This window comes from Ovis canadensis, chromosome 18 (genome assembly GCF_042477335.2).
Source record: "Ovis canadensis isolate MfBH-ARS-UI-01 breed Bighorn chromosome 18, ARS-UI_OviCan_v2, whole genome shotgun sequence".
Taxonomy (NCBI): Eukaryota; Metazoa; Chordata; class Mammalia; order Artiodactyla; family Bovidae; genus Ovis; species Ovis canadensis.
The window spans coordinates 70,187,210-70,309,976 of record NC_091262.1 but is presented as its reverse complement, the minus strand read 5'-3'; the positions used below and the strand labels follow the sequence as shown (position 1 = coordinate 70,309,976).

The following is a 122,767-nucleotide window of genomic DNA, read 5'->3' as shown; positions in this document are numbered from 1 at the left end:
TCTATTTCTTTGCATTGTTCATTTAAAAAGGGTTTCTTATTCCCCCTCGCTATTCTTTGGAAGTTGGCATTCAGTTTGGTATCTTTCCCTTTCTTCCTTGCCCTTCACCTCTCTTCTTTTCTTAGCTATTTGTAAGGCCTCCTTAGACAACCACTTTGCCTTCTGGCATTTCTTTTTCTTTGGGATGGTGAGGTCACTGCCTCCTGTAAAGTGCTATGAATCTCTGTCTAGTTCTTCAGGCACTCTGTCTACCAGATCTAATCCCTTGAATCTATTCGTCACTTCTACTGTATAATCATAAGGGATTTGATTTAGGTCATACCTGAATGGCCTAGTGGTTTTCCCTACTTTCAATTTAAGTCTGAATTTTGCAATAAGGAGCTCATGATCTGAGCCACAATCAACGCCAGGTCTTGTTTTGCTGACTCTATAGAACTTCTTTACCTTTGGCTGCAAAGAATACAATCAGTCTAATTTCGGTATTGGCCATCTGGGGATGTGTATGTGTGGAGTTGTGTTGTTGGAAGAGGGTGTGTGCTGTGACCGGTGTGTTCTCTTGTCAAAACTCTGTTAGCCTTTGCCCTGGTTCATTTGATATTCCCAAGGCCAATCTTGCCTGTTACTCCAGGTATCTTGATTTCCCACTTTTGTATTCCAATCCCCTGTGATGAAAAGGACATCTTTTTTTGGTATTAGTTCTGGAAGGTCTTATAGGTCTTCATAGAACTTGTCAGCTTAAGCTTCTTCAGCATCAGTGGTTGGGGCACAGACTTGGATTACTGTGATGTTGAGTGGTTTGCCTTGGAAACAAACTGAGATGCTATATTTCACAAAATTACAGTACTTTAACAGCTTCATCTTTTAAGATTTTAAATAGCTCAACAGGAATTCCGTGACCTCCACTAGCTTTGTTCATAGTAATGCTTCTTAAGGCCCACTTGACTTCACAATCCAGCATGTTCATTCATAATATTTATTAAATGAATAAATGTACCACTAGTGGAAATGCCTACTAAAGTCTGTAGTTCTACACAGATGTTAGAAGTTGTGATAATCACTGCCCAAAAGTGGATAAGAATGTCAGGGATGGGGGTGTTACTGAATCCAAGTGTTGTTTCTAGAAGGTAAGGAGAGGTAAAAAGCGTGAAGTGCTTGTTGCTCTGATGGGATACGTTGTAAGAAGAAGCTCTCAGATTTAGGAACTGGCTCAGGAAGCTGTTGGTTTTGACTTGGAGAAGTGATGGTGGAACGGAGGGAACAAAAGCCATGTTAAGCAGGTTGAGTATGTGCTGAGCAAGTGATGATGGTGTTTATAGGCAACTCTTCTGAGAAATCAGGTTAGGAAAGGGGATCATGGGAGAGGAAAGTAGGGTGGAGGCAGTTGTTAGCTGGGAGATTTGAACATCTGTCAGTGCTTTTGGGAAGGACACATAGATAAAAAACAGTTCTTGCCCAAACCCATTCTATTGGAATACCAATTATTACTAACTTGAACCTTGTTTTCCTATCCTTGGGATTTAGGTCATGTGAACATATATCATATATTTGAGAGTTTTATGGCACGTTGTTATTATAATTTAATACATCCAGTAAATTATTAGTCCATTATAATTACAACGATATTTGTTTTGGAGATAGAGAAAAACTCAAGAATGTTCATAAATGCATCCCCCTTAAGGCAAATATTTGAACCCTTAGATGGTTTTCTGCCTTGGCTATTGCTGTGTATCTGCCTTTTAGCCCTTCTTGGGTTGAGAAATTAATACTTTGCACTATAATGATATTTTGACTGTGATCATTTTCAGCTGTGACTTTTTTTTTTTACAAACGTACTCTCCTTTTCACCTCTGATATTCTTGGACTTCAGTGAACTGTTTTTGACCCTCAAGAATTAAATCTCAGTGATTGAAAATACTTGTGAACTTAATGTAACTTAAGAGTTTGGTAACGCTGTTTTCTAGATATACTTGAACTGTTAAAAATGTGAGACACATTATATTATTTTGTAAATTATGAGGCATTTTTGATGTTGAAGGACATTATATTGTGAGAAAGTTCCCTCTAACAATGGTGAATCAGTCTCAAGCCCTCTAGACCCGTGGGTAAATGGATATATTTAAAGGGCATTCATGTCCCAGAGCAAGGAGCATCCCAGGTGTTGCAGGGAAATATGATTTTATTTAAAGAAAAGAGTTGAGGGACTTCCTAGGGGGTCCACTGGCTAAGACTCCACACTCCCAACGCAGGGGGCCCGGGTTTGATCCCTGGTCAGGGAACTAGATCCCACATGCCACAACCAGGAGTTTGTATGCCCCAACTAAAAAAGATCCCATATGTCAAACTAAAGGATCTCACTGGCACAGCCAAATACATAAAGTAAATATTAAAAAAGAAAGAAAAAAGTTGGAAAGACAGTAAAAGATTTGCTTGGGTTTCCTATGCAGCTCCTTCCGTTTAGCTGTATTTAAAGAACCACCATGTCATCTAGGAGTTAACACATTAATCCCTTTATAAAAGGATTTTCAGGCACTCTGTGAATAAAATGGGGATAGTGGTGATAAAGTTACAAGTTGCAGACTAATGAGGTAATTTTTTATTTTTGAAAACTCATATGGAATGTATAGTCTTTGAAAAATGTTGGAAGCATTTCAAAGTCATTTCTCTAAGGCATTTGCAGGGCCTCATGCAAATCTACTACTAGAATAGTCTGGATACAGGCATTCAAACTGTAGTTCCCTTTAGGACCGCACTTGCCAACTGTAGCTCCTGTGTTGAAAAATATTGATAATGGTAAACATCAATTCTCCACAGAAATGCTACTTGAAGAAATTAATACTTCCATTTTTAGAAGTCTTTTCACTTTTGTTTTTTTCTCTTCAGACACTAGTTTTACATGGTGAAAAGTAATTTTACCCCAGCTGTCATCCTTTAATTTGTATCTGTGTACGTGTGAAATATTCTAAACATTTAAGAAGAGACAACAAGGATATTAGGAGGGACGTCTGGGCAGGGCAGTGTGAAGATGTCAGCCAATCCTCCCTACAAAAAACAAGTATAAAACTGAAATGGTCAGAAACAACCATCTGGGGGCTCTGGTAATCGACCAACGGCAGACAAGAGATTGAAAAATATTGATATTTGAGAAACCTCTAGAGCTACAGGTTAAGAACACTGACATCTGTAGCTTTCCTGCCTGCAGCTTCCCCACTCACCAGACCTCCCAGTGTCTCTAGTACCAATCAGCTATGGAAACCAGTGACCCAAGGAGGGGAACTCAATGACGGGGGCCAGGGGTGTGGGTGGAGGCTGCAAAAGCACATGGCTGTCACTCACCGGTGGTGAACAGGGAAGGAAACATGGCGAAAAGCCGGTGTTGCTAGCCTGAGGCTTCCCTTTACACAGGGCAAAGTGGCCCACCAGTATGAATTTAATGGGAGTCCCGGAACTGAGGAAGCCATGGGAAGGCCCTGGCTGATGGGAACCAAGACAGCCTGGTGGGAAGAAGCCTGAAGGCATCGTGAGACTGGCCTTTGTGAATGTCTCAATCCACACGCAGATCCACTGCCATGGATGGAAAGAATTTGGGCTCGAGGAGTTTAACGAGCACAGCCTCTACTGACCACTAAGCCATGCGGGGCACCCTCTGGGAAGCCAGAGTGAAAAAAGATGAAAACAGCAGTGCTTTTTCGGGCGCCATGCTCTGTGGCACGTGGGATCTTAGTTCCTCAATCAGGGATTGAACCCTTGCCCCGTACATTGGGAGCACAGAGTCTTAACCACTGTATCACCAGGGAAGCTCCCCCAAAAGATAAAAATAATATAAAAGCAGCAGAGCCATCGGCAGTTGCAGTCTCTCCTGAGGGACACAGATTTCTCAGCTTAAATCCAATCAAGTTTTTAAAAATCAGAAAAATAGCAGAATCATTAGTGCTGCAAGTATAATCTAAATTGTCCAGATTTCAGCCCAAAATTAGGAGTGAAGCAAAGAAGAAAGTGTGACCCATACATAGGAAAAAGGCAGTTAGGAGAAACTGCACGGGTCTAGGTTTTGAATTTAGCCCACAAAAACTTCAAAGCAGTGATTGTAAATGCAAAAATTAAAGGAAAGCGTTTAAAGGATACAGAGTAAATACTTGTATACTCATTACCCAGCTTTATCAAATCTTAACATTATGCCATATTTTCTAAAGAATTTTTAAAACTTTTTATTAACATTTTGGATGTAGACACAAAAGTAGAGAGAGAAGCAGAATGAACCTGTGTACCCTTTACCAGCTTCAATGATTATCAACGCAAGATTGACTTTCAACTCTCATTTCACTTACTTCCCTTTTTCAGTTTAAAAGCATTTTCACATACCATGTCTTAAAACTGTAATAACTACAGAGCCAGTCTTGCTTCTTTTAGTAGAACAATAGAGATGGTCAAATAATGTATGCCTCTCCTGTTCCAGAATTCTCTGGGAGTCTTGTTAAAATTTGACGTCCCATCTGCATCCATAGAGAAGTTTCCACAGTCTCTCCTACTTTTGGTGTTAAAAGTCCATTCTTTTGTGTAACATGGTGACATGACATATGATAGTTGTATACATTTTTAATTTTATTTAGCAATTAAAAGCTGACAGCATAATAATATTCTAATTTGGGAAGGGGTTGATTTTACTGGTCTGGTAAATTCAAGAATCTGAGAGGCACTTGTTTTGTGTAGACCGTAAATAGGAAATGAGATAATTTGGACATCATTCTATTATAAAGTTATATTTAAAATATTAAGTTTGCCCCAAACCTCAATCCATTATGTGTCGGGAAGCAAACAGGCCAAAAGGAAACAGAGATAACAACTTAAAAGAATGCTATTAGCTATATTTTTTGTGTGTTGCTCTGGTGGGGCCCCATGGCAAAGAGTGTGCTTACCTAAAATCTTTTTGTAAAGATCTCATATTTTATACTTGGTTATATGTTAAAACCACAATCAGTTAAAACAATTCATGAGAAAAGTCCAAGTATTTTCACGATTTGCTGAATTTCCTGAGAATTCCAAGTATGTGCAAAAAATCCTGACATCCTCGAAAAGTTGGTTACATTAAAGTACACATAAGACCACACGTATCAGGAGAAGAAATCTTGGAGCAAAAGTTCAGAAACCTGTGTTCCAGTCCCTATTCTGCTTCTAATGATATGAACTTGGGTAAAATTGGATCAATTCGTCTCTCTGGGCCTTAGTTTTCACATTTTTAAAATTAGGGGGTTACAGTTCAGTTCAGTTCAGTTCAGTTGCTCAGTCGTGTCCAACTCTTTGCGACCCCATGAACTGCAGCACGCCAGGCCTCCCTGTCCATCACCATCTCCCGGAGTTCATTCAGACTCACGTCCATCGAGTCCATGATGCCATCCAGCCATCTCATCCTGGGTCGTCCCCTTCTCCTCCTGCCCCCTAATCCCTCCCAGCATCAGAGTCTTTTCCAATGAGTCAACTCTTCGCATGAGGTGGCCAAAGTACTGGAGCTTCAGCTTTAGCATCATTCCTTCCAAAGAAATCCCAGGGTTGATCTCCTTCAGAATGGACTGGTTGGATCTTCTTGCAGTCCAAGGGACCCTCAAGAGTCTTGTCCAACACTACAGTTCAAACGCATCATTCTTTGGCGCTCAGCCTTCTTCACAGTCCAACTTTCACATCCATACATGACCACAGGAAAAACCATAGCCTTGACTAGAGTAAACGAGTTATAAGGTTCAGGACTTGGTCGCCTCCTCAAGGCAATGTTCTTTTTTAACATTCTCAAGACTGGTGGGGGTCAGTACTTGCACTGTTGACCAATCAGTGCCTCATGGGAAAGAGAAAGAGGGAGAGAGAAGGAGAGAGAGAAAGAACTAACCTTTTCCAAGGGCCTACTGTGCCTCGGCATCTGCTAGGTGCTTTATGAACACTATCTCCTTTACAATACCGTGATACGCTTTTGTTCCCCGCCCCTTTTTTTTCACTGCCCTATGAGGCATGTGGGATCTGAGTTCACAACCAGGGAATCGCCCATGCACCCTGCTTTGGAAGTGTTGGATCTTAACCACTGGACCCATTTACAGCTGAGAACCTGAAGCTCAGCAAGGTTAAAAACTTTAGCTTAGAGTCCTGTATTTGTCCAGCCTCTCCAGAGAAACAGAACCAATACTTTTAAAGGTCACTATACGTTTAACATAAGCATGACAAGGAGGGCAGAAACCATGAAGGATGGGATGAAGTCATCTAAATACTTAAAAATGCAAACCGTGTTTGCAAAAATGTCATAAAGAAGATTAAAAGGCAAAAGACAAACTGAGGAAAATATTTGCACTACAAACTATAGAGCATAATATGAGAGCATGTGTCATTTTACCAGCAAACATAATATTGAGCTATTTCTATTAAGAAAAAAAAAAAGAAAACACAAACCACCACCCTTCAAAGTGAAGTGAAAGTTGTTTAGTCATGTCCGAATCTTTGTGACCCCATGGAATTTTCCAGGCCAGAATGCTGGAGTGGGTAGCCATTCCCCTCAAACCAAAAACCACCAGTAGGGTGGAATCATTTTGATTTTTTTATTAGTTCATGGGAGTAAACTAATACGTGTCTGATAAGACAGGAGACGTGTCCACTAAGTCAGGAGTAGAAATGGATTGGAGGAAATACTCCACAAATAGTTGAACATTTGGGTCTGCAGAGCAAGAGACAAGTCAGGGATGCGAGAAGTATTTATTTAGAGTTGTGTGTGAAATGCTGGCAGTTTATGAGACCTAGGTCCTATAATGGCTATGGGAACTGTGATCCCAGGACAAGAGGGTAATACCAAAGAGTAGAGAGGCTGGATCTAACTTTTTGGGACTCTTTGCTTATTACGGAGGAGGAGATAAAAGGGGCTGTGTCTGGAGAAAGTGTAGTCAGGGTCACATGAGGAAAACCAGGGTAACTTAGAGAGAAAATGGGTCATCAACCGTCAAACACTTCAAAGTGAGACAGGAAAGGGGCACATCCTTTAAAAGAATGGCATAGCCCAAGGACATGACATAAACTGATTAAAGCCAACTAGGTCCAAGATGGCAGGCGAGTTGTCTTTCACTAGACCTTGAGCCTCATTATTTGCTCACTGTAACACATCAGCGTGCTTAATGACACACCCACAGGCACTCAGACTGTAGAGGTCAAAAAGTTCACTCCCGTGAACTAATAAAATTCCTGGAAGTCCCCATCCCATCCCCCGAAACAGCTGGAATACTCATCCCACTCATTAGCCTGTGTAATTACCCATCCCTATAAAACCTGACAACCCCATACCCTGGTGCTACCCTTACCCTCTGAGATGCCCCACACTCTGTTTACGGAGTGTGTTTCCTCCCTGAGTAGACCTGCTACACTGTGGCTCTTTCTTGAACTCTTTCCTTCAAGAAGCCAAGAACCCACACTTGGTGGCAGTCCCAGGGACTCAGACGTAACCTGGGAAGCAGCCATTCTCTCACGCCCCATTCTCTTTCCTGCAACAAAAGAGACAAAGGAATATTAGAATGGAGTAAAGGTCACTGTTTTGGCCGTGAGATCGCTAGGAGACTTAGGGAGCACCACTTGGGAGAACTGGTGGGACATGGTGAGGTTTCAGAGGGTTAAGTCGGGACTAGCTGGTGAGGAGGTGACTGGCTGAGAAGTCTGCTGGAGGGAGGAGGAGAGCGGAAGCCACGGGGGCATCAGGGCAACACCTTCCCGCCGCCCAGGGTAGCAGGACCCGTGGAGTGGGCTGCCGCCCGATGCCATTCTGCAACACTGGCTATCATTTTAGTTTTCGTGTTGTTTGGGACCAAGTTTGGACAACATGAAAAGCAAAAGACTATATTGGTGCTAAGAAAATAGAAACAGATGGTAATGATAGAAGAGCCCAGGGAATTCCGGGGTGTTCCTGAGGAGCTAGGGCGAAGGGTAGGAGCCAGCCATGTGAGAGCAAAGTCAGGGGAAGCAAGGCTTGGTCAGCCGGAGGCAATGTTGGTTCTAGAACCACCTGGCTCGATTTTGGCTTGAATCTGGACTCTTTGTTATCTGTGTGGCTCTGATCTCTCTGGGTTTGTTTTTCTTTCTGCAAAAAGAAGAGTTTTCCTATTTGACAGAGTTATTGTGGGGGTCAAAGGAGAGGGTGTATGGAGAGCCCAGCACAACTGTGGACATTTAATATTACTCCCTTCCCCACTTTGCATTTGTTCCTAGAAAGACATGGCAATGTAGTTATTTTTTGACAGTGAAACAATAAACAATTTAGTATTAATCATCAAAATCTATCATTGAATGTCTAATTTTGTGAATCCCGCACCACCAATTTGAAGCATTACCTTTTTTTTAAAAAACAACAAAGCTTCTTTTGGTGTGGGCTGTTTTTAAAGTCTATACTGAATTTTTTACAATATGTTGTTTCTGTTTTATATTTTGTGGCCATGAGGCATGTGGGATCTTCTCTCCCTGACCAGGGATCGAACCTGCACCCTCTGCATTGGAAGGTGAAGCCTTAACCACTGGACTGCCAGGAAAGTCCTAAAGTATTATCTTAAAAAAAAAAAAAAAATCCATCTGTCTTCCAACCCATGGCCTTGTGAACAAATTGAGCTCCATTGGAGCCAGGAAAGTTCCATTCAGCAGGTGATAACCATTTACATTTATACTACAGTTTACATGTTGTATGTTGTTCTGCAGTTGTGATGTATTTGATTCTGATGATGGGAGGTGGGGCAGAGGTTCGGATCCTTATTTTGTAACGAAAAACCAAAAACAAACATAGAACTCTCAGGAAAGGAAGTTCTGAGAAACCAACCACAATCACTTGGCAGTTCATGCTCAACAAATCTCATTTTCTTTTTTAAAATAAAATAGCTAAATCAGGAAATGTGATTTAAAAAAAAAGTGAATTTTGATCTTAGCAGGACATCTGGCAAAGTCTCTCACCCAGTGTCTGTGGACAGGTTGCAGAAATGTAAGCTGAGTAAGAGGAGTTGGTGGCACCCCAAATTAGACAATCAGCAGTGGCCCCAAAATGTTGACAAAATAAGTGGACCTGTGCCAACCTGGACTGAGGGCTTCACTCCAGCACCTGTCCCAGTAAATTTTTTATTGATAATGCTGATAAAGTCACGACAGTCAAGATCAACGTATCTATAGTTGTTAAAGCTGAGAGTGATACTTAATACTTTAGACAGAAGTCATCTTGAAAAAAGATCCTGAACAATGGATGAAAACTTAATAGAGATGCGTGCAGAGCTTGCCTTCCTTAAAAAAATTAGCAAGTGTGGGATGGAGGAGACAGTGTTGAACAGTCTGTGGACCGCAGGTTGTTTCACTGGTGCAAGTTCAGCGCAAACCAAGGGGCGATGCAGCCCAGGGAGGAGACAGACTCAGCTGCTGCAGGGTTATGACACAGGGCAGGGGTTGGTGGGGAGGGTGTCGTTCAGCCTGGGGAAGAGGATACCAGTAGGGGCAAGGGGGGGAATTGTTTTCACGAAAAGGAAGTGGGTTACATAGAAGAGGGAATAGCCCATGGCTGCAGAGGGGAGAATTATTAATAGAATCCATGGAAAATAGCAACCCATTGCTGTTGTTCAGTCTCTTGACTCTTTGCAATCCTGAACTGCAGCACACCAGGCTTCCCTGTCCTTCACTGTCTCCTGGAGTTTGTTCAGACTCATGTCCATTGAGTTGGTGATGCCATCCAACCATCTTGCCCTCTGTCACCCCCTTTTCTCCTTGCTCTTTCTCAGCATCAGGGTCTTTTCCAGACTTGGATTCAATGCAAGATAGAACTTTCTACCAATTTGACCTGGTCAGTAGTGAGTGGGGCTGTTTCACCCATGGAAGTAGATAACTTACTAGTTATTAAAGATAACTGGAGAGCAGTGTGTATGGGTGGGAATTTAGATACAGTGAACATCATGAGGGTAAAGGGCTTCCCTTCTCACTTAGTCCGTAAAGAATCTGCCTGCAGTGAAGGAGACCCAGGTTCGACCCCTGGGTTGGGAGGATCCCCTGGAGAAGGAGATGGCAACCCACTCCAGTATTCTTGCCTGAAGAATCCCATGGACAGAGGAGCCTTGTGGGCTACAGTCCATGGGATCACAAAGAGTCGGGCACGATTGAATGACTAACACTTTCTTTCATTCCCACAGCCACCCTGAGACATAAATAGTATCTCCGTTTTACAGATGAGGAAACCGAGATGTTAAGTGACTTGTCCAAGGTCACCCATCAGATAATCGGCAAGAATCAAGACTCAGACTTTTATTGGAATGCTTATTCTCGCCCTTCTTCCAATCCTACAGTTTTAAGGCGGGAACGATCTCTGGTCCAAGATGGATCTCTGAGCGGTTTTGCCTTCAAGACTCCTTTTGCTCATGTAGAAAGCAGTCATACTGATTTCCTCTCTCTCCTTATCCTTCAGAAGTATTGACAGTATAACTGAGGTAATGGACTAAGTCATTTAAACCTCTTTCTACCCCACCAAAGAGCTCTACACAAATACCATATACTATTAAATTAGCCTATTTTAAATAGGTACAAAATATGGTACATGGTACACAATTCAAATTATAGCAAAAGGTGAGCAGGAAAGGGCTAATTCTTCTATCTCCTTCCCAGCTGCCTACACAATTTCCTTCCTAGGAGACAAAAAACGCTAACAGTTCTTCCTATATCCTTTTAGAGTAGTCTTTTCTATACATATACAAGCGAGAACTTGTGTATATACATTTTTATCAAATGGTGACATGCGTTACACACAGTTTTACAATGTATTGATATACTTATTAATATATTAGTTTGATCTACGTGAAATTACTGATATTCTTCCATTTTGATCTACGAAATTTATTGGAAACCTTTCATTATTAGTCCTTAATGACTAATGACTAACAGTTCCATAAGGAACGGTTTCAGTCTTTTTCTTTTTTAAAATAAAGTGCAACATACATAAGACTTCACAAACCTTTTTTTCGTTTCTTTTTTAATATTAATGAACTTCACAAATCAAAGATTTCACAGATCTTAAGTGTACCCACTCCCGTGGAGCCAGCATCTAGACGACTAATTAAAATATTACCAGCGTGGAGTAGTTCCCTTGTGCCCGCTCCCAGTTACTACCTCATTTTGAATTCCATGTTAAAGTTGTCATCCAGTATGTACTCTTATATGTCCACTTTTTTCTATTGGTTTCTATTTTTTTCTATTGGTTGCACATTATTTAACCCTATTGATACCTAATTGATTGATGATATGTTTCTTTATACTTTTTGCTATTCCAAGCAATGGGAGCAATGAATAACCTTGTAAATATATTTAAAAAAATACTTTACTATGGGAAATGTCCAACACATATAAAGTAAATAGAATAGTATAATGGACACTCAGCTTCAACAACCATCAAAATTTTGCCTTTCTTGTCAAATGTATTTTCATGAGGAGGACTCCATTTACTAACAACAACAAAAAAAAAGCCCTTTAAAAAGGTTAAAAATGCAGTCTTTGGAGTCTCAGTGGTATCTATAGCTGTGTTATAGGGAAGTAAACTAACCTCTCTTCAGTTCAGTTCAGTTCAGTCGCTCAGTCATATCCGACTCTTTGCGACCCCATGAATCGCAGCACACCAGGCCTCCCTGTCCATCACCAACTCCCGGAGTTCACTGACTCACGTCCATCGAGTCCATGATGCCATCCAGCCATCTCATCCTCTGTTGTCCCCTTCTCCTCCTGCCCCCAATCCCTCCCAGCATCAAAGTCTTTTCCAATGAGTCAACTCTTCGCATGAGGCGGCCAAAGTACTGGAGTTTCAGCTTTAGCATCATTCCTTCCAAAGAACACCCAGGACTGATCTCCTTCAGAATGGACTTGTTGGATCTCCTTGCAGTCCAAGGGACTCTCAAGAGTCTTCTCCAACACCACAGTTCAAAAGCATCAATTCTTCGGCACTCAGCCAATACAGTGGAGATAATAGTGCCTATGCACAGACTTATAAAGAGAAAAAAGTACCTCATCAGTGCTTTCTCAGCTGGAGGTAGGGCTGTGTTGAGGGGCCCAAGGGAAGAGGCAGGTGGGGAGGGAGGGCTTGGACTACTACCAATCCATTTTCATCTTGTAAAGAATAGAGACTGAGACTTCCCTGGTGGTCCCGTGGTTGAGACTCCATGCTACCAAGGCAGGGGATTCAAATTCTATCCCTGATTGGGGAACTAAGATCCCACATGCCATGTGGTGCAGCCAAAAGACAGGAAAGAAAAGAATAGGGTCTTGAGTAAAATTTCATTTGATAAAAAAGAATCTAATGCTTCAAAAGGAATTCCCAGGTGGCACAGTTGGTAAAGAACCCGCCTGCCAGTGCAGGAGATGTAGGACATGCAGTTCGATCCCTGGGTCGTGAAGATGCCCTGGAGGAAGAAATGGCAACCCACTCCAGCATCCTTGCCTGGGAGATCTCATGGACAGAGGAGCCTGGCAGGCCACCGTGTACGGGGTCGAAAAAGAGTCTGACATGACTGAGGGCACAGATCCACAGACAATGCATAAGAAAACAAAGGAAAAGAAAGAAAAAGAAATAGTATGAAACCACCAATGTAATCAATGCAAAGGACTCGGAGCAGTGCTTTTATTATTATTATTAGCCATCATTCTGCTTTACCCTGACTTTCTCTTCAAATCACCTGGTTACTTGTTAAAATCACTTTCAAGCCAAGGGACACCTTCTTTCAATTAAAAATGGTTTCCCAGATTTACTGAGATGTAATTGACATACAACACTGTGTACCTTTAAGGTGTACAAATCATTGATTTGGTACAGGGACAAATTTTGATTCAAGCAAGAACATGGCCCTGAGAATCCCAGGATGAGGCCGGGCCTGAGCGTGTCCTCCCCGAGGTCTGCATTGCACAAGCTGACGTCTGGAGTTAGTGTCAGCCAGTTTCCGTCCTCCTCCTCTCTCCCACTCCCTCAAGCTCCCCACCCCTTCTTCTGGAAAATCGTTGAGTCTCCGGCCGCTTACCCCAAGCCTGTGCTTCCTTGGGTCTGGTTTCCCAATAAATCGAAAGACTCTAGTCCCTGTCGCTGTTTGTCACGAGTTCGAGTTAGTCCTCTCCCAGGGAGGGAGTCACTTTCCCGGGTGTCCCAAAGGCTCGGCGAAGTGCTGATGCTCTGGATCCCGCCCCCGCCTCGGCCCACGACTGCCCAGCCCCGGGGACCTCCTCCCCGGTGGGAAGTAAAGGGTCAACGGGCCCTCCCCGCCCCCCCCCCCCCCCCCCCCCCCCCCCCCCCCCCCCCCCCGGCACCCCACCCTCCTGCACTTGCCCGCCAATCGCCTCCACAGAGATGCTGGGAGCCCAAGCGAGGGCGACTGCTCCGCCGGGAAAGGGCTCTCCTCCCAGCGCTGAGCACTTGGTCCTGGCAGACGCCCCAAGATTGTTGTGAGGAGTCTAGCCAGTTGGTGAGCGCTGTAATCTGAACCAGCTGTGTCCAGACTGAGGCCCCATTTGCATTGTTTAACATACTTAGAAAATGAAGTGTTCATTTTTAACATTCCTCCTCCAATTGGTTTAATGCTGAATTACTGAAGAGGGCTAAGCAAAACCAGGTGCTTTCTCTGTAGGCTCTCCAGTGGCTCGGAGGACCCAGGCTCTCCCCTTGTTCCTCTCCACGCCTCGGCTCGGCCCCCCTGGAATAAAATTCTCGGCGAGCCCCACAGGCCCAGAGGAGGCCGAAGTTCAGGAACTGCTCCTCCGGGGGTCCCGCGGGCTCTGAGAGCTCTTCCTCTTTTTCCCCACCAGCTGCTTCTCCTGCCCACGCATCTTGGACATGCCAGGATTCAAAAGGTACGTTCTCTGGTCCGGACTTTTTTTTTCCTCCAGGGTCTGGAAACTTTACTCAAAACCCGATGGGTGGAAAATGGCTATGGCCGTGATTCAGGCTGTGTCAGGATATTGGAAAAGGCATTAGCTAGTGATGCAATGATATTGTTAATTATAAAAAGCTGCGCCTCTGTAATTTCCATCTTGAAGTCTTCTTTTGGGAGTGGGTATTTTATAAGACAGTTTCAGAAGCCAGCATCAGACAGAGGACAGCAAAAATCTCAGAGCTTGATTTTCCTCTTTCTTTTCCGAAAGGGCCGCAGATTTGCGTGCTTTTTTTTTTTCTTTTTTTAATTTAAAAAAGAAAAAAAATTTTTTTTCTTAATTTGAGAGATCAGTTACTAGTTCACTAGCGATTATTTTGCTGCATTGGCTGTTGGACCAGCGAACAAGCTAGCTGCACCTCCCAGGGCTGGATTTGCTCTATGTCGGTGTGGGATTCACAAAGGGCATGCGACCCAGAAGTCTCGAGCCAATGAAAAGTGGGGACTGCAGACAGAAACGCATGTAAGCAAACATTTTTATATTCTTTAAGGAAATTGCTGTTCTAGTCAAGTGATCCTTCAACCTTGAAGAACTTTATCTGGATTACATCTGCAGTTTTTATCCAGGGAACTCTTGAGAACATAACTGCTTTAGACAGAGTGTGTGTGTGTGTGTGTGTGTGTGTGTGTCTGTGTCTGTGTGTGTGCATGCTGAAAACGGAACTGTAATCCTGTCATCCTGGATCGGGGACCAGAACTTCTCTGACAGACAGTCCTGAGATTTGAGATTCGGTTGGTCCCTCTTGGCTTTCCTCCCAGTTGAGGATGGAACACAAAATAGGTGGACCCACCTGTTTTTGAAAGTCCCAGGACCCGTTATGAGCATCAGAGGATCCCCAGGGTTCCTGTAGTTAATTTATCTTGGAGTTTTCTGGAGTTTTTTCATGACAAACATAACTGTTTGTGACACTGTCAGAGCAGGGATGCTTGGATGTTATTTCATTTTTGGAGAACTGTCTCAATTAGCCTGGAGCTTACTTGGCCCCCAGGCCCCAGCTGGGGCTCTTCCAGGAGGCTGGGCTTGGGGCGGGATCTCTCAGGGGAGACCTGTCCTGGGACTGCCCTCTGGCCAAAGGGAACAGGGAAGTCAGGGGTAGGGGAGACATGGGGTTAGCATGCCTTTTCTACTAGGTCTTGAAGTCCACTATGTGAAGTCAGCCTGTTCAGTCTCCAACAAAAATGAGACAGGGTTTTATAGCCAACCGAAAGGAAACTTCATGTGAAGAAACAGGAAAACATTGAAATTCATAATATACAGCCTGGAAAATAAATTTGTTATTGTTCTTTCATTCCTTCCAGATATAAATCTGGCCTTTGCAAATATCAAAAAGCCCTGGGATTTGGCTCTGCGCTTTATAAGGTCAGAGCTGTCTCCAGCGTTCTAGAACCTGTCTCGTGCAGGCGCTCAGATGAAACGAAAGCTTGTGGACTCTTAGGGTCATTATTCTTCAGACTGAGGATTAGATGAAGGGAGTGGGCTTGCCTCTCTTAGCACCACACCAGGGTCCTGTTTCCTCTGAACCTCACCTTAATTCTGGGGCTCTCCAAGTAGCCCAGCGTTGCTGGTTCCTATGAACCTTGTGTCATGGATTGAGTGAGCTTTGTAGTCTTTTGAACTCTCTTTTTCTAAAGGGAGGGATTGTAAAGTGAAGGTGTATATTGATAGTAACAGGTCCCTAAATTCAAGCAGGTCCCAGGTCCACTGCTTTACTGAAGAAGCCTTTGAGGTCCCCTCTTCCAGGAAGTCTTCCCTGACCTTCTCTAGCCCCAGCCTGGCTCTCCTGGTGCTCATTGGGTGTTTCTATCCATGCCCTAACCAAAGTGTCTAGACGTTATTGTTTCAGGTGGCCCCTCAACCCGCTTTCCAGAGCAGCGTCTGTGTCATAGTTTTGTGGTTTTTCTGCCTGCAAGTAGTAGTTGCTCAGATAAACCCTCTATTGAACTCAGTAATAATAGCACCAAATAAAGCTCTGTATTTGCATAGATTATTTTTAAAACCATTTTAACAATTTTTAAGTGTCCAGTTCAATAGTATTAAGTACATTCACACTGTTGTTCAATCAATCTCCAGAACTCTTTCCATCTTGCAAAACTGAAATTCTGTACCCACAAACAACAAACAACTCCCTAATCCTTCCTCCCTCCAGCCCCTGACGCCCACCATTCTGCTTTCTGTCTATGATTTTGATTGCTCTCGGTCCCTCATATAAATGGAATCAAACAGTATTTGTCTTTCTGTGATTGGCTTGCTTCACCTAGCACAAGATCCTTGAGATTCATCTCTATTGTCGCACTTGTCAGAATTCCTTTCCTTTTTAAGGCTGATAGTATTCCATTTATGTGTGTAACACATTGTTTATTCATCTGGTGATGGACACTTGGGTTGCTTCCACCTTTTGGCTATTGTGAATAACGCTGCTGTGAACAGGGGTGTACAGAAGTCTCTTTGAGATTCTGTTTTCAGTTCTTTTGTATGTATACCCAGACGTGGGATTCCTGGATCATATAGTGTTCCATTTTTGATTTTTTGAGGAACCTCTAGACTGCTTTCCTAGTGGTTGCATCAGCATACCTTCCCAGCAACAGTGCCCAAGTGCTCTAGTTTTTCCATAGCCTTACTAGCTTTGAGCTTTTTTGGTTATCCACCTGATGGGTATAAAGTGGATACACAGTTTCTTGGCACCTCCTTCTAAGTGTCCACTGTGTTCCTTTTTCTTGGGGCTGCCTGGGTCTCCATGTCCTGTCCTCCATCTGGGTCTGTGTGAGGTGCACTCTGGGAGCATGTGTGTTCCCTGTGATACCTCCATTCCGTGGAACTCACATGCTTCACGTTGTACTTTCATCATCCGGGGGCACAACGGCTCCTTCACGCTGCAGTCACTTCAGAGTGAAGATGTTCAAAACTCAGGCAAGTCCCCTTGGGTCAGGAGTGAAGGTCAAGCAGTGGTGAATACATTATTAATATCACAGTGGTGGGTTTTAGATTTGTTCTTTGAAGCAGTCAAACTGTTTATTTTTAAAGTGAAGTGAGAGTTGCTCAGTCGTGTCTGACTCTTTGCAACCCCATGGACTATAGTCCATGGAATTCTCCAGGCCAGAATACTGGAGTGGGTAGCCTTTCCCTTCTCCAGGGGGTCTTCCCAACCCAGGGATCGAACCCAGGTCTTCCACATTGCAGGTGGATTCTTTACCAGCTGAGCCACAAGGGAAGCCCAAGAATACTGGAGTGGGTAGCCTATTCCTTCTCCAGCAGATCTTCCTGACCCATGTATCAAACCGGGGTCTCCTGCATTGCACGCGAATTCTTTACCAACTGAACTATCAGAGAAGCCCTGATTTTTTTTTTTTAATGCCACGTGAAGTCATACACCATGGCAAACAAACAAAAAAACCCAATATAGCACAGGGAGCTATATTCAATATCTGGTGATAAACTATAATCGAAAAGAATATGAAAAAGAACACATATATGTATAACTGAATCACTTTGCTATACTGCAGAAATTAACACCATGTTTTAAATCAATCATGTCATTAAAATTGTTTTCAATTGTTTAAAAAATGCCACCTAACACATTATATTGTGTTGATATGTTGATATGAAACCAGTGGAAGGGGCGCAGTTCTCTTCGGGATGGTTGGGACCTCTGGCATGTCCCTGGCTACTCTGAAGCATGCCCCTCACCCTCCAAATACAAGCACAAGGTGAAGTCACCATTGTAAACACACAGGCAGCACAAGATGCATATATAACCCCAGACCCGGATGCTGAAAGTGTCTCGGGCATTTACGTCAGCTTCTTACTTCCCACAGGATACTCACCGTGACCATTCTGGCTCTCTGTCTTCCAAGTCCTGGGAATGCACAGGTAAGATTTTTATTATGTTACTTGTCATGAAGTATGTTAAAAAGCAGGCTGAGGGTGTCCAGCCATGCATTTTAGAATCCTCGGATCGTGTCGTTTACCTGAACCAAGCTCTTCATTGTACAGAGGTTAAGGCTGGGGCTCAGGGAAGCTGAGACTTGCCCCAGCTGGTGCAGTTTATAAGTGGCAGGGCTGGGACCTTGGTGTCCTGATTTTCCATCCAAGACTCTTATAATCAGATCATGCTGCCTCATTTGTGTTCACTGGGGGGTCTTGAGTTATTGCAAGTGCTAAAAACTCAAGCATGTTCTAGTGTTTCTGGGCAGTGGTGCTTCTCTATTCTCCCCGTGTTGCCCGTGTGTGTGTGTGTATCCTTCCTGGAGGAGGTGGGCAGAGGAAGGGTGACTCAGCTCCCAACCAGTGAAGACCTGGCTCTGGCCCAGACCCCTGGGAAGAGTGTGAAGGGAATCTTAAGCTCCTGGGGGGCTATGTGGAGAAGTCTGCTCCATCCCTGACTTTACAAAGTGATGTTTGTGTCAGCCCTTGAGAAATGTGGGCAGATCACAGGAGATCAGGGCAGCCTTTCTGCATCTCCAGCTCAGAAATGAGAGAAGCCCTACCTCTGAACAGGCCTGAGGGGCCACGTAGTCAAGTGGAAATGCACGCGCATGTGCACGAACATATAGAAGACGGGACAAAATCACCAACACAGCTCCTCTAACTGTTGGTTACAGCTGTGTACACCAGAGTCCTGAAATGGGACCAACCAAACTCTCACTGAGCAGACGGATGCTCTCCCAGACTTTCAGGGTCTAGGAAGGAGATCTTAGGATTTCAATTCATGTTTGTTTTGATCACATCCTTTAAATGTTTTTTCAAAATTAAGAATTTTGAAATAGATTTCATTGGTGGTGGAAAGAATCTTGAGAAAAGTAGCAAAGATTTAATTTTTTGATGTGGGCCATTTTTTAAAAGTCTTTATTGGATTTGTTACAGTATTGTTTCTGTTTTATGTTTCATTTTTTTCGGCCACAAGGCATATGGGAACTTGGCTCCCTGACCAGGAAATAAACCCACACGGCCTGTCTTGGAAGGCAAGGCCCCAACCACTGGACCACCAGGGAAGTCCCACCAAAGACTTTCAGGCCTTGGAAAGGCCTTGGCAATCTCCAGTATAGCTCTGTGGTGACAGTTGACATGTAGATCCAGAGAGGGCCATGTTTATAATATAATGTTTGTTGAATTATAGGCATGTTAGGCACATTAACAATTTAGTCTTTACAACCACTCAGATGTAAGTACTATCATCCCCATTTTACAGATGAGAAAACTGAGGCATAGAAAAGTTATGCAGTGAGTAGGGGCTGGAGTGAAACTTGGAAGCCAGTCAGTAGACTCGAATCCATACCTGCACTTAGCAAACAAGGGTTGAGACTTAACTTTATGGCACAGCCTCCTGGCTCATTCATTGCATTTCTTTTGCCCCAAGGCCCTAAGACACCTGAACCCACTCCCAGGAATGCAGCTGAATCTATCATCTTCACACATCAACCCATAGCTCAGGGAAGTTTAACTCCCCCCCAAACCACAGGGAAGGCCAGGGAAGAAGCCCTCATAGGCAAAACCACACCTCCTTGACTTATTCCTGTAACATGTCAGCTCTAGAGGCTGATTGTTGAGCCCATGAGATTTTTCTAAATGGATGAAGTTGTAACTCAAGTTGTATGCGAAGCCTGCAACCCTCGGGGGCTGTTGAGACCTGGCTATCTCTGGAAGCATCTTTGTGTAATTGTCTTCCTGAGGTTAAAATGGAAGAATTTCCCCAATTCTGTTTCTCTTAGAAAACTGACTACATCACTGTATAGATTTATTTTATACACAGACCCTGTAATCAGGTATAAGATTCCAGAGGGGCCAAAAAACTCGTGCTGGGCACTGGAAAGGAGTTAAATAGCCCCCAAAGAAAGAGAGTAGTTGCCCTTAAAGCAATAATATTCTGTCCCAGGAAGGGGTGAGTACAGGGCAAGCCTCGCTGGGCACATCAGATGTGATTAGTATTGCTCTTCATTAACTAGAGCAGGAAAAAGCCCCAATAACCATTTGCTAAAAATGAGCATTTTGACACAATGATGCAGGAGCTTAAAAAGTGATGCTAGGTATAAAATGATTATTAAAAAAGAATACCTAAAAAGGGACAAAAAGCGGTTATAACACAGATGTTGGTATTACAAATGCCTTGTTTCTTTACCCATTTCCTGTACTTTCTGTGATACAGTTAGAATACTTCTATAGTTAAAAAAAAAAGTAAGTGAAATGACCTGTCCTTTTTCTCTTCCTTCCCGCAGCAACAATGCACGAATGGCTTTGACCTGGACCGCTCGTCAGGACAGTGTTTAGGTATGAGGCCCTGCAGGTCCTTCGCCGGGTGGGGGTGCAGCCGCAGCTCCAGCGCAGGGCCGTTTCTCTCTCAGCTGTTGTTCAGTATTGGCAAGTCTGTATCAGCCTTGCCCACAGAAATGGGCAGAAACAGTGCCACGGGATGGTTGAAATCAATGACCGTCTTCCGCTGGTCACCTTCTTTGTGCCCAGCACTGGTAAGCCCTGTGCAACAGGGCGAAGATGAGGAAGACTTGACTGCTGTCCTCAGGGAGCTCTCGATCTGCGTCAGTTTCCCCGGACTGCCTTTACAAATTGCCACAAACTTAGGGGCTTACACAGTACAACTATATGATCTTACAGATGTGCAGGTCAAAAGCCTGATGGGGGCTTCTACCAGGCTAACACTGAAGTGTTGGCAGGGCCTTGTTCCTTTCTGGAGACTTGAGGGAAGAATCCATTTTCCTGCTCATGCATGGTGCTGGCAGAATTCAGTTTCTTTTTTCTTTTATTTTGATTACGATATAATTGACATACGATAGCGTCCAAGTTTAAGGTGTACGGTGTGTTGATTCGATCCACTTATGTATTCCAGTGTGATGACCATCATAGCTTAGAGCTCACACCTCCCTCCTGTCACATAATTACCTCTTTTTTTTTGTGGTGAGAACATTCAGGATTTATTTTCAGCATTTTTCAAGTATACAATATGGTATTGTTCATAATACAATACTGTGCATTAGTTCCTTAGAACTTATCTTCTAGCTGGAAGTTTGTACCATTTACATCTCATCTCTCCCACCCCCAAGCCCCTGATGACAACCATTCTACTCTCTGTTTCTGTAAGTTTGGCTTTTCTGGATTCCACATATAAGTGATATCTTGTAGCATTTGTCTTTCTCTGTTTGCATAATGCCCTCAAGGTCCACCCATGTTGTGGCAAATGGCAGCTTTTCCTTCTTCCTCATGACTGAATAATATTCATATGATTATTATTAATATTATATTATTCATATGATGATAATATTAATTGATAATAATAATAACACATCTGTCTGTTATGAACTTTATCCATTGATGTGCGTTTTGGGTGTTTCCATAATTTGGCTATCCTGAATAAATGCTTCAGTCAACATAGCAGTACAGATATCTCTTTAAGATTCTATTTTCATTTCCTTTGGATATATACCCAAAGTTGGAATTGCTGGATTGTATGGTATTTCTAGTTCTAAGTTTTGGAGGGACCTCCACACTGTATTCCACAGTGGCTGCACTGATTTACATTCCGCAGAATTCCATTTCTTGCGGCTGTAGGACTGATGGTCCTGTTTCCTTGCTGGCTGTCAGCTGAAGGCCTCTTTCAGTTTCTAGAGGCCACCTTCTTCCTTGGCCTCTTCGCCAACAAGTTAAGTCCCTCACATGTTTGTAATCACATCTCTTTCTGTTGCCTCATCTCACTGACCAATCCTTCTTCCTCTTCTTCCACTTTTAAGGATTTGTATGATTTCCCTGGGCCCACCCAGATAATCCCAGATAATCCTCTCATCTCAAGGTCTTCTGATTAGCTTTAAATCCGTTCTGTGAGTGCATGCATGCTCAGTCACTCAGTTGTGTCTGACTCCTTGGAATTGCAGCTCTGTGGACTATAGCCCTCCAGGCTCCTCTATCCATGGAATTTTCCAGCCAAGAGTACTGGAGTGGATTGCCATTTCCTCCTCCAGGGGATCCTTACGACCCAGGGATTGAACCCACATCTTCTAAGTCTCCTGCATTAACAGGCAGATTCTTTTACCATTGAGCCACCTGGAAACCCTTAAATTCACTCCATCCATGCCTAATTCCTCTTTGTCCTGTAACCTAATGTAGTCACAGGTTCCAAGTGAGTGAGTGAAAGTCGCTCAGTTGTGTCTGACTCTTTGCAACCCCATGGACTATACAGTCCATGGAATTCTCTAGACCAGAATACTGGAGTGGGTAGCCTTTCCCTTCTCCAGGGGATCTTCCCAACCCAGGGATCAAACCCAGGTCTCCTGCATTGTGGGAGGATTCTTTACCAGCTGAGCCAACAGCAGGGACACAGGTTCCAAGGAGGACAATTTAGGGCTCTTCTCCTTGCACGCCATCTAGTGGGGGTGGTCGACCTAGGCAGAAAGAACTGTACAGAGTGGAATAAAGTCATTACCAAGATGAGGTGATCTCTGCAGAAGTAGGGGAGAGAGTGATGCCTTCTGTCTGCGGCCAATAAAGAAAGCCTTCATGGAGGTCACATTTGAGTCGGGTGTTGAAGGATGAACAAGATCCCGAGAAATAGCATCCCAAGTGGTAGGAACAGCATCAGCAAAGACCAGGGAGACAGAGCATAGAACAGCATGCTGTGGACGAAGCATAGCGTATAGAAAAAGAACACGGCTCCCACCTTGGGGGGATATTTACCTTTTAAATTATATTTGCTTTAGGCCAAATCATTTGTAATCTCTGAGCTTAGGGTTGAAAAGAATGATGGGTGGTGAGGAACAAAACCATAACTTGGAAGCTCCAGGCTCCCACTTTGACTTAAGGTGAAGGGGCGTGAGGATGCACCAATGGATGCAGAGCAGGATGACAGCTGTCTTCCCTGGCCCCCCGGTTTTAATGGTGACTTCACGCTTACAGCTAGAAAATGGAGCTTCATGTTTCCCTTTCCTGAGGGGGTAGTTGGCATGAGTCTCTCAGAGGAGGTGGCAGGGGTGAGCTGTCAGGATTCAGGGCCCTCCCCCACAGCCTCCGGTCCCACGGAGAACAGACTCCCCAAGGTTGGTGAGAAGCCCCAGTGTGTGGGGTCAGGTCAGCTGCTCCTGCTGGGAACCCAGTCCAGGCCTCCTCTGTCCCCGGCCCAGCAAGGCTGATTTTCTAGAGAACCTACCCCCGCCCCAAACCCCACCCCCAAATCCAGACACAACAAACACAGCACCAGCCTGGCTGGAAACGGGCCCTGTTTGCTGGCACTGCGTGAGCTGACTCTCAAGTAAGTCTCCACTTTCCTAACAAGTAACTCACTCTTGGCCAAGCCTTGTCTTTCTGGACGCAAGGGCCTCATTCTCCCTGTCTAGCTGTTATTTGGAGGAGAATTGAGTACAATGATGAGGCCCATCCTAGTGTTTCCTGAGTGTCGTATGGACACACCAGAGTACCTGAGATGCTTTTGGGTGATACATCCACAGAAAAACACTCTTTATTTTAATAGTTATATTTAATTTTTATTCTTACCTTCTATTTTTCATAATTGATAGTGTTTTTTTTCCATTTGCTGTCATCATGTAAAGATGAAAAAAATATGCTCCCTTGGGTTTACAATGTGGATTCATTTAGAGAAAAGTGTTAAGCATGTGGGGCTTCCCTGATGACTCAATAAGAATCTGCCTGCAGTGCAGAAGACGCAGGAGATGTGGGTTTGATCCCTGAGTCAGGAAGATCCCCTGGAGGAGGAAATGGTAACCCACTCTGTGTTCTTGCCTGGGACATCCCACGGATGGAAGAGCCTGGCGGTTTACAGTCCATGGGGTTGCAAAGAGTTGGACAGGACCGAACACGTGATGGATTGGTTAACTGGATTGAGTATGTGACAAGTCCAGGCTGGTAGCTATAGCCCAGACATCGTGAAGCGGGTATTTGATGACTTGTCAATTTGATTCAATTCAGCTAATATTTGGGTAGTACCTGATGGTGATGAGCCAGGCACTGCCCTACGTATTTGGGAGCAGATGCTGGTATTTCATGGTTGGGGTTCTTCCTGGTGCTGTCAGTACAGAGCTCTGCTTCAGTTTGTACCATGTGGCTGAGGGGCTGCTAACACCTGTCCTTTCTGTGGCCTTGCAGATGTTGACGAGTGCCGGACCATCCCTGAGGCCTGCCGAGGAGACATGATGTGTGTCAACCAAAACGGCGGGTATTTGTGCATCCCCAGAACGAACCCCGTGTACCGAGGGCCCTACTCCAACCCCTACTCCAACCCCTACTCAGCTTCTTACCCAGCAGCTGCACCCCCGCTGTCAGCTCCAAACTACCCCACCATCTCCAGGCCTCTTATATGCCGCTTTGGATACCAGATGGATGAAAGCAACCAGTGTGTGGGTGAGTAGCCCAGCGTCCTAGGCTTCCTCTGTGCTGGCAAAGCCACGTTCCTGTCCAGCAAGTCCAGCCCAAGGTCGTCTCCAGAAAGCCACCTTGTCTCTGCTTTATGTTCATCTGTGTATTCACCTATCTATCCTATCTATCATCTACGTATTTGTTATCTATCTGTCTTTCAATTGTATCTAACATCCATCTATTTGAAGACCAAGCTCATGTTTTTTCTCTGTTCAATAACAAATATATTCGGTCAAACATACTAAGTGAATCCCAGAGAGAGGATCTAAAGATCTAAAAAGGACCAGCTTTCTAGAGCCTTCGGCATCACACACCCTTGAATGGAATGTTTGCTCCTGAAAGAAAAGAAGCCTTGAGGGACAAGGCCAATTGTTCTGGAAAGAAAGTGGGTTCCTTGGGTGGGGACCAGTCTTTTGACCAACCGGAACCTTGTAGATGGGAGCTCATAGTGTGAGTGGATCCTGGGGAAGAAGATGCTATATGCCATGGGTTCCCCAGGCTGTTGGCAAGTGTTGTGATGGTGCCTGGGGGAGTGCTGGAGCTCTGTGGGCCAGTGTGGCTTTCGTGGAGGGTTACCCAGTATCCCCACGCATCGTTTAAGCTTTGGTTGGACCAAAACTTTGCAACTGTTTCCAGCATTGGAAGGTGGGTCTAGAGTGATGATTGCTTCCAAGTTTTTTAATCATATGCTCCATCTGCAAAATCTTTTTGAATCTGGACCCTTATTACATGCATGTTTATAAATTACACACACATCCTGTTAGTGTCATATGGTTTGAGGAGTGTAAAGCTTATGTGAAACGTAGAAAATTTTAAAGAATGTGATCAAAATAAAATATGAATTGAAATTCTAATATTTCCTTCCTGTGCCCTGAAAGTTTGCGAGACCATCAGGATACTTAATGAGATTGTTGGTCCCATTCCAGGGCTCTGAAGGTGGTGTTGTAACCTACTGCTGGGGAGGTTGTGTTGGTGATTTTGTCGTGTCTTCTATATGACCATGCAAATGAGTGTGCATTTTCATTTGACTACATGGAAATAATATGCAAACAAAGTGTCTTTCAGAGCAAAAGGGAAAATTGGATACGCCTTGTCCAGACTTCTCTATTCTTACTGATCTCAAGATGTGTATGTGTGTGTGAGAGAGAGAGAGAGAGAGGGACAAGGAGCTGACTGATGGTCACGCTGAATATAGATGAGTGTTCAAGGAAAAAGAACACAGGACCCAATCAAGTCACAGACTGAAGTGCTGGTGGGGAAGATAGTAATGTACTTCCTTATGACTACTAGGACAATAGACGATTGTAACTGAAAGGGACTTTAACAATCTTTACCCATAGCCTCTTCATTCTATAAAAATGAGGATGTGGACTCCACCAAGAGAGGTAATTACAAAGGTAGCATGGAGGTCCTGCTCTGCTGACCGGCCAGCCTACATTTTCCTCACTCGCCTACGTGACTGCTCTCATTTGGTAGAAGAGGAATGATCTGGAAGAAAAGGCAGAGAGAGAGAGTTGGGGGGTAGGAGCTGCTCTTCAGGATGTCCTGTGGGGCTGGAGAAGCCGCGTGACCACGTGCACATCTTGAAGTGAGGAAGGGGTTGTCAGGACCCGTGAGTCACTCCAGGATTTCAGGGCCGGGCAGGTCTCGGGTGGCAGTCCCGCAGACCCCTTCTGGGGAACAGCTGGGAACTCCAATGCGCCCCCTCCCCTCACAGCCCTCTTCCCAGGATCCCAGCACTGGAGAGTAAGCACGCGGCTGGGAACCCTATTCATCTCCCGGTCTCTGTGACGTCAGGCACTTTTACGCCTCCAACCTGTCTCACGGGAGATGCGGAGCCTCATAATGGCCCTTTTGTAAGGAGAATACAATCCAGGAACCCTAGCGAGGACTGGCACCGGGCCGTCCACGTCCAGAAGTTCAGCCTTATGTATTCATAAGTCCCGGGTTCCTCCCCGCCTCCCTTCACCCCACCCCGCCTTTCCTGGTTTACACTGGTTCTTCTGGGCATTGTGAGAGGGGACTTCTGAGGGAGGAGGCCCCCAGGAGGGATGAGAGAGGCGGGGCCTGGGAACAGGCCACAGGGAAGCAAGGCTGGGGCTGGGGCAGGAGTGGGGGTGGGGGTGGAGGTGGGGGTGGGGGTGGAGGTGGGGGTGGGGGCGGGGGTGGGCGTGGGCGTGGGTGGGAAGGAACCGAAGGAACCCAGAGGGGGATATTGCTGGGAAAAGAGGAGGTGAGGGGGTGAATGTAGGTCTGATCCTGTGGAGGAAGCGAGAGTGAGTGGCCTGTGATGTGGAGAATTGGAAAGTGTTTCTGAAACTTGGGTATTCTTTTTTTTTTTTTTTAATGTATTTATTTCTTTGGCTTAGCAGGGTCTTAATTGCAGCAAGCACGGACGTTAAGCTGCGGCGTGCAAACTCTTAGTTGCGACGCGTGGCATCTAGTTCCTTGACCAGGAATGGAACTTGGTCCCCCTACACTGGGAGCAGAGTCTTAGCCACTGGACCACCAAGGAATCCCTCTTTATTTTTTAGCTTTGATATTGGATTGTAGTTGATTAGCCATGTTGTGATAGTTTCAGGTGTGCATGTATCTATTGTTTTCAAACTTGGATGTTGTGGGAGAGGAGGACCACATCTCCAAGGGGCCTCTCCTCCTCCTCCTCAACACAGAAAATGCTCAACAACAGTAACAGCAGCAGCAGTAGTAATAATAGCAAGCACATGATGCTATGTGCTAGGATCCTTACCAGAATGAACATGTTGAATCCTCACCACAACCCTGTACAGCAGGACTGTTGTTATTCTCCTGGCCCTGATGCTCAGAGAGGTTAAGAATCTGTCTAAGGTCATACAGCAGGTGGGGGCTGACCCAGGGTTTGAATCCATTCAGGCTCTGGATGAGGAAACTGAGGCTGAACAAGGTCAAGGTTCAAGCCTCAAAGGAGTCAGTCCTGGAGCCCTGATGAAAAACTAGGACTTTCTCTTGCCTTTTTTTTTTTTTTTTTTTTGGTAAATAAATTTTTGTTCTGTAAAACTTTGAACCTAGACAAAAGCAGAGAAAACATAGTGAACACTTACCTACTTGTCACTCAGTTTGGGAATTGTCAATATAGACCCACTCTTGTTTCTTCTTTACCCTGACCAAGTGGATCAATTTAAAGCAAATATCAGGTATCAAATCGTTCTATCCTTAAATACTTCAGAATGTATCTATCTCTAAGAGATAAAGCTTCTTTAAAAAATAATAGCCACAATACCATTGTAAACCTACAAAAATTAACAGTAATTCCTTTTTATCATTTAATATCCAGGTAGAGTTCATATTTTTGTGATTCTTTCATAAATGTCCTTTTTTTCTTTTTTTTTAGAATCAGATCCAAGTAAGGTCTACAAATTACATTTGATGAACAAGTCTCTTAACGGCTTCTTAATCTTTTTTGTCTCTTTCACACTTATTTGTTGAAGAGGCTGAGTCGTCTGTCCTGTAGAATTTCCTGCATTTGAGATCTTGCTTGTTGTGTTCTTGGAGTGGTATTTAGCATATTTCTTCATCCTGTCTATTTTTCTGTAAACTGGTAATAGTTAGACCTAGAGGTTTGATCCAATTTAAGTTTAAATTTTGGGCCAGTTGTTTTCTAGGTACTGTCCTTGCTCTTCTTTCCATGTCCAGGTTTCTGCACATAAACTGCAAGTAAGTTTGGCTTAAAGAAGCAAGTGGACACTTTCACTGAGGTTTGCTCCTTCTGGGTTTTGGACCCACTTCCAAGACAGCGATTTCCCTCCTTGTCCTCTGTCTCTGCAGGCTGGGCAGGGCCAGGCTTGGAGCCCAGGTCCCCTGAGCCTCTGAGCTGCCTTCTTGACCCCTCTGTTTTCTGTTCTACTTGGGAGATCCCTAGACCCTGCTCCTTCTGGAACAAAGTTTGGCCTCAGGTTTAAGTCCACAGGCCCCTAGATGTAAACCTGGATCACTCAGGGCCTTTGCAGGCTGAGTGAACAGTGACACAAGAATTACATGAACCAAGAAAGTGTTGTGTCATCCAGAAAACCGGCACCCTGGCTTGGGGATACTCAGCACCAGGGCAGCCTGTATGAGGGTAGTGGGACCCGTGGCTGGTTAAAGTGTGTCCCTTGGATCCTGGCCCCTTGGGGGAGATGATGGTCAGCATCTCAGAGATTGGAGAACCAGACGGACTTGGTTAATCGGCAAGGAGGATGGAATTGGTGCATGAAAGGCAGGATGCTGTGGGGCTAACAGGGTTGATGCTGAGGACTCAGGGAGGGGTGAGCTAAGCTGAGTGGTTGGGGCACCCAGAATATGAACCCCCACTCAGGAACCTTTCTACCATCACTTTGCCTCTGAGAATAGGACTTTTGGCTAAGGTCCCTCATGTTGATGCCACTCTTTTAGGCGTATCTGTTTCCTTTGTGGCTTAACTTGTCACCTCTCTGGGTGGACATTCTTCATGCTGGCTTTGCTAATCAACTTGGCTCTGTGGCCAAACTAGGGACTCCACCAATAACTAATGCTCATGAGACATTTCGCAATTGAGAAAGCAGCCTTTTACTAGAACCACACTGCCCCAGGGACTACAGGAATTCCTCTGGTCATTTGTGGAGTTACAAGCAATATCTTTATTCTTCCTTCTGGCCCAGGGTTTTCTCATTGATCAAAGCGCCTGAGCAGGCAGAGAGGAACACATATGGATCCTTTGGGAAGATGAATGGCGTTGGCCTGAAGCGTTCTCTTGAGTTATTTTTCCTGAAAGTCAGCCAATATGTAGTCAATCCCTGTTTATAGAACACCTCTTCGGTGCCAGGCTCTGGCTTAGGCACTGAGGGGGGCAGGGAGTCTGGGCACAGCCATGGGACTGTCTTCAGAGCTTAGCATCAAGGAAGGGAGATTAGTCATGGAAAAAGCAGCTGAAATACTTGGCGGCCTCTGATAGGTTCCTGAGATTTTTCGAAGATAAGGCAGAGACAGGAAAAGGCTCTGTTTCCTGGAGTGGAGAGGGCCGGGACTTGGAAGCCAGTCAGGCCTTGATACTCACCTTGGTTTGGCTACTTCCTAGCTATGAGACTGGGGCCTCAGTTTCTTCATCTGTGAAATGGGTACAACAATGCCTATTTCACAGATAACATGTGAAAATATCTCACCCAGTGTCTGCATAGAGTATCACTCGGTAAATGTTAATTGAGAAAAGAAAGATTCTCAGGTCTTGAGATGATAACTTATAGAGAGTCATCAAGTCTGAAAATGTATTAAGTGCCTTAATTTTTTTTTAAAATTGATATCTGGTCTTCTTTTTTCTTTTGCAAGGAAGCTTTAATCTTTATAACTTAATTTATTTAATGTCTTAGGCCAGGCTGTGTGTGGCATGCAGGATCTTAGTTCCCTGATCAGGGATTGAATCTGTACTCAGTGGTTAAAGGAGAAGTCTTAACCACTGGACAACCAGGGAAGACCCAAGGTCCTAATTCTTGAAAACCTTTAAAATGACCTAAAACTGAGCTTGGTACTCACTCACCTTGCAGACTTTGTTGGGCTTTGCCCAGTTTAGCACTTTATGAGACTTCAGTCAGATTGTGCTTTGAGATGCTGGTGAACCCTGAATTTATTTAATTGTGAAACAAAACAAACTACCCAGCTGATAAGACAAGGGCAGGAGTGCTTGGATGGGGCAGCTCCTGCAGGCTTTTCTTCATATTTTCAAAAATACAGGTTTGAAACCAAGTCCTCAGGATGAGACCAGGAGGGAAGCACAGGAAGCTGAGACCATGGGGCTCTTTAGCTGCTGGATTGGGACCAGACCAGGCAGGCCCAGGGAGGAGGGGACCCAGACGGAAGCAGGACACAGATTTGTTCAGATGTCCCTGTGAACTGGGCCTTAGGAAGCCTGTTCATGTGCAGCCCCTGCACTCAGGTTGTCCCATCTTGCTTCAGATCTTTCCTAGTCACTGGCTGGGGTAGTGAGCAAGCATTGTCACCTCTCTGAACCTGTTTTTCCATCTGTAAACTGGGATGACAGTATCAATTATTAGTAGAGGATATTTGTGAGATTTCACTGAGATAGTTCACATAACTTGTCTAGCATGGAGGCTGGCTTTCTGTAAAGGTTAATAACAGTTGTTATACTGTTTTGGGTGCGTCAGATCTTATCATTCTGTGATGAATTCTGCTACTCCATATTCCTAGTCTTGTTATTCTACTATTGTTTATTCTTTCCTTTGGGAGTTAGACTTACAAGCAGGAATAGAGATGCTGGTGTAGAGAAATGGGCCTGTGAACAGTAGGGGAAGGAAAGGGTGGGATGAACTGGGAGAGTAGTGTTGACATTTATACTCTACCATGCAGAAAATATATAGCTAGTGGGGAGCTGTTGTATAGCACAGAGAGGTCAGCTTGGTGCTCTGTGATGACCTAGAGGGGTGAGATGGGGAGAGTGGTGGTGGAAGGGAGGCTCAAGAGGGAAGGGACATGTGTATATGCAGAGCGGGTTCACTTCGTTATGCAGCAGAAACAGCAACAGCAAGAAAAGAGTACAGGCCTTTTAGAGCATGGAGGGTTAAATTCTTGCCACTTTCGGTGGCAGGAATTGGCATTACTTGTGCTTCCAAGGGGAATTCAGCAGAGAAGGGACTCCAGGAGGGTGTCCAGGACAGCTCTTCTCGCATACAAATGTGCCCCAGAGTCACCTATGGGGAAAATCTGACGTGGCAGGTCTACTGTGGGGCCTGAGGCCCCACATTTTGCAGAGGCTCCTGGATGATGAGATGCTGCTGGTCCAGGGAAGCTACCATCCATCTGTCTACCCTTAGATAGGCCTGCATTTAAAGAAAGGTAGAAACTTTATTTTTAATGTAATTCCCATATTGCTCGAATTTGTTAGAAGAATGTTTTATTTTTGTTGAAAAACGAAAACAAAAAGCCCCAAAGAAATGTTTTTAAAGCCTAAGTTGAAGCATCATGTTGTAGTGGTAAAGTTAGGACATCGGTAAGAAATGTTCTCTGATCCCAGATCAGCTATGTATTCGCTGTGTGATATTAAGAAAGTCACTTGGCTTCTCTGACCTAAGGTTTATTATCTGTAAAAAGCAGGGATTAGGGGTCTTACTATGGGATCTGTGGATAGAATTTAGCAGATCGGTTTTATCTTTTTTTCCCTACTAACTTCTAATGAAATTTAACATTATCTGCCTTTATATAGGCAATAAACCACAGAATGCTTAACAATACCTGTGGCAGTATTGACAAGAGAAACACAGATATTTATACATCACATTAGAGCTGTGCCAGTTATTCTGACACACTTTGAAGATCTTGATGTATTTTGAAATAGTCCCACTTGCCATCACTGCAAAATTGTGGGAGATACTAGACCTACTGCCCAACCTTGTCATTTCTAAGATATATTATACATTTGTTTAAAAAATATTTTGATAACTTTCAGTAGTATTGGTTTCTTTCATAATCCTATGAATATAATTTATGCAATTAAAAGCATTACTCTGAGAAACGGGTCCATGGCTTCACTGGTCTGCAAAACACATGTCCTAGACCAGATGATTTCTTCAATCCCTGGCCCTTAGGGAAGATGATGGTTATGTCCAGACAGCCTGGGTTTTCTGTTAACTCGTTCCCACCTGGATTGCTTGTAACGCGGTCCTTCTCTACTTGTATGTTTCAACCAGCCCACGTACTCAGTGACATCTTCTGCTGGGACCATGCCAGTCCTCCATTTGTGAGGAAGCCCTACCTACCCACAGCTGGAGCTGGCTGCAGGGACTGGCCTAGGTGAGGCCTAGGGGACCTCACCCTGACCGCAGTGAGGTCAGGGCAGCGGCTGGCCTTGGGGCTGGATGGGAACTCTCCGGGCCTTTGTGTGTGTGGTAGGCACTTCCCTGCTGCCTAGCATGGCCATTTTCTCAATGAACCACAACTTTTTCTTGGCTCTCACCTTATGTTCCTTGGTCTGGTCCTGTTCCTTTTCATCATGTTCCATTCTGGGATTAGCCAGTTGTGTGTGAAGGGCAGGCGGTGTTGCAGGAGGATGGAGAAGCTCTGAGCCACAGCAGCTCTAGCCCCACTGTGGCTGTTTCTGGCGAAAGCGAGTGTAAGGCCAGGTCTCCAGTGAGCCCTGCTGCAGGGCAGGAGGGCACAAGGTTGCAGTCACCTTCTGGGGCCAGGGCCGAGTGGACCATTGCAGCCTGTTTAGCCACATGTGTTTGAAATTAGTAGGAGGTGCCTGGTACTGTGGTTCTCAAAGAAGTTCAGCGGTTCCCGATATGTAGAAAGATGATTGTACCTCCTCTTTCGTCGTCGAGGCAGGTGGTTGTAGATTTCTTTGCAAAGATGCCTCTGATGAAGTGGGGTGAGCACACACACTGGACACCCGGGAGCAGAGCTGCTCGCAGAGGTTCTCTGCTCGCCTCGCAGCGGTTCTCTGCTCGCCTCGCAGCTTCTGCCGGAGCTCTGTGTGGCTCTGATCTGCGTGTGTGGGCGGGGTCCACAGGGCATGTGTGCAGCTCCGACACCCAGTGTGATGGAAGAAACAGCGAGCTGGGAACTCTTTGTGCTGTTAGGAACGGATCAGATGAAATAAAGAAGGGAAAATGCCATATGAAAGCAAAGAATTCGTGTTGTGGAGAGTGTATGCATGCATACAAGGAAACTGATTCAAGCCATAAGTGAGGAATCACATTTAATGCTGCCGACAGCAGCATCCTCATGTAAATACCGTCTGATAGGCCTGAGTTATATCTGCTGTTATGCCAAGAACGGGGATCTTTGTGTTCTCAGAGGCCTGGAGGGACTGGGTGACAGGCTGTGGAGTGGTGGAGGGCAGTGTGATGTGTGGGGAAAGTGTGGGCTTTCGATTCAGAGATGCTGGAGTTCAAATGCCACCCCCAGCGCAGGTGCCTGGCTCCGAGCTATAAACCCTTTGAGAGACCTCTCCTCCAGATGGGATGGGAGTGCATACCCTGTGGAGTTGGTTTTAGCAAAGGATGTGCTGTCTACGCCCCCCAAACAATTGCTGCTGTCTGTCACTCCCACCACCCTCTCCACAGAGGAGCAGCCCGTCTGTCGCATCACCTCTAGCCAGTCCCTGCCCAGCACACAGACAGGCAAGTGGCCCCTGCTCACTGGCGGCTTATCCCAGGTGGGCAGCTGTCAGGAGGGAAAGGGAGGGAAACCGCCTTTGCATTTGTAACCATGTGCTGATGCTTCTTCCCAGCTCCACTCTGATCCCTGCTCAGCCAAAGAGGCTGCCCTTGAGTCATTCTCTGGGGCTCTCTTACCTCTGGGGGTGCCGAGGGGCCAGATGGGTATACTCGTTCTCTTTCTTCGGCTGCCAGCCTCTCTGGACACATGGACACGCTGACAGAAAGACAGACTCCAGACCACACTGCCCCGGGAAGCGGTGACTAGGCAGTGCTGGTGGGCTGGGCTGACCCATCACCTAGAGACCCCTGAGTCAGATGATCTTTGAGCAGGCTGGGTGGTCTCCTGCTTAAGGCCAGAAAGGCTAGGCTTCCTGGCAGCCTCCAGATATGCGACAGAGGGCAGACAGGAGTCCACGTGCTCTCACCAGGACATGGGTGTTGGAAGTTGAGACAGTGTCGGGGCTTCCTTGGATACAGCCGCTGCACCAGCATCCACTGTTTACCCTCAGCATCTGGCAGTGTGAATTCTCAACAAGCTGTGCTGTGCTTAGTCACTCAGTCATGTCTGACCCTTTGCGACCTCATGGACTGTAGCCCGCCAGGCTCTTCTGTCCATGGGGATTCTCCAGGCAAGAGCACTGGAGTGGGTTGCCATGCCCTCCTCTCTCAACAAGCTATTGGCAACTAGTGAATGGATGAGTGACGGGATGAATAGAAGGAAAGCGCGGGCACCGTTCAACCCAGGTGACTGGGGGGACCTTCACTCACTTCCACATTTGGTCTCTCATCACCCCCTCAAAGCACGCCCCTTGAATGGCTCCCACTGTGCTGGATGCCAAAGGGGAACCAGGATGACCAAGCGTCTCTGTCCCTTGAGTGCCAGCACCGTGTTCACGGTGTGTGCCCCCACCCAGCATGCTTCACTGGACCACTGGCACTTGGCAAGCATTGAACTGAATTGAATTTACACTGTAGCTGAGGGGCTGATGGGAAAAGATGCTTGTGAAGAATCATCTGCTCAGATTGACTTACCAAGAGAGCTTACCTCTACCATCCTTTCTGCCCTGGGCTATGCTAGGAAAAATCTGTGATAAGCTGTGCTCTCCTTGGAGCCAGGGCTTTGTTTCTCTGCCCTGGGAGGGACTGGCTTTCAGGGATCCACTTCCAGCCAGGATCAGCTCCTCGCACAACTCCAAGGGGCGCCATTCAATTGTGCGGCCCTGCCATTGGCATCCTCTGGAGCCCAACAAGCAGCGGGAGGCTCCTATTTGTCTTGGAAACAGAGGTGCATGCTTGGGGAAGGGTCCCCGGGCCATCTCCTTGGGGGCTGGCAGGGAAAGGACATTCACAGGATTCCTTCCCTCCAGAGGGCCTCAGACATCAGACTGGATGTTAAGGACTGACCTCCCATTTCCCTCGGCTTGTTGGAGCTGGGCCAGAGGGGAGATGGGGACAGCCAGTGCTGGGCCCTGCCCCAGGCAGCCAGCATCGACAGGCTCCAGGGGACGGCGGGTGGGTCGAGGCTGGGCGGCGGTGAGGCGTGGGGGACTTGTCAGTGTGAACTGACTTTCCTTCAAACTAAAACGTTTGCAGAAACCCAGCCAGAGTTGATTTATGAGCCCCACATATTTCACAGGTCTTAACACATCCCCCAGGAATCAATGAGGTCAGACAGAACAGACTTTGCATCCGGAATCAGTATGAAATTGGCATCTTCAACAGTTCCCGTGGGAAGCAGGGGATAATAATTTAAGGGAGATTATATTAATAATGCAAAGGCACAAAAATCCCAGACTCAGCTTCATTCCCACTGGGGAGAAAGACAATCATCTGTTTTCTGCATCTGAGCTGGGTGAGGGGTGGCCACCTCTGCTGGGGCCACTGTGAGCAAAGTGAAGCATGATGGGATGCCGGCGCCATGGCAGACGATGAACTCAGTGCCAACCTCAGTGACCACAGCCTCCCGCACTGTGTCTGGCGCATGCTCCATAACTGTGATAAATAGATATTTGTGATTATGTATTTAACATCTCTATGTCCAGCAGGAACTTTCTGTCCTGTTCACCTTGTATTTTTAGTGCTTGATAAATATTTGCTTAAAACTCAACATTGAAAAAACTAAGATTGTGGCATCTGGTCCCATCACTTCACGGCAAATAGAAGGGGAAAAAGTAGAAGCAGTGACTGATTTTATTTTCTTAGGCTCCAAAATGGTGACTGCAGTCATGAAATTAAATGACGCTTGCTCCTTGGAAGGAAAGCTGTGACAAACCTAGATAACGTATTAAAAACTAAAAGCATCACATTACTTACAAAGGTCCTTGTAGTCAAAACTATGGTTTTTCTGGTAATCATGTATAGATGTGAGAGCTGGACCATAAGGAAGGCTGAGCAATGAAGAACTGGTGCTTTTGAATTGTGGTACTGGAGAAGACTCTTGAGAGTTTCTTGGACTGCAAGGAGATCAAACCAGTCATCCCTAAGGGAGATCAACCCTGAATATTCATTGGGAGGACTGATGTTGAAGCTGAAGCTGCAATACTTGGGCACCTGATGCAAAGAGCCAACTCATTGGAAAAGACCCTGATGCTGGGAAGGGTTGAAGGCAGAAGGAGAAGAGGGCACCAGAGGATGAGAGGGTTAGATAGCATCACAACTCAATGAGCATAAATTTGAGCAAATTCCAGGAGATAGTGAAGGACAGAAGAACCTGGCATGCTGCAGTCCATGGGGTCTCAAAGAGTCAGATACAACCTAGTGACTAAAGAACAGCAACAAAATATTTGTTTAATAAGCAGAATTATGTATAGAGGTGAATTGTATTTACTAATAGGTATAGAGGTGAATTGTATTTATAGAGTCAAATGAGCCAGAGAAATTGATTACTTCTCAATAAAAAATTAACCACATGGGTTAACTTATTATCATTAATGGACTTTATTTATGTATCATTTTCGTGCTGGGAGCTGTGCTGTGCACAGAAAGGTGAATCAGGCATCATCACTGCTCTGGAGAGGTCTGTTCTCTTGCCAGGAGTTGGGGTAGGTTGGCAGGAGGTAGGGGACCCAACACATACACAATTACAGCTCAAGGAAATGGGACAGCAGTCAAAGCAGGTATGAGATTCTCTGTTGGCCCTGGCTGGAGTGGTTGCAGCATCCTTCCACAAGGACAGGTGTTACACATCTGCACATTCATTTGATTAAACAGGTATTCACTGAGTATGTCTCTGTGTTAGATATTGCCAAGTTCTGAGAGGGGATCCAAGACGGGATCTAAAGATGAATAAGACTCGTCCCTGCCCTCAGGATCTCACAGCTGAGCAGATGTGAGTGGGAGCTGGGGAGGGGTGGATACATATAACCCATCAGAGTCTTTCCGTGAGCTTGAGTGTGGGAGGCGGCGAGCGCAGTATGACCAAGTGCTGTAGGAGTGCCCACAAGGAATAAGGATTCTGCTCTGGCAATGGGTTGTTGTTGTGTAGTCGTGTCCAACTCTTCTGTGATCCCATGGAGTGTAGCCCGCCAGGCTCCTCTGTCCATGGGAGTTTCCAGGCAAGAATGCTGGAGTGAGTGCCATTTCCTTCTCCAGGATATCTTCCTGGACCAAGGAAGTGAACCCATATCTCCTGCTTGGCAGGTGGATTCTTCATTACCGAGCCACCTGGGAAGCCCCTGGCAATGAATACGATGGCATTTGAGTCCATCTTTGGAGGCTTGAGTAGGATTTTCATGTGGAGATGGGGAAGGGCTTTCTGAGTTGAGGGAACAGCCTGGACAAAGATGTGGAGGCAAGAAACTTCTTGACATGTTGAAGAATACTGGTGAGGGCCAGCCGTGGTCATGAGCCCATTGGTCACTTGCCCATTTGTGAGACCCAGTGCATGGCTGCTGTGTGGAAATGAAACAGGCACAGAGTGACAGACGAGGCTAAGCAATTTGGCAGGAACTATCATGTATGCCATGATAATCTCTTGGGCTTTGTTCTAGGAACACTGGTTTTTAAGTGGAGGAGTAGTGTCTTGATATCCATTTGAAGATTCCTGGCTTAGGAACCCAGTAGGCTGGAGTCTTGTTTTAATCCCATTACTGCACAAGCTCGGGGTAGGAGGTGTCGTGGCTCCTAAACCTTCTCTTTCTAGGCTCCATTTCCCTGTCTATACAATGGGCCTGGACCACAGTCTCCAAGGCTCCCTCCAGCCCTGACTGCTCGGGATGTGGACATGATTGTGACAACTAAGTGGAAACTAGCTTCTGGGGGGAGGTAGACTTAGAGGTGGTATCTTTTTATTGGAGGCAGTGATTTTGCAGTAACTCTAAACTCTGGGGGTTAATTATCCGACCACCTCCAATGATATCACCTCCATGCTCCACAGAGTCCTGGTTGGAGCTTTCTTTTTTTTTTAATTAATTAATTTATTTTAATGGGAGGCTAATTACTTTACAGTACTGTAGTGGGTTTGCCATACATTGACATGAATCAGCCATGGGTGTACATGTGTACGCCATCCTGAACCCCCCTCCCACCGTCCCTCCCCATCCCATCCCTCAGGGTTGTCCCAGTGCACCGGCTTTGAGTGTGCTGTTTCATGCATTGAACCTGGGCTGGTGATCTTTTTCACATATGGCAATATAAATGTTTCAGTGCTATTCTCTCAAATCATCCCACCCTCACCTTCTCCCACAGAGTCCAAAAGTCTGTTCTTTATATCTGTGTCTCTTTTGCTGTCTCACATATAGGGTCATCGTTACCATCTTTCTAAATTCCATATGCATGCGTTAATATACTGTATTGATATTTTTCTTTCTGACTTAGTTCACTCTGTATAATAGGCTCCAGTTTCATCCACCTCATTAGAGGTGCATTAGAACTGATTCAAATGCCTTCTTTTTACTAGCTGAGTAATAATCCACTGTGTATATGTACCACAGCTTTCTTATCCATTTGTCTACCGACGGACATCTAGGTTGCTTCCATGTCCTAGCTGTTACAGTGCTGCGATGAACATTGGAGTACCCTTCAACTGGAGTACAATTTCAGTTCTGGTTTCCTCGGTGTGTATGCCCAGCAGCGGGATTGCTGGGTCATATGGCAGTTCTATTTCCAGTTTTTTAAGGACTCTTCACACTGTTCTTCATAGTGGCTGTACTAGTTTGCATTCCCATTGACAGTGTAAGAGGGTTCCCTTTTCTCCACACCCTCTCCAGCATTTATTGCTTGTAGACTTTTCGATAGCAGCCATTCTGACCAGCATGAGATTGTACTTCATTGTGGTTTTGATTTGCATTTCCCTGATAATGAGTGATGTTGAGCATCTTTTCATGTGTTATTAGCCATCTGTATGTCTTCTTTGGAGAAATGTCTGTTTAGTTCTTTGGCCCATTTTTTTGATTGGGTTATTTATTTTTCTGGTATTGAGCTGCATGAGCTGCTGGTATATTTTTGAGACTAATTCTTTGTCAGTTGCTTTGTTTGCTATTATTTTCTCCCATTCTGAAGGCTGTCTTTTCACCTTGTCCTTTGTTCTGCAAAAGCTTTTAAGTTTAATTAGGTTCCATTTGTTTATTTTTGCTTTTATTTCCATTCCTCTGGGAGGTGAGTTATAAAGGATCCTGCTGTGATGTATGTCGGAGAGTGTTTTGCATATGTTTTCCTCTAGGAGTTTTATAGTTTCTGGTCTTATGTTTAGATCTTTAATCCATTTTGAGTTTATTTTTGTGTATGGTGTTAGAAAGTGTTCTAGTCTCATTCTTTTACAGGTGGTTGACCAGTTTTCCTAGCACCACTTGTTAAAGAGATTATCTTTTCTCCATTGTATGTTCTTGCCTCCTTTGCCAAAGATAAGGTGTCCATAGGTGTGTGGATTTATCTTTGGGCTTTCTATTTTGTTCCATTGAGCTATATTTCTGTCTTTGTGTCTTGATGACTGTAGCTTTGTAATATAGTCTGAAGTCAGGCAGGTTGATTCCTCCAGTTCCATTCTTCTTTCTCAAGATTGCTTTGGCTATTCGAGGTATTTTGTATTTTCATACAAATTATGAAATTATTTGTTCTAGCTCTGTGAAAAATACCGTTGGTAGCTTGATAGGGATTGCATTGAATCTATAGATTGCTTTGGGTAGTATACTCACTTTCACTATATTTCACTTGGTCGTGATGTATGATCTTTTTAATATGTTGTTGCATTCTGTATGCTAGAATTTTGTTGAGGATTTTTGCATCTATGTTCATCAGTGATATTGTGGAGCCTTCTTTTAAGCTTGAGGCAGAGATGAGTCCTTTTTGAGTACCTCCAGGAAAAGGCCATCAGTGGATGGTGATGAAATTGGCTTTGACTGTGATGATAGCACATGGCCTAGTTCTGTAATAAATCTGGCATTGCCTTTATAACACCTGGGGAGAGTCTACAAGCAGCTGGAGCAAAACACAGATTCCTTACAGAGCCAAGACTCTTCTGAGATTGACCAACAGGCTAAGAATGTAAGAGTTCTACAATCCCGTCTTTCAGGGAAATCCCCACCCCCACTCAGTTCTTCTAAACAGACCCTTTTAAAGGATCATCTCAATCTCATTCAGCTGCAGAGAGCAGGAGTTGGCCAAGGACCAGGTGGTGCTGGCCTGTGGTCTGATGGCCACTCACTATGGGAAGCTCAATCCTGTGGTTACATCCTTAAGTGACTCCCTTCATTGTAATAATTCCCACTTGAACACTGCCTCTCCATTTTCTAAGTGCTTTCACATCTAATAACTCACTGAATTTTCAAACAGACCAGTAGGCAGCCTCAGAATCACGTCCCCATTTCAGAAGGATGACTTGAAGGGCTGCATGACTGTCGCAACATCTCACAGTTTGTCCGTGAGAGAGGCCAACCAGAGTGTAGGCTTGCTGATCTTCAGACCCAGCTCCTCCCATAAGATATATGCTCACTGCATGAGACATATGCTCACTGCATTGGCCTCCTTTGTCTTCTCAAACAGAGCAGGCTCTTTCCTACCTCAGGGCCTTTATATTTGCAAATCCTTCTGTTTGGAACGCTCCCTGGCTCATTCCCCCTTTTCAGGCTTCAGCTCAGTAGACGTCTTCTTAACGAGCCCGTTCCTCTCCACCCTTTCCGAAGTCACCCTGCTGTCATTCTCTGAAACAATTCTTTTCATTATTTGCTCTGAACTTGCCATTGTGTTGCTGTTCAGTCGCTCAGTCGTGTCCAACTCTTTGTGACCCCGTGGACTGCAGCATGCCAGGCTTCCCTGTCCTTAACCATTTCCTGGATTTTGCTCAAATTCATGTCCACTGAGTTAGTGATGCCATCCAGCCATCTCATCCTCTGTCTTCCTGTTCTCCTCCTGCCTTCAATCTTTCCCAGCCTCAGGGTCTTTTCCAGTGAGTCAGCTCTTCACATCAGGTAGCCAAAGTATTGGAGCTTCAGCTTCAGCATCAGTCTTTCCTATGAATATTCAGGGTCGATTTCCTTTATTCCTTTAGGATCTCCGTGAAGACCAAGGGACTCTCAAGAGTCTTTTCCAGCACTGCAGTTCAAAAGCATCAATTCTTCAGTGCTCCGCCTTTTTTATTGTCCAGCTCTCACATCCATACACGACTGCTGGAAAAACCAGAGCTTTGATTATACAGACCTTTGTAGGCAAAGTAATATCTCTGCTTTTTTAATATGCTGTCTAGGTTTGTCATAGCTTTTCTTCCAAGGAGCAAGCATCTTTTAATTTCATGGCTGCAGTCACTGTCCTCATGATTTTTGAGCCCAAGAAAACAAGTTTCTCACTGTTTCCACTGTTTTTCCATCTGCTTGCCATGAAGTGATAAGACTGGATGCCATGATCTTCATTTTTTGAGTTTTAAGCCAGCTTTTTCACTCTCCTCTTTCAGAGGCTCTTTAATTATTCTTCATTTTCTGCCATAAGGGTGGTGTCTTCTGCATATCTGAGGTTATTGATATTTCTCTTGGCAATCTTGATTCCAGCTTGTGGTTCATCCATCCTGGCATTTTGCCTGATGTGCTCTGCATAACAGTTAAATAAGCAGGGTGACAACATGCAGCCTTGTCATCCTCCTTTCCTTAGAAACCAGTTGTTCTGTGTCCAGTTCTAACTGTTGCTTCTTGAACTGCATACAGATTACTAAGAAGGCAGGTAAGGTAGTCTGGTATTCCCATCTTTTTAAGAGTTTTCCACACTTTGTTGTGATCCACACAATCAAAGGCTTTAGCATAGTCAATGAAGCAGAAGTAGATGTTTTTCTGGAATTCTCTTGCTTTTTCCTTGATCCAGTGGATGTTGGCAATTTGACCTCTGGTTTCTCTACACTTTCTAAATGCAGCTTGTACATCTGGAAGTTCTTGGTTCACATACTGTTTAAGCCTGGCTTGGAGAATTTTGAGCATTATTTTGCTAGCATGTGAAATGAGTGCAATTGTGCAGTAGTTTGAATATTCTTTGGCATTGACCTTCTTTGTGACTGGAATGAAAACTGACCTTTTCCAGTCCTGTGGCCACTGATGAATTTTCCACATTTGCTGACATATTAAGTGGAACACTTTAACAACATCATCTTTTAGGATTTGAAATAGCTCAGCTGGAATTCCATCACCTCCGCTAACTTTGTTTGTAGTGATGCTTCCTAAGGCCCACTTGACTTCACACTCCAGGATGTCTGGTTCTAGGTGAGTGATCATAGCATTGTGGTTATCTGGGTCATTAAGATCTTTTTTGTATAGTTCTTTTGTATATTCTTGCCACCTCTTCTTAATATCTTCTGCTTCTGTTAGGTCCACACTGTTTGTCTTGAAATGGAGCAGGTTTAAAATCACCTGGAGGACTTCAAGCACAGTATCAAAATATATTGCATCCCCGCAGTGAGTTTAGTTAACATCCATCACCACACACAATTTTAAAAAATGTTTTTTCTTATGATGAGGACTTTTAAGATATACACTCAACAACTTTCAAACATGCAATACAGTATTATTAACTCTAGTCACCATGAGTTATATTACATCCCTATGACTTATTTGTTTTATAGCTGGGTATTTGTATCATTTGACTCCCTTCAACAATTTTGTCCACCCTCCCAGTGCTGACTCTGGCAACCACCAGTCTATTCTGGTATATGGGAGATTCCGTGTGTAAGTGAGATCTAAGGAATTTGTCTTTCTCTGACTTATTTCATTTAGCATAATGCCTTCATGGCCCTTCCGTGTTGTAGCAAGCAGCAAGATTTCCCTTTTTATGGCGGATTTCCTTATCCATTCATCCACTGATGGACTTGTGAGTTGTTTCCATATCTTGGCAGTGCTTGTTTGTTTATTGTCTGTTCAATCTCTTATCTTGTTTTTGCTGTATCCTTGTTTATGCCTGGTCCATCATTGGTGCCTGATAAGTATTTGTCAAATGAGTGTTGACTGAAGACTCAGATGAACTCCATTATTTTGTTGTTATCCCACACCTAAGAAGGAAGGTGGAACATTGACAGAAACATGGAGTTATTTGGTCTGATCTCTTCTCCCTGTTACCTTTTTCTTTCACTTTTTCACTCTTAAGCTTTTTCTGAGGGTTATTATTACTATAATTGAATTATAGATGATATACAAAAATATATGTTTTTACGTGTACCACATAGTGATTCACCATTTGAAAGGTTATATTCCATTTATAGCTATTATAAAATATTGGCTATATTCCCTGTGCTGTGCATTATATCCTTATAGCTTATTTTATGCACAATGGTTTGTACCTCTTGGTCCCCTATCTCTATCTTGCCCCTCCCGCTTCCTCTCCCCACTGGTAACTGCTATTTCATTCTCTATATCTGTGAGTCTGCTTCTTTTTTTGTTGAATTCACTAGTTTGTTGTTCTAAGGGTTATTATTAAATTGGTATATAGTTTTCATAGACAATTTTAATGAAATTCCAGATGAATGAATGAGGCTATCTGGGTTGAAGGAGGACTGTCCAAAGTCCAACCAGGATATCCAGCCAAGTGTGGTTCCCTGAGTCTGCCACGTCTCTGTGCTGTACTTAAACTTTGATGCTCACCTCACCTCACCTCACCTGTCCACAGGGAAGAGTGCACACATCCTCACTCTTCCCACTTGGGACAAATGACCGGCAAGCCAGCTGCGGTTGTGATGGACTGGGGGCGTGCAGGCTGTGGTCATGGCTCAGGGTTTTCCTCTGTGGTGAGCAGATTGAAATTACAGGAAGAAACCTTCACCTTGGGCTTGTTAGCATTTTGTTCAAACAAACTAGGACCCAGCCCAGATATCACAGCTCTAAACCTCTTGGGAACTTTCTGGGTGAGTGAATTCAAATTTTAGGACTGGCTTGCATGGGACACTTCTAATTCCCAGAGTGGTACTTTCAGAACCTCAAGTGTCTGAGACCTCTCCTACCCTGTGGTTTCAAGAGAAAAAAGTTGAGATTTTGCCAGACTGGAATTGGGTTTTAAAGGTAAAATTTGATTTTCCTGGTCAAAGTGGAGTGGAAGATGAGGTCTGAGATGTTTATGGAGTGCTGAGCGGAGGTTGGGGCCAAGATGGCCCACGCTTCATCCTCCAGTTGTGGGCAGGACTCCTTCAAGGACCCCTGGGAAATAGAGAGAGAGAGTGGGTGTGTGTACCTGTGCCTGCACAAGTAGGGATGGGTTTGCAAACCACATGGCTGCTCTGGAATACACATTACAGGGGCAACTACCTCTGCCCAAGAGACTCAAGAAGTCTACCCAGAGAAGGGACAGGCATAGTTTAGATGGGAACCTGGAGACCAGGGGTGAGACATAATTTGCCCAAAGTCACCTTACCTGTCATTTGCAGAGGAGGGAGAGAGCCTAAACTCACTGGATTCCTGATTCCAGAAAACCATGTGGTACTGTGGAAAGAGACTGGATTTGAAGCTGAGTGACCTTGAACAAGTCCCTTCTTGTCTGTGGGCCTCACAGAGGACAGTGATCTGTAGGGTTAGTTTAGGCCCTCACTCCCTGTGGGGATAAGAGATGAACATCATACGATCTCAGATGGACAGACCAGGGAGCTCTGGTTCTGGCGCCCGTGTTAACTTTTATATTCTAAGCGGTTTGGGCAAGCTAGTGTTTGTCAGGATAAGGTGAGTCAGGGCATAAACACAACTGTCTTTCTAAAGCAGACTCATTGCATTGGCCACAGTTGCTTTCACTAGAGTCTGGTTTCACGGGAATTCTGCCCCAACCCAGCTGCATGGACAGGCTGAGCTGAATCTTCTTTGTGAGTCATACAGCTCTGTTCTTTCCATGTTCAAGCTCCATAAAGAGTTATAAAGGGGGGACTTCCCTGAAGGTCCAGTAGTCAAGGCTCTGCACTGCCGATGCAGGGGGCATGGGTTCAATCCCCGGTTGGGGAACTAACATCCCACAAGCAGAAGAGCATGAAGAGCAACAGCAACAACAAAAACCAAATAAGCAGTTTTAAAAAATCCAATTTGGAAAAGAGTTTTGTAAATGGAATAAATTTGACTGTTAGCATGATCTCCCTCTGAAGATAAAAAAAAAAAGGAAAATATAAAAGGTGGCAGGAGACCCTGGTACTTCAGAAGCAAACAAGTCACAAAAGAGTTAATAAAATAGAGAGCGATTATAAGACAGCAGGAGATAGTGTGACTTGGCTTTTAGCTCTCATGAGGAGGGCAGGCTTGCCAGGATCGCATTCCAGGGCAGCCTACTGGCCTTGAGGAAGTGTGTGTGGGGTTCGAGTCGAGTCCAGTGAGCCACACGCACAGTAAGAACCCTGAGACCGGGCAGAGGAGGGGGAGGGCGAGCCGTCGCGTTCCTCTGGGAGTCTGGGGACAGGCTCCAGGGAGGGAGGTGTTTGGAGCCACGAGGAAGCACGCAGAAGGTCCGAGGGCACTTGGGCTGCTGTAACAAGCACCACAGACTAGAGGGCTAGGACAACATTTGTTTTCTCACAGTTTTGAAGGCTGGAAGTCCAAGGTCAAGGTTCCAGCATAGCCAGATTCCTCTAAGCGCCTGAAGGGAGGGGTCTGTTCTAGACTTCTCTCCTTGGCTTGCAAAAAGTCATCTTCACATCATCTTCCTTCTGTGTACATCTCTGTGTCTAAATTCCCCCATCTTGTGAGGACTCCAGCCACGCTGGACTAAGATCCACCCTAATAACCTCATTTTAATTAATCCCTTCTTTAAAAACCCTACCTTCAAATACAGTCACATTCTGAGGTCCCAGGGCTCAGAACTTCAACAAATGAATTTCAAGAGACACAGTTTGACTTCAACACATGAATCTTGGGGGGAGCACAATTCAGCCCGAAACACAGGACACAGTCCTTTTTCTCCCAGGGTTGGCGGCGCGGGGGCGGGGGGGACGGTTGGGGACCCTTGTGACATCAAAGGCCATTGGGAAAGCTGGTTTTTGGTCTTATCCTTAATGACCCAGCTGTTAGGTGATTTCCCCCAGGAAGCCTTCTTAGATCTTTACCGCTCCATCCCAAGCCCATTGGATTCCCTCCCCACCGTCCCTTGAGTTCCTCAGACACTTAGCTGGTACCTCTGTTGAGCCATTTATCATCATCTCCCTTAGACTTCATTAGAAATGTGTCTGTGCTTCTGATTTACTGAAGCCTCAAGTCTTCGGCATCTTTGTGTCTCTCTCATAGCCCACCACCTCCTGTCTTGCATATGGAGCAGGTTTGGTAATATTTGTTGGCTTGTTGATGGTCCGGCTGTCCAAGGAAGTTGGGTAATAAGTGCTGGATAAACAGGAAGATGCAGCTATTAATAAAACAGCCACAGCAACATGCCTTTCCTCAGAGTCTTTGCACTCATGGACAAAGTTGAGCTCCTGGGTTTATCAAAAAAAGAAGCTCTTTCCACCCTTCTATCCTTGTTTGACCATAAGGGTCAACAGAGAAGTCTGCCATCTGGGTTCTCAGCATTCTTAAACCCCCAGAGTTCAAAGAGAATGACTCCTCTGGCCGTTCTTGAAGAAGCGCTTCAATCATGGCTTGAATAATGGCATTCATTGGGCCTGACTCTGTGGATGCTCCTCCCTCCGCCCCCAGTCCTGTGACCTTCTGTCCCCTTGTTTCTTGGCTGAGCATCTGGGTCTGCTGTTGAGAGCAGAGGCAGTTTCGGGAGAGTGAGGGTCCTTCCCACGGACCCAGAGCCACATAGCCCAGAAAGCCTGACTGTGCAAAAAACAGCTGGGTTTTGGCAGGCTGATTCTGAAAAACAGTGCTGATAATTTAAAATCACTATTTCAGAATGGTGTACAGAGGATGAGGAATGTTCTATTAGATAAGGGAGGTCACCCGTCTTGTTAAGAGAAGACTCCTTGGAGGACTTGCTCTGAAACATGTCCCCTCCTCTCCTTCCTCTACTTTCTTCTAATAAAGCTTCCTACCTGGTTCCTGGAGGGTAGGTATACCTGTATATCGATCCCTTCAGCTCCTGGGATGGTTTCCAGGGCTTTGGGATGCTTTGAGTCCTTGGACCAGTTGCCTTGGTTCTCTCCATTGTGCCTTATACACTTGTAGAATTTTCTACGTATGCCTCCAAATGGAAAAGGTTGGTGAGGACTGCTTTAGACTGATGTGTTCTGCAGAGATGTCTAGGATCACTGAGCAGGTTTCCCAGTATTTACCTTTTAAAGTGAAATACATTCACTTATTACTTTTGGTGCTCTGACTTTGGACAAAGTGCAAGCCAACATTAGGACTCTATGGTTCATTAAAGTTGTAGGGCAATTTGATTACATTCAGTGTATTAATATACAAAAAGGTCTTAATGACCCAGATAACCACAATGGTGTGGTCACTCACCTAGAGCCAGACATCCTGGAGTTTGAAGTCAAATGAGTCTTAGGAAGCATTACTATGAACAAATTAGTGGAGATGATGGAGTTCCAGATGAGCTATTGAAAATCCTAAAAGATGATGCTGTTAAAGTGCTGCACTCAATATGTCAGTAAATTTGGAAAACTCATCAGTGGCCACAGGACTGGAAAAGGTCAGTTTTCATTCAATCCCAAAGAAGTGCAATGCCAAAGAAAGTTCAAACTATTGTACAATTGTGCTTATTTCATAGTCTATTAACAACAAGGTTATGCTCAGAAACCTTTGAGCTAGGCTTCAGCGGTACATGAATAGAGAACTTCCAGTTATACAAACTGAATTTTGAAGTGGTAGAGGAACCAGGATCAAACTGCCAACATTTGTTGAATCATGGAGAAAACAAGGGAGTTCCAGAAAAACATCTACTTCTGCTTCATTGACTATGCTAAAGCTTTTGACTGTATGGATCACAACAAATTGTGGAAGATTCTTAAAATGATGGGAATACCAGGCCACCTTACCTGTCTCCTGAGAAACCTGTATGCAGGTCAAGAAGCAACAGTTAAAACTGGAAATGGAACAATGGACTGGTTCAAAATTGGGAAAAGGAGTACGGCAAGGCTGTATATATTGTCACCATGCTTATTTAACTTATATGCAGAATACATCATGTGAAATGCCAGGTTGGATGAATCACAAGCTGGAATCAAGATTGCTGGGAGAAATATCAACAATCTCAGACATACAGATGGTACCACCCCAATGGCAGAACATTAAGAGGAACTAAAGAGGCTCTTGATGAGTGTGAAAGAGAAGACTGAAAAAGTTGGCTTGAAACTCAGTATTGAAAAACCAAGATCATGGCATCTGGTCCCATCAATAGAAGGGGAAACAGTAGAAGCAGTCACAGATATGATTTTCTTGGGTTCCAAAATCACTGTGAACAGTGACTGCAGCCATGAAATTAAAAGATGCTTGCTCCTTGGAAGGAAAGCTATGGCAAACCTAGACAGCATATTAGAAAGCAGAGATATCACTTTGCTAACACAGGTCTGGATAACCAAGGCTATGGTTTTTCATAACTGAGAAGTCCATGAGCAGAATTAGCCCCAGAGATGGCTAGATCCAAGGGCTCATGTGGTATCATATGGACTTGGTTTTTTTTCTCTCCTGGTCTCCTGTCTCCAGTGCAAAGGCTTCTTCATTCTCGGGGCAGGCTCTCCTAAGAGGTGGCCCCTAGCAGCTGCAGGCTTTTCTCTTACCAGGTTACCAACATGAGAGAGATTGCTTCCATCTTTGGAACTCTGGTAAAAGGATGTAGTAGGATTTTATTAGCTAGTTTGGGTCACATGCCCAGTCCTGAGCCTATTACTGTGACCAGCAACGATTTGGGCTGTGATTTACTGAGCCTACATCACCAGCCCAGTGCTGGAGCCAGTACTGGGTTGTAAAGCTGTCTGGAACACTGCACTAAAGGTGAGGAAAGATGGTTTCTTAAAGGAAATTTGGAATGCTGTTACCTTGTGAAAGGAGTTTGGATGTTGAGTGGGCAAGAGCTGTACCTAGGATCTCCTGTCTGCACTATAAAGGCTTTTTGATTTTCAGGGCAGATTCTGTCTTCCACATGGAAACAGAGGAAACAGAAGGACCATAGTTTGTTCTGAGTCAACATGATAGATAAAGGAGAATGTGCTCCCCAGCTAATTCAGTGTCCATTGTACATGTACCTTCTGTGACATGGAGGGGTGGTTGCCAGTAAAGAAAGAAAGAAGGGGCCTGGAACTGTCCAGATGCCTCATGTAGCCAGGTATCCACACTGCCCCTCGAAGACAATTAATGCTCTTAGTCATTAAAAATTGCCAGGGAGATAATAGTACAAATCCTCTTTCTAGAAATACCAGGCTGTTACAATTTTCTGAGTCAAGGAGAAATGCCTGTTGTCTTGCTCAAATCATTTGTGCTCCTCTTTCTTATCCTGCGCTTAAGAAAAACAAAAAATTAAAAAACAGGTATGGCAGATTAGTACTGAGTATAACCATTATCATCACCATAGCACATCAAGGAACCTGTGTGTCTCTGATTCCATTTTTATTTTAATGGTGGTGATACATTAATTCTGGGCTTCCCAGGTGGCACTAGTGGTAAAGAATCCACCTGCCAATGCAGGAGACCCAAGAGACATGGGTTTGATCCCTGGTTTGGGAAGATCCCCTGGAGAAGGGCATGGCAGCCTACTCCAGTGTTCTTGCCTGGAGAATCCTATGGACAGAGGAGCCTGGTGAGCTATAGTCCATAGAGTCACAAAGAGTCGGACATGTTTGAAGAGACTTAGCATTCACTAGCACTGATACGTTGTTTGTGTACGTTAATTGCCTCTACTCACATGGACAGAGTTTTTGATTCTTCTTTATCTCCTGGCCCCTTATCATGGTAAATCTTGGGAATGGCCTTGGTTTTCTTAACTATAAAATAAGGATAATGCCTATTTTATGTTTTTCTGTGAGGATTAAAAGAATGTATACAAAGTATGTGATAAGAAGCATAGCTCTAGGTAGCCATATATTCCCTAAGACTTGTTTCATTAGAGTAACTAACTTCTGTCCTAAAGAAAAGTCCCATTGATCACTTACAGAGTAAGGATAGCTTCTAAGAGCTTTTGAACTGGAATGATGGTCCAGGGATACACCACTGCCCGATGACTGAGAAAGAAAATCTGAAGCAATTGAATACTGCTTTTCTGGAAAAGGACCTGAGTTACTCTCAGGGCATAGTCCTGAGATGTCAGAAGTAGACTAGAATATTCCCTCCAAGTATTTAATGGAGAAGCATCTATAGGAAGACCTTAGAGCCAGGGCCAGGATATTTGGGCCTGACCCCAGATCTCACTAGCTGTGTGACTTTGAATATGTGTCTTAAGACACATATCTAAGAAGGTACAGAAATTTCAATTTTACAAAGCAGTGCTTTATTGTTTTCTAAGATAGTTATACCAGTTTACGTACTAATTAGCAGTGATTAAGATTTTCTGTTGATCTTCAATCTCACCAGCATTTGGTATGATATATTTCCTAACTTTTTACCACTCTAGTAGTTGTAAAATGGTATTTTTTGTGTTCTAAATTGCATTTCCTAGGTTGCTCATGAGCTTAATCATATTTTAATATATTTATTGGCCATTTGTATTTCTTCTTTTGTGTAATTGTCTGATCGTATATTTTGCCTGTCTTCCTATTGGATTTTTTTTCCTTTTTGTACTTGTGATTTGTATGAATCTATATATCTAGATACTTATCCTTTTTTAATTGTATGAGTTGCAATTGACTTCTCCCAATTTATGGCTTATCTCTTCAGTATCTTCATGGAGTATTTTGAAGAACAGACATTCCCAATTTTAATGTAGTCAAATGTTTTTGTGGAGGCTTGCCTGAAAAATCTTTCCCAACCCTACGATCATAAATATGTTTTCTTATATTATCTTTTGAAAGTTTTAAAGCTTTGCTTTTCACGTATAAACCTTCAATCCATTTGGAACCTACTAGTGTATATGGTGAACAGTATAGATCCAGCTTCACTTTTCTCCACGTGGACGATCACTGACTACCCCATCACCCGTTACTGAGGAGCGCCTCCCCTCCCTGTTGCTCTGGGGTGCCCCCCACTTGCCTGTCAAGTATCTACACTTGTGTTCTTTCTGTGTTCTTGTCACTCTCCTCTGTTGTCAGCTTTTGCACCAGTACCTCTCAGTGGTAATTATTATAGCTCATTATAAGTCTTGCTATCTAATAAGGCAGGCTCCTTTTTCAGGAGTGTCTGGGATATTCTTAGGTCAAGTAAAAAAAGCTTTTTGAGATTGTGGTTGTAATTCAGTGAGTTTCTAGATGCATTTGAAGAGAACTGCCATCTTCATTTTACTGTATCTCTTTATCTGTATATGTTAAATCTCTTCCCTTTTTGCACATCTTTTGTCTAGATTGATTTCTTGGAAGTGTACACATATATATATGTCTGTGTATATATAATACATATTTTTGTTGTTACATTTATGATATCTTAAAAAATTCCGTGTTTCTTTTGTTGCTAGTGTATAGAAACAGTTTATTTTAAAATATTGATCTTATATCTAGATAGCTTGTGAAATTCTCATATTCTTTCCAATACTTTGTAGAATCTTTTGGGTGATTTTGACAACTGCACTATCTATGAAAAATGAGAATTTTGTTTCTTCTCTAATTTTTAATACCTCTTCTTTGTTTTTATGTCTTACGGTACCACCTTAAGAATAATATTGGACATAGGTGTTGACAGTGGAATTCTTGTGCCTTTCTGATGGTAAAAGGACTGTGTCTATTGTTTTTCCTCATAAAGAATGTTTTCTTTTAAATAATTAATGGTTATTGGATTTTATCAAATGCTTTTTCTACAACTATGAGATAATTATATGCTTTTGAAATCTGCTTTTGTGGGGAATCGCAATGACAGATTTTCTTATTAATCCACCTTTCATTCATTCTTAGTATAACCAACTTTTTCATGATACAGTATAATTTGTTTCAAATAAACTGCTGAATTTGTTTGGCTCATATTTTGTTTAGAATATTTTCATTACTGTCTATGTATTAAAATGACTTGTATTTCTTTTAAAAAATTACTCTTGCTGTGTTTGATATCTTGATAGTGTGATACTCTTTTCTTTTCTCTGGAAGGCTAGAATGATTCATGGAAAGTTATTGGAATTTTTCTATAAGATCATTGAGGTCTGATTTTATGTGTGTGTGAGGATTTTTAGCTACTGATATAATTTCTTTAACAGTTATAGGACTTCGGACTTTTTACTCTTTCTTAAGTCAGTTTTGCAAAGTTATGTTTTTCTAAGAATTTGTCTAGTTTAAGTTTTCAAATTAATTTGCATGAGCTTTTGCATAGCATTCTTTCTATTTTCTTTTAAATCTCTGCTGAATCTGTTGCTATTCTGTAGTTCTGTTGCTATTTTTCATTCCCAGGATTTTAGTGCTCTTTTAAAAATATGCTAAAGTCATATCTATTTTATTAGTCATTTTCAAAGAAACAGTTTTTGGCTTTGTGGATTTTTTTTTTACTTTTTGCTTTCTATTTCATTATTTTTCTGCTCTTATCCTTAGTATCTTCTTTCTAATTTTTAAAATATTTCTTTGTTCCCCTTCTAATTTCTTTTGCTGGATACTTAGCTCATTAATTTTAAAACTTCTTTCTTTACTAATATTTAAGACTATATATTTTTTCTTTGTGTTGTACAAATTTGGATATGTAGTATTTTAATTGCTATTAAGTTCTAGGGATTTTCTGATTTATTGTGACTACTTCTTGTGGTCTATGATTTACTTAGTGATGAGTTTTTAAATTTTATGTATTTATGGGGGTTATCTTTTTTGTTATTGATTTCCACTTAATTGCACTGTCATCAGGGAATATGATTTGTGTGATACTGTGAGATTTGCTTGGAACATGATTTACTCACTTTGTATCCACAGTGCCTAGCCTCATGCCAAGAATGTGGAAGTTGTTTGGTAAATGTTTTCTGATCTAATGAATGACAGATGAATGAGTGTCTAGTGACCAGGCTTTAGAGGAATTAGCTCTGTCTACTCAGCCAAGTTGTCCAATTCTGCCAGCTACATCTTATTCCAAAATACCCTTGCAAACGCGCACTAGGAATATAATGGCCCGCCAAAGCTGTCTCCTCTTCTGTTCACACCCTTCCTCCTTTGGCCTGAGAAATAGACACTGAGTGGGTGGGTGAGAGGTTGCTTGCAAGACTGATAGTGTGAGACCGTCAGACCCGGTCTTCAATGTAATAGAATTAGATAACTGCTTTACACTTATTTCTGGAGAAAAATATTTCCTTTATAATGGTAATAGTCTCTAAAATATGTATGAGTTGGCATTTCTTCCAAAGGAAACTCGTATTTCACTGAATCCCTGAAAGTAGTTAGGCGTGATACACCCATTTAAAAAACAGAAACACTGACATAAACCTAGAGAGTGTGAAGCTGGAATATAAAGGAGAAACTACTTAATTAGAAGCTTCTCTGTCTTTTCCTAAGCCCCTGAGAAGGGCCTTCTGAAATGCCTATTCAACAGGTCTTAAAAGAGTTCCAGAGGGAAATATGAGACCATTCTTCTTTCAGAATGTATCTCAGGAAGATGGCAATGTTTATACATTAAAACAGGACTCATATATTGTAACAATACTTGCATCATATTACGATAATGTCCATATACTGTAACAATGGTCATCAGTTCAGTTCAGTTCAGTCGCTCTGTCGTGTCTGACTCTTTGCGACCCCATGAATCGCAGCATGCCAGGCCTCCCTGTCCATCACCAATTCCCGGAGTTCACCCAAACTCATGTCCATCGAGTCGGTGATGCCATCCAGCCATCTCATCCTCTGTTGTCCCCTTCTCCTGCCCCCAACCTCTCCCAGCATCAGGGTTTTTTCCAATGAGTCAACTCTTCATATGAGGTGGCCAAAGTATTGGAGTTTCAGCTTCAACATCAGTCCTTCCAATGAACACCCAGGACTGATCTCCTTCAGGATGGACTGGTTGGATCTCCTTGCAGTCCAAGGGACTCTCAGGAGTCTTCTCCAACACCACAGTTCAAAAGCAGCAATTCTTTGGCGCTCAGCTTTCTTTGCAGTCCAACTCTCACATCCATACATGACCACTGGAAAAACCATAGCCTTGACTAGATGGACTTTTGTTGGCAAAGTAATGTCTCTGCTTTTTAATCTGCTGTCTAGGTTGGTCATAACTTTTCTTCCAAGGAGTAAGTGTCTTTTAATTTCATGGCTGCAATCACCATCTGCAGTGATTTTGGAGCCCCCCAGAATAAAGTCAGTCACTGTTTCCACTGTTTCCCCATCTATTTGCCATGAAGTGATGGGACCGGATGCCATGATCTTCATTTTCTGAATGCTGAGCTTTAAGCCAACTTTTTCACTCTCCTCTTTCACTTTCATCAAGAGGCTTTTTAGTTCCTCTTCACTTTCTGCCATAAGGGTGGTGTCATCTGCGTATCTGAGGTTATTGATATTTCTCCTGACAATCTTGATTCCAGCTTGTGCTTCTTCCAGTCCAGCGTTTCTCATGATGTACTCTGCATATAAGTTAAATAAGTGGGGTGACAATATATAGCCTTGACGTACTCCTTTTCCAATTTGGAACCAGTCTGTTGTTCCATGTCCAGTTCTAACTGTTGCTTCCTGACCTGCATACAGATTTCTCACGAGGCAGGTCAGGTGGTCTGGTATTCTCATCTCTTTCAGAATTTTCCGCAGTTCATTGTGATCCACGCAAGTCAGAGGCTTTGGCATAGTCATACCTGATAACAATGTTTATATATTGTAATAGACACTTGACATGGAGCCAACCAGAAAGTAGAAGTTAACTTAGTTGTGCTCCCCAAAAGTATCAGGTAAGAAGCCCTTCCCCATTTAGGTCTCTCTCTTATCCTGTGTCTTCCCCCAACCTTGTAATAGTCTGTTCTACAAGATCCTGTCCTTTCTTTGTATGCAGAGTCAAATTGTGAGCCCCCAGCCATGTTTATGTCTTTTCCGCTTGTGTCCTCTAGAGGGCCTCCTTAGCCCTGCATAGGTAAGAGGTGTAAAGTGCGTGATGAGAGTAGGGAACTCCTCCGGAGCAGAGAGGATTCAGATGTATCAAACTTTCCAGATGAAGGAGACCCCAGATCTCATTTTTCAGAGGAGGAAAGGCTGGGAAAGATTTGCCTGGGGCCACCATTGAGCTAGTGGAAGGTTCTGGACGAGGATCTGGCTTTCAGTCCCTTGTTTTTTCTCTTCTTTTAGAAGGTGAGCTCCCCTCCCATCCCTTTCCTCCCCTTCTTCCTCCTACTTTTTGACATGAAGCTGGAATAATCAGCCTTGGCTGAGGGCCATTTCTGTGTTGGGCACTGATTTACAGGCTTTACTTATATGGGATCCTCACAAAACACCAGGAGTTGTGTATCGTCACCAACTCCTTTTGCAAATGAGGAAAACCAAGGCTTTTAGGGGCTAAAACAAATCAGCAAAAAACAAGAAAAGACTTGCTTAAAATCACATAGCCATAGAATTTGAAACAGGTCTGACTCCAAAGCCCGTATTCCCAGCGACCTCTGTTGTCCTTTGAACCTAGTGCACAGAAGGGTGAGATGGCCCATGCCCTAGTGCAGCTCTCTCTGCTCCTGTTCTACTCCCCCCTCTTCTATGCCTTCATCATTCTCCCCCTCCATCCTTGTTTTCCTGATTCTCTGCTCCCATCCAAGGATACCCAAGTCTTGATTCCTTTGTGGAGAAGGGAGCTGTGAAGGAGATAGGCAGGGAGGTAAACTGTGAAGGCTGATAGACAGGGAGGTAAGCTCGTCAGAAACACAGGATGCTACTGTCTGCCTCTTCTCTGGGATTTTATTTCAGGTCACAGGTCAATTATGTCTCCCAGTAGGAATAATCGATAAAATGTAGAGTCAAAGTCAATGAATGTGTTTTGATTTACAGATACTAATTTTATTGGGGGAAAAAACACATAACATGAAATTTACCATCTGGACCATTTCTAAGAGTAGAGTTTAATACTGTTAAGGACGTTCACATTATTGTGAAATAGATCTCCAGAACTTTGTCATCTTGCAAATCTAGAACTCTGTACCCATCGAAGAGTCACTCCCTTTTTACCCTTCCCCTCAACCCCTGGTAAGCACCATTCTACTTTATGTTTTCTATGATTTGGCTACTTTTAGATACTTCATATAAGTGGAATCATTAATATTAGTCTTTTTGTGACTGGCTTATTTCACTTAGTATAATGTCTCACTGGGTTCTTTCATGCTGTTGCATGTCAGAAATTCCTTTCTTTTAAATGCCAAATAATATTCCACTGTATGTATAGACCACATTTTGTTTATTCATTCATCCATCGATGGATAGTAGGGTTGCTTCCATCTCTTGGCTATTGTGATTAATGCTGTAACAATCCACCCATGCTGACTACCCATAATATGTCCTGACCCACCCGTACTGACTACCAGAGTACCCTTAGGAGAGAACCCAAACCAGAGAAAGGTGGGATCATGAAAGTCTAACAAAGAAAGTCCTGAAAGAAGAAAGGAAAGGATGACTGTGCCAAATGCTGAAGGGAAGTAGTGAAGGATAAAGACTAAATCTTTGGATGTGATCTTGTGAAAATCATTCTTGACCTTGTGGAAGTCATTCGCGACCTTGAAGAGAAAGGCTATAGTAAAATAAAAAAGATGGAAGTCTGATTGTATCAGGTTAGAGAGAGTGGGAGGTGGGAAGGCAGAGCAGTGACTGTAGACAGTTACTTCCAGGAAGACTGTGGCAGAGGGACCCAGAGAAATTCGGTGGTCACAGGGGAGTTACATTGGATCGTGTGTTTTTGTTACCATTTCCTTCACTACCGCTACTATTAATCAAAACAGCATTTATTACAAACTCAACTGAGCATACTGTTAACCCATCCATTTAGAATCAGTAACTACATTTTGGAGGGTTCATCTTACTGTGTTATTTAAAAAATTTATGTCAAAATTTTCTGATTGAGGCTGACTCAGAGAGCTCATTAAAACATGAAGCTTAATGCTAATTGTTGCAGAACCACAAAGGGCTAGGACTTTGGTGGTGTTAACTGAGAACCAATGGAAGTTCCCACATGCAAGAAAGGATGACTATGGCTTTTTTTTTTTTATCCTTCCTCTCACTCCTCCTTTGCCTTCCTTATCATCTCTTCATTTTTTCATTTTATTTTCTCCTTTCCTGTTCTTTCTGCTTGTCTTCTCTTCCCCCTTCTCCAGCATCCTTAGCTTGGTACACAGTCATTTTACAAATGGGCTCCTATCTTCCCTTCCCTCCCCTGCACTCACCCATATGTCTTTGCTTGTGTTAACTGCTCTTGGCTGTCTAAATGTTCTGTGGCTCTTATGCCTCAGTGCCTTTGCACATGCCATTCTTTTGGCTTAGTTGAGAAACAAGTTAAGTTACAATAACAAAGAGACTTTCAACACAACTGGTTTAGATAGGAGAGAATTAAAATTCTCTCTCATAGTACAGTCCAGAGGCACGCAGTTCAGGGCTAGAGGCTGGCTAGACCAAGCTCAATGTGTGATTTTCACCTCTGGATCCAAAATAGCTGCTCCAGCTCTTGCCATCACACCTTCATCTCAGCCAGAGGGAGGAGAGAGGTGACAAGGGAACCACACATTTGTTCTTTTAAAGCATGACCCAGAAGTTGTTACATATTATTTTTACTTATATCCCTGTGGCCAGAGTTTCATCACATAGCCACATATCACTGTGAAGGAAAATGAAAAATGCAGTCTTTAGTTGGTAGAATGGGTATGGGAAGACTATGTCCAATTGGGGTAGCCTCTTCCGCATCATCCATCTAGATTCACCCCAATGTCCTATTCCAGGAATCCATCCCCTATTCCAAGACATCTCTTCCTCCCGGAAGTGCCCACGTTCTTTTCTCCAGCACTGCACTTACCATACTGAATTGGGATTATCTGGTCTCTTATCCGTTGCCTGCTAGACTGTAAACAGACATGGCCCATGTGTCATTTATCTTTGACTCCCTAGTACCTACAGCATTGTTGGCTCACGGTGAATGTCTGTTGCATAAATGAATCCTGAATAGCTGTATTACAGGCCCTGGGTCTTTGGTGCTGTGCTCTTGATGGTTGGAGGGAGGGCTAGACTGGTTGGCAGGTCACCTACTTGATTGCCCTCAAATATTGCTCCTTCACCTCCCTGCCTTCTGAAGAAGAGAAATCCAGACATCTGCTAGTGACCCCAGAGGGGGAATGGAAGAGAGCAGCCCCTACTCCATCAGCTAGGTAAACACACAATCCTGGGAAGTATTTAATCAGTTCAAATATTTATTTTAGGTTTAAGTGATACAATCCAAGGGTTACCAAGTCCAAAGGGTTGTGTGGAGCAGGTGTGGCTGTTGCAGTCCTGTGCCGTTTGGGGTGGGGCTGTCCCTTCAAGACCCTCAGGACAAGCAACCCCTCAGTCACCAGACAGACTCTCTCTCTTTCGGGCATCCTCTCCCCTAACCTCAGAGTCCCTCTGTACCTTTGACCTCTTCCTCCCATGCTATGGGGTTTCACCTCCTCTTGGGTTGTAGCCTCAACAGTTACTCTCTGATGTGCTGAGGTCATCGGCTGGAGGTGAGGAACAGGGGACTTTGGACCACAGCAGAGTAGGGGGTGGGGAGCAGGAGAGGAGACCATCAGAGGGGTGATCTCAGGATGAAAGAAAAGTGAAAGTGTCAGTCCCTCAGTCATGTCTGCTGCTGCTGCTGCTGCTAAGTCACTTCAGTAGTGTCCGACTCTGTGTGACACCACAGACGGCAGCCCATCAGGCTCCCCTGTCCCTGAGATTCTCCAGGCAAGAACACTGGAGTGGGTTGCCATTTCCTTCTCCAATGCATGAAAGTGAAAAGTGAAAGTGAAGTCGCTCAGTCATGTCTGACTCTTTGCGAGCCCGTGGACCGCAGCCTACCCAGGCTCCTCTGTCCATGGGATTTTCCAGGCAAGAGTACTGGAGTGGGGTGCCATCGCCTTCTCCACAGTCATGTCTGACTGTTATGTTACCCCATGGACTGTAGCCCGTCAGGCTCCTCTGTCCATGGAATTCTCCAGGCAAGAATACTGGAGTGGGTTACCATGCCTTCCTCCAGGGGATCTTCTTGATCCAGCGATTGAACCCAGGTCTCCCGCATTGCAGGCAGATTCTTTACCTTCTGAATCACCAGGGAAGTCTCAGGATGGAATATCTATATCCTTAATCACCTACTGGCCTGCTGCTTGTAACTTATGTCGAAAGAGCCATCTGTCTCTCCCCTCCCTTGTCTTAGGGCTCCGGGAATGGGTGTATATGGAGGAAGCATTCCCCTATGTCGCTGTCCGGGTCAAAGCCTGCCCTCACCTCCCAGGTGTGGGACACTCACTGTTGTGTGTTCCCATAGCCTTCCTCAGTGCACTCCTCATTTCTGTTCACCACCTGTCTTCTCCACTGACCTACAGGTCCTCTGAGACCCCATTTCCAAGACAGGGAAGCACAGGCAGGCCAATGGCATACATACGGGCATGCTGGTTAGTTAGTGATGGAGTCAGAGGTGGTAGCAGAGTTTCTGATCCCCTGTGTGGGGAGGCCTATGCAGATTCCTTTCTTGTGCTCTGGGAGGGATTGGCAGGGAGTGTTTGATCCTGACAACAGGATGATTGATTTCTTGGGGTGAATTTGCACACCTGAGTATTCTCACAGCTGGCACCAGATTGAGAGTCTGCAAAGTGGATTGGGTTTCCTGGTTGTGCCCTACAAGTTCCTGGTGGTGCCCATTTTTAGGCCAGGAAAAGGTATATCTTTTCTCTCCTCTGATGTCCCTCCCTCCTGTGAATGTTGAGCGTAAACTTTTCGCTTATCTAGGTTGTCTGGCTCTTTAGGAGGAAAGAGGAAATATAACTCACTCCATCGAGCCAAGCACATGGTGTGTCAAAGCCTTTGGAAGTTGGTTGTTCAGTCACTAAGTCATGTCTGACTCTGCGACTCCATGGACTGCAGCATTCCAGGCTTCCCTGTCCTTCACTATCTTCCAGAGTATGCTCAAACTCATGTCCATCGAGTCAGTGATGCCATTCAACCATCTCATCCTCTGCCAACCCCTTCTCCTCCTGCCTTCAGTCTTTCCCAGCAACAGGGTCTTTTCCAATGAGTCAGCTCTTTGCATCAGGTGACCAAAATATCAGAGTTTCAGCATCAGTCCTTCCAATGAGTGTTCAGAGCTGATTTTCTTTAGGATTGACTGGTTTGGTCTCCTTGAAGTTCAAGGGACTCTCAAGAGTCTTCTCTAGCACCGCAATTTGAAAGTAGACACTTTCAAATCAGCCCTCGGTGAAGACTGGACGAGGGTTAGGACACATCTCAGGCAGGGGCCTGAGGTCTGCTGGGCAAGCACAGTCCCCAGATGTCCTCTATCTGCTTAGGGCACAAATGTGAATAAGACCCACTTTTTGTTTTCAAGAAACTCACAGTTTAGTGGAAGGAGATGGAGCCCTCCACAGCTAATTATATAATATGGTGTAAGATGCTGTAAAACCTGATGTGCCTAATTACATCACATCACATCGTGTGCTTTGCCAAGATGTAAGAAGAAAGCTGTGAGGTTTCTAAGGAGGCGATGTACAGTGTTGAGTAGTAGGGGCCACACATTCCTGGGTCTTGGATGGTTCTGGAGGTTGTGTTTTGCTTGCTTTCAGGGGGAGAGGCTGGAGGCCTGCAGACTAGTATGGAGTTATTCCAGTCATTGAGAGAAAAGACAGTGAGGCCTTGGAATTTTAGGGTATAAGGGATGGTAAGAAAGAATTTGCAAGATTTCCAGAAGGAGAACTGTGTGAGAGTCCTGGGTGGGGGAAAGGATTTAAGGAAGTATGAGCTTTTTAGCCTGGGGTTCTGCAAAACAGAGAGGAGGGTGTGGGGATCAGGGATAAGGAGAAGCTGGGATAAGGCTGGGAAGCCTGGGGCACTGTGGATGACGTTGAGCTGAGGGTGTGGGGGAGGAATAGCTCAGAAGGAACTGGGAGATGGAGCCTAGGGGAGATGCAGTGGAGATGACACAGTTTAAGAGCTGAAGTATTTATAGTCTGTGTTCCTGAACAAGGGATGGTCTGCGCTGAAGGAAAAATCCTGTCTTTTCTCCTAATTGAAATCTTTTGCACTTTTTGTCATCACTTTGGGGGCAGTATTTCTAAGAACTTAGTTAAGATTCAGGGAACTGAGTTAATTCTTAGGAAATCAAAACACCACCAGCAAATTGAAAGGAGGAGAACCTTTTGTAGGTACACAGTGCTCACAACCACTGCAGGTGGATGTGAGTAATAGCTGTTGTTTGTACCTCCAGGAAAGCATTTTTAGACTGTGGTTTTGACTGTGTTGAGAACTTTTAAAATAAGGCTCTAAAAATCACAATACTGTTATAACTAACAGGTTTGATCTTAGAGAAGAATCTGGCTAGGGATTGCCAGTTTGATTTTTGAACACTTAATTCCCTCCCAGACTCTTTTGAACAGCTTCTTAAACTCTGAGCAGGTTGCGTGGATACAGAACCAAACACCACTCTCAATAATCCAGCACCTTGCCTCGTGGAGTGAGGTCCTGGAGCCAGCAGCGCTGGCATCACCTGGGAGTTTATTAGAAATGCAGAGTCGACCAAATTGGAGCCTGAGTTTCGACAAGATCCTCACTGACTCATGTGCACATTAAAGTTTAAGAAGTTTTAGTCTGGCACGGCAAGCTCCAGATATGGTTTTACACTGGAATCATTTAGGTCACTCTAAAAAGTTTTTCAAGCCTCCACCCCAGACTTTCTGTGTTAGCCTGGTAATTCTCTTGGGCAGCTAGGTTTGCGAACCACTGACTTGTACGGTTGCAAGAATCCTTCTCTGTTGATGGACAAATGGCAAGAATTTTGGCAAATGGACATCTAGTTTGAGCTCCACGTTTGTTTGCTTTATAATCACAATAATAGCTAAAGTCTTGTGCCCTTTTGAAAAATACCATTGTCTACATTGTCAATAAGCAGCCTTGTCCCTTTACTCTCAGGACCATTTTTAAGTCTAGTAAAATAAATTTATTCACATTATTTTGTGTAATGTGCTCCCAAGTATGAAATATTTTTCATTGCTGTAAGTTTATAATTTTTTTAAATCTTCAGGTAGTTAATGATTTGGGGAATACCTAGATTCTTAGAGAACGTAAATCTGAAGAATGCTAATGATAAGGTTATCATAAAGAATCTTACAGTGTATTTCTACAAAATACTTTAAAGTCATTATTAATAAATACATTAATAATTAACTCTACAGTGAAGAGAGCTCTCAGGACTATTGGCGCGTGATACTCAAGAAGGAACGTATGTGTCCCTTCCTCGCTCCCACCCCCATGTCTCAGCCTGCAGTGATCATTCACACGTTGTCAAAACTTGAATGAGCTTAGCCAATTCACTGCCCAGTTTGAGAGCAGCTAAAGTCAGCTGATGTTTACTAAGCACTCTGGATGAAAAAAATTAGCCAAGAACCAAACAATGTGATCCCCATTAGTTGCATAGTTTGTTTCTGTAGAAGGTCAGGGCTAGAAGGGCCTTTTAGAGCTCTCCTCCACACTCTTGCTTTATGGATAGAAAAATAGAATCCATGGAGAAGTTGGAAGCTTCAGCCCAGCTGGTTTCATCCAAGAGGATTTTTTGTTGTTTGGAAAATGGACCACATATTTGTTGCTTAATTAGAGGCACGAAACGAGCAGGCTTTGTGTTCTAAGCTTAATATCAAGCTTTGGGAAAAGTGCTGTAAACACAGAAAGAGCTGGCTTCTGATGACTGCCCCAGACCCATAAGACACATGGAATGCAGATGTCCTGGGAATTCAACAAGAGAGTTCTCAAACGCTGAGATCTTTAATTAAGCAGGTGTTTGGGAAGTTGGTCCTGTGTAGCTTCCAGCCTTGGCTGAGCTCGTCTCGCTGAAAAATGGCCCTGATCCAGCCCAGCAGCAGGCCTGAAACTGGCTTCAATTGGAGGCATTGGAATGTGCCATTTTTATTTTCTTCTTTCTTATCAAGCCCCATTAGCTTGAGCAAGGAAGGAACAAAAACGGGCTGGGAAAACATGTTGTTTCACTGGGTAAAAATTTACTACCAAGGAAATGATTTGGCTCTGTCCAAAAAAGGACTCGTGGAGGCCTCTGGAAAGGTGCAGTCTTCCAAACGTTGGACACTTTCTCCTGGTGTCACCCAGTGAGAATGTTTCCCTTTGGCTGATGGCCATTCTCACACAAGAACCGAGACGCTCGGCTGAGGGTGTGTACTCAGCCTCACAAAGTCAGCCCTGCCTTAATCACAGTACTGGAGAAGAGAAAACACAGCAAGAGGGAAGAATCATGGTGTTAAGGTATTTGGCTGTGGACTTCAGTAAGACGCACGCGCCCTTAGGCTTTCGGACATCCTCAGTTACAGAATCGTGGACAGTTGGCGGCTGTGGTTGATTGAACCATCAGCTAACTGTGTCTCACAGCCCACCGAGTGCTGTCATCATTGTGCCTTCTGAATCCCAGGACAAAGCCTGCAGCCAGCAGAAGACAAGCTTCCTCCATCTTTCACAACTCTTAGAAACAGCAGCTCACTAAGGAAGGAAACTAAAACTTCCCAAGTACCTCCTGTGTGCCAGGTAGCGGCAATAGCACCTGCAAACACAATTATTTGTGAACTCTCCTAGCAGCTGAGGAGGCAGGCTGTTGCAGCTCTGTTTTGCAGAGCATCTGAGCATCCCTCAGATTAATCAACTTGTCGGTAATATTCAGTTCTTAAGTGCAAGAACTGGATTCACACCCAGCTCTGCCTGCCCTCAACATTTTTTTTTTTTTTTAACCCAGTAGCCCTTTCTGGGGAGGTCTCAGACCTTTGGTCTTTTTTTCCTCTTCAGCTTTGGTACGGGCAGCACGACTTAGGAAATCTTTTCCCTGTGGGCATGGGGGAACCATTAGTTTTTGTTTTGGTTTGCTTTGTTTTATGGTTTTCAAGGGACACTTATTTCAATGAGAATTTGTGTTGTGAGAACAGTTTAGCTATTTTCTCTTGAACTTTTAGGAATAAATGCTGAAATGTAAATAGTGAAGTTGCTCAGTCGTGTCCAACTCTTTGCGACCCCATGGACTGCCTACCATGCTCCTCTGTCCATGGGATTTTCCAGGCAAAAGTACTGGAGTGGGTTGCCATTTCCTTCTCCAGGAGATCTTTCCGACCCAGGGATCGAACCCAGGTCTCCCGCATTGTAGGCAGATGCTTTAGCATCTGCACCACCGGGGAAGTGTAGGTGTATAATATGGACATTCAAATATAATAATACCTGGCTTATGTATACATATTATTTGTATTCAAACATGTTTATGCATGGGCTTCCCTGGTGCCTCAGATAGAATCTGCCTACAATACAGGAGACACAGGTTTGATCCCTGGGTCGGGAAGATCCCCGGAGGAGGAAATGGCAACCCACTCCAGTATTCTTGCCTGGAGAACCCCATGGACAGAGACGCCTGCTGGGCTACAGTCCATGGAGTTGCAAAGAGTCAGACACGACTGAGCAACTAAGCACACACACGTTTATGCCTGTTTATAGGGGTATGTTGTCCATTTTACCTACCTGTAGAGATTTTATATAATAAACTGTGAGTTAACCCTAAGATTATACTTGGAACCATTAGTTTTATAGGGAATGGGAAAGTGGGTTGTGTGCTGAGAACTCACTCACTCCCAGGGAAGGACATATAAGAGGCATAAAGCCACAGCATGGTAGTCGAGACACCCTGTGAGAACTCCATCTGACAAGGCGGGGGGACCTGTCTATTGCTACTTGCTTCTATCACAGACTCCGGCTCCAAGGGCTAAACCTTCCAGCGGCTTTGTAGACTGTGGCCTTTTCCCATGCTGTCCCTTGAGTCCGCCTGGAAGATTCTAATTTTACATTTTTTATTGAAGTATAGTTGATTTACAGTGTTGTGCCGATCTCTGCTGTTCAGCCAAGTGACTCAGCTGTGCACATAGAGACATTCTTTATTCATGTTCTTTTCTGCTGTGGTTTGTCAGCATAGTGCCCTGTGCTGTAGAGTAGAACCTTGTTGTCCATCCATTCTGTATAAAATAGTTTATACCTGCTAACCCCAACCTCCCCCTCCATCCTTCCCCCATTTCCCATCCCCATTGGCAACCACCAGTCTGTTCTATGTGTCCTTGATTTTCTTTCTATTTCATAGATAAGATCATCTGTGTCATACTTTAGATTCCACACGTAAGTGATATCATATGGTATTTGTCTTTCTCTTTCTGAACTTACTTTGCTTAGTACTAAAGACGATAATCGCTAGGTCCATCCATGTTACTGCAAATGGCATTATTCCATTCTTTTTATGGCCAGGTAGTATTCCATCGTATGTAAGTATCACATCTTCTTTATCCGTTCGTCGGTCAGTGGACATTTACGTTGTTTCCATGTCTTGGCTATTGTGAATAGTGCTGCTATGAACTAGGAGTGCATGATCTTTTCAAATTATAGTTTTGTCCAGGTATATGCTCTGGAGTGAGATTGCTGGATTATATGGTAATCCTATTTTTAGTTTTCTGAGGAACTTCGCACTGCTTTCCATAATGGCTTCACCAACTTACATTCCCACCAGCAGTGTAGGAGGGTCCCTTTTGCTCCACACCCTCTCCAGCATTTATTTGTAGACTTTTTAATGATGCCCCTTCTGATTGGTATGAGGTGGTACCTCACTGCAGTTTTAATTTTCATTTCTCTAATAATTGTGATGTTGAGCATCTCTTCATGTGCCTAATGGCCACTTGTATGTTCTGTTCAGAGAAATGTTTATTAAGGTCTCATCCTGGAAGATTCTCTTCTTTTATTGTCCTGGTTTGTTGGGCAGATGTATTCTGATGTCATGAGGCCAGTTTCTCCATCTGGTGCCCCTGTGAGATCTTGCTGCCTTAGTGTACCAGCTGGGGACATGGGACAGAGCTATGGATATGACCTCCTGAATGAGTATGTCTAACATGTGGGCCGCTGTACCACGGCCGGGAGCTCACTTCTGCCTCCTGGAAGCAGGTCAAGGAGATGAGGTTGACTGCTTTGAGAACTTTTCTAAGTGAGCAGTTGTTGTTTGAGATTGCTGTACTTTTAAACTCATTTTTATATGCATTTAGCAGCAGGTGCTACTAGTGGTAAAGAACCTGTCTGCCAATGCAGGAGGTGTAAGTGACATGGGTTTGAATCCTGGGTCTGAAAGATCCCCTAGAGGAGGGCGTGGCAACCCACTCCAGTGTCGTTGCCTTTAGAATCCCAGGGACAGAGGAGCCTGGCAGAGGGGCTATGGACAATAAGGTCGCAAAGAGTCAGACACGACTGAAGTGTCTGCACTTAACATGCATGCACGTGTATTTATTTATTTTGTTATTTATTGGGTGCCAGGTCTTAGTTGCAACACACGGGATCTTCAGTCTTTGGTGAGGCATAAGATTTTCTTTTTAGTTGCTGCATGTGAGATCTTTTAGTCTTGGCAGGTGGATTCTTAGCTGCAGCATGCGGGATCTAGTTTCCTGGCTAGGGATTGAACCAGGGCCCCCTGTACTGGGAGTGCAGAGTCTTAGCCATGGGACCACCAGGGAAGTCCCGAGAATGTTGTAATTAAAGGCCACCCTGGGGAGGTCTGCAGGAAAGGACGACAGCTCAGAGCTGCAATGGGCAGCAGGGTTGTGCTGCTCAACACGGAGAATGATTTCTCCCTGGGCAGGTGCAGTGCTGGGCTGTGACCTGGTTCTGGAGGTGTCAGGGAGCTCTGTCCTCCAGTTACCGGGGTGCTGGTCGCCTGGACAGTGGGGAGGTGTTGTCCCGGTGGAGGAGAGATGAGCCACAGCTGCTGTGCTGGTGTCCTCAAAGGGCCCAGGCAGCTGCCCAGGACTACAGCCCCAGGAGGGACACTGTGGGAGTCACATGGTTGGAGGGACTGTGCTCCCCACTGGCTCTCTCAGCAGCCTGGAGATTTGGGAGGACACACACACACACACACAGCCACAGTAGAACAGAAAGGATTAGTAGATGAGTGAGGGCATGAATGATTGAATGAACCCAGCACCCTCTTCTCTAAAGGGATGTTCCCTAAACATTACACAGAAAAGGAAAGGAGTATCCAGCACAATTTACATCTGAGGATAATGGCAATTACTTAGGTTGCCCTAACTTGTGCTTTTCCACTGGTGCAGAAAAGGCCCCTTTGCCAAAGAATGTCCCTGGGAGTGGTTCGACATATTTTTTCCCTTCTGTTATTTAAGTTAAAGGTATTTAATGTAAGCAATTCAGCTGAGAGCTGGAATGTGTGATGAGTCTTTTCACCTCGTGCAGAACCCAAGGCGTGAACATTCTCAGTTCCAGCCCCTCAGGTGTGCAAGCTGATGGGGGTTTTCGGTGGGGGTGGTTGTTTTTAAAGTCTACACACTTGTCAGCTGGAAAAACTTGTCTGGGGACTCAAAGGCCTTAATGTGTGTTGCCCATGTGTTCATTCATTCATTCATTGAACATTTATATGGACCCGAGGTGGGGACTTCCCAGGTGGCTTAAGTGATAAAGAACCCGCCTGCCAATGCAGGAGACGCAAGCTGGAGACATGGGTTCCATCCTGTGGGATGATCCCTTGGAGGAGGAAGATCCCCTGTTGGGAAGATTCCCTTGAAGGAGGAGGATCCCCTGGAGGGAAGATCCCTTGGAGGAGGAAATGGCAACCCACTGCAGTATTCTTGCCTGGAAAACCAATGGACAAGAGGAGCCTGGTGGGCTACAGTCCACAGGGTCACAAAGAATCAGACACGATTCAACACATGCGTAGACCCAAGTTAAACCAGGTATATTTTGAGGATATAAAGATGGGACATACTTCCCCCCAGAGACTCCCAGACTTATTGAGTTCTCAGAACATATTTAGATTGACCATCCGTCCAACGTCAATCAATTGACAATGAATTCAACCCATGCAAGTCATCCAATCAGTCAATTCAAATAGTTTTTTGAATGTCCATCAATAGATATGCAGTATAACTGAGTTACTTTAACTGAGTAAAAATGGTGGATTAAAAAAAAATAAACCTTAGAGATTTTGTTTCTGGATGATTTTAATTGTTCGTACGTGCTTACACATTGAGGCCTCCCGCGCTCCTCTGAGCCCAGTCTGGGCCTCTCCCAGTTTGGTGGCTCTCTCTCAGGCTACTGGGGGCATGTCGTCTCCATGCAGGTTACGCAGCATAGAGCCCTGGGAACTTGCTGTCGCCAGGGCTCTCTGACTGCTCTGCTGCTCCTTCACCCTCCGTTCCCCTCGAAGCAGGATAAAGAGCACACATTCCTAAGGCAGAGTTGTTCCCAGGGTACAGTTGTCATCCATCACTTCCTGCCGGAAAGATGTAAATATGTGCTGGCTGATTGTGGCGTTATTTATTATCCTAGACTTCGATATGGATTTGAGCGGGAGCGGCTGCCAAGCATTATTTGCGGGTTCCCCTGGGAGGCTCTGCTGGGTGGGCAGAGCTGGGGCTGGAGGCGATGCCCGGGGCAAAGGCAGGAACTTTTGCAGCTGAGAACGGCCCTGGGTCTTTGCCATCAAGGCTGTACATTGTTGGGGTGCAGCAGAGGTGGCTGCCACCCTGGAAGTAGGTTCTTGGAGGTTGTCCATGTTGAGAAGGCTGGAGCCTGGTTCCAGACTCTGGTCATTGGGGCTGGGGTGGGAACTAACCAGCCTCCTTGGTGTCGACTGATGAGGCACATGGTGGTGGATTGGGGTGGGTGTTGTCCTTGGACCCAGGAGACCGTCACTTACCTGGCTGAATGTTTGTTTCACTGGATCAGTTGTGCTCGCTTCCTGAGTTACCTATGGAGCTAACACTTTGGAATCCTCGGGGCCCCCAACGCTGCCCCCTGCCCCCAGTCTGCCATCTACAATGTTAAGAGGCAGACAGTTTCCCAGGTGGGGCAGGAAAAGGCAGCAAAAGCTCAGCCCCCTCTCCTCTGCTTGACCTGCCAGGGCCCGGCAGCATGAGCCCTGTCATCCCTGGACAGAGGGGCCTGGGAGGCAGGGAGGCCTGGACTCCGCTCTGGGCTCGATGCTACAGCATGTTCGGCACCATTTTCCCATCTGTAAAATGGGGATCACTAGCCCACTGCATGGGGCGACTGTGAGAGGAAAATGAAGAGCCAGGTGCACCGCTCAGTCTCAGTGAAGTGCAGCTTTTAATGCTTCTGGGTTGGCCAAAATGTTTGTTTGGGTTTTTCGGAAGCTGTTATGGCAAAACCCTAACAAACTTTCTGTCAACTTGATATTCCTGATGGTGCGATGGTCCATTCTGGAGGGATAGGGCATAGATGAGCAAACCCTGATGAGAGGGCAAAAGGCAGGAACCTTACTGAGGGTGCAGGCAGGTGAAAGTGGGAGTGAAGGGGAGAGGCAGGGCCAGCCCAGATGAATTAAGGGCGCCGGGTGAGTCCCTGTGAAGTTTTGTCAAAGTGAGGGCGTGATGTCAGGAGCACCCGTTACAGGACTCCCTGAGGTGGAGGGTGGGGAGAAAAGAAAGTAGGATTCGTTTCAGCTGAAACAGTTCTGAGTACTGTGTACACCAGATGAGAAACACAGCCATAATACAGCTTGGTCTCTGTGCTTTGACGGCCCCAATGAAGGAGAAGGGACTGACTTGGCACAAGTACCTGCCCTGCAGCAAACAGATGGGCATGTGTAACGACAGCATGGGGAAACCCAATCTGAGCAGAGGGCAGCAGGAGGTGAGCCCCAGAGCTCTGGAGTGGAGGAGGGAAGGCCGGAGGGCTCCTAGAAACTTCCTGAAGATGCAGGGGCCCCAAATTGAAAGATTTTCATACGTGGATGCCGTCAAGTGACTCGCAGTCTTCCTCTATCGAGGGATGTTTCTCTTCCTTCCGTTATTGTTCTCAGAATTGTTTATCATGGCTCTGTGCACCCAGAAGGTACACAACAGACCTGTTTATATGTGAATGGATAAGCCTAATACATTTCTAAATCAAGTAATGGTTGTCATCAAGGTGAACTTGCTTTCAGAGAATGTTGGACAGGATGGTGGAACAGTGCTTAAGGATGTGTTTTCTTTTTGGCCATTTCCCTTGTAGATTTTTCAGGGAGCCGATTAGCTCTGCCCCCTCCAGAAAAGCCAGGGTCTCCTAGTGGTACCTGTTAGGGAGGTGATGTAATCCAGGGACATAATCAACTGCCTCCCAGCCAGACAAGCAAGCAGTTAGCACCTCTGGTGGCTCCAAGGGCTCTAAACAGATGTAGGTGACATTCTTTGGAATATGTCTGTGTTACAGATGTGGACGAGTGTGCAACGGATTCCCACCAGTGTAACCCTACCCAGATTTGCATCAACACTGAAGGAGGCTACACCTGTTCCTGCACGGATGGCTACTGGCTGCTCGAAGGCCAGTGCTTAGGTAATAGAGAAACTCTTGAAAGTGAAAGATTGCCTGGGGGTATTGTGAATTGTGGTCATGGCTGGGTGGCCTAAGGGCAGTGGGCTTTTCTTTGGGGCTGGGGGTGGCAGAACACTGTTGAACTTACATGGAGCACCATCCTTTAAGATCACTTGTCACCGTCACCGCATCACGGCATGTCACCACCAGGGATTTCTTTCCCCCACTTTCTTATTTCTGGGCTTCTCTGATTGCTCAGTTGGTAAAGAATCTGCCTACAATGCAGGAGACTCCAGTTTGATTCCTGGATCAGGAAGATCCACTGGAGAAGGGATAGGCTACCCACTCCAGTATTCTTGGATCTACCCAATCCAGTATTCCCTCATGGCTAAGCTGGTAAAAAGTCTGCCTGCAATGCGGGAGATCTGGGTTAGATCCCTGGGTTGGGAAGATCCCCTAGAGAAGGGAAAGGCTACTCACTCCAGTACTCTGGCCTGGAGAATTCTATGGACTGTACAGTCCATGGGGTCGCAAAGAGTCGGACATGACTGAGCCACTTTCACTTTCTCTTATTTTTATTATGACAATGGTGGTGGTTTACTCACTAAGTTGTATCTCTTGCAACCCAATGGACTGTGGCCTTCTAGGTTCCTGTAGGTTCATGGGATTTCCCAGGCAAGAATATTGGAGTGGGTTGCCACTTCCTTCTCCAGGGGATCTTCCCAACCCACAGATCAGATCTGCATCTCCTCCACTGTAGGTAGATTCTTTACCACTGAACCACTAAAACATGTTTTTGTCCAGTCCCAAATGCAGACAAGCTTGCAGAAGCCTGGCTCCCGGCTGTTGACAGTTGGGATTAATCCATCATGGCTGCAGCTGCTTACCCTGCTTTTCAGGCCCTGAGCCTTGAGGTCTTCCTCTCTTTCGCTGCCCTGTTTATATAGAGTCTAATAAAGTCTCTGCCATGATAGGAAGGTGCTTTCCAGGCCTTCGTCACTGCCCCTCCATCATCAGGATTTTTTAATGTAATTTTTAAAGGTTCATATTTGGTCTTACCTAGACCTTCTTTCTGCCTTTGGACATTTATAACAGAGGCAGGAAGTGGTAGAGGTGTGGGTTGCTGCTGCTGCTAAGTCGCTTCAGTTGTGTCTGACTCTGTGTGACCCCATAGACGGCAGCCCACCAGGCTCCCCAGTCCCTGGGATTCTCCAGGCAAGAACACTGGAGTGGGTTGCCATTTCCTCCTCCAATGCATGAAAGTGAAAAATGAAAGGGAAGTCGCTCAGTTGTGTCCAACTCTTTGTGACCCCATGGACTGCAGCCTACCAGGCTCCTCCGCCCATGGGATTTTCCAGGCAAGAGGACTGGAGTGGGGTGCCATTGCCTTCTGTCCCTAATTAGAAATCCTACCGAGAGAAGGGAGTGCTCGCTTTGTCACAGAAATGTCCCAGGTCTCAAATGTGAATCAGGGGATTCAGATCTAACATCATCTCCTTCCAATACCCCACCAAATCCCCACCCTATGCCCACCCCTCTAGCTCTGGTCTTTTTTAAGAAGTCAGTCAGCACCTATTGAGAATTTTCTCCCTTGCAGTTGGCATCAGCTATATGATCCCTCTGTTTATTTTTTCTGGAGGGCTATTTTCCTTTCCTCCCCTCTAGTCTTTGGTTTAGCCAAGTGAATGCATTCATAAAAATCTCTAGTTGTCATTGCAATTTCTCTTCCTAGGGTGTGATTTCTTTCCTGTTTCTTGGAAAAGCCCTTCTAGTTTAAAGTCTCAAGACACTGTTCTGTTGCCTGAAAGTCAGTCCTGGAGGTGCTAAGAAATAAATCCAAACAACATCATGGAAACAAACAGACAAAAAGATTCTTTTTTCCCATTTTCTCTTGATTGAGACTGTGTTGAGGTCTCCTGTAGAGCCCTGCCCAAAGAGGCCTGACAAGCCAGCTTGGACCTCACTTGGTTCTCCTTTCCAGGCACCGAAGAGCTGGCTGCACATGGGCATATGTGAATACGATGAGTGCTTTGCATTTTAACCAACCTCAGCTATTATGGAAAATCTGAGGCCACTGATTTGAACATAAGCAGATCAGTGTGAGTTATTTGTATGGGAACTCAATGTGTAGCATTTCAGAGCTGGAAGGGATGTTATATATTATGTCATCCACCTTTTATAGAGTTGGAAACTGAGACTCATAGAGGAGGGACATGCTGGACAGTTAGTTGGGTCTAAAATCTGCGTCCTGTTTTTCAGTCCAGTTTTTTCCTCCACAAGGGGGTGCTAGAGAAGACCAGGTGACCGGGACACGCAGGCCAGATTGCAGAGACCTTGGGGCCAGGAAACCCCTCCCCGTCTGAGTGGGGACAGTAACTGGGACATTCCTCCCCCAGGAGGGTTGTTCTTATTCACAGAGCATGAAGCTTTAGGAAGGATGCTCCTGGAGGCCTAATTGGTGCTGCACGCACAGTCTGCTTATAATTGACATCCAAAGTGAGGACCTTTCCCCAGTATGGCTAAACTTGTGCCTTCTGCTGGCCAAACTCTTCTTTTGCTTTCAAGGTGCAAATTCCATAGCCATCCACCACCCTTTCTGCATGACTTTGGAGGCATTGCCTTTGCAGAAAAAGAAGGGCCAGGTGATTGCCTTTCCTCCAAGCCACCCCTAAGGCAGAAGATGCCCTCTTTTCCCCCTGCTATCTCTCTGGGCTTGGGGACGCACCCAACTGCACCCACGTAAGAGTCAGGACCAACAACTGCACAAGTCAATGTGCTTTCCACGTGGGAGCTGCATGCCTCTCAGCGGTGGGGTGAGCTGGGTTAAGAGTAGCTGCCACTCAGAGATAAAACGGAATGACAAGGGCAGGGCACAGCTTCTGAGGGGGGCTGAATAATGAGTAATGTGGAGGTGGGGTCTCTTCTGGCAGTTGTTCAGTCATTCAGTCTTGTCCAATTCTTTGTGACTCTATGGACTTCAGCTCACCAGGTTTTCCCATCCTTTACTCTTTCCTGGAGTTTGCTCAGACTTATGTCAATTGAGATGGTGATGCCATCCAACCATTTCATCCTCTGTCACTGCCTTCTCTTCCTGCCCTCAATCTTTCCCAGCATCAGAGTCTTTTCCTATGAGTCAGCTCTTCTCATCAGCATCAAAGTACTGGAGCTTCAGCATCAGTTCTTCCAATGAGGGGCTACTGCTTTCTGGCAGTAGGTGGTAGAAGCCAGGCACAGAGAAAAGTTCTAAGCTGGTCTTCAAAACCCTGAATGGACCCTGGTTCCAAAGGAACTGGGATACCAGAGGGGGAATGTTTAGGAGGAGTTGAGCATGAAATAGGGACCCATTATACCTATAAGTCAAGTGAGAGCTTAGTCCCTACCTGGAGGCTTCATTCAAAACATCCTATCTTGCAGGAGTGATTTCTCCAGCCCATCAGCCTGGGGTGTTGGGAAGTGCTTTCCCATAACCTCAGACTCCCCATTGACTGGTACATGTCAGCCTGGCTCTGCTAAAAAGAACCGTTCACCCACATAGCTGCTTGCTCAAGAGAAACTGGTTGTAGTTTGAAAAAGGTGTGTTTATCCAGAGTTTTATGGCTGCTGTGCTACAAAGAGGAGATTCAAGGTGAACTCCAGCATCCTTGTGCTCCTGGGTTCACAGGTCTCCAGACTGCAGTGCTCCCCAGCTTGGCCTAGCCTGTACTCAGTCTTGTTCCCAACAGCCAGACATATTCATTATTTATTATGATTTTTAAAGAAATAATTATTTAATTGGCTGTGTCAGGTCTTAGTTGCATCATGCGGGGCCTTTCGCTGAAGCAGGCAGGCCTTCTGGTCGCGGTGAGTGGTGACTTCTCCAGTTGTGGTGTGTGCATTGAATTGCCCCATGATGTTTGGGATCTTAGTTCCCTGATCAGGGATTGAACTCATGTTCCCTGCATTACCAGGTAGATTCTTAACCGCTGAATCACCAGGAAGGTCCCCATATTCATTTTTAGTGGAGCTGGCAAAGAGTCTACAGGAACCACGCTATGGAATCCTTTTACACTTTAACTTGTCCATTCCCAGGGCAGTGACATGCTCCCGTAGAATCTTAGAGCGACTGTCAAGGTTGGATCCGTCTTAGTGTTAAGTCTTAGATTTGGATGAAATCCTAGAGGTCACCTGGACCAACGTTCCTCTCTAAGCAAAAAATTTTTTTCTGCAGCTTTCAAGATAGGTTCAGGTGTTCACAAGACTGAGACAGGTCAGGGAGGATGGTGGGGAGATTGAGCCTGGAATCCAGAGGGTTGTCACTTTCCCTGAGGCTTAGTCGGTGCTGTCTTTGCATTAGCTCCCTTTTCGCTTCCCTTTGTGAAGCTGTTCCAGAAGAGACGGGCAGTAATGATGCTGGGGGTGGCACCGGTGATGGAGAAGAAATTTCATACCTTGCTTGCGATTCTGTTTCCAGACATTGATGAATGTCGTTATGGCTACTGCCAGCAGCTGTGCGCGAATGTTCCCGGATCTTATTCCTGTACATGCAACCCTGGTTTTACCCTCAACGAGGATGGAAGGTCTTGCCAAGGTATGTGACATGAATGATAGCTTGAACACAGTGTGAAACCCTAGATGCTGTCTTCTTCAGAGTCTGACAGCTTATGTCGGTGGGAAACGCCGTTGTTAAAGTGTACTTCCACTCACTGCCCGCTCATGCCGTTGCTTACAGAAACCTGAGATCCTAACTGAGCTTATGTGAAACATGTCAGGATGTACTCTGCGCATTTACTGAGATTAGAACCACATCATCCACCAGCTGGGAGCTTACGATTTCATGGATTTTACTTCTCTCTGTGTATCCGCTGTCCACAAGTAGCCTTGCCAACATTTTTGATCAGTCAGAAGCTTTCTCATATGTCCTCTTAGCCTGAGTTCAATTCCCAAGGCCCAAAGAGGGATAAAGAGAGAGGGCTCCTGATTCCTGATGAAATGCGAGATATTCACATACATTTTATGCAAGGGTTTCACAGGCAACTTTTAAAAAATAATAATTTTCTTTATTTATTTTACTTTTGGCTGTGCAGGGTCTTCATTGCTGCATGGGCTTTCTCTAGTTGCAGCAAGCAGGAGCTATTCTCTGCATGGGCTTCTCATTGTGGTGGCTTCTGTTGATACAGAGGGCGTGCTCTAGGGCTTGGGGGTTTCAGTAGTTACGGCACATGGGCTGAGTTGCTTAGAGGGATCTTCCTGGATCAGGGATGGAACCCTTGTCTCCTGCATTGGCAGGCAGATTCTTTACCCCGGAGCCACCAGGGGAAGCCCCACAGGCAACTTCGATGCCTGTCATTATAGCTTTCCCTTGTCCATGCTAGGAGGGCCTGTTATTTTAAAGAGTAATAGGATGGTGATAGTGGTAACTTCCCTTACAACCCGACATTCCCCGCAGTAACAGAATGAAACAAAGGCATTTTCTGACTTTGACATGATCGTGTCACATACTGATAAGTAAGAAAAACAAGTTCCAGGCTTATGGCACTTTCCAGCTGAAGATATCTTCTGCTCAGGAAGTGAACAGGGGACTTAAGACCCAAAGAATTAGCGCAAGTCCTGCCTGGCCCCCAGCTCCCCACCCCCAGCCTGCAGCCCGGGGCCGCCAGTCCCTGGCAGCTGCCCCATCCAGGGTGGAGACAGCGCCAGAGACTCAGAATGAGGTCTTTGTTTGGAGCCTGCCACCAGCTTTTGCAGGATCCATTTCCTTGTCACAGCACTCGAGGTCTGGCTGGCAGGCTCCTGGCCAGCTAGTTGGAGGATATTATGTCTCCATTAGTTTAATCGTATCTAAATCATTGAGTAAACAGGAAGGCATCAGCGTTAAAGAGCTGGATCCTGGATTCTTTGTCAGTCTCTCTTCCAAAGCTGGTTCTGCTGTTGTTCCAAGAAGTCTCGACTGTGTTCCTCATGCCAGGAGAGGTCATTTTCTCCTGAGAGCAGAGGCTGGCCTGGGAGGTTGAGGGAGCTGATTGGGCAGGGGAGCAGGCGCCTGGCTCCTTTGCTGCTGTGACAAGTGGCTTAGCGCAGATGCAGGCTTCTCCGTGCCAGGGCTGGAGGTTCGAGATGCCAGCCCCTCCTAAGGCACAGCCAAGCACAGAGAAGCCCAAAGGCCCTTGTGTCCCGTGGAGAGCATCCTCTGACAAGGAGCAGTTAACATACCTGGCTCCGGGTCCAGCAGTGTGATAAAGCGACAGACAAAGCACCCAGGCCTGGACGCAGGCACTCGGCCACTGGGATATCGCATCAGCAGGGCCCACGGCACACAGGATGTGACAGACTCCAGCAAGCTTTTGTATTCCTAACACCTCAAGCAAGGTAGAGGGCTTTGCCCTCGTCAAAGGATTGTCACGTTTGTTCGTTTCACTGAGCCCCAACAATAGCCTTGTGAGGTAGGCAAGGCAGATGAGGAAATCAGGCTTCAAAGAGGTTAAGCAACTTGGCCAGAGTCACGCAGCTAGGTGGTGGCAGAAAGGAGCGTAAAGCCCAAGAGTCCAGTCGTCCTGTCCAGCAGGTTGGAGTGGGGAGCGGGTCTGCTCCCACAGGATTCAGAAGGGCCCTTGGGCAGGTGTGGAGGGCAGGGCTGGCCAGAGAGGGCTGCCAGGGCCCTGGGGGCAGAAGTGCAAGTAGCTGAAGCTGTAAGAGGGCGGGTCTTGGGCTTGCTCTCCTTGCACAGCCAGCCTCTGGCTGGAAGCCGAAGACTCGAGCCCTCCTTCTCCTTGGTGCTGTCCTGCCTGGACAGCCTGGCATCACATTTTCCTGGCCTCCTGGGTGGACAGCCTCTAGACTTCCTTTGCACCGGTGGAGACTGGCATCTCCCTGGACTCGCCCTGCATGGCCATCTATTTTTTTTGCCCCTCTGAAAGTTTCAAAGATGCCAGGAAGTGGAAGCTATGTGGATATGGGCTTGCCCTCTTCTGTAAGAAAAACTTCTCGAGCCACTTCCCTTTTAATTCTGAAAGCATTCAAATTAAGAGTCTGAAGAGGTTTACCCGGACTTTGAAAGGGATAGACATTTTCTCAGCTGGCACTTTGGCCATTGTCATATGGAGTATCGGGGAGAGGAGTTTAAAATGGGTCAGCCAGTGCCATTGTACCAGTGGCTCCCTTCTTGCCTCCCCTTCTCTGAGCTCTGCAGAATGAACCCTGTATATTGTAGAAAGACCCCTGACCCACGTCCCATTTTCAACTGTGCCCTTGCTAGCTTGGGGACTTGGGCACATCTGTCAACTTCAAAACCAAGATAAACATCTTTGTTGATGTATAAGTGACATAAGATGAACTGCACTGTTAAAGGCACACGATTTCATGCACTTTGACATACATATATCCCCACGAAACCATCGCCACCTCAAGATAGTGAACATCGCGTGCGTGTGTGCTAAGTCGCTTCGGTTGTGTCCAACTTTTTGCAACGCTATGGACGGTAGCCTGTCAGGCTTCTCTGTCCATGGGCTTCTCCAGGGGAAAATACTGGAGTGGGTTGCCATGCCCTCCTCCAGGGAATCTGCCAGATCCTGGGATCAAACCCTCATCTCTTATGTCTCCTGCATTGGCAGGTGAGTTCTTTCCCATTAGTGCCACCTGGGAAGCCCAATGAATATCCCATCACTCCTTAAAGTTTCCTTGGGCCCTTTTGTGGTTCTCTCCTTAACCTACGGAACTTGTAACATGGGGTGATGGTCCTGAGCCCAGGCTGTAAGGATTCGGTGAGTATGAGATCCTTCTGTAATTATCAGTGACATTATTTATGTCCATCTATCGTAGTCGGCTCAGGCTGCCATGACAAAATGTTATACCATAGACCATGGTGGCTTAGATAACATAAATTTACTTTCTCTCAGTTGTGGAGGCTGAAAGTCCAAGGTGAAGTTGCCAGCATGATTGGCTGCCTGGGTGCCTCTTGGCTTGTAGGTGGCCACCTTCTCCCTGTCCTCACACAACAGAAAGAGCAAGAGCAAGCGCTCTAGTGCTTCTTTTCATAAGGACCCCACCTTTATGAGTTCATTTAACCTTAATTACCTCCCAAAGGCCCCATCTCCAGATATCATCACATGTGGGGATGAGGGTTTCAACATATGAATTTTGGAGGGGACACAGTTCAGTCCACAGCGATAGTGAATAGTTATTTTTTTGTAAATTATCATGCTTATTTACCTCTTTATCTGAAACTTCAAAGTCAGTGGGGGTGAGGTAAGAGCTAACTGGGGATGGGAAGGAGCAGATGTAGCCTAGAAATTCCTGTTGGCGAGCCTTGGGGAGTAGACTTCCTTGGAGGTGTAAACGTGTACATGTCTACACACGTATATGAAATGTATACACGCCGTTTCCACCCTTCCTAACTTGCAGCCCCAGAGGGGATGTATGGATGGAGCCCGTGCTTCTTCAGTGAGCTCTTTGGGGTCTGAGCTCTCCATCTGACAGGTCCTAGATGGAAATCCTTGGTATCTGTGGGTCTGGTCTCCTGGTGGTAGTGGATTTTGCTGCTGGTGCATTCTTCTGCTGAGTGAATACAAAGTTCTCTTGTGGGAATGGTTAGTGATATGCTTTTGTTTTTTTACAGATGTGAATGAGTGTGCAACTGAGAATCCCTGTGTACAAACCTGTGTCAACACCTATGGCTCTTTCATCTGCCGCTGTGACCCAGGATATGAACTTGAGGATGATGGCGTTCATTGCAGTGGTAATGAGCTTGGCTTTGGAGACTTCCACTTGTCCTAGGGGCACTGGGACAGGGGTTTCTTCACAGGTGTTTCCTCTTATTTCCCAGACAGATTTCCAGTTTGGGACATTTTCCAGTGCAGCGGGGTTACAACCACACAAAACAGAGATAAGTCACTTCCCAAAGGTGGCACGCAACTGCACGTCCCTAGTTATTTGACCCTTAATGCAAAAATCAGCGGAGCTAACTTTTAGGATCTGACATGGGGTTGAAGAGGAAGAGGAATTGCCTAATTTTGCATGCTGGTTTGAATTATCTGTCTTCACCCAGCACTGAGTCAAGTCATGGGAATAGGGCAGATAGTACTAATAGAATAATAGCAGAAATAAAAGCAAGTCTCACAGGGTAGGGTTGGGAGGGGGAGTGTTGAATGAATGAGATTATGTATGTAAACTATTAAAATCTCTATAATCAGTGCCTAACTTTAGACCTGGCCCATCATGAACATGCAGTAACTAGTTTTCAGATCAACTAATGAAAGATTGGATGTTGAATGAATAAAATCTTAATTTATTGTGAGAACACAGATGGCTCAGTTGACCTTTTGTAAATTCTTTCCAAGCCCAGGAAGCTATGACTCTTTGCTCATGCTAGCTTGTGGACTCTATTATAATTATCTTAGAAACTTGTAAACTCCAGTAAACTCCTTGAGAATAGGAGTAGCTTCTTACTCCCATCTGTTCCTGTAGCATTCTGCAGAGGGCCATGTATAGTTCATTCTTTGCTCCATTTCTCCTTCTCTTTTTCTTTTCCTGTTTTTTTTTTTTTAATGTTGACTTAAACTCCATTCTATTCAGTTTTAGCATCATCAGCAATTGTGAAGGAGCACAGTCCAAATTAATGATGCTTCACTGTATTTTTCAAAACAAGTGGGCCATATCCTAGAGTGTGAAAATCTTTTCGTCCTCCAGAATAGAAAGTTTCCTAATCCTGGATTTCACTGTAACAGGAACTGACCCAGGCCATGAATGGAACTTGTGTGATAGCTTCAGGTAGAACTAGAGTGTTTTGGGGACGGAATTCTCTGAAACAAAGGAGCTCTTCTCCCCAGGGCCAGGAAAGACACAGCCACAAGCAGGCAGTTACAGAGAGCCTTAGGCCGATTAAATGTCAGTCCCAGAAATAGCCGTAAAATATACTCAGGCATAAAAAGCTACTTTCTTCCTAGATTTCAATCCCTGTCTCTCCCCACCTCCTGTGGCATTCCTTTGGGGAATCTGGGCTAAGGAACTAAGAGGTGAAAAGTTTAGCATTACCGGATGGGGTCCTTCAGTTTTGGAGAATTGTCTGCACATCCATAGATGTGGCCACCTGCAGAGAAGGTGTGAGAGAGTGACTGAAGAGTCAGACGGAGCCAATTTCAAATTCTAGCTTTCCCGTTCAGTACTTTCCCTGGCCAAGTCAGTTCCTGAGCCTCAGTTTCCTCATTTGTTAAAAAAACAAACAAACTAACAAACACCTTCACTGGCAGTCATAGAGATGAGATGAGCTGGGGGACCTAAGTGTCATTTGTGTTAACTTACTTTCTCTAAGCCTAAGTGTAAGAAACTTTTGGTTTTTCAAGAAGCCATCCTTGGTGTTTTGGCAAAGATTTTTAGTTGACTCACTTTAACCAAAATGGTCATTGTTTTCCCCATATTCGTGATGATGCAATCTTCTGCAAGATTCTGAAATCTTTAGGTAACCCTTGTCCACTGTGGGCCTGGGCTTCCCTGATGGCTCAGCAGGTAAAGAATCTGCCTGCAAAACACAAGACACAGGAGACACAGGTTTGATCCCTGGGTCAGGAAGATCCCCTGGAGGAGGAAAATGGCAACCCACTCCAATATTCTTACCTGAAAAATCCCATGGACAGAACAAATCTACCCTCTGTTGAGGAGCCTGGCGGGCTACAGTCCATGGGGTCGCAGAGAGTCAGACAGGATTTGCGGGGATGTTTGCCGGGAGCTTGTTGTCTGTCCCTTCCTACTTGCTCCCTTTCTGTGCTGCTTGTTTCCCAGCCAGGAACTGTGACCTTCACTGTGTTGTTCCAGCTGCTGTGGCCCCTCCGTGCAGCCCCATGTCCCTTAGAGATTTGCTAAGTGAGCTGACCCAGGAAACCACAATGGATTCTCATGTGGATGCTTGAAACTGTGCTCCTTGCCAGAAGCTGGCCTGTATTTCTTTTTTATTCCTGCTTCAATCTTTCATAGTAATTTTTATTGGCGTCTAGTTGCTTTACAATGTTGTGTTCATTTCTGCCGTATGGCAAAGTGAACCAGCTATATGTATACACACATCCCCTCTCTTTTGGACTTCCCTTCCATTTAGGTCCACCACAGAGCACTGGGTAGAGTTCCCTGTGCTCTCTAGTCTGTTCTCGTCAGCTATTTATCTTATACATAGTAGTGTATATACATTAATCCCAGTCTCCCAATTCTTCCCATCCCTATCTTCCTCCCTTGGTATCCATACATTTGTTCTCTATGTCTGTGTCTCCATTTCTGCTCTCCAAATAAGATCATTCATACCATTTTTCTAGATTCCACATAGATGCATTAACATATGATATTTCTTTCTGACTTACTTCACTTATTTATTTGTTGTTGTTCAGTTGCTCAGCAGTGTCCGACTCTGCGAACCCATGGACTGTAGCACACCAGGCTTCCCTGTCCTTCACTATCTCCCTGAGTTTGCTCAAACTCATGTCCATTGAATCGGTAACCTCTGTGAGCCTCAATCTCCCCTCTGTTGAGTATGGTTAGTAATAGCACCTCTTTCTAGGGCTGAGGTGAGGATTGAATGCCATCTACCCATCTCGTTCTCTGCTGTCCCCCTCTCCTGCCCTCAGTCTTTCCCAGCATTAGGGTTTTTTCCAATGAGTTGGCTCTTCACATCACATCACATCACATCAGGTGGCCAAAGTACCGGAGCTTCAGCTTCAGCATCAGTCCTTCCAATGAATATTCAGGACTGATTTCCTTTAGGATGGATTGGTTTGATCTCCTTGCAGTCCAAGGGACTCTCAAGCATCTTCTCCAACACTGCAGTTCAAAAGATCAATTCTTTGGCACTCAGCATTCTTTACAATCCAACTCTCACATCCATACGACTACTGGAAAAACCATAGCTTTGACTAGATGGAACTTTATTGGCAAAGTAATGTCTCTGCTTTTGAATATGCAGTCTAGGTTTGTCATAACTTTTTTCTCTAGGTCCATTGTATTTCTGCTTGTGGAGGATGGAGCCACAATCCTTAGTAAAGTCTGGGGTTGTGACTCTAACATAAGCAGAGGGGTCTGTTAGGTGGAGGTGGTTGCCGTCTCTCCATCTGCAGTGGGGCAAGCCCCAGCCAGGGAACTTCCCAAGCCCAGGACTCCCCAGATCCACCAATCTGGAGTCTGATTCAGGCAGGATTTACTCAGAGACATTATGGCATTGTGTTGATGAGTATAGAATCCAGAGTCTGGCTGGCAAGGTTCAGATCCCAGCTCTACTGCTTACTTGTTATCTGTAAATTTAGTCAAAGTCCCTAACCTTGGGACTTCCCTGGTGGTCCAGTGATTAAGACTCTGTGCTTCCAATGCAGGGGGCAGATTTGATCCCTTTTTGGGGAATTAAGATCCCACATGGCGTGGCCAAAAAGTAAAAAAAAAAAAAAGTTACTTAATTTCTGTGAGCCTCAATCTCCCCTCTGTCAAGTATGGTTTATAATAGCACCCCTTTCTAGGGCTGAGGTGAGGATTGAATAAGATGAGGTGTGTAGCGCATGTAACCCAGGGCTTGATACACAGCGAGCTCTCAGGAAATGACAGGTTTTACCACTGCCTTCTACTAAAGGTATGAATGGAATCTACACGCTTAACAGAAATAAACAGGATACTCTGTTAGGATGGCTGGGGCCAAGACCAGACTCTACAAGGCTCCCCAGGGAGCGGGAGTGGGCAGGACAGAGCAGATCTGACTCACTGAGCGTGCTTTAACTTTTCAAAGCAGCATCTCAGTTCTGCTGGCTCATAACCCATCGCCCGGAGGCCCCTGGGAGAGAAGGAAAGGAGTTTTCCCTTCTCGAATGTGAGAGACAGCAGGCATGTAACACAGAAATTATCGCATAGTGGAGAAGCAGCCTCCCATGTGCGGACACCCTCTCTGGGTGATTCCAGAGAGCAATCCGAGGACATGTCACATGGGGAAGCCAGTGAAAGCAAGTTTTCGGGAACACAACAAATGAAAGAAAAACATGTTTTCTTTGGCGTGCTTATCGCGTGAGGCTCAGATGGGGGTTCTCTTGCCAAACGCTGTGTGTGATGAAGAGTTGGCTTTTCTGGAACGCCTGCTTTTGTATCCCTGGCCACAGTCTACAAGTTCAACGGCTCCCTCTTCAGGTCCCCACCTCTGTGGCTGGAGAGTGGCCTAGCGCCAGGTCCCACATCCCAGACCACCTGAGGCAGGCAGGCCACCCCATGCCACACAGAGTTTTCCCTTTCAAGGAAGTTTTTTTTAATATTTATGTGTTTATTTGGCTGTGCCAGGGCTTAGTTGCAGCACATAGACTCTTCCGTCTTCATTGCAGCATGTGACATCTTTAGTTGCAACATGTGAGATCTAGTTCCTGGACCAGTGATGGAACCGGGGCCTCCTGCATTGGGAGGACAGAGTCTTAGCCACTGGACCGCCAGGGAAGTCCCTCAGGGAGGTTTTTGGACACAGTGACGTTTTAATAAAATTCGCACCCCCTGGCCTTCTGGAGATGTCCCTTTTAGCTGTGATTTTAGGAATAATATTGGTTCTCAACTTGTGGGCGATTAGAGGGGAGTTAGCACTGGTAACTGGGGCTTCCCAGGAAGCAATAGTGGTAAAGAACCTGTCTGCCAATGCAGGAGACATAAGAGACGCTGGTTTGATCCCTGGGTCAGGAAAATCCCCTGGAGGAGGGCATGGCAACCCACTCCGGTATTCTTGCCTAGAGAAATCCCATGGACAGAGGAGTCTGGCCTGCTGCAGTCCGTGGGGTTGCAAAGAGTCAGACATGACTCAGTGACTAAATAACCACAAGGCACTGGTAAAGTTGCCCTTTCAGAAGACTAGGTCCGCTGAATGTTTTTCAGGTCTGGGGAAGAGCTCTGCACCCAGAAAACTCCAGCAGACAAATCTCACCTCCAGACGTAGAGGGTAGATTCACCTACAGGGCAAAATGAGACAGTGATGAGTAGGTGATGTAGCTGAGCCAGAGGCAAAACGGTGTTGGAAGCTTAGTGGAGACAGAGTTTAGCTTCATGAAGGAGAGAATTTTCTACCAATTAGAGCTGCCCAATTATCTGTGGGCTTCCTTGGTAGGTAGTGAGCTCCCCATCGCCAGAATTATTCAAAAATGAATTGGAAAACTTCTTGGCAGAGAAGCTATCCTATGTGTCAGGAGAGTGTGGTTACTCTTGTTCAGTTGCTAAGTCATGTCTGACTTTTTGTGACTCCATGGACTGCAGCACGCCAGACTTTTCCCTGTCCTTCCCCGTCTCTCTTCGTCATGCTCAGACTCATGTCCATTGAGTCAGTGATGCTATCCAACCATTTCATCCTCTCTCATCCTCTTCTCCTCCTGCCTTCAATATTTCCCAGCATCAGGGTCTTTTCCAGTGAGTCGGCTCTTTGCTTCAGATGGCCAAAGTATTGGAGCCTCAGCTTCAGCATTAGTCCTTCCAACGAATATTTAGGATTGATTTCCTTTAGGATTGACTGATCTGATCTCCTTGCTGACCAAGGAGAGTGTGCAGGCTGGGATAAATTAAGCTAGAATAGCACTAAGTTCCCATGCCCAGGTAGTTTATGATTATAAATGGAGTGTGTAACTTGTCTCCCCCAGATATGGACGAATGCAGCTTCTCTGAGTTCCTCTGCCAACATGAGTGTGTGAACCAGCCGGGCACGTACTTCTGCTCCTGCCCAGCCGGCTACATCCTGCTGGATGACAACCGGAGCTGCCAGGGTGAGGCTGCTAGAGGGACCCAGCTAGGGGAGGTGTGAGATGGGGCTGGCTCAGGGGGCCACCTGGATGTCTTTGCCTGGGGAAGGTGGCAGGGGTGAGGGTGTGAATGGGTGCTGGTGACTCCCAGTGCGGCAGGCTCTGGGCAGGATGCCTGGGCTGGTACCTTCCTGCCCTGCAGCCCCATCCTTTGGCTTCAGAAAGGACAAGGTCAGTCTCCTTGCTGGAATGCCCTCTGCAGATACACACAGCTGGTCCTGCCTCCCCAGGCAGGTCTCTGTGGCCCCTCTGAGGAAGGCTCCAGACCCCACCAGGACCTCTGATGGGCGGGTCGTGGTCCATGAGCTGGTTTTCTCATGGTCCCTGGACCGCAGCCTGGTCAGCCTTTCTTTACCCACTTCCTAGAGAATGGCACAGGTGGAGGGACACCTGCCTCAAAGGGTTGTGACCCCCGGTTGTGAAGGGGGTGGTATCTCCCCAAGATTGGCTGCTCAAGATGATTTCCTGCCCATGCTCACCTACTGGGGCGGATGGAGGAGGCTGGTAGCTGGGCAACAGATTCATTTTCAGCTCCTTGGACCTGCCTTATCCCAACACCAAGCAAGAATTCTCCACACAACAGTGCCAAGCAGTAGAAATATATTGTGAGCTATAAATGTGAGCCACATATGTAATTGAAAATGTCCTAGTAGTCACATTAAAACAATAGAAAGAAACAGGTAAAATTAATTTTAGAGCATATTTTATTTAGAGCTATATATCTAAAATATTACCAGTCTACCATGTACTCAATATAAAAATTAAGGATGTTTTACATTCTTTGGCTTTACTAAGTTGTTGGACTCTGATCTGTATTTTCCACATCTCAGTTTAGACTAGTCACATTTCAAGTGCTCAGTGGTCATGTGTGGCCGGAGGCTGCCATACTGGCTAGTGTAGCTCTATAGAAAGATCCAGGCAGCCTCCACCCCCACTCCCACCCGTCTGGCCCCGGGACCGTCACCTCGGAAGTGCTGCCTGGCTTCAGCCTCTTGTCTATCATGCATTTCAGACATTAACGAGTGTGAGCACAGAAACCACACGTGCATCCTGCAGCAGACCTGTTACAATTTGCAAGGGGGCTTCAAGTGCATTGACCCCATCCGCTGTGAGGAGCCTTATCTGCGGATCAGTGATAAGTAAGTCATGGCTTCCCCTGGGGAGATGGGAATGTGGACGAGGAACCTGCTTCAGAAATCAGCCAGTGTGGTGTCAAGGAGAGAGTACCTGCCAGGGTCATGGGAGATGTGGTCCACTGTCTCCTACACAACAAGGGAAGCCTGGCGTGCTGCAGTCCATGGGGTCGCAAAGAGTTGGACACCACTGAGCGACTGAACTGAACGCAACACATGCGTGCCCCCCCCCCCCCCCCCGCCATACTTCTCTACCGTTCCCCCGCTCATGCCAGAGCTATATGGAGATTCTCTAGAAAGCTAATCAAGAGGAGAGGTGGGGTTCATGAATCTCCTTTTCCCTTTAATGACTTTGTCCTGGATGTTGTTGCTGTTTTGGTGGATATACAGGGTCTTTAGAGTTGGGCTTCTCAACGATCACGTGCATAGAAACCACCTAGGGATCTTGTTAGTGGCCCAGTTCTGATTCCGTGGGCCTGCTCTGGTGTGAGACTCGGCCTTGCAGACAAGCCGCCAGGTGAAATGGATGCGTCCAGTCTTCCTGGACCTTGTTGGGAGTAGCGAGGGGCTGGACAGGTCACTAGAGAGTTCTCGTTAACTGGGGTACCTAGCTTGCTCTAATCAAGTTTTTGATGTCACAATAGTGATTGAATGAAATCACCAGATGGCAAATATTTAGTTGAGGTGAGAACCGAAGTGAAAACAACCTCTACAGAGTGAACACAATAGAACAGTGGTTTTCTGCCCCCCGTGTACTAGGAATTCCTCTTCTTACTGTTGGGTTCCTATTTAACTGTCTTAGTTCCACTGTAGCCTGCATGCATTGCAACAGGTGCATGTGTGCGCGTGCACACACACACACACACACAGATGTCTTCTGCCCTCCTCCCTTCCAGTCACCTGTTTACCACCCCCACAGCTCCCAGCCCTCCCAACTGGGATACAGGGATGAACGGACACGTCCATCGTGCATGCCCTCTAAGGACGCAGCTCCTAAGAGGAATTCACGCCTTACCAGTGTGCTTCCCGCTCTGATCAAAAGCTGGCAGAAGAGGACAAAGCAGGAACAGACAGGTCTTAAAGGAGTCTTTGCTGGCTGCTAAGCACTGTGCTTCTCAGTAGCCCTGTGGAACAGCGTTCTTTGATTTCTGGTTCCAAGGCCCTTTGTGGCAGAGCAGAACTCCGCCCTCACCGACTCCCATTCCTGGTTGTCCCTGGGTTTCTCCAGGTCTCAGTTGTCTGTGGTGGGGACCTGCCCTGAGCCGGTGTTACTGGCGGGGCCCTGATGAGCCGCTGAGAGCCCTGGGAGACTCCTGCACCCTGCCTCCAGGCCCCATTCCAGTTTCACTCCAGCCGCCCTTATCCAGCTCATTTCCTTGTTCAGGTATCTTGTATTCCTGCCAACCTGAGTGTGACCTGCTCTCACCTTCACCCACACCCCAGAATGTCCCACCTCCCGGCTTCTGTGCTCACATTTCTGCACATGGAAGGCTTTCCTGCCATTGCCACAGGGACAGAACTGCCCCGTCTTTCAGATCTGACTGCCAATGCCACCTCCCAGCTGTTTGCGATCCTCTTCAGCTGGGAGCCATCTCTCCCTCCTCCAAATCTCTTTTAGAAAGCGATTAGTTTCTGTGTGACACATGACATTTTAATGTGGCTATTTTGGCACCCGGAACATCTTGACTTGGCTGTTTGGATGGAGCCTTAAAAAAACCCAAAACTTTAAAAATTCCTTTTTAAAAAGTAATTGCATTTATTTGTTTATTTTTGGCTGTGCTGGGTCTTCATTGCTTCTCGGGCTCTGCTTTAGCTGCGGTTAGCAGGGGCTACTCTTCTTTGCAGTATGAGGGTTTCTCATTGCGGTGGCTTCTCTTGGCACATGGGCTTAATTGCTCTTTGGCATATGGGATCTTCCCAGACGAGGGATAGAACCTGTACTTCCTGTATGTGGATCCCACCTCTCCTGCAGGCAGATTCTTTACCATTGAGCCACCAGGGAAGGCCCTAAAAATTCTTTTTATACACTCACCTATTAAGTGTTAGTCGAACTCCTGGTCTGTGCCCAGTGCCAGGTGCTGTGGTGTTTGTTCTTAAGCTGGTGGAGAAGAAAGACAATGAACAAATGGTCACGTAATGAATCCATGATCCTCGATGGTAGTAGGGGCTGTGAACAGGAAGAATGGAAATTTACAAAGTGAAAGAGTAGGCTGGACTTGGTCTAGTCTGGGGAGTCTAAAAGCCCCTCTGAGTAAATGACCCTTGAGCTGGAATGGAAAGGTGAGTCGATGTTAACAGAGCAGAAGAGCAGAGGGAACAGCGTGTTTAAGACTATCAGACAAGAGCAACCTTGATGACTTCAGGGACAGGAAGAAGCGGCAGCCTCATCAATGACATGGACAGTGACCTGTGAGGAAGTTAGAGAAACTAACAGAGACCAGACCCCATGAGGATTTAGAGGCTAGAGTATGTGTTTGGTTTTTATCCAAGTTGCAATGGGTGCCACTGTAGAACCTTTGAAGCGGGATACAGACATAATCTGATTTATGTTTGACGAAGGGCACTCTGCCTGCGGTGTAATGGGTTGGAGTGGGAGAGCCTTCCGTTCCATCAAGGAGGCTGTCACAAAGTCCAGGTGAGACAGCGAGGCGGGGCACGGACAGCGGAGATGGAGTAGCTGGATTTGGACTACATTTTAGAAATAGAATGGATAGATTTTGAAGATGGATTAGAAGTCAGGGGAGAGTGACAGAAACAGCAAAACTTACTCCCAGTTTTGGCCACCAAGGCATACTGCTGCTGCTAAGTCACTTTAGTTGTGTCCAACTCTGTGCGACCCCATAGATGGCAGCCCAACAGGCTCCCCCATCCCTGAGATTCTCCAGGCAAGAACACCGGAGTGGGTTGCCGTTTCCTTCTCCAGTGCATAGATCAACAGATATCCTCATCCTGTTATGCACTCGGACCCCTAGGGGGAATCTCAGGAATGAGGGGAGAGATGGGGGGGCAGTGATTCAGGATAAATCCAGGGGTGTCTGTAAAACGCATACCTTGGTAATGAGTCAACTTTGTACTATGTTATACTATGTTAAGTATATGCATAGTTAGACTATGCTATTACTAGTGTTTCAAATGAGATGTGTTGTATCAGACATATTTGCATCTATGATTTATTTCTCCTATTAAAGAGTGAACTTAAGATCATTAAATTTATCATTGCAATAAGTGTCCTAACATCTGAAAGTCCTGTCCTAATGTATCTTGTATATAGTGAGTTCTGATGCTTTGTTTAGAGAAAGGAAATACCCAATTCTATTCCACATAGACTGGGGTAAGTACAATAGAAAATGTGAAAAAGAACACTCAAGACCCAGCAATCTATTGTGATTTCTCACTTTTAAAGCTTCTCAATGAGTATGGATGGTTGGGAAGTGAAGGGCTACGCAGCACACTTTTGCCAACTAAGTATGCGACCAACATGAAGTACATTTCAGGATGTCCCAGTGTTCTGAAAACCAGACAACTCAGGTTTATGCTTTAGTAGCAGGACTGTCTGATTGGCCAGAACAGGCCGTTCTCTAGGAAACAGAGGGCTCACCTACACGCTGGAGAGTTTTTAGACCAGAGACAGAAGGAGAGGGCCCCCACAGTCACAGCATTTGGATGGTAGAAATGGGGTGTCCTCCTTTCCCATGTTTCAAGCACAGAGGTAGGTACAACCAGCATCTGGAAAGGATCTGCCACTTTCTCACATGATTTCCCTTCTTGACAGCCGCTGTATGTGTCCTGCGGAGAATCCTGGCTGCAGAGACCAGCCCTTCACCATTTTGTACCGGGATATGGACGTGGTGTCAGGACGCTCTGTTCCCGCTGACATCTTCCAAATGCAAGCAACGACCCGCTACCCTGGGGCTTATTACATTTTCCAGATCAAGTCTGGGAATGAGGGCAGAGAATTCTATATGCGGGTAAGAGGGGGTCTGAGTGGCGGTCACCATCTTCCGCAAGGTGTTCTCGTCTAGCCTGGAGTGTGCTTCTAGAAACAGGCCAGAGTGCAGTTTGGAGGGTGGGTGTGGAGGCAGGAGGGGAAAGCGGATGGGAGTCACGACTCCACTGTCCTGGTTCCTCCCACTTTCTGAGTGGCCTTGAGAAAGTTGCTCCCCCTCTGTGAGCCTCAGGATCCTTACCTATGCAATGAGAAATTAGGCCAAGATGCAATGGTAGGTCTCTTTCTTCCTGCAATTCTTTGTAATTTTTTAAACCATTTTTTAAAAATTGAAGTATAGACAATTTACAATGTTGTGTTAGTTTCAGGTGTATAGCAAAGTGATTCAGTTGTATTTACAGATATAGACATATCTATATCTATGTCTATATATGTATATTCTTTCAAGTCCCTGGGCTTCCCAGGTGACTCAGTGGTAAAGAATCTGTCTACTAATGCAGGAGCTGTAGGGGAGACAGGTTTGATCCCTGGGACAAGAAGATCCCCTGGAGGAGGAAACCCACTCCAGTATTCTTGTCTGGAAAATTCCATGGACAGAGGACCCTGGCAGGCTACAGTCCATGGGGTCACAAAAGAGTCCAACACGGCTGAAGCAACTGAGCATCCACTCACACACACATCAAGTCCCTACTATTTGCTTCTAGAAACTGACTACAGCAATGAACAAAATGGTCCCGAATCCCTGCCTTCATGGCACTTACATAGCTGTGAACTTCAAGGCATTCCTCAAAGAAGTGGGCTCCACCTGTGTTGTCCAACACAGTAGCCATATGGTTCTTTAAATTTAAGCTAATGAAAATGAAGTAAAATAAGCAAAATGAAAAATTAGCTTCTTTCATTGCACTAACCACATTTCAGGGGCTCAGTAGCAACATGTGGCTGCTGTATTATTAGCTTGGATATAGAACATTTCTGTCACTGTAGAAAGTTTGGTTGGCTAGCATCGATTTAGTCATATCAGGATAAATTGATGTGGATATATCAGGAACAGATTTTAGAGCACACATCCTAAATGTATTCGCCTATTTGTAAATTACACACGTGATACTGTACCATTTCTATTATTGAGCTTCATTTCCCTCAGCCTCTGGAGTGATCACATGTCTTTGGAGCCCACTGTCTTACAGCTATGTTTTTCACATTTCAGCATGAATTTGGATGCTTGTTGAAAAAGTGAATCCCAGAACTTCCTCTCTAGAGAATTTATTTCAGAAGGTGGGGGCTAAGACCTAGTGTATCGGTTTCTGATGGCTGTTGTAACAAACTGTCACCAGTTTGGTGGCTTAGGACAACAGGAATTTTTTCTGGAAGCCAGAAGTCTGAAATCATTGTCACTGTGCTAGAATCCACCCACTGCTCTGGGCTTCCCAGGTGGCGCTCGTGGTAAAGAACCTGCCTGCCAACGCAGGAGATGTAAGAGATGTGGGTCCCATCCGTGGGTTGGGAAGATCCCCTGGAGGAGGGCATGGCAACCCACTCCAGTATTCTTGCCTAGAGAATCCCCTGGACAGAGCAGCCTGGCAGGCTATAGTCCACGGGGTCAAAGAGTCAGACACAACTGAAGTGACTTAGCACACCCACGCACGTGCTGAAATCAAGATGTCAGCAGGGCCGTGCTCCCTCCAGAGGCTACAGAGGAGAATCCAGCTTCTGGCGCTGCCAGTCTTTCTTGATTTGTGACCACACCACTCCAGTCTCTGTATCTGCTGTCACAGTCCCTCCTCCTCTTCTGTGTGTATCAAATCTCCCCCTGTCTCTTAGAATGTCACTTGTCATTGTATTTAGGGCCTACCCAGATAATCCAGGATAATCCCCCTATGTTGAGATCCTTAACTTAATCCCATCTGCAAAGATCCTATTTCCATATAAGGTAATATTTATAGGGTCCAGAGATTAGGACTTGATACCCTTGGGGGCCATGATTCACCTTGGGAATCTGCATTTCTAATGAACACAGTATGTGATCCTCCAGGGTCCATGTGGGGGACTCAGAAGTTCACAGCTTCAACCTGTGGGCTGGTGAAAGAACCAAGAGTCTGAGCTCTCCTCATCCTCTCCCAAGCCCCTGTCTTCTAGTCTTTGCCTCTGGGGCTGGAACCATCTGAAAACAGAGAAGTTTCAGAAGCAGGATTAGAACAGATTAGCAAAGGCCTCAGGAGCGAGTATCATGTCTTTTTCCTCACTAATATGTTTTTGGCAAGACTCTAACAGGGCCAGGTCACATGTGATAACGCACCTGTGGACCCAGCATCTGTAGAACAGTTTAGTGGGGTCATGGGCTTTGTAAAAAGACGGAATGAGTTGAGGGTAGAGGAACTTCTCAAGATGTAACAGATGGAGCCGCGTCTCTGTCAGTCCTTCCTGCGTTCCCATCAGCCATGGCCATCCAGCAGAACCCACCTCTGCCCGCCCCTGTGGGCTTGCTGCCCCCTTGAGCATAAGCCCAGCCTGCCAGCACTCTCCAATCTGGCCTCTGTCGTCCGTACAGACACAGCAGGTCCCAATCATAGGGTACAAAGATGCCCCTCTCAGGGATTTAAAATACCATCATCTATATCAGCTGCTTTAGTTTTCACCCCAGCAGAATAGAAGCTCTGTAGGAAGTGGCCTTGTCTTGGCCAGGTCACCACCTACTGAAATCCCCTTGATCCAAATGTTCCCCGTGTAGCTGACTTGTAAGAGTTGCCCCGTGATGGTGGGGGAGGAAGGTCCTCTTCTGCAGGTGAGTGACCAGGAGGGGGGCCCCTTCCTGCGAGCTTCCTCTAGTGCCTGGATTGTTACTGTGACAAGGGGACCCTTGAAACTCACAAAACTTTGAGCTGTATGTGGTTTGCTCTCTCTCTCTGGAGAACATGGAGAAGGCCCCTAATTTGTTAGCATTTATTCAACTGAGGATCAGTTCAGTTCAGTCTCTCAGTCGTGTCCGACTCTTTGCGACGCCATGAATCGCAGCATGCCAGGCCTCCCTGTCCATCACCAACTCCCGGAGTTCACTCAGACTCACGTCCATTGAGTCCATGATGCCATCCAGCCATCTCATCCTCTGTCGTCCCCTTCTCCTCCTGCCCCCAATCCCTCCCAGCATCAGAGTTTTTTCCAATGAGTCAACTCTTCGCATGAGGTGGCCAAAGTACTGGAGCTTCAGCTTTAGCATCATTCCTTCCAAAAAAATCCCAGGGCTGATCTCCTTCAGAATGGACTGGTTGGATCTCCTTGTAGTCCAAGGGACTCTCAAGAGTCTTCTCCAACGCCACAGTTCAAAAGCAGCAATTCTTTGGTGCTCAGCCTTCTTCACAGTCCAACTCTCACATCCATACATGACCACTGAAAAAACCATAGCCTTGACTAGACAGACCTTAGTCGGCAAAGTAATGTCTCTGCTTTTGAATATACTATCTAGGTTGGTCATAACTTTTCTTCCAAGGAGTAAGCGTCTTTTAATTTCATGGCTGCAGTCACCATCTGCAGTGACCTTGGAGCCCAAAAAAATAAAGTCTGACACTGTTTCCACTGTTTCCCCATCTATTTTCCATGAAGTGATGGGACCAGATGCCATGATCTTCGTTTTCTGAATGTTGAGCTTTAAGCCAACTTTTTCACTCTCCTCTTTCACTTTCATCAAGAGGCTTTTTAGTTCCTCTTCACTTTCTGCCATAAGGGTGGTGTCATCTGCATATCTGAGGTGATTGATATTTCTCCCGGCGATCTTGATTCCAGCTTGTGTTTCCTCCAGCCCAGCGTTTCTCATGATGTACTCTGCATAGAAGTTAAATAAGCAGGGTGACAATATACAGCCTTGATGTACTCCTTTTCCAATTTGGAACCAGTCTGTTGCTCCATGTCCAGTTCTAACTGTTGCCTCCTGACCTGCATACAGATTTCTCAAGAGGCAGGCCAGGTGGTCTGGTATTCCCATCTCTCTCAGAATTTTCCACAGTTTATTGTGATCCACACAGTCAAAGGCTTTGGCATAGTCAACAAAGCAGAAATAGATGTTTTTCTGGAACTCTCTTGCTTTTTCCATGATCCAGCGGATGTTGGCAATTTGATCTCTGGTTCCGCTGCCTTTTCTAAAACCAGCTTGAACATCAGGGAGTTCACGGTTCACGTATTGCTGAAGCCTGGCTTGGAGAATTTTGAGCATTACTTTACTAGCATGTGAGATGAGTGCAATTGTGCAGTAGTTTGAGCATTCTTTGGCATTGCCTTTCTTTGGAATTGGAATGAAAACTGACCTTTTGCCATGACACAAAGGGGATGAGGGCACATAGACCTGCCCTGGGAATGGCTGAAGTAACTTAGGGATGGGAAGCTGGATCCTGGTTGGAAAGGTCCTAAAGGCTGCTCTTGGGAAGAGAAGACAGGCCCGGTGTAGGGGCTCTGTGAGGCCAGGCAGCCTCCCTGCAGGAGGAGGTAGGGTTTCCCTCCCCACGCTGTGCAAAGCAGCAGTGCCCGCCTCAGGAGGCCATGCAGTTGTGGGCAGTGGAGCCAGGCCGACCCACCTCATTTCCTTCTACAACTCACCAACCCTATGGCCTTGGACACACACTCTAACGTCTCTGAGCCTCAGTTTCCTCATCTGTGCATGCTAAGTCACTTCAGTCGTGTCCGACTCTTTGCAACCCTATGGTCTGTAGTCTGCCAGGCTCCTCTGACCGTGGGATTCTCCACGCAAGAATACTGGAGTGGGTTGCCATTTCCTTCTCCAGGGGATCTTCCCAACCCAGGGATCGAACACACGTCTTATGTCTCCTGCATTGGCAGGCAGGTCCTGTACCCCTAGTGCCACCTGGGAAGCCATCCTTATCTGTATAGAGGGGATAATGATAGTATCTTCTCTGGGATTGGATGAGATCATCTGCTTAACCCAGTGCCTGTGAGTACAGAGCAGCTGTTTTTTTTTTTTATCAAACAAGCAGGATGAAACTTTCAATGGCTTTCTATTTCTCCTCTGGCTATCTTGAACCTGCACACACCTGGGCGAGCTCTCATCCGGAGCCCATCGTATTCACAGATGCTCTCAGTTACTATTGAATTGTCTCTCTCCCCCATATCAGAAGTCCCAGCTGCTTTAGGTAGAAGCCAACCACCGAGTCTCTCAGTGTAAAGTCCCCGCCTCCCCCCGCCCTCCCCGCCAGCTTGGCCTCTTTCCTGCCTTCCTCTTCCCCTTTCCTCACTGATGGTGCTGACCTTGCTCCTCCTCTGGGGTTTTGGGGGTACAGATGGTGGAAGGGAGGCGGTGAGGGGGGCTAGGGTCTTACTCCCTTGTTGCCATTGTAGGCAGGACCTGGTGCTCTCTTCTGGGACCCAAATGCTCTTGCTTTCATGGGATGCTTTGTCGGTTCTTTGAAGACTTCCCTGAGGACTTTGCACTGACCATTCCCAGGTGTGGGCAAGGGCCTCTGGTTGGCTGCTTGCCACCCCAAACCGCTCTCTCAGAAAGTTTGCATGTGTGGGTGTTGCCTCACCCTGGCAGGCAGACCTTGCACTGGGCCTTCAGGACACCAACAGCCAGCTTCCCCACAGCCCCCTGCCCCCTGCGTGGTGCACAGCCTCTCTGGGCTCTCTTCTCCGGGAGAGTCCAGTGCACTCTCTGCACCCTTAACTTCAGAGGAGCCACATTGAAAGCTTGATTTGGGGGCTGGTAAGTGTGTCTGATACACTTACACAGGCTGGAGGTGCCAGAGAGAAACAGATCTGGCGCTGGGCCATGGCCTTCAAGTCCTGAATGACAACAGCAGGAGCAACTACACAAAGAGCGGTGGCAGCTGATCCTGTATGGTGCGGGACATACGCCAAGTATTTTCCATATATCACTGCTCTCATCTTCATCACAGCCCTGTTCTCTAGGGCAGGGGTCCCCAGCCTCCGGGATCTACTGCCTGATCTGAGGTGGAGCTGATGTGCTAAGAGTAGAAATAAAGTGCACAATAAATGTAATGCACTTGAATCATCCTGAAACCCTCCCCCACCTTCTGGTCTTCCACAAAACCGGTCCCTGGTACCCAGAAGGTTGGGGACCGCTGCTAGAGCTTGCTTGCTCTCCCTGACTTTACAGAGAGCACTGAGACACCGAGAGGTGAAGGAGCTTGCCCCAGATCTTACAGCTTAGGAATCCCAGTGCAGGATTAGAACCCAGACAGTGTGCCACTAGTATCTATACATACTCTCACATTTCTCTTTAGGATGCGGAGTACTTGTCTAGCTTTGGGGTCTCAGCCAAAATTGAGATAACAAATAACTCTCCTTTAACGTCTAATCACAATAGAAAGTGTCCAATAAGCACTGATTATGATTGTATTGGTAGAGTCATTTCTGTGGCTGCTGCTACTGTTGTTAGGAGGTTGTGGGCTGCTGGGCCCTGGCAAGGCTGGAGATGCTGGAGATGCCCAAGGAACTGCAGCATCTTGTCGGGGGTGGGTGTTGATGGCTATTCAGGCTCTGCCACCCTGAGCGTCACTGATGGTGTTACAGTCTCCTAAGAAGAGCTTCATTTCACACAGCAGGCAAGCCACACACATACATACCCACAAATGTACACACACATGCACACATGCCTGTTCATACACATGTACACACACTCACACAGTTGCTCATGTGCACAGGTACATCCACACATGCACACACACACGTACACACACACACGTACACACACATCCCTTTCATGAGCCCCCGTTGGCACTCTGTCTCCCACTGAGACCTGGACAGACAACTGGTGACTGGCTTTGGCCAGGCGACTTAGGGACAGTTAGGACAGGAAGAAGGAGCATGGTCACGGGGCACAATCTGTGCCAAAGGGCGTGGAGATCAGGTGACGGGACCAGGGGAAGCTGACTTGCTGTGGCCTGGCTGCTTGCCCTGCGTCAGACAATGCCACCTTGCTGGTTGACTCAGGACAAACCTGAGCCTGTGTGGGGGTAGGCCCAAGAAGACACACGGTCAGGTGGGCTGTTTGCAAGCTACTCCCCTGCGGGTCCTTCACTGGCATCGCGACTCGCTCCACTTTCTGTCACTGATGTTAATTCAGCTCCACTACATAAGCAGCTCTGAGAGTTTAGGAACACTTGGCTTCTGCCCTAAGGAATCCACATTATGAGGGGAGGGAAAAACAACCAGGCAAACATTACAGTTCAAAGGAGTGATTCTCAAGTAGACTAAGTGCCTGGGATGGTCTGGAAATGGAGAGATACTGAGAACTTATCTGAGTTTAATGGCTAGAAGCTTGATTTTTGGAGTCAGATGCTCTAGTACCATGTGCTAATGTACTTAACCTACTTACTTTGTAGGGTTATAAAGATTAAAAAGGAGATGTATGCAAAAGAAAGGGAAAGTGTCAGTCACTCAGTCATGTCTGACTCTTTGCGATCCCATGGACTGTAGCTCACCAGGCTCCTCTGTCCAGGGGATTCTCCAGGCAAGAATGCTGACGTGGGTAGCCCTTCCCCTCTCCAAGGAATCTTCCTGACCCAGAGATCAAACCTGAGTCTCCCACATTGCAGGCAGGGTCTTTACCATCTGAGCCACCGGGGAAGCCCAAGTCTTAGCCAAATGCTGAGTATCAACCATGACCACCATCACCATCATCATTTTGTACCAAGTGATCACCAAGTCCACTAATGACCAGAGCCTCTCAAGGGGGCCCATTTCATGAATGCCCTGGGTCTGCCCTAAAAGCCTAGTGAGGAGTGGTGATATCTGTCCTCAGCAAACTTGGCAGGCACTTGAGTCCTCCGTTTGCTTGTGGGCGGGCCTTTCTCAGGCTACTGCAGATCTGACTCTGCTGGGGATCAGACTGGTTGACCTCTAAGACTACTTCCAAATAGAAGAGGCAGTGATGCTCTCACACTCTGGAGACATTTACAAGGACAGTCCAAAGGAACAACTGGGAAGTTTCCAGCTGTCCCACTCCCTGTCCCTGGCTCTGCAACTCTCTGCAGCTTGCCCAAGCCTGCCCACAGCTCAGGGTCCTCAACCCCTGGCCTTTGTTTGTGCAAACAGTGAAAGCTGGTGAGAGATTTAGATCTGTAAATGCCCTGGGCACTTCCCTGTATGGCTGTACCCTCTGAAGTCCTAGCCCAGGGCTCCAAGGTTTTGCAAGAGTTGACAAGGAAGTCGGAACGATCCTCTGTATGAGAGGGTGCCAATTGCACAGATGCTGATGGGAACAGAGGGAGCTGATGCCAAGAGGAAGTTGTGTGGTGTCAGGCTGCTGATAGCCCAGAGGACAGGGGAGGTCCCACTACCTGGGTGGCACCTGTCTGCCTGCCCTGCCCTTGTCATACCTGTGGCAGCTCTTGGGGATGTCCAGAACTTTATGGGGAGCTCTCCCTTCATGGAGACAGATTAAAATGTCTGGTGTGGCTTTAAACAAGCCAAGTTTCTTGATTTTGCAGAGCTTGTTGCTTTGTTTCTGGACATAGAGCTGGGCTCTGCAACGTGTAGGAAGGGATTGTCCAGCATGTCCTGTTCCCTTGTGCTATTTCCTTTCCAGGGACCTACTCTCTGGCCATTGCACTGGCCCTCTGAGTATTTGTCCTTTAGGGCAGTGCTAGGGAGAAATAAAACACATATCATTCTTTTCTGATGATTGTTGTACAGTGAAAAAGGCCTCGAGTTTGTGGTTAAAAGCATTGGAATGCAACCCCATGTCCCTGTAAGTGGTCTAGTGACCCTAAGCAGTGACTTAACTTACGGAGACTCAGTTCACAAGGAACAACAAAACAAGGGGATAACGAGACATACCGTTAGCATGACAGCTAGGGTCCCTAGACTGGGTCCTGTGCTTTTAGATGAGCACCCCTTAATTGTTGATGTGCCCATGGATCACCTGCAGATTGTATTAAGACACAGATTCTGGCTTAGTATGCCTTAGGCGGGTGCTGAGGTCATAAGTGCCTTGGTGATGCTGATACTGCTAGTCCAAGGACCACACTTTGAGTAGCCAGGCCTTTCAGAGCTTTTATAGTGATTAAATCAGAATATGTACTTAAAAGTGGCCAGAAGAGTGCTCACACATAGCAGAAGCTCATTTATGTCAGTCTTCTCTCCTCACCACCTTCAAAACTTTAGGAAAAGATTCAGTGGAGGAAAAAAGCTCACATGAAGTTATCAGGACAACAGAGATAGATTCACAGAGTGATGAAGCTGCAGGGCAGGGGGTGTGGTGTGTACAGCCAGAAGCTCCAGCAGAGGCTGCACTCGGAACCACCTGGAGGCTGGTAAACAAGTCACACTTCCCCAGGCAGCATCAAAAAAAATCCACTACAGCAGAAAATCTTGGAATGGGCCCCTGAAATTGTCAGCTTAAAAAGTGTCCCAGGTGCTATGGAGCTGTTTACTTGGCAACTACTGATCTCTCCTTTTAGAGAGGTACAAACTCTCCTTTTAGAGAGGAGGTCCAGAGAGGTGAAGTGACAGCCTGGAGTCACATAGTTCGGGAAACTGTTTGTTCTTTCATTCAAGACACAGTCACTGAACATTTACCACGTGCCAGGCATTATTCTGGGTTCTGGAGGGCTCAGTGGTGGAAAACCCATCCCCAGTATAGCATGGACCTAGACATCAGACATGGACCTGGTAAATAGCATGGATGATGATGCATGATAATGAACACTCTTCTTCCTTGGTAAAGTAGGGGGTCTGCACTGGCAGAGGGTCACAGGGACCTGAATTAATATGGGAAGAGCAGAGAAGCTCCTCTGAGGAGGTGACCTTTGGCTTTGGTGACTGTCCCAGAGGCCATGTCACCTGAAGGCTTTCCTCACTCTTTCTACCATTATGTTTTCTTTTTCTAAAAATTTTATTATTGGCGTATAATTGCTTTACTATGTGTTAGTTTCTGCTGTACAACCTGATTCAGCTTTATGCATACATATATCCCCTCCCTCTCAAGCCTCCCTCCCACCACCGTCATGAGCACCCTTGGTGTTCATCACAGAGCACCGAGCTGAGCTCTCTGTGCTATACAGTAGCCTCTCGCTATCTATTCTACACATGATACTATATATATATCAGTACTTCTCCCAAGCTCCCTTCCCCGCTCTGTGTCCACCCTCTGCATCTCTATTTCTGTTCCTGCAAACAGGCTCACCTGTACCATTTGCTGCTGTTTGACAGCTTCCAGAGTCAAGCTTACCCTTGGCTCCTTCAGCCAGTCCGACCTTCTCTAACTAGTATACCCGGTTCCATCCACAGCAAACGGGCCCCATCAGTGCCACCCTGGTGATGACTCGCCCCATCAAAGGGCCCCGGGACATACAACTGGACTTGGAAATGATCACGGTCAACACCGTCATCAACTTCAGAGGCAGCTCTGTGATTCGACTGCGGATATATGTGTCCCAGTACCCGTTCTGAGCGCCGGGCCGCAGCCTCTGACACTGCCTCCAACTGCACCAAGGGACAGAGAAGCGGAGAAACCAGAGAGAGCTCGAGAGTGAGACAGATGGGAGGCCTTTTCGGCTGAACGTCTCCTGAGGAGTCAGCATGAGTCCCAACCACGCCTCTATTATTACAGACCCATCACTTTGAAGGACATACTTCCCCAGTTTCTACGACACAGTTATCGAAAAGCATTATCATTGGCACACTGACCTGAGATCGACGGTGTTTTTCAAGGCCTTCAGTTTATTTCCATAGTTTTCAAAGAAAATAGATTAGGTTTGCGGGGTCTGAGTCCACGTTCAAAAACTGTGAACCACTTCCTCTCACTTCCTCCAGGCCTTCTCTCTATCTCTCGCTGATTGTTTCTTTGCCAAGGCCCCCCAAAGCTCCCGGGGATGCTAGGTGTAGCTAGCTTGCTTCTTGCATGTACAGAAGGCTATAGAAAGAAACCACAGAATGATCTAAAGGTTTTCAAAGAGTCTATTTCAAAGCCATGTCTGGTATTTTCAGCCATAAGAGAAGTTTTAGTTGTCCTTAAATTTGTATAACTGTTTAATCCTTTCTTGTTCATTTTGATGATGATTAGTATTTTTAATCCATGGTAGAATGCCTTCAAAAGGTCATAAGGCACATGTTATATTCTGTCTTCCCAAACCCAGCTTCCTCTCCATTTTAGTCCAGTGTTTTCTTTGAAGACCCCTTCATCATGCTTTCTTTTGAATTTTTACCCAACTGGGTTGGAAGGCAGAGGTCTCCAAACTGATTAAATATTTGAAGAGATCTTGTGTTTGGTTCATTTTGACATGAGAGATGATTCAGCCTTTGGGGTTGGTTCTAGTTCTCTTTAGTTTATTGGGTACTGGCTTGAAAAGCTCTCCAGAGAGCATGATCATCATTAAAAACAAAATGGGAGTGAGGGAGAGGAGAGCATCAACCCCAAATCCTAGTCCATTTCATTAGAAGACAATGATCAAACCCTCTGTGATGTGGATTATTTCCAGGTACTTTTCCAGAACAGGAAATTATTCAAGTTGCTTTAAATCGGTGGCCCTCACCCCTGACGGCGTAGTAGGATAACCAGTGGGGTTTTCAAGACAAAAACTTGACTTCCTGGGCCTTACCCCCCAGAGATTCTGATTTACTTGTTCTTAGGTAGGGCCTAAGAATTTTAAAAACTTCATGAGTAGGTGGAGTTGAGAGTGCATTGTATAAAGAGAGGGAGACAAATGGGATGAAGCTCTGGCCACTTTATCTTCAACATCTTTTCAGTTACTTGTACAGTTTGTTGTCTTTTTCCTAGTCACTGACCTGGATTCCTTTCAGTCTTGGAACCCCAGGCAGGATTAAAGGGAGTCAACAGAGCAGGTCACAGATGGGAGAACGGACTGGGACAGCTGCCTTTGTGTCCCATCCCAGAGGTCAAACTTGTTACCGAGTCCAAGCTCACACTGCTGGCCTCACTACAGGTCAGTAAATTGAGAGACCAATTGTTGGGGCAAAGAACGACGGCTTTGTTCAAAAGTCTGCAGGCCGAGACTTTTGACAGGTATCCCAAAACCCATCTTGCCTGACTTAGACCTCAGGCTTCTTATATACTAAAAGGAGAGGAAGCAAAGTCAAACATTTCCTGGTTCTGGTCAGCAGCTGGAGGGGATATGTTAATTCCTTCCTCCTTAAAAGGAACCCTTTCCGAACCATTTCCCACTGTGCCCCTTCTGTCAGGTTCAAGTGATGTTAACAGTAACGCCAGCAACCAATCAACAACTGAACGGCCCAGTTTTGCAGCTCAGATAAAAAGAGCAATTTCCTATCGACTTGCCAGGTTGCAGGCCCAGCTCCGCAGAGCAGAGAGAGGAGGTGGCCCTGGGCCTGGGGCTCCCCTTGCATGTTGGAGTCCTAGGTGTCAGGAATGGGTGTGGAGTTAGAATGCCAAAGGCTTATGTGAGCTCTGCGCCAAGCCACTCCGAATGGACTGATTCAGGCTCATAATACCACGAGGGTAAGGTTTCCTTTAACTTCTGAAAAAGTAGGAGGGGCAGCCTTGTCTTGATGATTTGAGGACCCTTGGGTTTCAGAGGGGCCACCTTTGGAACCAGATCTGAGTCTCAAGGGCTTGCATTCTATTTGTTCATGTCAAGATGTGGCTTCCTGTTTCTAAGAAAAAAGGCACATGAAAGCAGTCTCAAAGAGCTTCTTGGCCTTCAGATTGCTCTTTCCAAACATAGCCTGATGAGTTTAGTGTAAATGAATCAGAAGCATGTGGGATCAATTTACCTTAAAATACACTGGGGCCTAAAAATTAAGGGAAAGATGCCTTGGGGCAAAGCGTGTATGTACTGTAGGGCTAAACCCCAAACATTTGGGAAACAGTTTCAGAGGCTCCCAGAACCCAAAAAGCTGTTGGTTTCGGCCACCCTTTGAGAATAGTTGGGTGTTACTGTTTTCACAAGACCAGGAGTTAAGTCTGCTCTTCAAATCTCAGCACTGTGCCCCCCTGCTCGAGTTTGCAGGGGCTAGCTGTTCCCTTGGACCTTGAGGTATCAGGGCATTCCATGCCTGTTCCCCCCACCCTCCACCCCATCAGCTCTACCCCATCTCAGCTGGGCTGGTAGCTTGGCACATGAACCCTGCTCTGTCAGAAGAATGAAGGGTTATGTGGTGGAAGAAATGCCAGATTAAGAATTGGGATACCTGCAAAAGTTCTTGTGTTACCACCTGATCTTCTGGGTTCACTATGGATGAAAACTTCCATTCAGCTGCCTTTAATTCTAAAGTTCTGTGATTCCTTGAAATGTACTTTGGGGATGATAGCCAGTGTTTCCATTAAACTGCAGTTTTAGAGTTTTACAGCGGTTTGCCAATCATAACACTTTCTAATTGGCATGGAATCCACCTACCTGTTGCCTCTCAGTCCTGAGTAACGTACTTAGAAATTTTCTTAGGTAACTGTCTTGGTGCTTGGGGTGTTATTTTCCCAGATGGTGAAAATTTTTCAGCTGGTCTGATTACTTCGTTTATTTGGTGGTTTCAGTGTATTTTTGTGTACTGATTGTTTACTGTAATATGTACAAACTCTTCATCTGCGTAACCCAAGAGGGTGGTCTGAGGGTCCCCCAGAAAGAGATGACATGACCGAAGAGCAACTGTTCTTTTTCCCCCTCTCAACACTTGAAATCTTGTTTGTAAAAAGTCTTCATTGTAAGAGGAGAACACAGTTTGGTTAAGCATTCACCCAGTCCGCTTGGGTTGGGCCAGTTTCTGGATTCAGAGAGATGAATAAGATAGATAGAGGTCCCGATAAGAAATTTATGAATATCTAAGGATTGATGCAGCCTCCAAGACAAAACTAACTGAAATACATCGTGGTGGATGCAGTTTAGCAGTGTGAACAAAATGATTTGGATTAGATTTTCATAATTATTAAGACATACCTGTTTCATACAACAAAAATTCTTATGAACATCCTCAGGCACGTGTTTAAAATTTAGACTAAGATGCCTCTGCTTCAGTTCAGTCACTCAGTTGTGTCCGACTATTTGCGACCCCATGAATCACAGCACACCAGGCCTCCCTGTCCATCACCAACTCCCGGAGTTTACCCAAACTCATGTCCATCGAGTCGGTGATGCCATCCAGCCATCTCATCCTCAGTCGTCCCCTTCTCCTGCCCTCAATCCCTCCCAGCATCAGGGTCTTTTACCAATGAGTCAACTCTTTGCATGAGGTGGCCAAAGTATTGGAGTTTCAGCCTCAGCATCAGTCCTTCCAATGAACACCCAGGACTGATCTCCTTTGGGATGGACTGGTTGGATCTCCTTGCAGTCCAAGGGACTCTCAAGGGTCTTCTCCAATACCACAGTTCAAAAGCCTCTGCTTAGGAGTTACGAAATACACTGAAAGGAAACACAAAATCAATGTTAGCTGAAATTTTTCTCTCTCTAGGATACTGAGGCTGGATTTTTTCTCTCTCTAGGATATGAGGTACATACTATGGGTATGCACTTTGAAATGCAATGTTTTCATCTCAAGGGGAAAAAAAAGCAGACTTTTAGTAAAGCTCTTCATTGTTTTGAAATTGGCCAATACCCATCACCTGTCACAGATATACAGATTGTTCCTTCTTGTTGATGTTTTTGTTCTCAAATTTCTTAGTGCCCTTACTTAACAGATCACTGATAGCTTCATTACAATCCCTGACATAAATAACTAAAAGAAGTTTTGTAAGAAAAAAAAAAAAATAACCAAGAAGCTTCAGGACAAAAGGGAGTGCACTGAGACAAGATTTATTACTTTGGTAGTGTTTTGTTCTTTTTTTTGGCCCTGGGTGGGGGAATGACAGCATCTAGTTAGAATCTTTGATTTGCTAATGATTCCTGGTGAGGAGCTTTTGCCAGCTTCCATCAGTGAAATTGATCGTTGGGGTGAGAAAACAGGTGTCAACACAGGAATGATCTATTATTTTGTTGTTGGTGTCCTCTCAAAGAGGGAAAGACATGTTGACAGGGGGTGACTAGCAGTCCTTTTTTTTCCCAGGAATTTGAAATATTCTTGAGCAATAATGTAAGGTGAATGTAGGTGTAAATTGTGCATAGATGCAAATATTAAGATCCTTATGATATCTATCAAGATTTAAGTTGGTAATTTATTAATCTGATTTAAGACCACCAGAGAGTCACTGGATTGCTGAATGTCATTTTAAAGTAATTTTTGTTTGGGGAGGGTTGTTTTGGTTTCAACTGAGCCTTCTTTCTAATTCTTGCTCTCTTACTCTCTACTGAGAATACATTTGATGTCGCAGAACTGGCTTCTATCACAAGATAGCTACTATACTTTCAAACACATGCCTTGAGTTCTGAGCTTTAATGTACAAACCATTTATAACTTACCCTGTTTTGGATTGCCCCTTTCTTTTTTAAGTTTATTTTTCATTGGAGGATAAGTGCTTTATAATGTTGTGTTGGTTTCTGCTGTACAACAACGCAAATCAGTCATAACTACACGTATATCCCCGCCCCTGTGAGCCTCCCTCCTGCCCCACCCCACCCCACCCACTAGGTTGTCACAGAGCGCTGCACCGGGTTGAACCCCCTGTGGTAAAGAGGAGCACAGATCGCTCTTACAGTCTTCATTCTCTGCTCTTAACAATTTTTACCAAGAAAGTACCCATCATTTAAACCAAGCTGTGGTATTTGCAAATAAATTAGCTCTTTACAGTGATCCTGTAGCCTTACATTTTTCTGTTGTCTTACTTTGTCTCGTTTCCTTCTAGTTCCACGTTGAAAGAGACCCCACAGAAGTGTCCACTCCAAGCTTGGCATTTCCACAGAGCATCCTCCCAGTCTTTCTGAAAAGCAGAGCTGTGGGCCAGTAACACTGCAGCAAAGGCAGCGTTTTTATGTGCAAAGGCACTATTGAAATCATAATTGGCATTTTTCAGTAAAACCACAGTTAGTCCAGAGGATCCTTTCAGCTCAGAATCTAGCCAGAGTGGGGAGAGCTAGCCCGTCTTGCTTCCTGCTTTTTTCCTGTTGGAAATTTGGAATGTATAACCTTCTCAGAGCCCTCAGTACCACTTTTAAAGACTCATGGCATCATTTTCCATCATAAAAAGCCAGGACTTTTCTCAAGTAAGTGGTGAAGAGCTTGCAGGTGTGCTGCAAGAATTTGTGACCATAAGGCACGTGGAAAAGCAGCGGTTTGCTCCTCTGGAGCAGCTGGAGAGATGGGGTAGGCTCTGGAAGGGAAGGAAGTTCCTTCTTCCAGCTAATCCCGAGCCAGCATACTGCTAATACTCAGCTAATAAATACTTTGCTCGTCATACTCACTCCCTCCAGCTGCAAGCTTCCATCTTGGGAGATTGCCTCAAGGCTGCTCTGGTTTGTAACTTTCACCAGATTTCACTCAGCTCTGCTCCACCCCTTTGTTGATTCCTCAACAACCTGCTGAAGGCTGGGAGATGGGAAGAAGAGGGCAAGGATGGAGACAAGGATGGGGCTTCTCTTGTTCCTCCTCCCAAATAAGAACTCCGTTTCTTCGTTTTAGTTCTGAGTAAGATTGTGGGCTTGGGGTTGGGAGAATCCTTCATTCCCCTCCTCCTTCTCCTCTCATTTCTTCTCTTTATTCTCTTCCCTCTGTTCTTTCTTTTTCCACACTGTCCCCTAACTCCCACCCCTTGATCTCCATCCCAAAGTTGGAAGTTGGTTGTAGGGTCCTGTCCAGTGAAAGCAGAGCTGGGTCCGAGCGGCAAAGTATAAAATGACGGATATAGTTTGACGTCTTCTCTGTCCACCTCCCTTCCTTTTCTCTCCCAAGCACACAGAACCTCTCTCCAGTCTCTGGAACATCCTTTCCTGAGCAAAGCCACGATTTCCCTTTGCTTGTTTTTCTCCTGTCTTCCCTCCTCGAAATAGAAAGAATTTTTATCCAGTGATTTGATTCTGGGTCTTCCCTGTGGATGTTCTTCATGAGGAGTCATTCTCAAGATCTTTTCTGACCTCCAGTTTCTCCCTTCCAGGCTTGATTTCCTTCATTCCAACAACACCCCTTGGTCAGGAGCCAGGCTACCCCTACTCATTCCCAGAAATTCACTTAAAAAAATCTTTCCAGCACTCTTTGTCACTCGTCCATCTTGTCATGGTGCCTATATTCTTCATGTAGTCAGGAGCAGAGGCTGGGAAAAACTGGAGTCTGTTTAAACACGGGACAATGCACTGTGTCTAAAGACCAGAGTCTCTTCATCCATAACAAATAACTCAACATTCTTTGTAAAATGTAGTTTAGCACTTTTCATAGATTCACAATTTATAGAATTATTCATCCAAACTATTCTCATAAAGAACATACTGTGGTTTTATGGACACTAACCTTTACTCAGATCCACCTATATCTTAGCAAACTTTTCTCATACACCCCCTTTTCACAGTGGAGTTGAGACTTAGCTGCGATTTAAAGGAGGACCCCCTTCATGGATCACAGCCTTGTCATGGCGAAGGGGCTTGTGTAACTCAATGAAGCTATGAGCCATGCCATGCAGGGCCACCCAAGATGGATGGGTCATAGCGAAGAGTTCTGACAAATCGTGGTCCACTGGAAGAGGAAATGGCAACACACTCGAGTATTCTTGCTGTGAGAACCCCATGAAAAGTATGAAAAGGCAAAAAGATATGAAGCTGAAAGAGGAGCCCCCCAGAATGGAAGGTGTCCAGTACGTCACTGAGTATGAGCAGGGGGCAATTACTAATAGCTCCAGAAAGAATGAAGTATCTGGGTCAAAGTGGAAACAACTCTCAGCTGTGGATGTGTCTGCTGGTAAAAGTAAACTCCAGTGCTATAAAAAACAATACTGCATCAGATCCAAGAACGCTGGGTCCATGAATCAAGGTAAGTTCGATACGGTCACCCAGGAGATGGCAAGAACACTGACATCTTAGGAATCAGTAAACTAAAATGGAAGGGAATGGGTGAATTTAATTCAGATGACCATTATATCTACTACTGTGGGCAAGAATCCCTTGGAAGAAATGGAGTAGCCCTCATAGTTAACAAAAGAGTCCGAAATGCAGTACTTGGTGCAACCTCAAAAATGACAAAATGATCTTGGCTTGCTTCCAAGGCAAATCATTCAGCATCACAGTAATCCAAGTCTACACCCAAGCCATCGATGCCAAAGAAGACTGGTTCTACAAAGACCTACAGGACGTCGCTAATGGCTCAGATGGTGAAGAATCTGCCTGCAATGCGAGAGACCTGGGTTCAAACCCTGGGTTGAGAAGATCTCCTGGAGAAGAGAATGGGTACTCATTCCAGTATTCTTGCCTGGAGAATTCTGTGGACAGAGGAGCCTGATGAGCTACAGTCCATGGGGTCACAAAGAGTCAGACACAACTGGATGACTAACACACACACACACACAAAGACACACAACACCTTCTAGAACTAACACTGACAAAAGATGTCCTTTTCACCATAGAGGACAGGAATGCAAAAATAGGAAGTCAAGAGATACCCAGAATAACAAGCAAGTTTGTCCTTGGCATACAAAATGGAAAGTTTTATTGAGAAAACATGCTGGTCATAGCAAATACCCTTTCCCAACAATCTGAGAGACCATTCTACACATGGACATCACCAGATGGTCATACCAAAATCATATTATGTTCTTTGCAACTGAAGATGGAGAAGCTCTATACAGTCAGCAAAAACAAGACCAGGAGCTGACTGTGGCCCAGATCATGAACTCCTTATTGCAAAATTCAGGCTTAAGTTGAAGAAAGTAGGGGAAACCACTAGACTATTTAGGTATGACCTAAATCAAATCCCTTATGATTATACAGTGAAAGTGACAAATAGATTCAAGGGATTAGATCTGATAGAGTGCTGGAAGAACTATGGATGCAAGTTTGTAACATTGTACAGGAGGCAGTAACCAAAACCATTCCAAAGAAAAAGAAATGCAAGAAGGAAAAATGGTTGTCTAAAGAGGCTTTACAAATAACTGAGTAAAGAAGAAAAGCAAAAAGCAAGGGAGAAAGGGAAAGATATATCCAACTGGATGCAGAGTTCCAGCGAATGGCAAGGAGAGATAAGATGGCCTTGTTAAATGAACAATGCAAAGAAATAGAGGAAAATAGAATGGGAAAGACTAGAGATCTCTTCAAGAAAACTGGAGACATCAAGGGAACATTTCATGCAAGGATGCGCACAATAAAGGACAGAAATGTCAAGGACCTAACAGAAGCAGAAGAGAATAAGGTGGCAGGAATACATAAAAGAACTATGCAAAAAATATCTTAATGACCTGGATAACTATGATAGTATGGTCACTCACCTAGAGCCTGACCTTAGGAAGCATTACTATGAACAAAGCTAGTGGAGGTGACAGAATTCTATCTGAGCTATTTCAAATCCTAAAAGATAATGCTGTTTAAGTGTTGCACTCAATGTGTTGGCAAATTTGCAAAACTCAGCAGTGGCCACAGAACTGGAAAAGGTCAGTTTTTCATTGCAATCCTAAAGAAGGGCAATGCCAAAGAATGTTCAAACTGCCATCCAATTGCATTCATTTTACATGCTAGCAAGGTTATGGTCAAAATCCTTCAAGCTAGGCTTCAGCAGCATGCAAACCAAGAACTTCCAGATGTACAAACTGGGTTTAGAAAAGGCAGAGGAACCAGAGATCAAATTGCCAACATTCATTGTATCATAGAGAAAGCAAGGGAAGTTCCAGAAAACCATCTGCTTCATTGACTATGCTAAAGCCTTTGACTGTGTGGATCACAACAAACTGTGGAAAATTCTTAAGAGATGGGAGTACCAGATTACTTTACCTGTCTCCTGAGAAACCTGTATGCAGGTCAAGAAGCAACAGTCAGAACTAGTCGGGCACGGAACAACAGACTGGTTCAAAATTGGGAAAGAAGTAACATCAAGGCTGAATGTTTTCACCTGCTTATTTAACTTCTATATTGAGTACATCGTGTGAAATGCTGGGCTGGATGAATCACAAGCTAGAATTAAGATTTCCGGGAGAAATACCAACAACCTCAGACGTGCAGATAATACCACTCTAATGGCAGAAAGTGAAGAGGAGCTAAAGAGCCTCTTGATTAAGGTGAATGACAAGAGCGAAAAAGCTGGCTTGAAATTCAAGTTAAAAAAAACTAAGATCATGGCATCTGGTCCCATCACTTCATGGTAAATAGAAGGGGAAAAAGTGGAACCAGTGACAGATTTTCTTTTCTTAGGTTCCAAAATCACTGTGGATGGTGACTGCAGCCATGAAATTAAAAGACACTTACTCCTTGCAAGGAAAGCTCTGACAAACCTTGACAACATATTAAAAAAGCAGAGACATCACTTTGTTGACAAAGGTCTGTATAATCAAAGTTATAGTTTTTCCAGTAGTCATGTATGGATGTGAGAGTTGGACCCTAAAGAAGACTGAGCGCTGAAGAATTGATGTTTACAAATTGCATTGCTGGAGAAGACCCTTGAGAATCCCTTGGACTACAAGGAGATCAAACCAGTCAGTCCTAAAGGAAATCAACCCTGAATATTCATTGGAAGGATTGATGCTGAAGTTGAAGCTTCAATACTTTGGCCATCTCATGCAAAGATCTGACTCATTGGAAAAGACCTTGATGCTAGGAAAGATTGAAGGCCAAAGGAGAAGGGAGCAGCAGAGGATGAGATGGTTAGATTAGCATCACTGACTCAATCAACATGAATTTGAGCAAACTCCAGATTGTGGAGGACAGAGGAGTCTGGCATGTTGTGGTTTAGGGGATTGCAAAGAGCCAGATGTGACTCAGGGGCTGAACAACAGCATAAAGGATGACCAAGAAATCCCTAAGCATAGGAAGGAAAGGACACTGAAAAGACCAATGTGGCTGGGGCAGAGGATTCAGGGGTGTCAGTATGGCAGACAGCTATGAAATTTTTTACATCATTGATGGCCTGGCTCATCTAAATAAATTTAGACTTTATGTAGAGGCCAGAATTTCACAGAACACCAGTCCATGGAGATGCCAATAGAGCTCCAAGACTGAAGAGATCACCTGCTTAATAGATTTGGGAATCTGAATTCTGAATCCCTTTTAGAAAGATTCACAATTGACACTTGAAAATTAAAGCCTCTGAGAAGCCCTACAATGAAAAGGACAACTGTTTAATTATTGTATAAAAGTGAATGAAACTTATTTCCAAGGGAATTGTGTTTTTTCCCCAGAACATCAACATCTGCAGGGATAATTTTCCTTAGAGTTTGGGAATTGCTGCCATCTGCTATAGGAAGCTATGGTAGAGTTTTTAGTTTATTTTGTTTTGCTTTTTAATTAGGGAAGGGACATGGTCTTATTTTTAGGAAGATCACTTTGGAAGTGGTCTATGGAGATGAGAGAAATGGGCATCAAGAAAAATACTGAGATGTTCACATAAGAGATCATTATATCTAAATTGATCTTTCTAGAGAGAAGGCTGTTTAGTCCATTGCTTAAAAGTCTTTACTGACCACCCTCTTTCCATAGAATAAAGTTCAAACTCTTAAATGTAATTGACAAAGCTTTCCAATGATCTGGTTCCTGCCCACCTGTTGGGCTCCATCTCCTATCACTTTCCTCTCCTTTGTAATAAATTCTCAATGTCCCCACTTCTTTAGCCAACCTGAAAGGCTTAAATGTTCCCTCCAGCTGTTCTTGCTAGAGCTCTTCTCATTGGCAGCACTTCTCTTTGTCCACTTGCTGGATGCCTATTCATCTCTCAGTTTTCTCCTAAGAGGTCAACTCCTCTCTGAGCTTTCCAGACCCATCCCTGAAGCCCTGGAACTGCACTGCTCACTCTGACCCCTACTCCTTTGTAAGATGAAATGCTCCTTCTGTGTTATCTGTGTTTCTGTGGTTGTGATTCCCACATGGAGTTCTAAAATGCAAACTCCTTCAAGACACGATATGCATGTGGCTTGTCATTATAGACATAAGGGCTAGCATAGTGTCTGTCTGGCCCAAAGTAGGGGGTCAGGGTCATTCAGGTGAATATGATGATGGGAATTGACAAGAGAAAATGGAGAGGAGGGGAAAGAGTATAGAGAACTATAGTGAAGTGAAGTGAAGTGAAAGTCGCTCAGTTGTGCCCAACTCTTTGCGACCCCATGGACTATACTGTCCATGGAATTCTCCAGGCCAGAATACTGGAGTGGGCAGCCTTTTCCTTCTCCAGGGGATCTTCCCAACCCAGGGATCGAACCCAGGTCTCCTGCATTGTGGGCAGATTCTTTACCAGCTGAGCCACAAGGGAAGCCTTGTTCTCTGTAGTAGATGGAATCAATATGTCTTGGTGACTTACTGGGTGTGGAGGCTTATGGAACTAAGGCACATCCTGACCCAAGTCAAGGAATACCTCAGGAGGAGAGTTTGGGGAATGGGGAAAGATGAACTCCATTTTAAACGTGCTTCTTTATTTTTATTTCTCTGTGGCATACAATTTACATACAGGGAAGTGCCTATATCTTAATTCCACAGTTAGGTACCCTTGGACAGGTAGACTCTGCTGAATTTGAGGTGTCTATGACACATCCAGGTGCAGGTCTTCTGAAGATGCTCAGAAGTGTGTGTTGGACAAGAGAGTTTCATCCTAGAGATTGAGTTCTGGGGGTCCTTTGTGATGTGATCTTGGGGATGCAGATGAAGTGGCTCATTGGAGAAACTCTGGAGAACTGCCCCCCTCCTTTTTTGGCTAGTGGCACGTGGAATCTTAGTTCCCCAACCAGGGGTCGAACCCGCATCCCCCGCAGTGAAAGTGCAGTCAACCACCTGACTAGCAAAATCCCCCAAGGACCCAGTTTTTGACTTAAATGACCAAACACACTCATGAAAACAGTCATCCACTCACTGCAAGTCTGTCAATTACTTCCTGAGTGAGTGACAGGCCTCCTATTTCCAGTAATTATGGTCAGTACATACCACACCTGAGGAAAAAATGCTAAGATAAAACAAAGATGACTCATAGTCCACATCAAAACTGAAAATTATACTAACCATACCATCTATTAGCTTCTGAAACAGCAGAGTCATTTTCTTATTAACCCATTAGGCAAGTAAATATTCTTGATTGGAGGTTAGCATTCATTTCCTCCTAAAGTATACTGTATTTAATTAAATGTGTAAGAAAAATTCTATTGGCCTTAGGAGTTATGGTGATATGGTAGGCATATCTTGAGTCTGGAAGTCTAGACATCTTTGGTTCCTTTCTCAGCTCTCTCTGGAAAAAGAGAGAACTTTTCTAGGTCTCTTGACCTAAGGCAAGACACTTGGCCTCTCTGAATCTCAGATTTTTCTTGTAACCTGCAAAAAAGGTTAACTCTGAACTCAGTATTCACTTAACTCAACAAATATTTTTCAAGTTTCTACTTTGTTCTTGGCTTTGACCTGCTAGCCATCACTCTCAATTCAAAAGCATGCCTATGTTCTTTATGCTGCTGCTGCTGCTGCTGCTGCTAAGTTGCTTCAGTCATGTCCGACTCTGTGAGACCCCATAGACTGCAGCCCACCAGGCTCCTCATCCCTGGGATTCTCCAGGCAAGAACACTGGAGTGGGTTGCCATTTCCTTCTCCAATGCATGAAGGTGAAAAGTGAAAGTGAAGTCGCTCAGTCGTGTCTGACTCTTTGTGAACCCATGGACTGCAGCCCACCAGGCTCCTCCATCCATGGGATTTTCCAGGCAAGAGGACTGGAGTGGGGTGCCATCGCCTTCTCCAGTTCTTTATGCTACAGGATGAAAAAGGGAGATATGCACCCCTCAGTTTCTTTATAGGACTTTTTTTTTTTTTTTTACTCAGACAACTGGGTATAATAGCATCCATCTGGGGAGACAGAGGGAACACTGGGATTGGAGTTGAATGGACCTGGATTTGGGTCCTATTCTGCCACTTACTAGTTTGTAACCTGGGATAAGTTGCCTAGGTTCTTTGAGTCTTAGTTTCCTCATCTATGAAATGGAGATAATGACACCTCCTTGTTTTGAGAAATAAGATGATGTGTGCGGAAATTCTTGCTGATTTTCTTCTCTACTGTCCTAGCAGAAAAGCAACTGCCCCTTGACTTTCTTCACCTCAGATATCCCAAATATCCAAGTCATTTACCCAAGTGATAACTCAGTTTATAAACAGTTCCCGGAACTTGAAGGACCGAAGTGCCCTCACTTCCCTCGGCATATGCTCAGCAGTCTCCTTCTCATCCCATTGCATTTCATTTCACTCTGCGACTTGAAATCAGGTCCATTTCATCTTCACTTTCTACAAGTGGGAATGTGGTTTCTAGCAACATTTTCATTCTCCCAATACACCATGGATGTCCTAGGGAGGTCATTTTAATTGAAATTTATTAATAATGCCTCTACACAAACAATGACAGCCAAAAGGATCTAGAAATCATGCCATGACATTAATGAGGAATCCAAGGCAAGGAATAGGGGATTTACTTGCTTCAGGTAGCCTGGTGGTATATTGGCATAGAAGTCTCCTGATTCCAGGTCTAGTAGTTCTCTTTTCCCCAAATCACAGAATCTTTGTTGTCCTGAACTATTTCAACTGTGTCTCAAGTGATCTGAAAGCTATTTGCTTAATCCACAAGGGTTCTCCTTGCCCTTCGGTGCTGAAAGACATTCACTAATTTAGACCATTGTCATACTCTTGCCTGGAAAATCCCATGGATGGAGGAGCCTGGTAGGCTGCAGTCCATGGGGTCGCTGGGAGTCAGACATGACTAAGTGACTTCACTTTCACTTTTCACTTTCACACATCAGAGAAGGAAATGGCAACCCACTCCAGTATTCTTGCCTGGAGAATCCCAGGGACAGGGGAGCCTAGTGGGCTGCCGTCTATGGGGTCATACAGAGTCAGACACGACTGAAGCAACTTAGCAGCAGCAGCAGTGGTATGTCCTTTCATGAATTCAGTAAGATAAACTCTGGCACAGTGAGGGACAGCAAGAACCACAAAGAGACAAGAAGCATGCGGTACCTCAAACTAGAGTTGAAATAGAATATACATCATCAGAAAAGAAAAGATGTCAGGGGCCTTGGGTGGAAAATGGACTTTGGCCTCTTTAGTCCATAGAACATGGATACAGACAGAGAAGCAACTAACTAGGGTTTCCACATGTCACTCTGGTCTTTGAAACTGATCAGGGTTATGAGCACATCGCCGTGGTATGGACAGCTCTGGGTAACTGTGGAGGCAACTTTTGGTGACATTACATAAGCAAGAGGATAGGCTACCCACACACCTCTCCTTCTCTCCCTCTCTTTCTTCTCTAAACTTCTCTTAGGCACTTTAAATATGCCAGGTCTTGCCTTAGATTCTTAACCCTGCTTTCTTTTTCCTTGGTCTCCCTTTAAAAACTCATACGTCTTTCTTATTCATCTCCCCACCTTTTTTCTTTTGTTCTTCTTCTTTACCTCTCTGTCTTCCCCTGCTCCAAACCTTTTTCTTTTATTGATAATCAGAGGGCTTCCCTGGTAGCTCAGCTGATAAATAATCCACCTGTAATGCCCAAGACCTCGGTTTGATTCCTGGGTTGGGAAGATCTGCTGGAGAAGGGATAGGCTACGCACTCCAGTATTCTTGGGCTTCCCTGGTGGCTCAGATGGTAAAGAATCTGCCTGCAATGCAGAAGACTTGAGTTCAATCTCTGGGTTGGGAAGGGCCCTGGAGGAGTGCATGGCAACCCACTCCAGGACTGTTGCCTGAAGAAACCCCATGGACAGAGGAGCCTGGCGGGCTACAGTCCATGGGGTCACAAAGAGTCGGACATGACTGAAGGACTAAAGCAGAGAAGTTAGCTGTGGTCTCCTGGCCCATGAGGTCTAGGTAATATTGGCTGGAACTCCTCATTTCATGTCCTATAAAATTCCAAAGTCTTTCTAGATTTCTGAATGTTCTTGTGGGAGGTGGTCACCTCCAACTTCAAACTCTGAACTTTTCTGAATTAATTCACTTGGTGCATAGGCCATTTGACCACCAACATGCCCCCCCCTCCCAACCCTCAGTCCCTTGCCAGTTGATTCTGACATAAAACTGCCTTGCACTTGATTTTCACACACAAAAAAAGATGAAACAACATGGTAGTGGATTGAATAGTGTCCCTCCAAATTCATATCTGCCCAGAACATCTGAGTTCACCTTCTTTGGAAATAGGGTCTTCGCACATATAATCGATCAAGCTGAGATCATGCTACTCCAGGAGCCTCCAGAAGCTGGGTGAAGGCAAGGAAGGCTACTTTCCAAGAGCCACAGAGGGCTCACGGTCCTGCTGACACCTTGCTTGGGAATTCTATTCTCCAGAATGGAAGAGAACAAATTTCTGTTGTTTTAACCCACCCAGTTTGTGGTGACTGGGTAGGTAGTCAATTTTACTGAGGATCTGAGAATAGAGGGTAGGACAGAGAGTAATTTACATTTCAGTTCTCCATTTCTGCTGTTTCACAAGCTCCTCTGCCACCCCCCATCCCCACCCCACCCGCTCTGCCTTCTTTCTCTTCTGTTCAACTTGTTCCTTGTCCCTCCTTCCCAAAAAGTCCACAAATTCCAAATTCATCTTGCTCTAAGATATAAAACGCTTACTCTCAAGCTCAGTTCCCAGCCCACCATTCAGGCTGAAACCCCTCCAAATGCCCAGCAGCACAAAGCACTTTGTAGGGACTACTGGCCCCTCTTAGAAGAAAGAGGTGGATTTTGAAAATGATTTCTGTGCCCCTTTAAGAAGACATGTTTCTTCTTTACTTCCTGTCCTTCAGCCTGTTAGACCCGGTGGTTAAGCCTGTCAGCCTTAACCCTCACCCCACCGTTTAGTATGCTCAGAGTATGGACTGTGAATGGGCTTCCCTGGTGGCTCAGAGGTGAAAGCATCTGCCTCCTATGTGGGAGACCCGGGTTCGATCCCTGGGTTGGGAAGATCCCCTGGAGAAGGAAACGGTAACCAACTCCAGTATTCTTGCCTGGAGAATCCCATGGAGAGTCCACAGGGTTGCAAAGAGGCGGACACGACTGAGCGACTTCACTTCACTTCACTTCACTTCATGGACTATGAACGTTGAGAGGGATGGTTACATCTATCATCAGTGGCTGCTGCCCTTGGCAGTTTGTGCTAAGTTGCTCAGTAGTGTCCGACTCTTTGCGACCCCATGGATTATAGCCCACCAGGCTCCTCTTCCATGGAGATTCTCCAGGCCAGAATACTAGAGTGGGTTGCCATACCCTCCTCCAGGGGATCTTCCCAACCCAGGAATTGAACCCAGATCTCCTGCATTGCAGGCAGATTCTTTACTGTCTAAGCCACCAGGGAAGCCCTGGGCACTTTGGGGAAATGCTAAAAGAATTCAAGCCCACCCTGAAGAATAATCTGGAAGACCAAGCTTGGCTTTTCTTCTTTAAAAGCTTTGTTCAACTTGTTCGATCTCTCCCATCTTCTAATGATAATCTCTTGCATTCTATTTCCTCCTCCTCTCTCTATGTATTTCCTCTTCTCCCATGTTTCTATAGGAATAGTGCTTTCACATGTTCTTTCGCCCTTATTATTCTATTTTTTTTAATGCTTGTAAATTTCTAAGACCTGTGGGGTGGTGGTTCTCTTCATTTTTTATAGGATATAAGAAAAATCAAGCCTAGAAGTAAAGTAAATTGCCTAAGATCATCTGTGTTTAAGTGACAGAACTTGCCCAAAACCACAGACCAGTGCCCTTCCTGCCAATGTCATGGCCTTTCTTCAAGTGGTTGTGAACTGGAGCCTCAGCCTGGAAAAATCCACCTAATTTAGACTGTGTATGTGTTAGCCACTCAGTCGTGTCCGACTCTTTGCAACTCCATGGGCTGAAGCCTGCCAGGCTCCTCTGTCCATGGAATTCTCCAGGCAAGAATGCTGAAGTGAGTTGCCATGACCTTTTTCAGGGGATCTTCCTGACCCAGGGAACGATCCTAAGTCTCCTGCATTGTAGGCAGATTCTTTACCATCTGAGCCACTAGGGAAGCCCTAGCCATTTTCTTGTTGGAATGAGAGCTCTGGATATGTCAGTTTGATTCCTTTTAGACACTGCTCTGTGTTTTTAAGACCAGATTTCTAGCCTGATTTTAAATTAAGCTCATTAATTGGTTTGAAGAACTCTGTATTTTGACTTGAGCTTCAGAGAAATAATCTTACTAGGTTACACGAATATTTTGAAATTCAGTCCTAACTTTTTTTTAATTCAATAAAAGTTTGCACAAACAAAGCATCCCACGGGAGAAACTTGTGCCAGGTCCCAGATGTTTAACACGTTTGCTTCAGATATTGGAGTTCATGGCCTCTTGTGCTTGTTAAACCAAAAAATGTAAGACTATGGAAAGGATTTTTAATATCTAGGAGTGCTGCAAGGTCAGGCTGGATTCTGGGCAATGCAACAATTCAACAACCATTTCAAACACAGATTGTGTGTGTGTATGTAATTTTTAAAAGAAATCCAATTAGACACTTCAATAAGGGGGAGAATGAACTCTTTAGGCTTGATTCAATTCCAGTTCATTTTGGTTGATCTATGCAAAAATGCTTTAAAAAATTCATTTTCTAATCATGACATTGACTCTCTAATTTGTAATCACTCACTCTGTTATTTCCACATTCTGTCATTTCCACAGTACTCTCTTGGTCAATTAGTCACTATGGTTACCCTTGATACAGGGACAGGACATGGATCCCAACCTTGATAGGAGGAATTTCAAAGAATTACGAACATGATTTAAGCCATGACATCAGCCAATACATTTCCTGAAGTTTATGACTGTTCAATTTGGGTTTTATGTTATTAATAGCAGAAAACATTCTTATTTTTAGAATTAGTGTCATCTCAGCTGTGTGTGTGTGGCGGGCGTGGGGGTTCCCACGTGGTTCTAGTGGTAAAGAGCCCACCTGCCAATGAAGGAGATGCAAGAGATGGGGGTTCAATCCCTGGGTAGGGAAGATTCCCTGGAGGAGGGCATAGCAACCCATTGTAGTAGTATTCTTGACTGGAGAATCCTATGGATAGAGGAGCCTGGTGGGCTATGGTCCATAGTGTTGCAAAGAGTCAGACTTGACCAAAGCAACTTGGCATGCATGCATGCACAGCTATGGACAGGAGAATGTCTTATATTAATCACTCTCAATCACAATACCAATTGTAAAATGTTTACTAGTAATTAGTTACTAGTAATTTAATACTAGTTGGCTTAAAGCTCAACATTCAGACAATGAAGATCATGGCATCTGGTCCCATCACTTCATGGGAAATAGATGGAGAAACAGTGGAAACCGTGTCAGACTTTATTTTTGGGGGCTCCAAAATCACTGCAGATGGTGATTGCAGCCATGAAATTAAAAGACGCTTACTCCTTGGAAGAAAAGCTATGACCAACCTAGATAGCATATTCAAAAGCAGAGACATTACTTTGCCGACTAAGGTCCGTCTAGTCAAGGCTATGGTTTTTCCTGTGGTCATGTATGGATGTGAGAGTTGGACTGTGAAGAAGGCTGAGCACCGAAGAATTGCTGCTTTTGAACTGTGGTGTTGGAGAAGACTGTTGAGAGTCCCTTGGACTGCAAGGAGATCCAGCCAGTCCATTCTGAAGGCGATCAGCCCTGGGATTTCTTTGGAAGGAATGATGCTAAAGCTGAAACTCCAGTACTTTGGCCAACTCATGTGAAGAGTTGATTCATTGGAAAAGACTCTGATGTTGGGAGGAACTGGGGGCAGGAGGAGAAGGGGACAACAGAGGATGAGATGGCTGGATGGCATCACCGACTCGATGGAAGTGAGTCTGAGTGAACTCTGGGAGTTGGTGATGGACAGGGAGGCCTGGTGTGCTGTGATTCATGGGGTTGCAAAGAGTCAGACATGACTGAGCGACTGAACTAACTAACTAACTAATTTAATACGTAGGTTTTGAAACTTTTTTTTTTTTTGCAAGTCAAAGAGTAATCAAGCTTACCACTATAATAGTGTAAGAGGTCCATATAGTTAAAGTTATGGTTTTTCCAGTAGTCATGTACAGATGTGAGAGTTGGACTGTAAAGAAGGCTGAGCATTGAAGAACTGATGCTCTTCTGTGGTACATATACACAATGGAGTATTACTCAGCCATGAAAAAGAATACATTTGAATCAGTTCTAATGAGATGGATGTAACTGGAGCCAGTTATACAGAGTGAAGTGAGCCAGAAAGAAAAACACCAATACAGTATGCTAACACATATATGTGGAATTTAGAAAGATGGTAATGATGATCCTGTATGTGAGACAGCAAAAGAGACACAGATGGGTAGAGCGGACTTTTGGACTCTGAGGGAGAGGCTGAGGGTGGGATGATTTGGGAGAATGGCATTGAAACATATATACTATCATGTAAGAAATGATTTGCCAGTCTATGTTTGATGCAGGATACAGGATGCTTGGGGCTGGTGCATGGGGATGATCCAGAGAGATGATATGGGATGGGAGGTGGGAGGGGGGTTCATGTTTGGGAACTCATGTACACTCGTGGCGGATTCATGTCAATGTATGGCAAAACTAATACAGTATTGTAAAGTAAAATAAAGTAAAAAAAAAAAAAAAAAACTGATGCTTTTGAACTGCGCTGCTGGAGAAGACTCTTGAGAGTCCCTTGCATAGTAAGGAGGTCAAACTAGTCAATCCTAAAGGAAATCAACCCTGAATATTCATTGGAAGGACTGATGCTGAAGCTTCAATACTTCAGCCACCTGATGCGAAGGGCCATCTCATTGGAAAAGACCCTGATGCTGGGAAAGACTGAGGGCAAGAGAAGGGAGAAGCAAAGGTTAAGATGGTTGGATGGCATCATTGACTCAACGGACATGAGTTTGAGCAAACTCTGGGAGATAGTGAAGGACCAGGAAGCCTGGCATGCTTCAGTTCATGAGGTCGCGAAGAGTCGGACATGACAGCGACCAAACAGCAACAACAGGCTTCTTGGAATGGATGATAAGAGGATGGAATCAGAGCAAGAAAATGGTTCACGGGAGTATTACTCCAGGTTGAGATCTATTGGCCTGGATGCCTCTTTTAGGAAGATTTGGAAGAGATTTGGAGTTTGTGAACTTAAAGTTCAAATTTATTTCCTTCTCTGCATATGTAACAGCTAAGCTAGTGAGGATAAAGACTCAGGATCACATTTCATACTCTCTTTTTAGTTCCAGTGGTCTTTTTGTGGGCAAAGAGGGAATACATTCTTCTTGATCATCTGCATTGTTCTGCCCCACAGTGAACTTTAATAAATCACTTTTAAGTGTTCACTGTGTTCTTAGCATTCTGCTAGGTGTTGCAGACATAATGATAATAAGATGTGGTTCTCTAGAAACCTAGACAATTAATAGAGGGCAATAGAAGGCAATTGGAGAGCATCATCAGGCTACTTAAAAATTAAGTGCTAAACCAGGTGCATAAACCAGCCTTAGAAAGAAATAGTGAGTAAAAACGAGCCAAGCATTTTCTGGACTTCAGGGTGCTTCCCTACCCAGAAGGCGCAGCCCCAGGTCACTGATCCCCTCTCCCCGGCCACCTCTCACTGGACCAGGGTGAACATTTGACCCAGGGGCGCTGAACAAGAGACCAGCCAACAAACTGTGCCTTGTGTGGAAACTGGCTGGAAAATACCAGCTGAGCCCATCAGATTCCTCTCCCAGGAATCCAGAAAAGAAGAAGCAGTTACTTGTCTGAGGTGGTAGACCCTGAGCTCAAAGACCTAGTAGATTAGCCATCCAGGAAATCATTGTGGAATTGTAGGCAGACTACAACTCCAAGGGGCTGGAGACTCAGAGAAGCGGAAAGGATGTGTGGGTGTGAGAGACAAGCAGTCTCCTTGAGGTGAGGGGCCAAGGGTAGCTGGGCTGCCTCAGGTCTTGTCCTTTCTGAGTTCCACTTGTTCAGATCCTAAGTTCCTCCATGTTCCCATTGTTCCCTTACAGGGCTGGGACTGGATTCCATTCTCTTTCACTTGAATAAATCTGGGTGGGTTTCTGTTACTGGTAACCATCAAAAGCTTTGTCTAGAACAAGTCAAAAATTTACAGATGAGATGGCTATATCCCTGGGCCTTGAGGAATGACTTAGGTTTATGTATTAATAAAAACAACTCCTATGTTTGGGTTTCACAGTTTATCAACCAAGCCTGCGATTTCATAAAACAAGCCTGGCTTTTGGCGTCACACATAGCCTTGGTTTAAAATCCTGGCTCCTTGATCACTTTTTTGTAATCTTGGAAAGGTTACTTATTTGTAAAGTTAAGATATCTCCTCTGCAGGGTTTTTGTAAGAATTAAAATAAGTGTATGGATATGAACCATTAACACCATGATTGTTTTATGGTGGTCAATGAAGAATGGCAGCTGTTAGCATTCCAAACATATCTGAATGGGAGAAGGGTAGTAATTTTCAACCTTGTTTCCAGTAACATAAAGTGGTTTTGATTGAGGCAGTTTGTACTTCTCAACATTAAAAATATATATATATATTTTCTTGGCCATGCCATGCAACATGTGGGATCTTAGTTCCCCAGCCAGGTATCAAAGCCACACTCCCTGCATTGAAAGTGTGGAGACTTAACCACTGGACTGTCAGGGAAGTCCCT

The 122,767-nt window shown here is 45.3% G+C and overlaps 1 protein-coding gene across 3 annotated transcripts; it reads left to right on the top strand.

Annotated features, from left to right (window-relative positions):
• The first annotated feature begins 13,160 nt into the window (after positions 1–13,160).
• FBLN5 (fibulin 5) lies at positions 13,161–101,405 on the top strand. 3 transcript variants are annotated; one of them, XM_069559606.1, is made up of 12 exons: positions 13,161–13,463; positions 13,626–13,848; positions 17,742–17,796; positions 20,139–20,190; positions 24,025–24,279; positions 70,255–70,377; positions 74,807–74,923; positions 78,947–79,066; positions 84,945–85,067; positions 86,116–86,242; positions 90,009–90,204; positions 100,437–101,405. In XM_069559606.1, the coding sequence occupies exons 2-12, from the start codon at positions 13,832–13,834 to the stop codon at positions 100,596–100,598; spliced, it is 1,347 nt and encodes a 448-aa protein (XP_069415707.1). In that variant the 5' UTR covers positions 13,161–13,463; positions 13,626–13,831; the 3' UTR covers positions 100,599–101,405. The 3 variants fall into 3 exon arrangements, with proteins under 3 accessions (XP_069415707.1, XP_069415706.1, XP_069415705.1); XM_069559605.1 differs by having other exon boundaries at positions 13,330–13,848; XM_069559604.1 differs by lacking the exon at positions 13,161–13,463 and having other exon boundaries at positions 13,821–14,391.
• The last annotated feature ends 21,362 nt before the right edge of the window (positions 101,406–122,767 follow it).

Excerpts from the sequence above, each read along its gene's own strand:
- FBLN5 (XM_069559604.1), top strand. The coding sequence starts at position 14,336 with ATGCGACCCAGAAGTCTCGAGCCAATGAAAAGTGGGGACTGCAGACAG. Across the intron at positions 20,191-24,024 it reads CTCGTCAGGACAGTGTTTAG|ATGTTGACGAGTGCCGGACC; the intron begins GTATGAGGCCCT and ends GTGGCCTTGCAG. Across the intron at positions 85,068-86,115 it reads TGACAACCGGAGCTGCCAGG|ACATTAACGAGTGTGAGCAC; the intron begins GTGAGGCTGCTA and ends CATGCATTTCAG.